The sequence below is a fragment of the Lonchura striata genome, chromosome 5 (genome assembly GCF_046129695.1).
Source record: "Lonchura striata isolate bLonStr1 chromosome 5, bLonStr1.mat, whole genome shotgun sequence".
NCBI lineage: Eukaryota > Metazoa > Chordata > Aves > Passeriformes > Estrildidae > Lonchura > Lonchura striata.
In genome coordinates this window covers 41,214,008-41,358,186 of record NC_134607.1, presented here as the reverse complement: position 1 = coordinate 41,358,186, position 144,179 = coordinate 41,214,008, and the positions used below count along the sequence as shown (strand labels likewise).

The window sequence follows — 144,179 nt, the reverse complement described above, 5'->3', positions numbered from 1 at the left end:
AAATAAATTTTCTGATATAACCTTTTAGAATTGACACTCCAAGTTTACAAAAGAACTACCTTTAAGAAGGAAGGAACTGGATAAAGAATGCAATGGTTTCCATGGTTTTTAGACTGACTCATCAGTATGACAAGAATTCTTACTGTTGCTGCAAATCATTCTGTTCTGGAGAATTTAGGTCAATGGTTTGTCATTTCCCCATAAGAGCAGTAGAAGCATACCTTTACGTCTCATGCAGTTTACCAGAGTGCAATTCACCTCTTACTTCAAATTGCCTTGCTGCCTCTATTTATAACATTAACAATTCCCAAGCAGACCAGACAGAACTGTAAAAATTAAATGTAGCTCTGAAAACTCAGGTTTGTTTGTTTTTTTAGTTTCATTCGTTTTCTCCCTGTATCTGAGAGATTAGATATTTGAATATATCATGGCACTGCAATTAAATAGGAACAATTTCTGAAGAGAAGTTTTAAGCAGAACTGATGGTCAGCTGAGGCAGCTGTCAGTTCTTGGAATGGGTAGTAGAGGAAGTACTGAGCAACTGCTGAGATGAATAGGAAACAAAAAATGTTCACACATCTTATAGTCAAGAAGAAAAGAGAAATATACTTTAAAAATTACAGTAGAAGAAAAAAACCACCAAAAACTACTGATTTACCCAAATTCATTCATTACATTCTAATTTCCTAAAAGAATAATTCCTGATTCTTATATTGCTACTCAGGATTACAGTGGTGTCTATACACCATTTGATAGGAAGATATTTCTAAACTCTGCTGTACTGAACTGGAAGGGTCATGACCTTCCAGTGGCAATGTTGGCAGACCTGACTCATTGCAATTTCACACACATATTTACATATTCACACATATTTAGTCATTTATACAAGAATTCCCATACACTGATATAACAGATTTCATATGCCAAATCCATTCCTCTTGGGAGAAAATTCATATTCTAGCTCAGTTTTTAACCTGATACAGAACTTGAAAATAGATTATGTATGGAGATCTGGTCAGAAACCTCAGCAAGCAGTCACATTCTTTGCCTAAACAATGCCATCTGACATTCAAAATAAACTGGTATATCCGGGATATTCTTCCCTTAATTTCCTTTTATTTTGTTTTAAATGTTTGCACACATGAGGCATACACAACCCACATGTGCCTTTATGCATATCTAAAGGGTTTTTTGGTTTCCAAGGACTTTGGTTTGAAGAAAGCCTTGGATGACAGTTTGTGCTATTTTCACCACATCCCTTCTCAAATGTGTCAGGCTTTGTTTTGATGACATCACCTCTTTTGTCCTGTGTGCTTCAGGGTATAATTTAAAAGAAACCTGAGAAAATTTTGTCATCAAAGTCGAAGAATGAGATGAGTAGTATGTAGCAAGATATCCACTGTGGAAGTGGGAAATCAGACCTCCCTGATCAGGATCTTTACAAGTATAATGCTATTTTAGTTTTAATCCAGCCTTTTGTCTTGAAGACTCCATACATTTTTTTAACTATCTGATGCTACTGAATTGACTTAATGACAGTTTTGCAATTTGCTCACTATTGGGTTTTGCTCTCAACATGATTAGTAAGCAGTTATTTACTAATGCAGTATTTTCTAAATTTATCCTATTTTAAGAAAGAACCAGAATGTGTGTTACAGAACAATCATATTTCTTGTCTCTTTCATTACTGAGAAAAGCTGTGCCTCAGATGTTGTATCATGGGGGCTTGAATTTATACTTACCACTTTTCTATCATAGGATCACACCTGCTGGTTTTGTGAAAACATAAACAAAAATTAAAATAGTTAAAAATAATACAGTTCTATTCATTCTCTCTCTTGTAAAGAAAAATAAGAGTGAAAGGTAAAAAAACCAGAGGAAAGATTCCTAAGCAAAATTCTGTTGTGTAAGTTGTGGTATGGTAGTTTAAGGAGCTGATGAGGGAAAGTTTTGGCTAGTTTTTCTTCAATTTAACCAAAATATACATAGTATGTTCTGATACAAATGCTTTGAGCTGTTCTTAAAGCCTGACATATCCCAGCTTCCCCTGTACACCTCTTTGTCAGTGTAGCTCTTTCTTTTGCCTTTTGGCTTGCTGATGTTTGGGGCAAAATAGGGAGTTTGCTCTACAATATGAAGATATTGCTCTTCCAGTCTTAAGTAGCCAGTGATATGATCTATTTTTTCTCTCTTATCTGAGGACTGTAAGCAAGTACAACTCTAGAATGTGTTAAGAGATTAAATAGTACTCTAGATCTGCAGTGAAAAGCAACTGGTGAAATACCCTCATTTTAGTTCTGACGTATAATTAAGGATTGATTCCATCGAGGAAAGAGAATGTAAATAGATGTATATGCATTTGTGCACCTTACATATATTCTCAAGGAACTCTTTTTAGATTACTGAGAAAAAAGCAAGGCTTTGCTAATGCTTTTAAGTCAAAATTTGAAACAAAACCTGAAACTTTTTTTTCTCGTCTGACTCATGGAATACTAGAACTGATAAATTCTTGTTAGGGAATATATTAGCATATGTAGTACCTGCCAAAATTGTTTCTGGGACTTCATAATAAACCAGTCTTTTAAAATAAGTTTTTCATGTTTCATATTGAATAGTTTTACAAAAAGAAGGGAAATACACAGGAAAGTGGTACAATATTTAAAAAAATGGTTGAATTTTTTTAGCCCTGAACTTTTTTATCATCAGTCTGCCTCATCATCTCTAAAATTAGCCAGTAAGATTAACTAATTAATATAATAAATACATCTAAAACAAAAGACATAGTACACAAAATTTTCAAGAGGAATTCCTTCCTCTCAATGCTATGAAGTATTCAGTTTTCAGGTATAGTGATATAGCTGAAACAAAATATGTAGCAATGGAAAAGTCAATTTGTTAATTTGAGACAAATTTGATTTTAAAATACAGAAGGAATTATGATATAGAGTTTTAATTTAAACTAATAACATTGCTCTCTTTCCAGAGATTTCATAATCTCTTCAAAGTTTTATAAACAGAATTGATAAAAGAGCTCCAGACAAGTTCATCTTCTTTTAAAATTTTTAGATAAAATAATTGAAATGTTGTTTTCCCCATGTTTGGTGGCTGAAATATTGATATCTTTGATATTAGTGAGATCAGAAGTTCATCTGTAAGTTATGAAGTTGCTGTAACAATATCCCTAGCACACATATTTTGGAGTTTTCCACATACCTATTCTGAACTATTGTCATAAGTTTAAAAATTCCAGTCAATATGTATTTAAGAGTTTGCATATTTGATTTTCTTTTTTAATTTTACAAAAATCTCCTTTAATAATCTCCTCTAAAAGTTTTTACATATATTTTTTTTAGAACTATAGACTGCAATTAGTACCAGAAAGTCCTATATTAAGAAAACAAATTTTGTAACTTTGTAGATCTTATTTGTTTTGCAGTATTCCCAAGTTTATGCCTGTTCAATATTATTTTTAGCACACATAGGCAAAATAAGATGTAACAGCCATGCATTATTTAAAAGTTATACCTTGACAAGTGATGACAATTGAACATGACAATTTTGGAGATTCTTGTTTGTTAAGATTTCACCATAATCACTTCTCAGACTTCTTCCAAAATTCCTGTCCAATAATAGTTTGAAGCAGCTCTGCATTAGTACTTTATTCTATTAAACTCGAAAATTCCTCCCTAAAACCATCTGGGCTGGCACGTGTTCATCACGAGATCTAGGTTGCTATGAGACAAGATTTGCTTATACTAATTAGTCACATAGCATGAAACTCCAATTTTGCTCATTTGAAACAACTTATGTCTGCAAGGGCATATTACCAATACCTGTAAAGCTCAAGGTGTAAGATCCAAGTTAATAATGTCAGAAAAACAGAAGATGGGGACTATTAATACATTTAAAACCTTCTAGGCTTGCCCCTATCTCTCTGACCCATGGAGAGTAGCTTATTATGAATGATGTGTTAGTGTTTGCCTCTGTGACACAGATGAAGTCACAAGGCCAGCTCAGTCATTCTGCTTAACTAACAGAAATTAGGAGTGTATCTCTGAGTTGGAGCCATTGCCATGTTGAATTTTTCTCCTGAGAACCTTCCTAATGCTTCTAGGCCTGAGAGATGAGAAGGCAGAAAATACAGTGCAGTTCAAAAACTCAAGTTATGATTTTTTAAAATTATTTGTATTATAATTAAGCCCAGAAGATTAAGGTAAGGTTAATATAGAATTCAGTAGCCAACATTATAAACAGCCAATAGACTTGCTACAGAATTTTCCATATTAGAGCTAAAACAACCAAAGTATAAAATTGAGACTATCCAAAGTCACCATAATTTGAGATCAATTCAGGCAATATACTCTCCAACCCTGGCAGCACTCTAAGTAAAAGATTATTCCAATTTTGAATCAAAAACTTCCCCACACACTTGCTCACAAATACTCCATATAATCATCTAGCCACTTAGTGACTGTAAACCACATCAAAATTTGAAGATAGATTGGAGGAGGTATGCAAGCACTGATTATATTTCCACCCAGCTGAAGACTCTGAAAAGGGATTGAGTTCATTCTAAAGAATACTTGTTCAGGATTTCATAGTCATGGTAGTTTCGTTCAAGTCTGTGATGACCAGAGGAGGCAGCATAATGTAATTCAATTTCTTCACAAACAACTTATGCTTTTGTCCAGAGGTACATACACCTATTTTTCTTTAATACAGTTGGTGTAAAGGCTTCTAAGAGACTAGAATATAGACCTATATATAGATAATCTCTAACAGACTATATCCTCAGGCCACTGGTATATAGCTCAACACAGTATTTCTCATCAGATTTTTTTCCCCGTAAATAATACAGGGCTTGCAGAAGTGCCTTTGATAACGAAAAGGCAGATTGTCACAGTCATACCCATAACTGGACAATACTTTAAATGAGGAATTGAGTCCCCATTGAGTCCCCATTGCCCTTACCTAATACCATTTTCTCTAGGTATTTTCAAATACTCAAAACAAAGTAATTTTTCTCTTCAATACTTGTATGCCTGTACTGACACCCAGCTAAGAGATTCCTAATGAGCAGCCTTTGTTCAACTGCCAAGGCAGTTAGACATGGTCTTTGCCTACCCTTTTTCGTTGTCTTCTTGTAGCTGCTCCATGCTAAGCCTGCAAGATCACTGAATCCCTCTTTGAGGATCCTGCTGGATGCTAGAGGACTGAGCCTCATTGCTGAAATTAAGTCAGATTCAGAAGCATCATCTATATCTCCTGAGGTCATATATTCTAGGTATCTAATTAGTTCAAAAATCATAACAAAATATATGTTTTGAAGTTAATTTTTTTTTCTTTCATTCATGTCCTGTTGGTTGTTGGTGTACTCAACACAACTTGTTTGGACCGACTCCATATGTTGTAGAAGAAGATGACTCCAAGGAGTTGTAGCTTCCCAAGTGATTAATACTTGATTATATCTGTTCTAGAAAAAGCATTCATCTGGTTTAATTAGTATATAGGGGCTCAGATTATATTTTCCTTTCTCTTGATGGCACACAGCCACCTTGACAATAAAGCAATTTTTTGTATTTAATGTGACAGAGCAGTTTATGATGAGCACAAAAATCTATTAGACTTTTAATTCATAATACTAGTAAGCAACAGACAGCTTTCCACAGGACCAGGGATTTTTATTGTGTAGTTATGCAGTTTGTATCTTTTTTTCCCTGATTTTACTGTAGGCTGGTATTCATTCATGATCCTAATGGGGACCATCTCCAACTCTGTCTAAATTGGCAAGTCATAAGGATAACAGAAGTGGATCCTCAAAGAATGAACCACATGATGCTAAAGACTTGAAATCCATATATGTTTTGGAGGTTGAGATAGGGCTGTTAGAAATGGTACATTTTATTTCACAAAATTCTAATACTTGACTGAGGGTGTAATTTTGAATGTCAGTGCATTCATCAATTTTAACTGTCTCAAAGTACTGAAAGGCTCAAAACTCCAGTTAACAATGATCAGTGAAACTACTGGAATTCTTGCAGAGCTTCCCTATTTCAGGTTGAAAAGAAATGGTCCCTCCTGTCTCCCAACCTTTAAAGTTTCCAGAATAACAAAAATGTTGAAAAGAATTTTAAAAATAATCCCTATAGCAAAAACTGTTGCAGCGAGAGATGAAGCCATGTAAAGTGTCCCACTCCATTGTTGAATGAAATAATTTGCCTGGAATAATTTAATTCTTATTCATTCATGCAGCAAGGAAACTGAGAAACATGCTGATTCAAGGGAAATTTGATTATTTCATAGGCATCCTTTTTCAGCCAATTAAGGAGAGGCAAAATCTGGTGCTGTTTTGATGTGGGGGACAGAAAAACAGTTATTTAATTTTCTGGTAGTACAAAATTATAAACTAAGAAGGAAAAAATATAAAAAAATAAACCAAATTAATCCTGACATTTTATGTTGAACCAAGTACTCAATGTTTTTCTTTATAAGGTTAGTGAAACATAAAAAACTGTATGGATATTGTGAGAATTACATAAATTATTAGCTTCTCATTTTAACTTACCTGCAATTGTGAAATTGATAGTTATCCCAGTGCTATTGCAGCATATGCTTTTTGTTCTTTATTTTTGCTGACAGGAAAAAAAATTATCTGCAATTCATACACAGCATCGTACAAACGCTGGTTTTGTCCCTCTATACCTGCCTCAGGTGGTCTGAAATGCATGAGTTACAACAAGACAAGGAAGTTAGTTTTCCAAGCTACTGAACAATCAATTAAAATGAGTAAGGAGGAGGAATATGAGTATCCTTTGCACACAGAGGTCTTTTACAGGAGAGCATTTGTTCATCAAAGAGAGTTCACCATGTAGTTGGATAATAAGACAATTTGAAAGACTGGACATGGTTCAGCATGAACTCTGTATAAGTGCACTATGCTGACACAAGTTAATGAGCTTCCTGACTAATCCAGCCAAAGAGATGATGCAAAGGAGAAATAGCACAAAAAACTCTCTTCTCAAGAAGTGCAAAACTAAGAAGAAAAGAAGAAAAGAAGCCATATAAACAGAATAACATTATTTCTGACTCATGCAACATCCTTCCAATATTATGAAGGCTGTTAAATACTTGATCACATTTTCTTTCTGTCTTCTCATTATTGTCTTCTGAAGTGCAGGTCACTTAATTCCCAAATAGTAATTTTAAAAACAACATTTGTAACTTTTAAACAAGATTTTCAAGTTAGAATGACCACCCTTACAATTTATTTTCAGAGATATGATTACCCATCACTGTAGGCACAAAAGGGCAAGGAAATACTACCTTTTCTATTGTGCTCTTAGATGTCTTCAGGCAAACATCTTTTCTACCTGTAAAATCAAAGTTAGATGCAGCCATGAAGTTGAGATGTTCTATATGTTGAGAAATAACTTATCCAGACAGCTGTCAGAAAAGGAACTAAAAAGAAAAAAATTCTTTTTCATTCTTTAGTAATGGATATTTAACCTGGGGCTTATCTTTACTATTACTAACATAGACCAAGACATATGGAAATACACATACATAACTACCCAGGGCAGGAAGAAAGAGCAGGGTCTGAAATAGTTGCAACCACAGGAAGAATGAAGAAGATGGTATGGTGGGTGTCACAAAGCTTCCACTGGTGATAGAACACTGGTTCTGCATAACTAGAAGACTAATGAAATGAGGAGACTGGAAAAAAAAAAAAAAAGTTATGTCCAAAATGAAGGAAAGAGAGAGAGAAAGAGAGAAAAAGAGAGAATAAAAAACTCCCCAAAATATCTAGAACATTAGAACATAAACCTGAAAAATAAGCTAACAAAAAACATACCTAGGAATTTTGGATAATTTTATCAGAGAAAAAGAACTTAATGGTAAATTATTAAAAAGGTCATAAAAATAAATTGCTTTTTATTTATAACCCTAATAGTGTCTGGATACAATATGCTAAGCTCCCTCAGCCACCAATTTATTGTGGCATTATTTTTATTTAGTATGATTTATTTTATGTTTATGAAATATTAAGGATGGGAGTTCTTCTAATAAGTATCTCTTAGATATTAGTCAGGTTTGGAATTATAAGCACTCAGAATTTAAGAAAAGAGGACAGTTGTTTTGAGATGTTTAACTTCGTGAGATCAACTCAGAGGTGTTTTGTCCCCCCTTGGTGTTAAATGGAAAAAATTGCCCTTATTTTTTCTAGATCTTTAACCTTAATTTTGCTATGAAATTCCAGAAGCTTTTGAGGAGGCAAGTAAAAAATTAACATTAAAATATTAATACATTTTAATTACATTATATTAATACATTATAATTACATTTTAATTTTTGCCATGGAGTTAAAAATGTGAGGGAATCCACAAACAAACAAACAAACAAAAAAAAAAAACAAAACCACAAACAACAAGATGATAAATGCAACAGAACTTGTTTTATTCTTACTAACACAATGTGCAGGACAGCTCTCTCAATAGTTGTACTAGTTCTGTCCCTGGGTAAGATTTTAAAGGAGAAACCAACTTCAGTACAGTATATTTCATGAACAGGACCTGTCATTCATAGCTTCAGAAAACACTCTTTTGTGCAGCAGATGTTTTCTAGATGCAAAGTCCCCAGAGAGATTAATTAGCAATTGAATTCTTTAATGAATGAATTCCAGCTTTCATCTGCCATAGTTCATAGATAGATATCAGTATTGCAACTTCCTATGGATATTTACAAGGAAATCATCTGTTCTATTTCTGTTTTCCCTTTACATTTTCACCTGGAACTGCTAAGAAAAAAATGACCATAACCACAGACACTCAGATATATAATTGGCTGATCGGGATAATCGGCTGTTTTGTATTCGGATTCAGCAAGCCTCTTACAAATTTTAGCAAAATTATATATGAGTTTATTACCTTGTAATACAGAAACTTTTTAAATAAATAGAAAACCCCCAACATTTATTCTGCAAACATGTACATATTTTTTACAAATAAATATTATCAAAATGCAAAAAAGAAATATTACTCAAATGTAAATATGAGGTATGCATTCATAAATTATTTTCACAAAAAATGTGAGATATAAATATAACAATCAAATGTTATATCTCTACAGACTTGTAAAACATTTGATCTACATGCAAGAGGACTCCATAGAAAAATGTGTTCATTTCACCCCACTCTTAAATATGGTGTATTAAATTTAAAAAAAACCCCACTAAATCTGTGGCAGAAAAATATCTTAAAAAATATAATCTTAGTTATTTGTTTTATTTTTTTTAATATTTAACTTTTGGTTACACAATTGCATATAAATGTAATTTGATCAAAATCAAAATGTTTTCTCTAGTTGTGAAAGCCAGATTAATGTTTACAGAGTAAATTTTCTAATAATCCAGCAAAGCTACACAATAGATAGTAGACTTCCATTGTATGCATGCAAGTATTTCCAATCGCTCCTAAGGAGCCACTTTCTTTCATTTGAAAAGTTATCAGATGCGTCATCCCAAAGGCAGGTGAAGATTGAACAGATTTCTTGATAGCAAGAAATAAATGATTAAGTTAAAAACACTTATCTCTATCATTTTCCTTTGTAAACAAAGACAGCATGTAAACAAAGGCTTTCAGAGATTGAGATGTGTTGACTAATAGTGTCATTAATCCTTCACATTCCACATGCCTGGACTTGAAGAATATATTTCTGATTGTAAACATGCAGCCTCTTAGAGTAAAAATAAGTAAATAGAGTTTACTCATAGAGTAACTCAATAGCCTCAGAGATGTTGAATCACTGAGCAGTTGGCAAATTGACTCAAGAAAGTTTGACTTTCATAATTCTCTGTGACAATGGGAATTTCTATGGGATTTTTCCAATCACGTATCTGTGACAATATTATCATACTCAATGCTGTACTGAGAATTATGTTAATCTAATTCTAATTCATTCTAATTGTGAAGTGTCCCATTAGGTAACATGACAAAAGATGGCCCCCACACAAGAGAAACGTTACAGTTTGTGACATTCAATTAAACAAATGAAGAAATGCAGGATGAATTTCATAAAAATATTTAGCAATAAATACAAAACATTTTTATGTTATTCATAGTAATTTTTCTACTAGTAAGGTAATATTGACCACAATTCTCTCCATTATTGAAAACCATACTTACTAAGATAAAAATTCCAGAATTTGTTTTGTATTGCTTTCAGCTTTAAAGAGCAACTTTCAAGAAGGTGAATTGGAATTATTGCATCTAATATCAAAAAAACAAACAAACAAACAAAAAGAAAAAAGTATGATCCTGTGGTTATACCATTTTGTCTACTACACATGTACAGAATAGTAATCATTATAGAAAAAGAAAAAAAATATTAATTAGGTGACTTACAAAGGTCCAAAATTACCACTGAAATTAAACTGTATACAGCAGCTGCTTACCTGACAAGGTTTTTGGCAGATGCTTTTTGATATGAGAGTTCCTTTGATTTCTGCACACCTGGTTCTGGTGCATGCACCTGGACATGTGAAAATGCCTTTTGCCTGAGCATCAGTGAATTCTAAAGACTATAGGAATAATCTAAAGGTCCCTTGAGTTGTACACTGACACCTTTTCCTCATGTCTAATGATACTAACAGGAATCAGGCATTCATGAATGGAAGGCACAGGTTCTTGATAGTATGCAGTCTACACACCATAGTGATTAGACTCTCACAGTATTAAGTATATAGTTATTTCTCTATCTTGAATGGACTTGGAAAGTTCTAAAATTATATTCTTGTAATTTCTGTTTTTCTTACAGAAAAAGGTTTAGTAGGCTGGATAGCCTCCTCCTCAGGAAATAGTATGAAAAGCTGCAGTTTAATTGTTAGACTACTGACTGCCTTCAATGTTACTAAGCACAAGTCCACAAGCCCTTCTTCAGTTTGCTTTATACTGCTATTGAATGAACCACCACCACCAAAAACAACAGCAACAGCAACAATAACAGCAACTACAATAAAATACTGGTAGACCAAAATCTAAGAGTCCCTTTGGCATGAAAGGTTTAATATAAAACTATAAAATTCTTTTCTCATCTACTCCCTGCAGAACAAGGATCCAGCATCTCAACAATTACACAGGAGAGAAATAAAACACTCTTAGTCACTAGTCTTTCTGCTGGAGGTTAAGGAGCTTTCTTAGCATGCAGCACTTTGAATCCTAGTTTCCCCTGGAATGCTGAACAAAAGTATCTCATTAACAACTGTTTAGGTAATATGAAAACTACAAGCAAAACCCAAACTTCTTTTACCATTTCCAAAAAAAAAAAAAAAAAAAAAAATCCCCACAAAAATAAAACCCAACAAATCAAAAAAGAAAACACCAACACTAAGGAAATCCCCAAAACCAAAACCCCAACCCCCCCCCCCAAAAAAAAAACCACCCAAAAAACAAACAAACAAACAAACAAAAACCCCCCAAAAAACAACAACAAAAACACCCCCAACAGATACATTCCAAGTAGCAATACTCTGAATTTCAGGCTCTGGTTTCTAAGCAGTAGTTTTAATACTTGAGGTACAGTACAGGGTAATGCACAGTAGTCTGATGAGTAGCTCAGAGTCTGATCAAAACTTTAGAAAGGAAGAAGAATTTAAAGGCACAATGACTGCCTGTTTAACATGAAAGTACCTAAACATTTAATTGGATCTTGTATAATAAGATATTTCCAGGAAAATTTTCTAACATGCAACCATCTCTGCTTACATATAAGGACAAACACAGGAGAACAAAAAATTGGTCATGCCTTAACTGATAGGTTGCTCAAGTTACTATACTATTTTAGGAAAATTATTTTCCTTTTTCATTTCATTCAGCACCAAGTGGAGATTATTTTATGCTTTGACTCTGAGAAAAAGTGTTATTTAATTACTGACAGTACTAATTCCTGGATCATGCATATTTTCCTTGATAGTCTCCAGATTGAATGCCCTCACCTTTCCATTCATCCACACATTAGCTATAAGATCTGACAGGATCACAATACACAGTCATATGGTTACAGGGAACATAAATTAATACTTAACACTTAAGAAAGGAATTTATTTTTCATTGTAACACAAAATTTTACAAATGCAAATCAGAAGATTCTGCAGACACTGCATAGAACAAAAATTAGGTCCTACTCATGTGACAGAACTTGCTAATATTCTCTTAAACTGGAAAAATAGTCCTGAGGCCAGGGCAGGAGCTTCTGGCTGGAGCACTGGCGTCTGCCTATCCTGGCATTTCTGTGCTATTTCTTTGTCAAAAAATGGGTCTTTCAGCACCCCATGAGGTTACCATAAGCAGGGTCTGCAGAAGCTCTTGAAGAATGGTGGCACGAAACCTGCATTTTTCTTCCACTCCTCCAAACTTGAGTGAGATACAATTACAGGTGAATCTGTAAAGGTTTAGAACTCCTTTCACAGATTTGAGATCTCCTTATCATTCCACAAACAATTTGGCTAACAAGTACAGATATATCTGTACCTTACCCTTTACACACACTCTTCTGAGATTAGTTAAAAGAAGAAATACAGTTTGTAAATGTAATATTCTTTTCCTCTCTTCAAAGTAATTTTCTCAATCCCATCAAACACAACTAGTGAGACTGCATTTCTCAAGGTAAATAAAGATTTTATATTTTAGAGTGCATGCGGAACCCTGCTGGGACAGAAAAGAGTGCTCCTAGAAATACTAGCATTCTTTTTTGCCTCTATTTTACATTAACCCATTGCTTGAAGTGTCAGATAAGAACAGATATTTACAGATTTTTAATTAGAACTTTTTTTTTTAAATAAACTTCTCAATTATAGCATATACATATTTAACCTGTACCCTATGATGTATTCTTAAAGTGTTTTATGTGCTTACTAACACTTAAAAGCAAAAGCATTCAGATTCCATTAAATATGTATATGTGATTACATTGATCAAAAGTTTCAGGGTCTCATTAGAGTCAACAATAACAATTAGGAAGAGAAAAAGAACAATTAAAAACTCCACAAAAGAAGTAAAAAGAAAAATAATCTTGAAATATAATTATAGACTTAAGATTGAGCAAATAGGTAAGAGAAGATGAAGCATAAAGCAACAGCCATTTTTGTATAACTATGGTTCATTAAAATTAAATCAATAACCTGATCTCTTATTAATTAATTAGCTGAAAAAGGCATTTTATACTAAAAGTATTTTTGTGTAGGAGATGTTGCTTAGGATTTTTTTGAGAACAACATCCAAGATAATGTTCCATTACTCATACTGCTAATAAAAAAAGGTAATCTCTCAATGGGTTATTTAGAAATACTTGTTTCTTTTAAAATAAACAGTATCATTCATTCTGTAATAATTGTTATTCTGTAATAATTTCAGATTTATTTCTTTCTGATTATTACAAAGGGAAAGCAAATTGTACTTTGTAAGCACATATTCCCTTAAGACATACAAGGATTAATTTATTACTTACATTTTTTGTTTTCAATTGTATAAATTATGAGGGGTGATGCAAAGACCAGTGATGGGAAGCACTTTTCAACTGTTAATGTAGAGATTTGAGTTCAGTACATGGATGGCAGTTATCCTTGTTCTATTTTCTCCAACCCCTCAACCCTTGCCCACACTGCAGTCATTTATATGTGCCAGTAAGAAATGAGAAAAAATTAGGAACAAGTGAAAACAAAAGGTTTTTTAAAAGTTGCTGAAGTGAATTCTGTGATTTGTCTTTCGTGATGCCCCATTTGAAAAAAAAAAAAAAAAAGAAAACACAAGCAATGAATAACCACAATAGCTTCATACCCTATAAAATATCACTTACTGCTAAGAAAATAATTACAGTGGGACAGAGGATCTAAAAAGAATTTTGTAGTGATAGATGCATAAGAATAAACTGAGAAGAAAATTAGTGACTAGAAAAAAACCTTGCAACTAAAAAAATTAAAGATTTTGAGACCAATTTGAAGATGTGTATATGAGTCAATTTCTGTACTGTTTTAGATTTATTTGATTATTCTCTTATACTTGGTTCAGAAGGATCTGATTCTTAACAATGACCAGTAGGAAACAATTACCATTACTTCTCTTTCACATCTGAGATACTGTAGTAAAAACCAGCACATACTTCTTGTTGGGGAAAATGAAAGCATATGCAGAGTTTTAAAAATGAAGTTCAAAAATACAGACAAAATAAGTGACAGGAAAGCATACCAACATGACTGGGAGAGGAGAAAGAATGTTTACAAACTGGAAAAGATTGAAAAAGTCACACAGATTCTGGTCATTTCGTTAGTGACAGAGACTAGATAGGGTGGAAAGCCATTTTGGTTTTCTTTCTGTTCCTCATCAAGGCTGACCCAATCTCACACTTAGTAATTGCATCTCTTTTATCAGAAAACAAGAGTGCATCTTTGAAGTGAGACCCCAGGAGCCAATTAGGCAGATTAGTTTCAAAACACACAGGATGCAGCAGTTCTCATTTATTGACTCTTAGATAGCTGTGCTAATGGTTTTGTCTCTAAATCATCAATGTATTCGTTCACTTGCAGCTACTTTAGTTTTTAAAAATGTCAGGAACTTGATTAGCTACCCCAGCCTAGCTGGAATATGTGGACTGACTGTCGAGCTGTATCATCTGTTGCTCAGTTTAAAAAAAGAAGACAAAGTCAGTGAAGTGGAGTGTCAGCTCAAAGTCCAGGTCTAAATGTTCCTAACGGTGATTGCTTTAATTGGCTTTATCAACAGAAATTTTCTCTGTAAACAACATATTGTTTATCTAAGATAGAGCCAGCAACACCATTAGAAAAGGTACATATTTTTCTCTTACTACACGGAAATCATGAATGAATTCTAGCTTGATTTTTTTTTCAAGGCTTTTAATTTCTGTATTTTAAATTTCCATATCATGATATTTATAAAAAGATAAGGAATCTACAGCCATCCCTTTCCCTGGTGGTTATGGAAAATAATAAATTTGCTAACAAATAGTATAATTTCAGTTTAATATTTCAATAGGAATAAGTAAGTATATCACCATATCATACCACATCAGATCATATCATATATCAAATATCGTATCACATATCATATATTCCTCTTGGCCTGTTGAATATTAGTATTGAATCTAGTTAGGGTGAAGAAAAAACTAAGAACTGAAACATAATGGTCTTCAATAAATACAGAGTAATGTGAAGGTTACTACATAATTTCCATTGTTGCTAACATTATAGGGAAAAATACTACTTGACCTAATTTCTGTTATCACATTTGTGGTGGTTATCAGTCTACATTAGACAGTTCCTGAAGGGAGAAAAAACAGTTCAGGAAAACTGTTTTTTGCAAAACATAATCAGGGTCAGGGTTCTGTGAAATATAAATTTATGAACTTCAGTCTGACCAAGACCTACACCAGGGGTAAACTGGGTTTGCAATACTGAATTCTACTGCTTGAAAAATAAAGAAGTCTTAACAGACTTTTTATTTTGATAACTTTGTTGATTTTTTTTTATTGATGATTCATATTTTTTTTTATTATTATTATTTTTAAAAAAATCTGAACACTCTGAAGAAAAACTATATTTCGCAGAAAGAAAATTAGGGTGAAGGAAAGGGAGAGGGAGAACGACAGGGACACAGAGAGGAATAGGGACAGGGACAGATATTCCACAATCACAGTGTGCAGGAGAAGACAGACATATTGAAAAGTAAGTTACTTAGAGCTCTGATGACAGCAGAAATCCTCTTCTAGAATTTATGACAACAAAGAGAACTTCATAAAACCTATGTTGTAGACTTTCCTCTTTTTATTGCTAGCCATGTGTAATTATTATGTAGAAGAAAAAAATTAAAAATAAATACATTGTGCTTGTGCTGTGCAGAATTGTAGCAATAGTGCTGATTTACATCAGGCAAAGGTCTGATGTATATTCTCAAATGCCATTACTTAATTAAGCTATGAATACAGTTTTACTTGGATCTATTTTTACTTAAAACATGTGTTGATCTTTTCTGTATATATTCAATCACTTTCACAGTTTAGCATGTGACACATCAAATCCTCTCATTTTTTTCACAAATTATTTATGACAAATTGACAGCTCCTAGCACCAGGCTTGTAGTCTTTATATGATGTATGACTTAAACAGCGCATACCTCAAATGGTCAAATATCAGTTAATATAACTCTTTTATACAGCAGTCAAATCTCATTTAATTCTTGGAGGGTAATCTTAACTATTTCTTGCATTCTGTCAGCAATTTTCTCCTCCTAGTGTTGCATACAAATACCTATGCTGAGTACAAATATCTTTCAGAAATAAGCCAAGAAATTTCATGGAAACTGCTTTGCTTCCAGAGTGGAAAGAAACTCTTACTAAATGAGAGTCATGACTATGACATTTTCCATAATGCTGTCAAAAAAACCAGAATGATTACTTCCTTTGCACAGGTATTTACTGCAATACAATGGGCAGCACACCAGAAGACCAGGTTAACGGAGAGGGTCAGAAAGTTGTAGACAGACATAGACAGCTATAAAATTGAAAATTCTCAGTTCCTTACATAAAGAGTTGCTTCAGCACATTAACCTGGCCTTTGAGCTTTTTTTTTTTTTTAATGCATACATTTTTCTGTACTTTAATACACCTCTTGAAAGTACTTTAAAAGATGCAGAGAGTCCCAACTGGACTTCTTACAAGAAGACTTGCATCACTCTTTAAAGATTTAAAACTAAATTTCTGTTCTCCTGAACTCAATCCTAAGCTGCAGTTTTGAAGTTTGAGAAGGCCAAAGATGCCTTTCATTTCTTTTGTAAAAGTATGGATTTCATGAACAGAGCAGCAAGTATGCTTTTTGACTTTACACAACTTTGATTGCCAGAACATTTTAGGGCCATTTCTTTAATCTTCTGAGAAGATTCTCTTGATGATTCAGATTATAAAGATAGATCTCATTTACTGATCCATGCAAGCAGATGAAGTTCCTGACACTTTCATATATAATCTTCCTAACAGAAGAACTTAAGTAGATGAAATATAAAATAGGCAGTTAATTATGAATATAGAAAAACTGCCTGAATTAAATGAGGATTGTTCCCTATGAGCAAAAAAGCTTTAGAAGTTGAAATATGAAACTTTTTTAATGATTAATATTTTAAATTGAAGGGAATCAAATAGAAATTCAGCTGAAAGTTACCTGGAGAGCTCCATAGAAAGCATATATTTAGTATAGCAGATTCTTATGGAACTTTGTGCATGCATGCTAGGGAGAATGAAAGTTAAGAGATAAAAGCTGTATTCAGAATGGAGATTTAAAATTATTTGATTGGGAAGAGAATGTTTTGTGTTAGTTATGAGTGAACTTGACAGACTCTTTTTACAGCCCTATTTTCTTTAAATATAAAGAGATTGGGAAAACAGCTCTGTAAAATATCTGCTTACTGAAGAAAATTAATTATTTTTTATGTTTGTATTTATTATATATATAATTATATATATACATAATATTCCTGGGGATTAATTAAAAAATTGCAATTCTCTGCAGTCACAGTCAGTTTCCAGAACTTCTACCTGCATAAAAGCTTTCAATGGTAAGATTTACCTAAAGATAGTAATTTCAAAACTACTCCTGACACCTCCAGCTGGGAGCCATGAACTCATTTAAATCAAGCTGCAATTAAGTAAAAAACCTGTTGAACAATTCTGAAACTTCCAGAACTCCATGAAGATTCTCAATTTTCATATGTATTGAGAAATTCAGTAAATCCAATGCTTTGGATGAACATCACAATAGGCATGTTCATTCTTGCTCTGTATTAAAAGCTTAAGTGTAGAAGGCCACAAACTCTTTTCTAAAAGGTCTATTTGCTTCAAATCTTCTATAATGTAATTGAAATTATATTGTAAATAAAAAGTGACATTAAGAATTGCACCACAGCAGGCATAAACTCTGCATTTAACATGTAGGTCTCTGTCATGTATTGCAACTGAAGGCAGGAGGCTAATTGTGATCTCCATTAGTTCATAAAATGTTTCAGAAACACTATTTTTAACTGAATCAGAGACTGCAACACTTAACACTTCATAAATCAAACATTAACTAAGAAACAGAGCTGATTGTGTCCTCTCTGGATTGCAGTCATTGTTTCCTTTCTCCCTTCTTCCTTTTATTTGTACTTTTGAAATCAAGGCTTTGGAGAACAACAGACTTGCTAATCCTAAGAGGACACTATCATTTTCATTGCAGTGTTCCAACAGGCAACTAATTTATGATTGTCCCACAAGCACATAGGGGTTGGAAAAGCTGAAGCAACCATAACATGTGACTCTAGAAGACCTCCCCATTCTCTCTGCTCACCTAATAGTCTTATTACCAAAGCTACTTTGGAGTGCTGCTCATCAGTGCATACTCCTCACACACAGACCTCATTCAGAGCTGCTTTCAGGAAGATGCAAGTAGCAAAAATAATGTGGTTTAGAGAGCTATTTGCTTGTTGATGTGGATCAGTCAGGCTTAAGGATAGCAGAACAGAGACGGTGAGGATGATACTTAAAGCAGAGATAATCTGTTTCTCTATTTTAGGTAATCTGTTTCTCTATCTCGAAGCAAGTGGCTACTGTGACATAAATATTTCACTGACTAAAATGTAATACCTAACAACCTGTCATGCAGTAGCAAAACCATATTGCAGTAAGAATACTACTCAGCAGTAATCACATATATTTTCAGTTAGAGACCATTTTGAAAGACAACAGTGTATTTAGAAAGTTGTTGTTGTGAAAGAAAAATGTGAGAGAATAGCTAGCCAGGTAAAGACCAGCTCCTAGACTACACTTACCTGCTTTTAGCTTAGATATTACTCACATATTAATGGCAAAGCAGAGATTTGCTCCTTTTATGCATCTTATCTTGAGACTAGGAGACTAGGAACTATGAAAGAGTAATATAGTAATAGACCCCACTCAAAAAAAAAACCAAAACAAAACAAAACAAAAAAAAACCCAAAAACAGATGAATATAGAAATGACTTTAAATTTATCTGATTTTTTTTTTCTGAACCTTGAAGTTCTTTTCAGGCCAGAGCTGTTAGAAAGTGAGTAGCTGTGTTGTACATTTTCTTCAGGGATACTAGCAATTTCATGTTGAGAACTTATTGCCTGCAATTCTGTAACAGGGGAAGTGGTTCTTCAGCTGCTAAAAGGTGACATGGAAAACAGTATGTGTTCTGAGAACATAAAAATATTAGTCATCACTGATATTATCCCCTGAATTCATAGGTTTCACCTTTTTTACTGAGGTCTTTAGCCATGACTTCTTGTATACTTAGAAAGGTAGGAAAATAGGCCTAGAAATTTGCTTGGAAATTTCCTGAAATAATTCATAGTACAGACATAAAACAAATTTAAATTATCTTGCATTTTAATTTCTTTTTATTTATACTGTGATTCTATTCTAAAGGACAATTTTCTAAAGGTATAAGCTATCCCGTAAAGTAAGTACAAAAAAAGCCCATTTTTTCAGGAGTGGAAGAGAGAGATCTATGTTGCTTTTCTTCTGTAATTTTGTTACAGCTGAAACTTGGTTTTTGTTCCTTCCACACAGCCTAAAGTACTTCCAGCATGTGATTACTAAGAATTTTCCCAGTCACTTGTGTTGGCCAAAAAATTTTTGTTCAAGAATGTATTCTCCATAAAGTGACACTTCTCCATAAAGTGACCAAACATTTCTTAGCAGAGAAACTCTCCTAGGACACTCTTATGTGCAAGAATCTATTCACAAAGACCTTTGATTGATTCATATGTGGTTTTTTTTCATGCTTTCGGTAAAATATATCAGAAAGAGAACTCCATAAATTAAAAACCTTACCTTTTCCCTGTCTATTATGTTCATACACACTTGAGCTTTCAAATGCAAAAGAAATAACCACACAAACTAGCCTAAAAATTTCATAATCGTCCCTTGGCTGGGTTTGAGGCAGAGTGAGGAAGAGTGTGGACTGTGTTTAAAACAGATACTTCTTAAGGTAACCCAGTGAGACAAGTCTGAGCACCTTGCAGCACTGAAGCAAGGCATTGCTTACTGGTGTATTGTGGATGCTTAGCTGAATTCTGGAGAATGTGCAAAATGTATGAGGCCAGCAATTTCCACTTCAGGCTCTACAGTCAGATCTCTTGTCAGCACTCCAGGGAAGGTGAGAGAAAGATTGTGCTGGAAGCCTTGAAATGACTGTTGCTTCAATAAACAGAAAACACATTGCTGAGTCTGAGGACACAGTTGTGGGAATAAGTTATTAACAGATACTCAGATGCGGGTTGTAAATGGCTTCAGGGTGATTCATGCTTGTTGTTGATACCCTACACCAACTGAAGTACTTAAAAAAGTTCTCTGAGTCCTGTTCATGTCATTCTTAAGTACAATGAAGTATGTCACATTTTCAATACCTAGGACTACATACTTCTGCTAACAGCTCACTTACAGTCCTTTGCCAGATGCACTGAACATCCAGGTGGCTGCTGCTGCTGCTCCTGTTACAAACGCAGAACTTAAAAATGTGATTTTAATATGTTTCCCTTGATTAATTTTAAGATAAAAATCTTGCTTTAATAAACTTGAGTGGAGCCCAGAATTTAGACACTGTTATTTGTGGGAATAACATTGCCAGAAAGATTAATTCCCTTAGAAAAGAATTGCTACTGTGATGCAATTTCTCATTTTCAGTAACCTTTTGTGTCCAGATTAAACTTTTATGCCTCTGCGTTTGTGGATGGGAAGAAAAATACCTAGTTCTGTGGAGCAGTCATTTTCAATTAGCAGTGTGGCCTGGCAGCCAGGAGGGCCACCTGTGTCCTGGAGTGCATCTGGCACAGCATCCCCATCTGAGCAAGTCCTGCTTTGCTCTGCACTGGTGTGGCTCACCTTGAATATGGTGCACAGTTTTGGGTGCTAAGGATATAAAACTATTGGATAGTGACCAAAGAAGGGCAACAAAAAAGGTGAAGTGTCTGGGCAGGAATTCTTGAGTAGAGGCTGAGGTCACTTGGTCTGTTCAGCCTGGAGAACAGGAGACTGAAGGGAGAGCTCATTGCAGTCTGCAACTTCCTCATGAGGGGCAGAGGAGGTGCAGGCACTGATCTCTGCTCCGTGGTGACCAGTGACAGAACCTAGGGAAATGACCTGAAGTTGTCAGGGGATGTTTAGGTTGGGTATTTAAAAAAGGTTCTTTACCCAAAGGGTGGTTGGGCACGGGGACTCCCCAGGGAAGTGGTCATGGCACTGAGCCTGACAGAGTTCAAAAATCATTTGGACAACACTCTCGGGCACATGGTGTGGAATGTCTTTTCCAAGGCTGGAATTCAATGAGTTGAACTTGATGATCCTTCTGGGATCAACAACAAAGCTTTTTATTATTTGCAGTGGACATCAGCTGAGTAAAAAGAAATAGATTGTCAATGAAAATCTATGGGTTTTTTTCAGTCTTTTAAGAACTGTGGGTATTATGACTTTTCAAACCAATGCATTTGCTGTGAGACACTTGGAGAATTGTGAATCCACAGGGGATTTTTGAAAAAGCAATTTTTTGTGTACTATCAATTATTTTTACTGGTGGTCCTTCACTTTGCATAAAATATTTGATGTTGGAAGACATATAATCCAGATAGTAAAGTGTCAATATGCAAACTGAAATGAAAGATGAAGAGGGAATCACGGGGTCGTTCATGTCAACCAGAAATGAATCTGTCTTCCAATATGTCTGATGAATAATGTGATCATTGCTAAACTCTGTTGTTTCATACATTGAATCCAATTTTCCTTTTATGTCCATTTAGAAGGTTCAAAATGGAATTGAAAATCTTTGTTTTGTAATTAAGGCAAATAAGTACTTATTCTGTGAGGGAATAAAACCCCCTCTTCATTTCATCCTCAACCATTTCCCCCCAGTTATTCAATTCAGTGATTGAACTGAAAAACTATGATGCCTAACTGCTATTCATTTATTACGCAGACCAAATTGGAATTGCAGTTATTAATCAAAGTATATTATGATGGTTTCCAAAATCAATCACTGTTCCTCCAAATTAAATTCTTTGTAAGTGAAAACTGATACATATATGATATATCATAAAATGTTGCCATTTCTTTTGGCACCTAGCTACAGTTTTAGGGTTCTACAGGACCATTTCTGAAAATATTTATTTTGTAGGAAATAAAAACACAAACAAGTTACTGATATCTGAACTAGATTATCTAAGATAAATGTTTTCTTTTTGTATTCCATTAAAACTTATTTCAAAAGAAAGCTTTGAGAGTTTTATTATGTTTTCATAACACATTATCCTAAATATTTCATATTAATTTTGTGCTGAGAATTTAGTGCCATATACAAGTTTAATTAAATGCTTGTGTAGTTTGTACGTCTTCATGAACCTTCATGAGGACAATAAAACAGTAACAGATTGTGCTGATGAACTTCTGCTTGTCTTAAATTAAGAAACAAGTAAAGCAGCATTAGCAAATTTTCCATTCCAATTTCAAAAACATTAAAGTGTTCAAATAGACTGTGCACATTTCCAGCTTATGAAACATGATATGAAGGGGAAGTAGAATTGACTAGATTAACTAATTCTCACAGCCGTAAGAATTGACTAGAACTCTATATAGTTGATATACAAGGCATGACAATTATTCTGCTGTCACAGTTTTTATGCATATATAAACATATATTGCTTGATTAACTATGTTTACACAATTTCCAGGGGAAAAAATTATAATTAAATTCTGAAAAAAAGAAACACACAAAAGAAAGAAAATTCATAGGTGTTTTCAATGAAACAATACAAATCATTGCATATATATTACTCTTAAAAGCACTCAAATTAAAACTGATAATTTCCAGGCAAAAAATTCTAACTTGATCTTAAATTGAAATAATATTTGCAGGATTTTAGGATGATTTCTGCAAATGCTGTTCAGTATCTCTTCCAGACCTGCATTTTGATTAATTTTTTCTTTATGGAGACTTCACAATTTCCAATAAATTTCTGAGTTCCTTTTTATAAGGTTCAAACAGTTGAAAAAGAATAATTTTTTTAATGGTTTGTTGGGGGTTTTTTGTTTGGTTGTCCTTTTTTTGGTGTTTTTTTTGGGGAGGTGGGTTTGTTTTGTTTTTTTGTTTTTCTTACTGTTGTTGTTGGGAGATTTTACAACTGAGACAGTTTGTATATGGGTGTTCTGTCATACACCCAAAAACTCTCCTCCTCTCCCTGAGCAGCAGGGGCCTCAGCAGATGAGCCTGTGGGCTGTGGCCTCCCCCACCACCAACCCAGCCAGAGATGATTTCCATCACAGCTGCTGGTTGGGATTCCCTTGTGGATTCATTCTTCTCTCTCAGCCTTCTTTACTTCTCCTTAGACCTGAGATATTTGGACATAAGTACCACCTTTATCTTATCTCAAGTTCCCATCAGAGGCCAAATTCCTGTCTGGAGGCATATTTGAGGAGGGGCAGTCTTTAGTTATCAGTAGTCACTACAGTGGACAAAGGTATTTGATGATCTTAACGTTTAAACCATTAATCATTGTTTCAGTCTCTCACATTTGTAATCAGTATCAGTGACAAAGTTAGAAGGAGAACATATGAAAGAAGTGAAGTAACTTAATTACTTTCCAGGCCCATTAACTCTAAAATTTGGCTAAATCCCAGAAAAGAAAATCATCTAAGATGAATATTAGTTTTGACAAATTACTTTAAATTCTCATATATTAATGTGAAATATTGATTTGAGGTCATTTTCAAATAATACATTAAATCTGTGATTATTAATTTTTAAACTGAATTCAAGCCAGTACAGTCCCAGATGTTTTAAAATCAATTTGCACTAATTGAGAAAAAGTGGGTAAAATGTCCTAAAAATATAAATCTGACTCAGTGTTTCTGGATTTTGCCCCGGTGTATCTTCCTTTTATATCTTGTGAGGAAAAAAAAGTGAAACTTTGGATTAGATCAAGAGTTCCTTTGTACAGAAAAACCTGCAAGACTGAGTTCTCATGCTAGTCAAAAAAAAAGAACAGAATAATATTCTCACATGTAAGTTTAGAGGTGAGAACATCTTTATGTTATACAATAGAAATTTCCATTACTAAAATGGGTGTTCAGTGAATGGATATATATTTTAACCAAGACAAGACTTACAGTTTGATGTCACCAGGCATGGGTAATTAGAAGTCACCTAATGAAATGGAACTACTTATTCAGCCAGTGAATCACAATCACCAATTATGTGTCTCTTGTTAATGCACTATATATATCACTTAATTTTCTTTGACTTATGATTCAGACTTTATATTTAAAAAACAACACTGGTACCTCTGATCTCTATCTGTAATTTAAGAAAATTAAGCAAGAACATAATGTGCTATGGCAAATGCAAATGCTTGCCAGCTTCCAGTCACCTGGGTCCTCTTCAGATTCCCAAGACTGTTGAAAAACAATAGAGGTCTTGCAATGGCATCAGCCAGCTCTTTGAGTATTCTCAGATTAATCTCATCAGGTCCCTTAGACTTTTAGGGAACCAGCTGGCACAGCAGATCCCACACAAGTTCAGGGTTGAAGGGATGTTACAGATTAGGAACTTCAATGAATGAAAATGTTTTTAAAGTCCTGATCAGAAGAATAAAACTGTGGAAGTTATTAATGTTGAGTTGCAATGGCAAATGCAATCTATTTACTTGACTTGGAATAATCAGCAGAGTTAAAAGGGCTCATTACTAGAATAAAATAACATTTGTTGAAAAACAGTAACAGCTATTAGAGATGAACTACAGACTGAGGTGTCTATTTATCTTGCCACAACACTATCAAAATACAAATAGGAATGATTTTTCTGAAATCAGTATCTATTTCTCAGCAATATATTTTAGTCATGCATTTAGATTTAGTGAGGCAGCATATCCTTAGGCATGAAAGTGATATCAACTGTGTCTCTTAGCAGGGTTAAATATTGTATCGTTTTCATTGTTTTAAAGGGATAAATTTACTACTAGACATTTTAAACTTTTTTTTTATTATTTTGTTTGGTCAATGTCTAAAAATGGATTTTTATGATTATTACAACATTATAAAACAAGGGTCCATAATCTAAACAAAATCTAAACATATTTCGGTAGCTGAATCAAAACTTCTGTTAACATGAAGATTATGTGTATAATTCTTTGAAAATAGATTTTACCATTATTAGAACTATAACAACTATTTGCTTTGATAAAGTTATTTATTTCTTATTCAATAGTTCATCTTCTTTTATATCTTTGTTTTCTAGTAGCCTAAGGTGCATCTGTCTCAACGGTGTGTGGATAGTATGCAAAGGTGCATCTTAATACTGTCTCTAACAGCCCCCATAATATATTAATTTTAATTATCCAATCACACTGTGTAAATAACAATTTACCTGGGGCAAGCAATCATAGACTGAAGTCAATTTGCAAAAACAAAGGAACAGATAACATTCAGAGGATATAAAGCAGAACTTATCTACATACACTATTTCAAGACGTGGATAAATTCCCCTTCTGTAGCAAAATGAGTATTGGTGACTAAGGAATAACATTCCATGTACATGGAATATAAGAACACATCCAAGTCCAAGTAATGGAGAAAAGAATCCCTGGTGTCCAGATGGTATCTGAGTTATGTATAAATCCTAATTATAGTGAAATTAGGAATAGTAAGGGGTTGGTACAATGTTCTGCTACTAGTAGTAGCTTTTCTCCACAGGAAATCTTGAAGTTCTGTTTCTGTATGCAACAAGAAGTAATTTTGAGATCTTTGCTACAACTGAATTGTGAATCAATCTAAATATCTCTGAAGATGTAAATAATATACTATTAAGGAACCTAAGAAAATAGAATTTACATCCTTTCAGAAAAACTTTACATGGAAATTTTATTTTCATTTTTCTTTTTTGTCTCCCAATTGCTTATTATACACAATTTTCATTGTAATTTCTCATAAATATATATGGACAAATGTGACATGTTACACAGTAGTACAAGCCTGGAATAGAAGTTAATTAACAAAAATGCATTTAAATACAATTTAATGCAATGCATAAGCATTTTACAGGGTTAATATACATTATGAACAATGAATTTTGTCAGGTCAAAAAAAGGATTTGGCATCTAAAAAGAGAATGTTATCATTCACTCATATCTCTTTGGAACATAAATAGCACCTCTAGCTAATAAATGATTGTCAAAAAAAAAATCTAGCCAATATATTCAAGTAAAAACCATATAGTATTGCAAAATACAGAAAGGAAGAAATAACTTTATTAGTCAACAACAATGGTTACTGCATGTTTAATTATTGCATAGCAATACCAGGTTCTGTTGATAAACTGCAGATATGGTGAACTTTCCAAGTAGCCTATAAGTGGAAGATGCAGCTGTATCACTCTTTGAGGAAGGGAATATATGTAAATGACTTATCTACCACTCTGAAAAATCTCTCAATAATTTTAAGGTAAAACTTTTATAGAGTGAAAGCCAAATGTAGATTTTTCATGGGCCTACTTGAAGACAAATTAAAAACACCAAAACCTGTAAAAGGTATGATACATTGTCAGTGTTTTTAGTGACTAATGTTTTGGAGAATTTAATATATTACTCTAACAGGAATATTGTTTGCAGGGGATGGGAATTCTCATTTTCCATACTTGTTACAAGGATACCATGCCCACCAATACTTTGTATGAACTGGTCATACAGATGACATTAGAAAAAAACTCAGTACATTGGTTGCAGTCTGTTCAGAGATCATTTAGTTAATATTTCCACAGCAATGACACCCTGCCATCAAGTTCACCAACAATGCAGGTTTTGCTGTCTATCTCAATGAACATTCTCAGTGATCTTAGGCTGCTTTGAACTGAGTAATGGTTAGAAACCAGTGTTATGTAATACTGCAGCTTTTTGAATTAATTTCTACTATAAATAAATCTAGCAGAAACTGAAAAATAACATATGCTCTTACAGAAAAGCTTCAATTTTTTCTGTCATTTGTGGAAATTTTTTATTTGCTTACAATTATGTTTTATTTATCAGGCACAATATGCAACTTATTCTAAAACATTATATATATTTTATATACACATAAATATATATAATATATATAAATGAGACTTTTATATATAGGGGAATACATATATACACACATACCATATCTGCATATATATTCCCTTATATATGTCCATATATACATTCACAGATGACATAAACCATTTTCTCTGGAAATAAAAAAAATTAAGGTTATCAACTGCTCAAGGAAGGCTTGGAAGGAAATAGATAATTTCCTTTGGGGTTGACAGACTTGTTTGGATATTTATTCAAATATAGCTTCTGTATTTTATAATCTACATTCAGAGTGTATGGTGGGATTTTTTTTAAATTTATTTACATAGACTATTAAAATAATACATATTGTGCGTTAATTTAGGGACTGATTCATTAGAAATATTATGCAGGCATAGAAAATTTGCCAGCTGTAACAAATCCTGTGTTTGTTGTGTTATATCTGACAGACCTGAGATTTGGAATGGAGAAAATAAGGCTGAAATATCCACTGAAGCCACATCACCTCCAATGTCTGGTAAAACTCTTTGATTGGTATTTTTATGTTGGCTTTAGTGGACTATGTAATAGGTCCTAGAAGGCAAGAATGGTTTGAAAAATATCTTTGAAGGAACAATCATATTTGCTTTCGTAAAGAGCATATGAAGAATAACCATCATTCCTTGACCCCACTTTAGTATTTTGTGACTACTTCCTTCAACTGCCCCATAAAAGGGAAAGAAAGCTAAAATTTTCTATTATTTCTAACCCAGAAACACAACTTTTTCTTCAGGGATGCAAAATGCAAAATGTTCTGTAATAATTTTATAAACTCTTTGGATATATTAACTTAGTTCATTTCTCTAACTCAGAAATTGTAAGAAAACAAAAAATAATAGTGGGCCAGCATCTCACAGAATGATCATTAGACATTGGATAGCTAAGTGACACACTGAATTTTCAAACCAGATCAGTGATGCAAATACTTCACAGGTATGGGTTACGATTAAAGATATGTGAACTGATACGTAGTCACAGATATACTGTCTTGAAAACAGAAGTGTAAGCAGCTTTAGTATTTAATATTTGGGAGACTTTCTAATAGTCTGCACAGTTTTTACCATTATGCATATTGTTAACTTGATTCTTCCAGGGTTGTGCAAGTCTCCAAACTTCAACTGAGAGGTAGATGATGAGAAAAATTTGAACTGCAAAACTACAACATGCAAATTATGTTAAAATTACACAGCAATGCTTATGCAAATTCTGATAAAAAATGTGATAGTACATGCAAACACTTTCATTATACATATATTTGCACAAATATCAGAAGTGCACCCACCCCCAAAAAAATCCAAACAGCCTTGTTAAAACTGGTAAGCCATCTCTGAAAATAATTATTTTAAAATTTCCTTTATAGTCCTCTCTGTGAGTAGAAAAATAGTAATCTATAGAGAAACTAACAAAAATTGCCTGATTAAATTATGTTATAGGCAAAATTGTCAGTGTTATTTATAGCATGTTCATCTATAAAAGCAGTAACTGGCTTTATTTAGTGAAATCTTGATAGCAGTCCAAAATCTGGCTGCATGTGGTCTCTTTAACTTATGTATCCCAGTAATATCTCTCCACTAATATTCACAACCAGACATGAAAAAGGAAGTGAAAAATGTTGCATTTGGCAACATGGAAAACGTGTCATTTCAGGAAAAAACAAGAAAGAATTAAAGATAAGTCACTACATACTCAGTCCAAATTTTTTGTTAAAAATGAAGTATGGGGGGGTGGAGGCGGTGAATGTTTAAAAGGAATGATAATTCTCTGGGAGGAACAATCATGTTCACATTGTCAAATGTTTTTTAAGCACAGTGGATACTGATATGCAACACGACTATTAAAATTCATGTGAATTTTGAATCAATGTCAGTGAAATTGCTGCCATTCACTTCAGCAGTAAGTAAAGCTATACCTCCTCTCAATAATGACAGCATCACTTAAAAAAATCTTTTTCAAGATGAAATAAGATTCTCCCTAGCTCTGTCAAAACAGTTCACAAAACAAACTCCTGAAATAAAAGCATTTTAGTCTTTCATATAAAAAGATGCTTTTCTGGAAATACAGAATTAACAACAATTGCAACCACACTTCAATGGGGTGAGAAGGGAGGGGTGAAATTTTTTTACATTCCTGAAACAGTACTGCAAATTATTACTGAGGAGTCTCTCTTGAGTTGGAAAGGGCAGTACAGGAGAATTCTCCAGGTAATAGACTATATGACGTAAAAAACCCCAAAAGAGTGAGAAATATCTGGTTGTGCACTTTAAAACAACTTGAAATTTAATCCTGATATAAAATTGGGGAAAATATTATTTATGCTATCCACCTTCCTACAAGTTTTAAATTTTTTGCATTATTTTTTCTAGAAGAGTAAAAGGGCAAACAGGCTTAGAAATACTGTAGCTGAGAAATTAAAAGAATGAAGTATACACGAGCATAAATGAGACCAAGACCAATTAAGGATTTGCTTGCACTGACTGAGACTCCAGATTCTTAGCGTGCATAAGAGACACATGTACTAGAAAGTTTGAGTATATTTCTTCATCACTGATTAGGGGAATGTCTTAATCCTGACCCTTCACTGGTTCAAACTGAGGGTGAGGTAATTGAGAGAAACCAGAGCAATTCAGAGAATTATGTATATACCCAGGTCTAATCTCAAAAGCAGAAATGTAGTGATGAAATGATTTACAGTACAAATTACAGGTCAGCGCAAGTAGGAGTGATATTCAAGAGTTTGAAACCAAGTTATACTCATTTTGCAACTCTGATGTTCAGAATAAAGTTGATTCAAGGCAATTTATTATTATCATTACTTTTAGAAATGAGCTACCTATACTAGGCAATTGCTCTGTAATTTGGAAGACACAGGTTTTTAATTCGAGGCAGTTTTTGCATAGATACAGTTCCAATTTTCTTCACTCATCTCTGGGTTTTAACTTCTTTAATATTCAGTAGTATTAAGAGTATGCTGATGGGTTTTATTTTGTTGCTATTATTAAGAGAAAGAGTAATGAAAGAGGTGTAAGGAAATGTTTAACTTGGCTCTTCCTACTTTATATTACTCTAGTTGCCTTGCCACATCATTTTGCCTTATAGGATTAAAAAATGAATATTGGTGAATGGTGGCAAAGCAACTCTTGCACTCCAATTGCCTTTTAACATAATGGACCAGAGATAAAAGGGTAGATTCTCTGTAGAATGTTTATAGAAATTTTTATTTCCTCTGAGATGGTGAGATAATTTTTTCTACTAGTGGTCAGGTGTGTCTATGGCTCGAGGATCTTTGTTTTTCCCTTATTTCCTATGCCATATCATTTTGTATTCTGAGATCCTGCATAGAACAGGCAAGTTGCCTGCATATTTCCTGAGAGACTTCTTTTTATCATAATTTTTCTGAATCCCTTATTTACTTAACAGCAACTTTTAACAGCCTTCAGTCAAAAGTTGACACTTGTATTCTACCCTTATTCGTAATCATGCTGCTTTTTTGCAAAGAGATAACAATAAGCACCTAAAATTTTACCTCAGATATTTTGGTTCAGTTCCTGTATTAATCTATTTTCAAATAATCTCTGCATTTCTATCAGTGGCTATCAAGAGCAGAGTGATATTCCTGATGACCACTCTTCAGCTGAAATTTCAGTTCATCTTTCACAATCCAGTATTTATAACTGATAATTCTCACTGTGTGAAAGCTTAGTGTCTATGAAACTCAACACTTTCTGGCTATAGGCACACAGGCCTTCACAGCTCCTGGAATTCACTATGTTTGTACAGCCAAAAAGAGAGCAATGCTTCATGTCACAGGGTGCTGGCAAGGCTAAGGTTCAGAGGGAGATGCAATGGATTTACTTCCTCTCCAAAGCTGGGGCTCGGGAGAGGAACTTTAATTTTACTGGGACTGAATCATTCCCCTTTACACAGTACACGGCTCCAGTCTGAACATGCAACACATATTTTCTCCCAAAACTCTGAAATGCATATATTTTGTTTCTGATGCTCCTAAAAATTGACAGGATTTGTTGGAGAAGTTTGGTTTTCCTGAATATAACTAGGTAAAAAGTAGGTATTAAATTCTGTACCATGCTGAGAGTAGATTCATGTTTCTTCCCAAAACAGTGATGAGAAAATTTTAAAAATCAGCATTACTGTGGAACTTTATAAAATGATAAACCAGTAAAACAGATGCAAACACTATCAACATTTTTAGAAGAAAAATTAAAATAATATTGAACATATCAATATTAAGAAATAACTTTCTTAAAAGCCCTCCCATATCTACTGGATTTTACTATTGAGTTTTTAATTTTGTTATTGGCACTTAAAAGTGTGTTTATCACAGTTAGCTGTCTGTCCAATATATTTCCAACTTTTTGAAATTTTGAAATTTAGAAGAGGACTAAAATGAATAGTATTCTTTTCCTGGAATTGAGTGTAGGTGTATCCTGCATAAACAGTGCATAAATGTTTTATGAATCAGACCCTTAATTTTCACAATTTTTGAGGCATTTATAAGCATCCCTCCAAAATGAATAGCACCCTTCCTTACCAAGAAATAGAACAGAAATAATTTCACATATTATCTTCAGAAGCCCGCACTTTTAACTTTCAAATGCAGTACTAAATGATTTGTGTAAAGTAAAATTGTAGGTTTATGCCTTTTTTTGTCTAAAGGAAGAGGAACAATTTTGTACATTTTAATTTATATGATGGTGTGCCTGAAACTGTAGACACAAGACTAAACATCCTGCATAAAACTGATGTGTCAATACAAAGCTTCCAGACTGGCATTGTCAAGGTGCCTTGCAGCATTTTTGCTCAAAGCAGCACTACAAAAAAATAAGTAGCTTTTCACTAAATTGCTGGGAAAAGGAAGTGGGAACTGGGAAGCTACCCATCCGCAAAGATCTGAAGGTAGGTCTTAAATCTCCTCTCAAGAAACCATCAAACAATAAAGCCAAACATCTACTTTGAAGTCATTGTCATGAAACTCATTAAGGCCACAAAAGCCAAGGGTTAGTATCCTTTTAACATCAGCAGATTATGAATCTAGTCCCTTTAGGAAAATGGCTTCACAGACTGATCCAGATCCTTCAGCTACACAGGAATACATAGTCAAACAAACTGATTGCCACTCTTGTTAGATATGTAAATCTTGGGTTTAAACCTTTTATGTACAGGCAGATTTCAGCTAGTTTGAATTAGCAAAGTGTGACCATACTTTGTATTCAAAAGTATATATGTTGAAGTACTGTGTAATCAGCTGTCACTGGAGGAAACTACTTCTGGAATATATTATAAATCAGCTTTTTATTACATTTTAGAGGTGTGTTCACCAATTATTTGTCTCCTACACTTAACTTTTATATCCATAATTGCTTATGCAGCCATATTTTTTATCTAGTGGGTGCACAAAAGAGAAGAATGTTTCAGTGTTCTACGGTCAGGTATTATGTGTCTTTTGAAACAAATCTTTGACTTTATGTTCTCTTTAATACTAATGGTAAGTAGAATTTGGGCAGATTATTTCAATAGACTTTAACCACATTGTAAAGATGAATGCAAGTATCTTCCCAAATAAGAGTAGGAGATACTTTTGCACTAGATACACTTAAGAAACAAAAGAGTTTGTCATTGGAAGGCTTTATAGCCTGGTTTATCTAACTCTTGATTGTCCAGAGTCAAAATTTAATGGACTCATTTGCATTGAGTCACTACCTCTGTAATTGCAATTTTGTATCGATGAAACAAATAAACTGTAGATAGTAATTTAGCTTTGAGTCTTGCCATAGGGCAAAAATATGATCCCATCCAATATTGCGACTGATCATTATTACCACAAAACTTGGCCTGTGTCGAAGACATATTCCTAATGGAAGTCATAAATGTTGCTTTCTGAGCTATATATCAAATTAAATATTGGTTTCTCTTTCTGATGGATCTTCAAGGGCTTTATCAGCTCTGCTGGAAGCATCTTCATTTTCATTGTTTGTTAATGGTTCTGCTTCCTTTGGGTCAGCGTTCTTCTGTGCTTTCTGTTTCTCATCTTCTAACTTCTTTTCTTTTGCCAAAAGCCTGTAGTTGATGGCATTGCCAATGAACAACCAGATACTGGCCACAGTCACAATTACTCCGCAGACAAAATACATGTACTGATATTCACCAGTAACATCTACTAACCAACCTGAAATACAAAGATAAGAGGAAAGAAAAAGAGTATTTAGACTAGGATACCAAATAAAACCCACATCATTCCCTTGATAAAAATATATGAATATTTTCTGGTTTTGAAGTTGGAGCAAAAATGAATTTTCAACATGTTAAAGTTGTCTAACATAGACAGTGGAACTCTTTAAAAAATCCTGAATTAATCAAGATAGCAATTGCCATTGAAGACACTGACAATAATAAAATATTGAAGAACAAAGTAAGTAAAGCTTAATGAATAATGAAAGCTTTTCAGCTCTTTTATTTTCATTCTTTCATTCCCTTATTATTTTATTCACCGCCTAATTGTGTTTTCCTATTGTTTGGAGTGAGAGTTTGACACTCACTGAGGCTGCATAAAGACAATAGGATGAAGAGGTATGTGCCTTTTTAGGCTGCTGTCTCTGTGCATCAGCTGCCTGCTTTTCACATTTACTTTCCTCTGACTGGTGAAAGAGATAGAAAGGCTTCTACCTGCAGCCATCACACTCAACTGCTGAGTTTTAAACTCTGAGCCCTGTACCTAAAACTCACATTCAGACGTCTGAGATTAAATTTCTTTATGACAAGAAGAGAAAAATATAATAGCTCTTCCAATTTATGAGACATTCCTCCTAAATTTTCCCAATTCTCAAATTAACATTTGTACGTATCCAAGTATTTAGCTCTGAACTTTCCTACACTATAACTGAAACTCACAGGGTAAGCTGGACACTTCAATTTAGTATGCATTTAGATGCTTTTACTGGGCTGAAAACATAAAGCCAGCCGATACACCTGATACACGTTTACAAGCCATGAAATTATTCCAGACTTTTTTTTTTTTTTTTTCACAAACCTATTATTAGGACAAACTCAAATAGCACTGCAAGTGTAAAATTCACTTATTAGTGTAAATAATGCAATTTACTGATTTTTATCAATGAGCAGTCTCATAAAAATATATTTCAAAACAAAATTCTGAATTAGCAATGCTTCAGCATACTATTTTAAAACATATGAACTTATCAAAACTGGAGTTTAGCTTTTCCATGTGTTCACCCCCTTTGTTATCTCTGTTTAACAAGTTAAATCAATAATTCATAGTGTTACAGCACAAAAAATGTTTTACAAAAGTCCTGAAAAGCTAATATACTTAAAAAAAACAAACAGTGGAAGCTAGTGTTCCATAAATATTGGATTTAATATCTTTTGAGTTTATATTGATTTCAGAATCTGACTGAAAAGACTGGACTCCAGTGGTTAGAGGCTCAGACCCCCCACTAGGTGGCATATGAAGAGTCTGTGTGAGGATGTATTTTTCTCTACCTTTGCCAAAGTGGATTTGTATGTTAAATGATGAGAAAAATATGCCTTTAGAAGTATTAAAAATTTACTTGTACAAATATTATTTTACTGAAGTGAGTGGAAATGTTTTGGCATATTCAGAATTGCACACAACAATGCTATTTTCATAGAAATACCGAAAGTAATCTGAAGTATTTTGGTATATATCAATGCTTTTAGGCACACATAATCTTGCTGACTTCTGAGGCAGTGCTAATGTGGGTACAGAATATGTTCATTAGGGTGTCAATCTCACGATCTTTATATTCTCATATTGTTGTGTTTATACTGCAACACACACACCAAGATACACACCAATGCTTCTCAATAAAATTAGAGCATCTATTTTTTAAATATCTTATATCATCAGAAATCTCAATAATATAAATCTTACTATCAGCATTACTGAATACTGAGACAAAATATAGCAAACATAAAATACTTTCTCAAAATACTTTCTCAAAATACTGTTCATTATTGCTGCTAGAAGCCCAAGTGTTATGAATATAGTCTAAGTGACATAACTAGGCTCCCTTTCAGCTCCCCTTACATTTGAAAAGAGAAGTTTGCGATGCTAACATCTTTCAGTCAGTTCACCCTCTGCATTGCCTTGCCCACATCTATTGGCTACAGAAACAGGCTAAAGGACTGGCTGTGAGCAGAGCTGGGGTGTCACATCATGCCAGGGCACAATGCCACATAGCACCCTGATGGAATTCCACCATGTGTGCACCGTGCCTAAAATGCTGAGCAGGTCTGTGTTCCTTCTGACACTTTCCTGTTAGATTTCCTCTCTGGAAATGCCTATTCTCTCTACTTAGATAAAGTTGTGTAAGCAAGTGTGAGCACTCTTCAAGCTGCCTCTAGGTTGGACAAAAGTAACTGATGAAGTTATGTTTTACCAGCAGGCTGTAACGGTACATTTCTAGTTACATTAAGAGCAACATTAAGAACAATATTTATATTAATTCAAAGTTACATTGCAAGATTATGCTGTAATGTCTGAAAAAACTGGAAAGAAATACATTCTTACCTCCTAGAGGAGGGCCTATGAGCACAGGGCAACATTCCACAATGGTGACAAGTCCCACCGCACTGGAAAATCTTGCAGCTCCAACAAGGTCCATCAATGTCTCAAAAAGAACACTGCTAACCATTCCAAATGCAAACCCAAAAAATACAGCATATATCACCAAGCCAGTGTAATTTTTTGCCAGAGGGCACAAGATATGACAGACGCCATTGTACAAGACCGCAAAACTAAAAAAATACTGAATCTTTGGCCGGATAAACCTGGAGTTTGCTACAAGTCCCATGGAAGGCCTAGCGAACATGTCTACAAAGGCTAAGATAGAAAGCAAAAAAGCAGCAGAATATTCATCAATTCCCTTGTGCTTGGCATAAGGAGCCAAGAATACTATCGGAGCAAAGAAACCAATAAACATAATGACATTTCCTGACAAATATATCAGAAACCCTCTGTGCTTGAAGAGGGACAGATCTAGATACTTATTCATAGTTTGCCAACAAGACTTCTTGTTGTTTTTGTGCAAGGCAGAATCTCCTGTGCCTTTTTCAACATCTTTTTTCACAGGAGGGACTTTCTTTGGTCCAACAGGTCTCATAAGTGATCCAGCCACACAGCAGTTCAAAAGAAGTCCTCCCAGAATAAGAAAGCTTCCTTTCCAGCCAAAAGCATTAAAGAGGAATTGATTGAGAGGTGCCAATGTGCTCAGAAACACTGGACTTCCAGCCATTGCCAATCCATTGGCGATGGGACGCTTCTTATAGAAATACTTGCCAATCATGGTCAAGGCAGGCTGTAAGTTGAATGCTAAACCCAGACCTAAACAACACACAAAAGACAGTATTATTGCAGGTCATGCAGTAAAAAATACATCCCAGCTCTTTCAAGATATTTTTTAAATGACCAGTGTCCAATCCAGAGATTCTCAATATCAAAACCGACTAGCATCAGAGAATGAAATACAGCCTCATTGATGTCTCTGAGTGTTCATACCAAGAGTTTGTCATGGTGGCATTTGGTCATTTCCCTTGTAGTGCTGCATTGAAAGCCAAAACTCCTTTTTGTGTTTCAGCAATGATAGAGACAAGGGAATCACATACAGAAGAATGATGGTATCTGTGCCTTGACTCACCTTTTTTATATTTGCTAAACTATAATACAATTCTCTCCTGGCTCACTTAACAAAAGTTATTAAATGTCACCTCAGCTAGAATGAATGTAGGGTTTATTTAAATACATAAATCTCCTAATTTCTTGTTTCCAACCCTAATTAAGATTCAACTTGTCTGTAAAACTGGAGCATAAAATGGCAAATTATTTTCCAGCACATTCAGCTCTCCTTCCCCAGATCACTATTAAGAAGTTGTAAAGGACACACGTGGGAGCAGACCACCCACTCAGATCAGCTGAGTGTATGAACTGAACCTAAAGCTGAACCTCTAGGCCTTCTCTCTGTATTAAGACATCTAAGCCATAAACTCTAATATGCATCTGATTGATGGTACAGGAGGGAAACTCTCTTCCTTGATAGACCCATTTCCAGACCCTGATGTTACTCTTTCAGTAGGCATCAAGTTTAGGACATCAAAAATAAGACTTCTCAGGGTTAATCACTGAATAAAAATGGACTCCTTTTGTCCAAACATAAAGGAAGATGAGCCTGAATATACAGGTATTATCTCATTCATTTGTTACCTGCCAATATTTCACCTCTCCTTCCTTATTCTGAGAAGGGAGTTTAAAAAAACCCCACAACTTTTAATAAGGAGATTCTTTAATTTACTGGCATTACAATAATTTTAAGTCATTGCTTTAGGCGATATCTAGGCCTGTGATAGATGATTATGAATAATTTTATTTGGTGATTGACCCTGGGGGATTTTAAACAGGAAACTACCGAACTGAAAGTTGTTATACTTTTCTGTGAGACTATGTGCATGTAAAAAAACCTGCAGTTGGTACAAGCTTTCACAATTCTACTAGAATTTGGCTAGCCTCTGCCACAGTGCAACATCATTGAAAGCTAAAACAACAAATGTGAAATTGTACATGGATGACTGTAGCAAGTGCTGTCATGAGCCAATCAACTTTTATACCACAATTACAGTGCAATGTGGAAAAGTACATACATACAGCATTGATTGAATAAATTCTTCAGTTCTTCTGAATTGTCCTAAGAAATAATTTAACATCATACCAGTTAATTTAAAGGATTAGACAGTTCAGGTAGATGAAATTAACTGATCTTACTACCTTCTTGGATTGGGTCTGTACACAGAGAATTCTCGATCAGTGAGGCTCATTTGTAGAACAATATTAGAAATAGTTTGATATAGCATAATATAGCCTTTTAAACAGGACTCTTACCTCCAACCACACCGATACATATATACAGCTCAAGGACACTATTGCAGAAGGAGGATGCAATCATTCCAAAAGAACACAGGATACCCCCTGCTATCATCACAGGCCGGCTGCCATACTTATTCACCAAAATGCTACTTATGGGACCTGTTGGTAGAAAGAAAATGCAATTTCATGTAAGAGGTAACCCTATCTTTGTATTTACAACATATTGGAATGCTTTCCTCTTCCATCCCAGAAAATGTTAAACTATTTCTATACCAATCTATCTTACAAACACTCTGTGAGTTTGCAGACACAAGACTGGATATGGATATATTGCCTCCATGAAAATATAAATATTGATTAGTTATGGAGATGGATAAAAAGATTAAAGACATAAGACAAGCAAGAGGCATTGTTACAGTTCACGAACAATCAATACCAAGATCGGTCAATGAAAGTTTTGAAAGTGCAAGGACTGAAGAATTTAGAGACAGGTATCAAAACTCTTCAGAGCAGGAGGAACCTCCAGGCAAGCTGACTAAAATTACTTAATACTGCAGCATGTCCTCCACCCCTACTTAGAACCACACATAGGCTTAAAAATGTTGTCAAATCCGATCATTCCAATCATAAATCTCTGGCTCCTGAGTCTTTCTTTCCCTTACCTCTTCAACAGGGGAGTGTTAATGCACAGTAAGATAACTATAGACTGTCTGGGAAAGTCTAAAATGTAGTTTAGCATAAAAACCTATAAAATTTAAAAGTATTGCTCTAGGTCCATTTTTCAGCTTCAGCTGCAATTCAGTTTATGGTATAATTACATCCATACTAACCAAACAGCTAGTGTGCAATTTAGCATGACATACATTATATGTTTTTGAACAACCATGGCTAGAATAGATGGTGTGCTACATATCAAGATTAAGAGGTTGTCAAAGCTCTTTAGGTAAACCTGCACAGCATCTGATTGCACTATATTTGGTCCAAACCATTACAAATAGTCTTGCTTTTGCAATAACGGAAGTTATCCAATACAATTTTAAATTTAATTATACAATTTTAAAAAATAAAAACAAAGAATCCAAAAAACCCAACGTCATAGAAAGCAATGCATTTCAAACTTACGACAGTGCAGGTACCCAGCACAAAGTGGAATGCCTTGATTTGCATCTGAGATCACTGCAAGTTATTCACTATACTGGTAACAGGTTTAAGTCTCTGTTTTTATGAATATCTAAAGGAATAAATGCCAGAAAATTCATGCAATGAAAAGCCAAATCAAATGAAATTAAAAGTGTGCTTTCACGGGCAAAATTATATTTTAGAGTCCAATCTTTGAATTACCTTAAATGTATTAGAATATTATTATTGATAGGCTGAAAATGGTAATTACTATTTGCATATACATAACAGAAGTCTTAAAAATATACCAAATGATCAAATTTTACCTCACTTCCTTTTAAGCTTCTATAATAAAGTTGCCCTGAGCCTGCCTGTCTTTTCTAATTGTTCATTAATATAGATATCAACTTGAAATTAAGTTGACTGGACAGTTGACTGAAAGATTTGAGTGATGTTTGGATCTTAGTTTGTGTATTCATTAAATAGCTTGACTTGCAAGGTGTCTTAAGCATAAATGTATATCAAAGCCAATAGATTTAAACATCTAGCTTAAACAAACTTAAACAAACAGCATGGAATGGACACCCAAATACACAATAGCCCAGGATTTTATTAAAAAACTTTAGAACACTTATGAAGCACTAAAACATTTAACTGAAAGCTTATATGATGACATAGCTAACATTTCTTTATTTCCATTTGAGGGCAACCACTAAGCATAACTGTGACAAGCAAGGCTGTCCCCTTTGGGTCCAAATGAAGAAAGCAGTAAAACATGGAAGAATACGATTTTATTTTTTTTATTTATGGAGCTATGTTTGGAAAATTAGTGGTTGCCTCATGTCTGAGTTAGAAAGCAAGCCCTTTTGAAATACATAAACAATAGAAATAATTTCTCTGAGTAAAAAAAAAAGACCCTTTTAACTGGAAATCTCTTTTTAACTCAAAGCAAAAAGTTTCATCCCAGTATCAAATACTAGCTACTAAATTTGAAAATAAATAAATCTAAGGCAAGTTAAGAAAATCTAGTTGCTGTTATTGCTAAACACATTAACAGTATTCACTTAAGACATATCAAAACAATTATTTTTAAAATTTTTTAAAAAATAATTTCTCAGTTCTTCTTCCTGTGATGAGATGGAAGTATTTACAAAATTGAAAATGAAAAATTTGTTTAGTATTTGCTAACAGACAGTTCCTTACCAGGAATGGGAAAACTTCATCTCTGCAGATCGTCACTGTAGCAGTTAGGCTGGGACTTTAAGTACAGCTTTCCAGATCAAAGCACACAGTATTAGCTTCACATACAAGACCTAATAGCTGAGTTCAAATATGGATGTATTAATTTATATAGGTTGTCTGAGCCTGACTCTATACTTTCAAATGACATAAATTTGGAATGTATCATGAATTTAAAAATCCTTTATAATACATCCTTCGAGCTGTTTTCTTTAAGTTAATGATGTGTACTTAGCATGACAGCTCCACTTAATATGAGGTTTTCTTTACTTATATTCAGTATTTTAATTTAAGATTTGTGCATGTGGGAAATATTAATTGTTGTTCAAGCCACAAAGTTAGTTTAAGCTCTCTAAATTATCCAGGACACTCTTCCAATGTGCTAAGTATGTTAAACATCTTATTCTGACATCTGTGCATACACTTTGTTATGGAATCTTGTAAAATAATGCATTTTCGTACCTTAATATAGATGTTTCTTCATAAATTTCAGCTGTTTGCTTGTACAAATTTCATGTCACATCTAACATCTTCTACAATTATTTAAGCAATGTTCACATGCCAGCATAGGTCTATATTCCTTGTGTATTCTTTCTTTTTAGATAAAGAAAGATTAAGCTGTTTAAATACTATTACACTGACAAAACCTTCTATACATTAATATATGTTAATGCACTAAAGGACTGCTGGTTGTCTTAATCTACTTTCCCAAAGCCTGAAGTAACTGCATAACAGATGTTAAGTCAAGAGACCCCCATATTTACTCTGGTCTCTCCCTTAACACCCACAAACCATCAGCCACAAAGGATTATATACTCCCTAAACCAAATTTAACACCATTATCGTAATATGTTAACACTCTCACAGCTGTATTTTTGCTTTATATCTTAGTGTTTCAGGCAAAGGACCAGGCTGTGAGACAGCAACTGTAACCAGTGCCACTGAAAAAGTTTCAGGAAGGGCTGTATTTTATAAGACAAGAAAAAATAGTTGCTTTTCACACTGTTTATCATTATGCCAAGGGAAAAGTGGCAAAAGTCATTTCAGTTGTGTGAGCAGAGATGGGGTCATGCATTTTGGAGCTGTTTGTGATGTTTCAAAGTCAATAATACTGTGACACCTATGTTCTGTTTCACTGGCTCAAAACAGCACTTGCACTAGTGCACAGAGAAGTTGTGGATGCTAAGAGTACATTTATATTAGATATCGTGAAGAAAATCTTCCCTGTGAGGTGCTGGTGAGGTGCTGGAAAGGGTTGCCTAGAGAAGCAGTGGCTGTCCCACCCCCATAAGTGTTCTAGGCCAGGTTGGATGTGGCTCTGAAAAATCTGGTCTACTGGCAGGTGTTCTGTCCATGGCAGGAGGGTTGGAACTAAATCATACCATCAGTCATAGATTGGCCTGGGTTGGGAAGGGACTTTAATGTCATCTAGTTTCAAACCTTTTAAGGTCATTTGCAAAAAGTCTCTCTCGATCCTTCTTGAAGGCTCCCTTCAGGTAGTGGAAGGCCACAATTAGGTTACCCCACAGCCCTCTCTTTTCCAGGCCGAACAATCCCAGTTCTCTCAATCTTTCCTCATAGAAGAGATGCTCCATCCCTCTAATACTCTTGGTGGCCCCTGGACTTGGTCTAACAGGTCAATATTCTTCCTGTGCTGGGGGTCTCACAGAGGGATGCACCCCTGCAGCTTGCAGAATATAAGGGCAGTATAGAGCAGAGCAGAGGGACAGAATCTCCTCCCTGGCCCTGCTGCCCACACTGCTTTGGATGCAGCCCAGGACACATTTGTCTCTCTGTGCTGTGAGTGCCCATGGCTGAGTCATGTCCAGCCTCTCCTCCCCCAGCAACCCGAGTCCTTCTCAGCAGGGCTGCCCTCAATCTGTTCATCCCCAGCCTGTGCTGACACCAGGGACTGCCCCAGTCCAGGTGCAGCACCTTGCACTTGGTCTTGTCAAACCCCATGAGATTCCCATGGGCTCACTGCTCAAGCCTGTCCAGGTCCCTCTGGATGGCATCCTGTGCTTCAGGTGTGTCAGCTGCACCACTCAGCTCAGTGTCATCTGCAAATGTGCTGAGGGAGAGCTCGATCCCTTCATCCCTGTCATTAATCAAAATATTAAATATTATAATTTATTATAATAATAAACAAAGTGCCAGTGCAGACCCCTGAGAGACACCATGAGTCACAGATGTCTCATGTCATTGACCACTACCCTCTGGATGTGGCTGTCTGACCAATTTGGACTCTTATCCAGCTAAGAGTCCACTCATCAAGTCCATCTCTCTCCAATTTAGAGACAAGGATGTGGGGGCTTGGGTCAAAGGATTTACAGAAATCCAGAGAGATGACATTTTTAAACCTTCCCCTGAGCACTGATAGTCACTCCATCATAGCAGGTTGGTCAGGCAGGGCTGTGCTGGCTGTCCTGAATCACTTCCCTGCTCTCCACGTGCCCTAGCATAGCTTCTAGGAGAAGCTCTTCCATTAGTCCTAGTTTGATTTCTCACTGATATAATACAGTGATATAATTAGAGATCACCCTGTAATTTCTCTTGCATACTCAGTGCATTCAGGCTTTTTATTTTGCTACCTCCATTAATTTTAGTATGGAACTAGAGATAAACTTTCCTGATAAAAAGGTAATTTTTTTTAACATATACTGACAGTGCTTTTTTAAACATATACTGACAATGTCATTACAGTGTTCATAGTGCCATCAACCCAAAGCGACATGAAATGACTCAGCCTGAACAATATGATACTTATTTAAATAAAGTGAATTTCTGAAAGAAGTTGAAAATAAATGTAGCAATATTTCAAATTGCACTAATGCTACATTGTAGATTGTATCCTGTCAAGTGGTTTAAATACATTTGCAGCCATCTGCTCTGCAGAGTCAATGCAGCTGTCTTTCCAGTCAAGGTTTATTTTTTATTTCTGTTTCCTACAAGGCTGGAAAAACCCAAGGAGCTCCAATAATTAGTATTAGTATAAACTATTTGCTAAGATCAGTCCAATTTTTCCCTAAAAAAAAACAATTTAAAATATTTCATATTAAATAATATTAAATGTTAAATAATAAACATGAAACATTAAATAATATTATATGAGTTTTCTTTCCACTAAAGAAAATTCGTTCAATCACAAAGGTTTTAAGCAAGTTCTTAGTAGTGCTAATGGAATTCTATCTCTGGTATTCAGAGGAAAAGCAACTCAAAATGCTTAAAATCTGTTCATTAACTTGGAAAATACTTTCAAAATATGCTGTTTTTCTCAAGTAGGACTAAGACAAAATATTATGCATTCTGTGACAGTTTAATCTCTCATTCAAAATCCTTTGGCTAAATTCTTTTAGTACTCTTGGACAGGCTTTAGAAATAAAAAAAAAAATATTAAAAAGTCATGCAACTATTTTTCCATTATTTTTTATATTTGTATTCTTTATCATGTTTCTGGGAATGGTAACCTGCATTTCTGACATATCCCATGTGCTTGTGTAACAGCAGTTAAGTAAATGAGCTCAAGAATCCTTGGCAAGTTTTCTCTTTAGTTCCTCTGTACATTTGGTAGCTTTTTTTTTTTCATTTCATATAACATTTACATCTGGCTGCACTGATCCCATAAACCTAGATAGCACAGTAACCTTGACAGAAAGCAATGAGAAAAAATGATCTTGCAGTAAATACCACCAAACAGAAATGCGTAACATCGAGTTAGGGTTGTTGGACTATGAGTTAGGAGAGCTCAGCAGCTAAAAGCTCAGCCTGCCAGGGAGGACGCAGCCAGCTGCTCAAACATCCATCACAGTTTGCTCTCCACCCCCTGCTCTTAACTACATTTCCACAGTGGCACTACTCTGAATGCTCACATTCTTACTCATGTCCTGAAGGAGCCCTGTATTGTATCAAACTTTTATCTTTCGATCTCTAATGAACATGAATTTGACCTTCATCTCTTCCTTGGAGGTTTATAAGGAATGCAGTAATTGTGCGTGTGGTAGCACGTAGGAGCCTGACTGATGGAAGAGTGCTCAGCTCTGGCTTCTTCCTCACGGTTCCTCCTCCCAAAAAGGTCACACCTGCAAGTTTTGAAGTGAAGTGTTGAATTCAGAAAAACACGTGTCTGACTGCAAATATAAGCTGCATTTTCCTGAAATGTTCAGGAGAAACAAGTGATCAGTCTTGCTGGTACTTGCTCTAAATGTATTACTTTTATGAAGGAATCACTTGATCTGCTTTGGTATTTGTGCTTTTCTAGTGATACATCAGAGACTTGAATCAAGGGCTTTACATATTTTGATTAAAGCTCTTGTTTGGCTTGCAGGTTTTTTTCTTGTTTGTTAGGGCACAAATGTGTATGGAGTTATGGACCATGTAATTTAGAAAATGTCTTCAAGTTAGCAAATTGCTCTGTATCTATGAATTTTAAAAAGCTGGAATAATGCCCAGTTTTTAATCAAGGAGTAGCCGTGCTGATTATTATTTACATGGATACGTATCAATGCTTTATATTAATTATGTTTTGCATGCTCTGCTGTAGAATTTTTTTCATGAAAGGCTAAAACGCTTGATAACAATGCAGAACACTTTAGGATAAATTATTTCTTTTGAGAAGACATTTCTTTTGAAATGAGCAATATGAAACTTCATAATATTTAATAGGAAATTAGTGCAATTTATGACCTACTGAACACTCAGCAGATTTCAGAAACATATATGATCACCAACTAAAAAAGCTCTGGCCCAAAATTAACTGACCAAATTTCACATTGACATCTTTATTATGAAAAGAAATAAGATGCAGAAAAATGTTTCAGCATTTTCTAAAAGTTTCCTTATATTTGGTTTGCTGTTATGTTCAGTATCACTGAGCAGAGTGAAGCCCATGCATAGATATTTTCAAAAACTAGTATTTAAACTTAGACAATATAGAAGAAAGGAGGGAACAAGCTAATGATGAGATGGAACACAAGCACCTGTAAAAGTTGTATTTAAACAGAGCCCCTGTAGCAGCAAGCACATATTTTTCCAACAGTCTGCATGCCTCTGCAAAGGGAAATAGCATCAGTTCATGGTATGTGCATTGCAATGAATCTTCTCAAAAAAATGCTAATTTCTTCAGAGAAAACCAAAGCAACCAGCAACCAGCTTGTAACTTAAGCATGCAGTGTATCAACATGAATATTAGAAAATTCATTGGCAAATAATGAGGTACTGGGAAAAATTAATGAAAGTTTTCTGCAGAAGAAAAGACAATGAATTTTAAAGGTAAGTATTTAGCAGCAATTAAGTCTTCAGGATGTCACAGGCTTGCATGAATCGAAATTTAAAACAGCTTTTCTGATTCAAAAAATGTGTTGGGAATTTCACTTAAATAATATTACTGTGCAATGCCCAATGATCCTGTGCCATTAAAAGCTACTTTTTCTTCAAATGAAAAATCAATCAAGGACTTATTCACTATCCCCCCCTGGAAATACAACAAAGATAATAATACTAAATATCAGTAAATGTAATTATCTACAGCAGTATACACTATACAATGTAATAATGAATTATATTCCCATTTCTTTCAGGGATTCATTTGGAACTCAAACTTTCTCATGAAAATGTGTAATGGGCTTTTTTTTTAAAAAGGCATCATTGGAGTGTTATCCTTCTGTCTCTGTAGTTGGCTGAAATGACAGGCTAAGTTCAATTTGGTAATCTCTGTGTTTGAGCACATGAACTTAAAGTATCCCATTTCTGAATATTTAAAATAAATCCTAATAGGTCTACTTTGAGGGAACAAAGGGAAATTAGTACTACTTAGAAACTATAGGTTTATCTATGGCTAACTAGTATTTTTATCTAATAGTTTTTCAGTCTCAAAAGTAATCTTATTAAAAAGCTGCTATGCCCAGACATGGAGACTACATACTCACAGAAACACAAAACAAAAAACCCCAATGCTTTCCCTCATCTGATTGATGAACTCAATGATAAAAAAGATTTGTTTTTTTTTTCCAGGGATACTAGAAGGTACTAATCCTATTTACAAGTATTTTTTCACGTGAAATATTCTGAACTCAGTCTTTCACTCAAAGAACTCAGAAATTTCTAATTGAAGATTCAGTGTTTAGCACTTTGTGCCTTTCCAAAGCAGGTTACAATTTTTAGCTATCAAACTTATCTTTATAGCTTGCTAACTGTGAACCAGATTGCCAAACAGGTTCTGTGTAGTCTGCTGGTACAAAGTGGGGGATGATTTACTGCAGATATAAAACTAAAAAAAAAAAATACAGAGGTTGGTTGCATTATGCCACTGTAAAAATTAGAATTACAGCAACTTGAAAATAAGAGATATGTAGTTAATCTAAGAGATGACTGTTGGGAACTAAAAATGAGCCAAACCCCCTCACCCCCAAAAAATAAAAGGTAAACAAACTGAAGAATTCATGCAAATATTTATTTTATTTCTTCATAGGTATTTTTCCTAAACCATGCTATTGGATAGTTACAAAGGTTTTCCTTTTTTCTTTCTTTCTTCAATCCTCTGAGGAATGGCTGACTTTTCTAAAAACCTGTCTGCATGTACATGTGAACTGTAAATGTTCATTTCTCTCCACTTTCTATTTATTATTCCCTATTATCATTCATTATTTTTATAACCCTTGAAAAATCCCTAGCTACTTTTCTTGGAAGCAGAATAATACTTTGTCAATTTAGCCTAGCAGAATTTTAGAGAGCAAAAACTCATAACACATAAAATAGTCCAGGCTATTGAGTAGTTCTTAGGAGAGTATTCTCTCCAACTCAAACTAATAAAATATTTAGATAGTGCATTTACACTGAAAAATCCAGCCAACTTCAGTTAAGATTAATATTGTCATTTAGATTTTTCTGTCTTCTACAAATTGCCCATCATATTAAAGTTTATACAATATCCGATTTCCATCCTGCACCCCATCCTACAGTTTATTTGTTTTCTTCCAGAATAATATTATAACTAAACTCAACTTAGAAATTATTCCTTATATACTGTTGCAGGCAATAATACGTAATTTCAGAGACAGCACAAGACACTTGCTTCCTCTCAGTCACTCCTTTATCATCTTTCTTTCTGCTCTCAGTTTTGCACTGTATAATTAAACTTCAAATTGAAAATACTGCATCTATTACCATCTTTCTATGGACCTCTTACTGTGAATTATGGATCATGAGTGGATCATTAAATCGCATCTACATACTTAGAATAAATGTGATGAGAAGTATAAATCTAGATGTACTTCTTTATAACTTGGAAGTGTCCAGAGAAGTCATTGTATTTAAGTATTTGTCAGGAACATTGTAAGATTATTTCCAAATGAAGTTAACACATTAATATCATCAGGCTTAAACTCTATTTTATAGAAAAAAAAAACATCTAAAGCATTATTTTATCATTTTAATTACAAGTTTTTACTAATATCCAGTAAAATGCATATGGTGTCTTTCAGTGCTAACATCTAGAAGCCTATGTGTATCAATTTACCAAACTCCTTTACAAACCTTAAATTAGATAATTTCTAAATATTTTAATACTAAAATAAATTATCATATTTAGTAATATTATACATATTTAATAATATGCAGTTCCCAATGTGCTGAGGGAATGGGAACAGGGAGGGAAAAGGGAAAAGGGAGGAGTGTGGGGAAGAGAAAGGACAAAAGAAACAGAAGAGGTATCTTTAAAACAGATGTGTTTTAAAGATACCATATAAAATGGGAACTAAATATTCTCATTAGTTTTTGACATCTACTTAAGAGTGTAAGTGCAGACAGTGGTAGTGTATTAATGGAATCATAGTAGACACAGAATTTGCATTTTTCCCACTATTTTTCAAAATACATTCAGTTGCCAATTAAAACTGAGACTCTTTGTGGAGCTTAATTTGCTTTGTTTTTTTCCTTATTTTCAGACAAATGAAAAAATAGCTTGTGCTTATATTGAGAAAAATCTCTTAAATTATAGAATGATATGTGAAGTAAAAAAACACTGACTATTTGTCTTTCTGGTCAGAAAGACTAAAAACAATGTACACTGTTAAATGCCTAGAAACATGAAGAAAAAAATCAGAATTAGAATAATGAACAGTCAAAGGTTATCAAAATAACTGTAGATCAAAAACAGTAACAATGTTTATGTGATGTTTTTCATTTTTTCAATGCATTTTCATTTCAACTGTGCTCAAAATCACTAGCCTTTATTAAACCCTAAAAGAAGTGGAAATTTTGAGGACAATTCAGTCAAATATGCAAAATCCTGGAAGTGTCCCAACCCAACCATTCTATGAGCCTATGATTTCCAATTTACTTAAATTTAAGACAACCCATATTTAACTGTTTTCTAAAAATAATATTCAGTAAAATATTTACTGAATAATCAATAATTTGAGAGTGGTTTCTAATATCTTCTCTTGTTATTTTATTTTTCTTGCATCTCTCTAGCCTTTTACAGACAAATGCATGTCTCAGAATAACTCTATCCAATGAAATTGACAGATAAATCAGATACAGTTTTTTAATCCTTACATCTGAGTAGATGCCAGTTTATCTTTGCATATTCCCATACCCACCTCACATATGTTTTCTCACCAGAGCTGAATTTGCCATTGAACTGCCACTTTTAGATTTCTGCTTTAGAAAAAGCTTTACTTGATGCGGTTTCAATTTTCTTAATTGTTCTCTGCATAGAGTCACATGCCATTTATTTTATGGACTCAATCAAAATTAGTATAAATGATGACCAAGTTAGGAGTGAAAGAGTAATGAAAAATTAACAGAAAAAGCCTGGGACTTATACAGTGGAAAAGAAATATATTATGAGGGAGTTGGACAGAGGCTGTTATGGCATTTGCATTTTGGCTGGACTAGAGAGGAAACAACATTCATAACATTCTCTAGACAGTCTACATAGTCCTCTCCCTTGTAGCAGCAGAGCATGCACCTCCATAGACAAGATTTTCTGAACACCTTGTCAGGTATTTTTTTTATAACATCAGGTGAAATAATCTGGAAGAAATTCCATAATACAAATTTTATTTTTGTTTTAACCCCACTTGCCACTTCAGTTCAGGTTCTCTGAGCATAGGGTCAAGTGATTTGCACTCAGCTTACTGTTTACTTATTGAGTAAGTAAATATTAAGAGCTTCTAAATCACAATGGCAAATGTAACCTTGCAAACTCTTTCCACAGGTATAAACTATAGTGCTATGTAAAAGACAAGAGAATCACTCCCACATATATTATGTGGCATGCTAATTGATTTTTAAGGAACAACACAGAAAATTAAAATAAGCATTGTATGAACCAACTTTATGCTTTAACATCAATTTTATTCCCAAACTGAAATAAAAATTTCAAACCTCAAAATTTTCAGTTAAATTAAAACTCTTCCAAAAACTCTGAAATATCTCTAGTGTGTTCTGCCATATAAATAAAAAAAAAATATAAATGTGTAGCAATATCAGGAACTAATACTTTCTCTTAGCTGAAAATAATTCCGAACATTTTTTCCAATGTTATTACGTATCATATTGCATATCATTATCAAACAGTTTTAGGAAACTCGCAACTCTACAGTTTCTTATTGTAGTATAAGCCCAAAGTGGTGCTTATTACTGCATATGCAGTCACCTAACACACTCTGAACCTCTCTAGATGAAGTGCCACATCTCATTCTGTGACGTGTAGTGCTCTGAGTGATTGTTCATGCAAGGGGACATGAGCCCCTTAGAATCATCTCCAATGTTGACAACATTCTTTTCCCATGCAAGAATCATACAATTTCAGGTTACTGACTGGAAGTGTTTTGTTACAGAATATGTTGCTTCAATGAATAATTCTTATAGTCACAGTGCCTGATTCTTGACTTCTCAGAGAACTTTGCAGCACTGGAGCTCTACGGAATCCAATAGATTGAAATTGAAGTTAAGAGATTCATACTTAAGGTCAAATTGTACAGTGTCCTTAGATTTTTGTTTTCTGTTTATGAAGTAGAGATAAGGTTACTAACAAATAAGTCAGAAGTTTTATCCAATGATTACTTCAATAAAGTGAATAACACCAGCTTTGCTCAAATCCTGTAAATCTTCAAAGCTAGTATTCTATATTTTATTTATATTTTATCTGGGGAAAAAGATATTAATCATTTATGGGGCATGTCTTTTTAAGATGAATATAAATAAAAATAAGATTTTAATGAATGCTTTTGGAATCATGTAAGTCATTGAAGGTACACTGTCAGGAAATCTTGATGTTGCAAACACACCTAAGGATGAACATATTTGCATAAATATATAAACATGTTTATATGTTGACTTTAGGTAGGTGAAGAAAAAATTAATTTAACTTTGAACTTTATGAGATCACTAAGGTATTTAAAATGAAGCATTTCTTGCAGGATAAACACCAATGTCCATACTTGGAATGGAGTCTCAGTTATTTTAGATGCCTCTGATAAGAGAGTAACATCATCAATGAAGATGTTCCTCCTGTCCAGCTTTAAACTCTTATGTTCCTTAATCAAATGTTTCATGGTAACCATTCTGGTTGTATAGTTCCTCTAAAGACAGTCTTTAAGTTAAGTATTGAGAAGTAAAACCTCCTGCACTTCATTTATTTACTTGCTGCTCTGAAAGTACAACTATTCTGAGGAGGCAAGTATTGCATAAACTTAAAGCTTAGCAACGCCACAATATGGAGAAATTATTATTGCAAGTTGGGTACATGCCAGCTGTATGTGGGACAGAGAAGCTCATCCTTTTAAAGGAACTAAATTCCCAGTCAGGTGAATTCTTTTCCAGGAAGAACAAAGGATTCCTCCATAGGAGAGCAGTATGAGTAAGGTTTGCAGCATGACAAATTTGGTGCTGCCAGCTGATACTGATAAGTGTTTGGGGATCTTGTTAAAAAGAGACTGAACTGTACTTAACTTTTAAATCATTCAGAGAACATAAGAAAATATAACAGATCCACAGATTTCTATCAGCTTATAATCAGCTACAGAAGAATTCAAACATAGCCAATTATTAGACAAGCCAGTTGTGGTTTTTTCCTTATCTGGTTATGGAAGAAAGTGAATTAGGGGTATGAGGAAAGTCATTGCAAAGTAAGAGAAGATTTACAAGCTCAAAGGTACTGTTAAAATTACCAGGTATTTTTAATAGCATTAAAACTAATGCAACTGAATCAGTGTCACTGGAACGTAGGAGAATTATAACCCATTCAACATATAAAATGATTAAAGAAGAAAATAAAACCTCACCCACAACAAGCTTAAAACCCCTAACAATGTGTGTGTATCTCTAATAAGAATGTTCTTAGATTTCAATATCTCTAGGTAGCAAAATATAATGTATTATATAAAATATAATGCAAATTATAATGTAGGGTAACAATCATGTAGCACGAAATCAACTCAGATTTGTGCAAAATTTGAACTTTACCTCTAGATTCTTTTAGCACTCAAAAGCCAAAGTCTTTATATTTAAAGTGTTTCAGATATTCAGCTTCAGAAGGAATGAATTAGAAATTCCCACTTTTATTGACTGACAACAGAAGATGTTTAGACAACTGGTCAGATGTAGGTGCCTACGCTGAGGAAGACTAAACATATGAATCCTGCTCATATTATCTCTAGCTACTATAGCTAAAAAGCTGTAAGCATACCGTTACTTTCTTCAAAGTTTTCTTTAAGTTAAAGCTCTTAATGGTACATGTTTAAAAGCATTACACGTAGAAAACCAAATGGGCACACATTCCCATGATCAGTGAGAAACTGTTAAAAGACATGTTTGAACTATATGAGGAAATCAACATCTTTTTTTCACAATAGAGTTACTGTTTTAATCACATTCTTTCATTTGGATGTCATGTCGTAGTAGATATTACCCCAAGCAAAAATCAGGTAGAACTGCAATGGAAATACTTAACTGTTTCTTGACAATGAAAAAATGCCTGCAAAAATGTGTGGAAAAGAAAGCTAAGATTTTATTTTTTTTGGCTTGCATGCACCAACAAAACATGTATTACCTACTATAGCTGCATTTTTTTGTATTCTTGGATGTACAGAAGAATCTCAGTAGAATATCACTATTAGATGAAAAGTTTCTGACTCCTAAAAAACTCTGCATATGGTTTATACATTTAAACACGTGCCACATAGTCTTTACAAAAACCTTCAAAATTAGTAAATAAATTTAAAGAGTATCTCATATAATCATAAAAAACATTCTAAACCATCACTTTTTTTATTTCTGCTGTTCCTCTGGCATCACCATAAACTTGTCACTAAGTCCCTGGCACACTCACCTCTGCTAATGACTGCAGAACTACATATCTTTATGAATCACAGTACGTCTCAGCTGTTGCCATTTGATACAGGCTTAGAAAATCTTTTAAACATATCAGTACAACTCTGTTTTCCTTGAACATACTCTCCAAAATAAACAAGGGAATAGTTCTTAGACATTCCAAAACAATGGACCAGTAAAATTCTATAATAAGTTCTTTGTAAAGTGCTGGGTTTATTCTTTCATTTGAACTGCTGGGTGACTACAATGGTATACACAGACTTTTCCTTCCCCACAGTTCTTCTATGGTATCTGCATAAATGTCTCATGATTCCCAGTTGCTCTAGACCATTGTTTCCTTACCTTTGAATAACCCAACACACATCACGAACACAGCCATTGTATAGTCCACTGAAAAACTATATGGGAACTAATCCAACATTTGCAGTACTCACAAAATAAGCATTCTTTCCTCAAAGCTTTACAAGCTCAATGAACATATCAAAGGCTTCAGTTTGTCCCTTGATACCTTTCTTAAACAAACCCAAAGTTTAATCCCCTTAGAAAATGATGCATGATATTTATTATTGTTAGACTTTGACCTGTTAATTGAAACTAGTGGAAATCAAAAAAGCATCATTTATGCAGATAAAAAAGCTGTCAATATTGATTTACTTATTGAAATCCCTGTCTATAAAAGCAATTAATATCAAGACAAATACAAAGTCTTACAAAGGGAAAGAGTTATTAATTAATGTTCCTTATGCAATCCACATTGCCTACTTGTATGTAAATGAGACCTGTTTTAGTAAAAGGCTAAAGTTAATTAAATTTAAGTTGCCACAAATATTTCTATAGAATCATGGAATTGTTAAGGTTGAAAAAGACCTCTAAGACCATCAAGCATAATCATTAACCCAGCAATGCCATGTTCACCTCCAAAGCATGCCCCAGGCGATCGTATATATGAAACCATGACCGATACCCTATGGCTGAAGCATCAAAAGAGGTTCATAGAAACACAGTGGGAACTCTTTATCATGTAATGTCTTTCTGACAATTACTGAAAATTAACACAAGCATACAATAAATGACAAAGAACTCCTTATTTCCCTCAGTGGAACCATGTCCTTAGCTTTGAGACTGGCTTCCTAAGTGAATCCAGATCCCAGCAAAACTCTTTTTTTCATGAAAACATTACAAAATTGGATCCCCAAAAGGCACTGAAGATTTAGCAATTAGATGTTATCTGTTCAGCAAAATGTAGCAAGTTGCAAAGCAGAAAACCATCTTGCTCCTGTACATAAGGTGACAAACCTGTTTGAAAAGAAAATTCATAAAACCATCTAAAACAGATATGGTTTGGGGTTTTTTTCACATTTCTTCTCTTGATAATTTTAGAGTGTTTTCTAAATATTTAGGAAAGCATCTCTGTTTAAAACATGCATTGCTTCTGCAGAACATTACAACATCCAGTTTTACTAAAACTCACAGCCTTCCAAAGAATACAAGACCTGGCTGTATTGCCCTTAACAGGTTTTAGCATTCATGTCTTGTTTTTTAAGAACTGAACTAATGTATATTTATAATATTTTGTTACTCTTATCTCCATTTGCTAGTAAGAGTCAAAATGCTCTGTTCTTGTGAAACCTCATTACAACTCCTTTTCCTTTATCTGTGAGTTTCAAATTAACTTGACATAAATGTTTTTCATATATCTCAGGCTAAATGTGAAGTATTCCCTTATGCCCATGAGGAACTCAGAAAGTTAGTAAGTTCTGCTTTCAAGGGCACTCTAAATGAGGTTATTAAAATGCAACACTTTGCATATTCTGATGGGGAAAAACACTTGCCCCTCACAACAAAGGAGATAGGTCAATTCAAGAAAGCTTCTCAATCTCCATATAGATGGCCACTGAATTCCTTGTGCCAGCATTTGTAAAACCAAAATTAGAAAATGTTATCAGGGAGGAAGAAAAGTGTAGGAACCCAGATCCTGCCCAAAAGTAAAAATCCATAACCATCTGTTGTTTATGTTACATGGATTTCACAACTGTCATCTCCACTGTGCATGCCATTTCATCTTCACAGCAATATCACCAAAACACCCACTGAGATAAAATCACAAATATTTTGAACATAGCATATGATACGTTATTTTCCAAATTAATATTAGACAAAGTCAAAATGAGGACTTGTCTATAGGCTACTTTTGTGCTGTCACATGAAAAATCCTCCAAGGCTTTGCTACTGTTTGGAAACACTTAACTTCAGACTTGAATAAATTATGCAATACTGAAGAGAAAGGAAGATATTAAGTGCTACATTTTTTAAGAATAAGTGTGTTTTGAAAAATTATAATGGCCACTCCATACACTTACATAGCATCATTCTTCAAAAGCAGCCTAAAAATGCATTTTCAACTATTTACTCAGAAACATTACCCAGAATTTAAATGAAACTATTACGTTTTCTGAACTTCAGACCAGCAGGACTGCTCCACATTTCACAGCTGGGTATGTCTTGAAGGATTTATCAGCTCTTAACTAATCTTCATAATCCAATGTTACACCCAAAAAGTTCTTTTGGAGAAAAAAAAAAAAAAAACAAACAAAAGAAAGAAAGAAAAACTGCAAACTGAAACTGTACTTGGAAAAATGACAGAAAAACAGTTAAGGACCAACAAGTGAACAAACTGCTTTTTCCCTGAGGAAATCTAAAACTCAAGGTCAGCTCTGTCTGAAATCACCAGACCTGTCACATGGGTTCCATAGCTGCCATTATGGCTCCTATCAAACCCACACTGAAAGCAATGAAAACATTTTTACTGGAAACAGATCAAGCTCTGATAAGAAGCTCCTTAATCATCTTTGGCTGATAACGCCACACAAAGTGAGAGGTAAAGTTTTGAAAAAGAGAAGAATGAACTAAAAGAACTTGAGGTCAAAAGTACTTGACATTTTTCTTTAATTCCTTAATTTCTCTATGTGTTGGAGCAGAAATATGACTTTGTAAATCTATGGATACATATATATTTAATAAGAATACATACATGCATATGCATTTTATATACATTATTTGTGCATACACATACAAGAATACAGATTGTATTGTCAGGATAACTCAAATAATTCCATTTTATCCCAGCTTCTGTCCTCCAATAACAAAAGTCTGGTGGTCCCAGTCTCAGTCCCTTGGGTGTAGGAATCCATCACAAACCCATCACCCTTAATTTAATGCAACTGACAGTCACTGCTCACGAAAGGCAGAAGAAGGAGTTACCATGGAGACTGAACAACTGCTCTTCTCCAGAGGATGCTTTTATCAAACATGGTCTGAACAGTAGAGGCTGTGCAGTACTTGTAACCCTAATCACATCACTGGATCTTGCTTTTTGGGATGCCTTTTTAGTAAACTCTAACAAGCATCAAAAAGTTGGGGGTGGGGGAAGAAGGAAGAGAGAGCTTAAGAAAACAAACAAACCAACCCCCTAAAATACAACAGAAAGCAGTATGAAACTGCATATTGTGCCGGATTGAGAGAGAAAATTACTTTCATATTGATTTGATTTATCAGATTTGTCACCTCTGCCTGGTGCTTTCCTAACAGGGTGAATGCTGTGCTTGACCTAGTTGCTGGAATTAACCAGGACTGCAGGAGACCATATGGATTGCCAGATGGTCTGCTATAATTTAATGCCATTTATTCTAAGTATGAAGTAAGTGATAAATATAATTAACATTCTTTTAGCTCCTTACTGGAGCTTTTTTCTGAGGCATTGAAAGGTAAGTTAATACCTTGTTGCTGAAACACAGATGCCAGCTAATTACTGCAAGAGGCTGCAGCCTCCAAAGCAAAAAGTGTCTGCACAGAGTCTAACTTATTCACTGACCCCACTGAGATGATTAATAGGTTGAATGCTAAGCTGTAATGAGGATGACAGATCTTAGATGTTTTCAGGTTACCTTCATTAGTAGCATGATGAACAGTGTTCATCGCAGGTGCACGTATCACACTTCACAATAAACAAATGCACCTTGTACTTGTGGCCTGAACGTGTATTTCATGTTACAGCACATCAAATGTGAAGGAAGAATCAAACCACCTTCAGACAGTAAAAACAATGAAGTGATTTCCTTCAGAAATGTTTTTCCAGATGGCTATTTCATATTCTGCCAGTGATTGTCTAAATGGCCTAGTTTTTAGGAAGTAGTCTGAGAGAAGCTTGGGCTTCAAAGAGTGTTTATATCAGGCAGGGTCGTCATTCTCAGCATTTTAAAACCACAAGCCTATAACAAGATATCCAAACAATGCTGTTTACTGTTCCTGTGCTGATAATCTTAGTAGCAAATGGGTTATGTATTAGCAGAATGAATAGCAAACAATTTTGTAGTTTTTAATGCCAATATACAAGTGCAGTTGGTAACTGGTAATCAGAACAGTCACTGAAGTATTAGAGAAAAGGCAGAAATACTGAATCATTTGTATTTAGTAGGAAAAGTTGTGCACATTGAACCTCACAGATAAAAGTGGCCACAGTGAAATGTCCTGAGATTTGCATGTGCACTGTTAATAAAACCTGTGTGAACTTTGACCTGACAGAAATGGCATAAATGAAATGCTATGCAGAGAACACAACATAGCAGCACCAGCACTATAGAGCAAACCTGCTTTACATTGTTAAAGGAGCTCAGGGTCAGCAAGTCACAGCATATAGACAGCCAAAAAAAATCCAGCTTTTCAACACCTGTGTTCTTCCCATGCAGATGGGAAGATGGGTTCAGCACTTGCTCAGAGGCTTCCACAGTTACACAGGTACACTCCACTGTGCAAGTGCTGATGCACCCTTAAGAAAGTGCTACTTTAGGGCAGGACTTGAATGTGATGAAATTCACTCTTGATTGCTTCAAGTTATTTCTTCACCTGGTGAATTCACTTGACTATTGTTGCTGGTCCTATAAAATCCTTTGTATTTCTCCACCAGCATGTGAATAACTTACAATTTTCTATTAGTATGTAAATAAAAATAGTATCAAAATATCTGAATAGCATGCTTCTGTAGATATTGATACCATTTGTCAAGACATCTTCATAAGTTCTCTGTGATCGGCAGAATTTGAAAAAAGATCAATTTTTTCATCCCATTAACTGAGGTGCAAAAGCTAATACTGTATGATTGTACTCAGATGGGGAAAAGAGGTAGCTTGAGAGAGCAAACCAGATAGCCTGATCCTCTTTGTAGGCATGCTCCTTACTTCCCTGATTGATACATAAGGTAGGGTCATTCATGTGTCAGACCTTAGGGGACTCAAATAAGAGATAAAAAATCTACCATACTGGAAATGAGACTTCATTCACCCTTCAATAGATCATTTGTTGGATCTGACAACACTGTACTTTACTATTACACAGATACTACTTCTGAAAAATACTGGAGTGACACTCTTCAGTGATTAAAGAGTTTTAGTTTTAGTGTGCTATCAGCACAATGTCTTCAGTCTCTATGTCAATACATTCACACATATGTACATATATATAAACGCACATTTGTAAATGTACACATTTAATTGCTCCAAAGTGCAAATACTCAGATGCTCCAGGTGGTTACCTCTTAACATTAAAAGAAAGGGTAATACCAGATATGTTGCCTGAATTAACATAATTCACACCTTTGAACTGTCTAAGTGTTTTTTACCTAAGCAGCAGCTAGCTTTCACCAGCAATTAAAGGAGAAAAAAGTTCTGAAGAAATGAAGAAACCATGCAGAATTTAACAAGTTAGTCTTTAGGCTGATAGACACAAAGCCTGTCAAAGCAGATTTGACACTTAGTTTTTAAACATAACTTTATACTTTTAAATCCTTTTACATCTGTCTTGTTCCTTTACTTGCTTGCTTACAAGAAACAAGGTATCAGAGAATTTGTGTTCACTGTTCTGACCCAAGAATAAGATTGTCTGCATCTTAGCTATCATACAGATGGCATGTTTGAAACATCACTCTTAGGACAAATAAGGACCAGGTGTAAACCCACTGTCTATGGAGCAATACCCGTGTCTCATGAATGAACCCTCATTGCTGTAATAATTTTCTGTGATTAAGCTTCATCATTGAATGTACTGAGAAAGCTCACCAAAGCAGTGGAATCGGAACAAATTCACCCCTAGACCCAGGAGAAATTATTCGGGCATTGATTTGTTGGGAAATTATACTCTCAAAAATTGTGACTTTAGGGAAAGATTGCAAAATCTTTTTTTATCCAAATTACCTAAATGTTAGCTAGTGGAACAAAGAAAAGGCCCTAAGGGGAATAAATGCTTTAAGACCATATGAAAAACACAACCAAGCAAAACTGTTTATTAATTTCAGGAATATCTTACCTCCTGCATACATGACAGCCAACATTATCGATGATATCCAAGCTATCTCACTATATGATGTGTGGAAGATCTCTTGTATTTCTTTGAAGAACACTGTGATGGCTTTGGGGAAGGCATAGGAAAATCCAATGGAGATAAAAGCCCCAAAGACCACAACCCATCCCCAGCCTCCATCAGGAGGTGGGTAATCTGGTGCTCCTGTTGCAGGTGGCATTTTTGGTCTCTGTCTCTTCTCCAACTAGACTGAAACACAAGTAAAGAAACAGATTGTCAATTTTCTTTTTCCTTTCTTTCATATCAAATTATTCAATAATAATCTGCAGGAAATATATAAAAATCCTTGGAGAAAAGATCAATTTCCACCCTTCATGGGACCACAGAACAAGAGTACCTGCTTTTAGGCGCAAAAGCTGTTCTGCAAAAACACTTGTGGCAAGAATATTTCCAATAGCCTAGTCAATATGTGGCAACTGTTAAAAATCACTCATCTCAGTCACTGAAGTTCTATTTGCAGTTAGTCACTTATTGCAAAGTGGATTAATTTATGCAGCTCTACCATGTACAGTGTGGAGAAGAAACAATGGAAAAAAGTTACACCTAAATTATAACTAAACACTATAAAGAAGTGTTAATAATATTTATTGGTACCGCAGCAAAATCATGATCAACAACAGAGAGGAACAAATTGCGAACATCTGAAAAGCAGATATCTAAGCAGGGATTTAAAATTCCCTGTGTATCCATAAAATAAATACACAATATTAAAATTCCATATTTTACTCTTAAGATTTTGATATTTTGATGCTGATATTACTTGCAGGAACAAGGTGGAACTCAATGGTACTAATTTTGCTATTTCCACATATTAGAAGACAACAGGAAGCTTTCCATATCTCTTCTATAATTTAGAATTGATTGTAAGAGCTGCCACAATGATACCTTACAGAGGTTCTAAGAGGTGTGGCCAACACATTCAGGCAGCTCAAATCCACAAAAATACAAAAGGACTGAGATAAATTCCATATTGCTAGTATCTACCTGGTATCTAAAACCTTACTTTTATTTACATTCTGCAGTACCTTTTTTAGAAATTATGTAGCAGTGAAAATCCATTTTGTATTTCTGAGATTTTTTCCATTAACAAATCCCGTTATTATTAAACACTGGAGTCCACTGTGGTTTTTTCTGTGAAATCCAGCCTACACATACAGTATGAACTGCAAATTCTTCTTTCCTCCCTGTTTCTTTCTTGAGCATTTAGGCAACTTATAACTCTTGATTGGTCTCCTGCCATACTAGTTTTGAAAACTGTGGATGATAACAGTGAGTAGGTTGCTCTTATGCTTATTACCAGCAAGCCTCTACATGATTTCTTCTGTGCCTCTTACAGCATATTCCAATTTCTCACAGTAAACTGCATTAGCAGTGGGAGTGAGATGATTGCCTTAACAAAAACTAAAAAAACCCAACAGTGTCAGCTTATACTTATCTCTTGGGAGAGTGCCTGGAGTACTTTTAGGCTAAATGTCATGTAGCACTGCATGCAATATATGCCACAAAACAAGCAAAATGTTATTTTTAAGATTACCTATTGCTAGGCTAGTCCTGTGATAGAAACCAGTGTACTTTTGATTGTCCAGTTCACTGAAGCAGACTGTAGACATCAACTGCAATCTCAGGTAGCTGGCACACCTCTGGGGGAAACTAAATCAATTACTAAAACATCTGGCTTTTAGGCAAAATTTTAAAAGCCCAGGTAGTTTGGCTTCTCTATCATATAACTGAGATTTCCTGCTGGCAGCAATAGGTACCTATTGCTCTGTACACAGAGCATATATATCTTTTTATATGCATGTCCAGAAACAATCTCTGGTATGTACTTTGTTTCTACTTATCCCAGTCTCAGTTTAATGTTAGCTCACTGAGAAAACTCAGAGAGGAAAACCTGGGCCTGCCATTAGAACAAGTTGGACAAACAGAAACACTTTTGGTTGCTGAGACTTAACTTTGTCAACACTGTTAAATAGTACTTTCTTTTTACTAATAAAATCAATTAGAAGGAAAAATCCCTCAGTAAGCCCACTGTAACTTAGAGCACAAATAAAAAATTATCAACTGCAGGTTCAAGAGAATAAAAACTTAAATTTGCCATAAAAAGCAGAATTCCATTTCTGTGAGTTAAATGGAAGTAAAGAATGAGAGTTTGCTATCTATCCCAGAAAAACTGTTGTTCTGCTCATCTGAAAAAACTTTGGGTTTTTTCAAGAAAAAAGGCTAACTATTGTTTTCTTACACTTCAAAGGCTTGAACATATTTGTTTTCATATTTAATATTCACATGACAACACTTCTATCGCTATTATAAATTTTTGTAACGGCAAAAAACATCAACACATTGCTCTTCACAAAAATGGAAGGGGCTTATCAATTTAGTGAGGAAGCACTCCTTTTCCTAAAAATAATACAAAAGCACTTTGAAAAATCACAGCCACCACATTGGTTAAAAGAATGCTGAAGGTTCCTGAATGTCACTAATAATTTGGAGAGATCCCACTATATCTATCCCTTTAGGGCAGAAGAACAGGCTCTGATGGTTTGGTGCCTTCCTCCCTTCAAAAGCAAACGGGCATTGGCTGCTTCTGTGCCTTAGCCTAGAGGCAAACTGGTGCAAAGGCCACTGCATGGTCCTTTCTGCCAACCTACAGTGGGCATTACGCTGTCACAAAGAAGAGCCTGGATCATAGTATCTCACACCTCCTGTTTACTCCATGAAGTAGAGCTAAGAATAGCTTCCCTGATATTCCTTTATGATCACCATGGCCAATATAGCTCCAGTCAATAAAAGGTGAAGATGAAAAAAATAACAAATATATGCTTGTACCAAGGTGAAAATAAGTGCTCATTTTCTCACAAACATTAAATCCAACATCTCAAATATTCCATACATGCTCAGGACCTAAAGAAGCATTCTCCTGTAAAATCTGCACCTAATGTCCTGCTGCAATCCCTGAAACTGAATCCCTCCTAAAGAAGTCTAATCCATTAATATACCCAGCTCTAACCTAAGCCTAACTGGTAATATTTGAGTAATATAGGTAGTATTATTAGAAGTGCAAAATCCAACAGCAACCAAAAAAACCCAAGATTTTACATTAGTAGACACAAATGTTGATAAAGGGAAAAGCAAAAGATGAAGGAATGAAGCAGCATGTGTGATGATGTTCACATGAAGGACACAGTATCAGACCAAAATAAGAAAAAAAGAAACAGCACTTGAGTAAATAAAGATCACCACCAGTGTTTTTAGTCAGTCATATGAATTCCATCATGTGCTTAAAGCTAGAAAGAGAGCACTGCTCGTACCTATGCCTTTATAGGCAAGCAGTGGGCGAGGAACACTGCCTGCCCCCTCCAGGGAAGCAGCAGGGGAATAGTGACTGGAGTGGGTCCTGAGTGAAGCCATCAATCTCACTTCTCAATGTCAAACACACTGAGATTCCTCAGCCTTTACATACCCTGAGTCAGATGTGCACAAGACTTTTCTCCTAAGCTCTTTCTAGTTCCCCTGTATAAATCCTATTTATGTAAGCAGTGAACAAGAACGCAGTTTACTGTAATAGAAGCTGCATATATCTGCTACCAAATAATAGGACAGAAACAAGAGGACATTTTTATAACACCTAATAAGCAACATCTTTATTGCAGTTTTCATCACATTTGAACTTAACTAGGCTTATGAGAACTAGTGAATAAAAGAGAGAAAGAAAAAAAGGAAGGAGGAGGAAGGGAAAAGGGATAGATGTGAAAGGAAGGAAAAAAGGGAGAAAGACAAAAAGGAAAAAAGTAGCAAGCAAGCAACAAAGTCAAACTAAGAGCAAATGCTACAAACAAATAATGTATATGGATACCATGCATTGTATACTTCAGTCAGTTATAATCAAACTGTTCAAAGTGCTCATGTGCCTACCAATGCTTCATTAATATTCTGCACTTGCCAGCTGCCAGAATCAGCTATCATTACAACAGCTTGTCAAAGACCCTTCTGAGAAGGATTTATATTGTTCTCTTGTTTACTAAGACTCTGATTTTACTGGGAGTTTTAGTTTTGTTTTTCTGCAAAGTTAGAGTAACTGTCTTCCTGCTTGCATTTTGTCTGCCCTGTCCTCAATGTGCCCCATCACCACTTGGCTCAGCAGTCACATGTCCCAGAGTATAAGAACTGGAATGTGAAAAATCTGTCCCCAGCTGCTGTTAGGATAGTAGAAATACTTCACATTTGTGTACTGCCCTCCAGTTCCAGACAGTAAACCAAGAATTGTGAAAAGCTTTGCAAACTTGAGCAAAATCAGTCTTATAATATCCCTGTGAGGTGACTGAGAAATACAATCCACTTTAAGACATGGGAAACAAATGTGATAACAGACTGAGTGACCTAAGTCTCGTGTCCTAAGATCAATGTCAGAGCTGGCATGTAGACTAATGTCCAAATAAAACATGACTTATGACTGAGATTTTTAAATATGTGTGTATTTTAGAATCTCATTAAGTAGCCAATGCAGATTATTTGTACTGATTAATACTAGAGCTAGGAACTCAGGTGGGGTACAATGTTTGTTTTATAGATTTGAATAGTCTGCTGCTCCAACTTACCCTTAACACATGTTAATTACACTGCTGTATTTGAAATTATTTACTCTGTAGCAGCATTAGAACATAATGAGTTAAATAGGAATTATACTCTCATCAAAGATCCTTGCTTAAATGCTGTAAGTTTGTAAATTTTCATTAACCCCTCTTTAAGAGTTCTCAGCAGGATAGCAGAATAGCAGGTACCATCTCATCAAATGGTATTGCCTCACCAACTTCTATAAGTTATTGTCATAATCTTGGGAACAATTTTGAGCCTTTGAAGAAAAACATTTCTTGTTAGTTTTGTGAGAAGGCTTTGCTCCTACTTGCAATGTTTTGGTTTTTTTTTTTTTTTTTTCTGGAGAAAGGGAACATGTGGAAAGACTGTAAAGTAGCAACAGAGTCTGTTCCCTGCTTTTAGTTCTAACTACTCAGATCTTGAGGCAAAATAGCTCCTAAGGAGCTCTGGTTCCTAGCTTTAAAGAACAGGCTAATTATCCTGAAATGGGAAATCAGTCTCCTTTTTGTCTGTGTTCAGAGACTAAGTGATAAAAAAAACCCATGTAGATGAAAGATGCACTCAGAGTCGCAATTCACTGCCTTTTTTCCACTAGGGTTTAATCTTAAGTACAAATACACCCTGTGTGAGACCAAAACTACTAAAAATGTGCCCAGGCTAGACAGCATTTTAGAAAGATGTTGGGTTTTGTAAAGTTTCTCCTACAGACTTGAATCTAAGGGTTATGTCTGTAAATGCTTTCCAGACTTCTATGTGACAATAAAATAACTTACATATAATGTATTACATTAAATTGTATTTATAGGGCTAACATTAGAGTTTGTGACTCTTGCTAAAAGTCTAAGCAAAAATAATTCCAAAATCACCATTGTTACTTAAATCCTATTTCACTTTATTCTTAAAAATACATCTACAGGTATTTTAAGTCTAAATCACTAGCTTATTGAGAAACAGAACATTTTGTTTTTCTTGAAGAGCAGATGAAGGAACTAGTTATAGGTATTTGTATCTATGAAACAAATACGTAATTATTTGCAGTTCAGAATCAGTATTGTGGTGTACTTGTCATCCCACTGAAGCAGTGACAAAACAAGTGCTTGAAGCAGTGTGGGAACGTGAGAGCCCCTCCCACATCCAAGGCAGATATATGCAAATTATTGTTCATACTGTCTAGGAGGTTGGCAGAGGCAGGCTCATGCTGTAAGATAAAATTAAATGAGAAATCCCCATAACTTTCTTTCTTCTTAGGGTCTAGCATTTCAATTGACTGATTCTTAAGCAACAGCCTCAACTGGGCAGATAATTGGATGTTACAGCAAGAACTCTGCTGAGCTATACTAGGATAATTGCAGATCTGACCTGATGGCTGTGGGAATATCCACAGAATCACAGAATGGGCTGACTTGGAAAGGACTCACAAGGATCATCAAGTCCAGCTGCAAAGGACACCCCAAGAGTGACACACACACCTGAGATTTTTTGTGCAAATACTTCTTGAACTCTGTCAGGCTGGTGCTGTGACCACTTCCCTGGAGAGCCTGTTCCAGTGCCCAAACACCCTCTGGGTGAAGAACCATTTTCTAATATTCAACCTAAAGCTCCCCTGACGCAACGTCAGGCCCTTCCCTCTGTCTGTCACTGGTCACCACAAAGAAGAGATCAGTGTCTGCCCCTCCTCTTCCTCACGAGGAAGTTGTAGAGCACAAAGGTCTCCCCTCAGCCTTGTCTCCTCCAGGCTGAATAGACCAGGTGACCTCAGCCACTCCTCACACATCATCCCCTCAAGGCCTTCACCATCTTCGTTATCCTCCTCTGGACACTCTCTAATAGTATAATGTCTTTTTTATATTGTGGTGAACAAAACTGCACACAATCATTAAGCTGAGGCCACACAGTGCAGAGTGTATTTGAAGATCTAATTCAGTCTGACCAAGAATAAAGGCATACCATGGAATTCCTTTCTTCCTCTTAGAAGACTCAAAATAGGATTACGGACACAGAAGTGAGTCCTGAAAGATGCTTCCCTATAAAAAGCAAAGCATATAAATTATGCTATTAGTCTAATTAAAATTCTATTTGGACTACGGCCAAAACCTCCATCTGAGAAAATTATATTGTAAATATATTTGAGTTATTACATCATTGAAATCAAATTTGGAGCATTCCTAAATCAGTAGTGAGATGACTAACATAATCTGTCGAAACTAATATATATTAATTCAGTATTTATAATTAATTTGATTTTTGTGTCTGGGTTTGGTTTTTTATTTGTTTTTTATTTTGAACTTCATATGTTGTACTACCACATTCTCCTGGGAATCCATTATCTGTATTCACAGCCATAGCCATGAGTTGGATTTCCATTCATCATGTCTTCTGTTATTACCTTTTTTCACTGTTTTTAAGGGAAACCTGCATGACTGGCTTACTCTAGATGACTAAACACCTACATGAATATAGTTAGGTGACATGAATTCCAACCAAAGTGATTGCAATTCTGTTTTAATTACTTCAAAAAGACAGTCAATACAATATATAAGCTAAAGAGGTTGTCACTCTGCCCAAGTTGAAGTGAAATGAAATCAACTGTTGATGGCTAAATTGAAAATGCCAGTGATTCAGTCTGAAGAATTAATCAGAATTAACAGTAAGTTGACTGAAGTTGTTGAAAAATTCTGCAGACCTGGAAAAAAACACCAAATTAATCAACTTTTCAAAAAAAAAAAAAAACAACCTAAAACTTTCTTCTGCCATTAAAGAACTAATATTAATAAGCTCAGCTAAACCCTTCATAAGTCAAAGTCTTAGCTCCTTACACTCCAAGAGTATTGATAAACTTATTAATTTCTAACCACTCACATAATCTCTTAAATTCTAGCACTACTCCCACATATTAAAGTATGGTGGTTACCAGCTTGACAACTTACAAATGATTGATATTATAATTCTTTTTAGACCAATATTGAACAATATTGGTAACATTAGCCTTTCAACTACATCAGTACACTCATCTTCTCTAAAACTCACATTGAATAAAAATTTTAAAAAGAAGACTTCTCAGAACAGAAGTAATGTAAATTTGGAGCTGTTTGTTTGATATGTATTTGAAGAATTCTGATATTTGGAAGTGGGGAGCTATAGATTCATGCAGTTGTAATATTTTATAAATGGAAGAACTAAGGTTTCAAGTCAGTGTTAATGGAGTTATCTGCACAGCTGTTGAATATTGCTTGAAAAATAAATAGCATAATCTTTTGAAAGCAGCAGATTTTCCATTATCAACAATAACAGATATTCATTTTAATACCATTCTTTTTCAATACTAATCTGCAGGAAAAAAAATATCAATTATGGGAAAAGCTAGCCTATTCTTAGGCTGCACCACTAATTAATATTTTCAAAATCTAAATTTGTATCTTTTTACATAAACATTATTTGAAAGTGGCAATATTTAATTCATTTATTGCTGAATATAATATTCACATACATCTATGAGCTGAATATTTGACATTAGGAAGATGCAATAGATTCCAATTGAAATTCTGCTGATATTAATTTTTGTAAACTTTATGAAAGTTACTGTGGGCTCTTGTGATCAGAATCCAGCTGTCTAGGCTCTCTTCTCTGCTCCATATTATGGCCCAGTGTATTTTTTGTATATGTCTTACCACTCATTTAAATCCCAGCCCAAAAGAATCATCTCTCACATACTGGGAAAGTATTTTTCTTCTATCCTCGCACAACACATGACTCCTATGGGTGGAAATAGTTACTTAATGTTTAAGTCTCAGTGACAACTACTCAGATTATGTAATAGAAAGTAAACTGATCTGGATTCTGTTCCTAAGAGCACATGACAGAGAATATATAGCAGGCCAAGGCTGGAAAACAACTCCAGAACTCCAGACTGCAGAAGTTTATACAGGGTTCACATTTCATTTATTCCTGTCAATGTGGAAATTGTTACTAGTTTACGATTTTTTTTCTCTATTACTAATAAAATGGAAAAACTTTGGAATGCTTCCAATGACATAATCTTTTAGAAGTGTGAACTAGGAAATCTAATGAATTATAAATCACCTTTTAGCAAAGCTACAGTTATCTTACATACTTTATAGAGAAATAAGTAAATCAGGCAGGAAGGAAAAGGGCAGAACTACCAAAACTTACAATGAGGAAAAGACCTTTTAAAAAAAATTACTTGGGGCCCATTGCATGTTGAAAAAACCAGCAAAACTTCTGCAATTCTGGGTATCCAATATGAAAACCTCCCCAGAACTTAGGTAGGAAGTAAGAAGCCATTTAGTTTATATAGATTTTTAAAGATATACAGAGTAGAGAAGAGTGTGAGAGTGTGTGAGAGTAGAGGGAGTAAGCCACCTATTTGTCGGCAATAAAACTAAAAATATATAGATAATTGAAACCACAAAATCCAATTGATTCAACTGTGCCTTTAAAAGCTTGATACGTAAGCTCTTTCTGCCAGCAAGAGTTAAAATGTGAGCCACTGGTTCCAAACACACTATAGCCCAAATGTAAATTAATCCAAAAGTCATTCCGGAATTACTAAAACATATTAGGTTATATGTTAGGTTAGAAAAAAGAAAGAGAGAAAGAGGGAAAGAAAAAACAAGAGCAAAAGAGAGAGGGAGAGATAAAGAGGAAGAATGGAAGAGAAAGAAAGAAAGAAAGAAAGAAGGAAAGAAAGAAAGAAAGAAAGAACAAAAATTTATAAAAAAGCAGTTTTAGAACTAAATCAATGTTATTTTGCAAAATAAAGTGGAAGAATTACAGAATGTCAACATTATTCTCACAGAGACATCTACCCAATGTTTTTTTTCAAATCAGAGGCACTACTTTTCATTAGTTTTCATCTCATGGCCAGTAGTAGACATGGCTCTGAAAAAGCAAAATTTGACAGCAAGTTATGCTCCCCTCTCCAACAGTTTCCAGTTCTTGGCAAACACATAATCACACAGTATCATGTCATGTATACTAACACAGTGCTTATGCTTGGGACCAACCAGGAACCATCCCTGAAGATGCATCTACCATTTCTTAAGTGCAGAAATTAGATGCTAATAGCACCTTGAGGACTGTGCAGGAGAATTTGACTTCTCTAACCATCCATGATTAAAGTAAATAGCTATGTCAACAGCCCACTCAATTTTCTTCTTTGTTATGCTGATATTTATGCGGATAAGAAATGATAAAAGAAAGTCTCTTTCTATTTCATAACCCACAACTTTGAGCAAACAGCTAAACAAACGGGGAGGCATACATTCATATGGGATAGTGTAGTACTACACAGACACACTTGCTATCTCTTGATGACTAAACATGGCTAGTAGAAAGAGGAGAGCTGTGTTAGCTCAGTATCCCATTGAGGGAACTTAGCTCTGTTTAAGTATCATGGCATGGTGCTACATAAAATAAGTACATGTATGATGTTTATTTGTCCAGTCTGGAACATAATGATAAAAAAATTCATTTGAAGTATGCACCAAAACTAACATAATTTAGGCAGTGTCAGTGGTCTAACATAAACAAATACAGGGAAGGAAGAATTTGAGATTGTATTTGATTTCCATGGGAAGGAAGAGGATGTTTAATTGCAAACTTACTGTGTACTTTGTCCAAGTGTTAATGAGATGACTTGCTGGTATAATACAAAACAACTTTAAAGACCAAGATGGTTTAATCAAATTCTGACACGTACTCCTCCACCCATTGTAAGAAACTGAGCATGGGGAGATCAAAAAACCTCTCTTGATTATTACAGAGGACACTTTTTTCTAACACAAAAAGTACACAACATCCAAAGAGTACAACATATTGCTGTACCTCTTAGAGAACAGTTCTACAATGCAACAGCAAAAACAATCTTCAGCTGATTTCCAGTAAACTTTAGAATTTATCAAGGGTTTTATGTAAATCATATTGTTTATACATGTATCATTTGCAACTTTTTTTACTCTGACACCTTACTAACTCCTCATAAAACACCCAGAATATATGCATGAAGCCCATGGTTCTGCTCTGGCACAGTAGCATTGAAAAGTTCTCTGGTGCTTTGTCAATACACTCAAGGAGATGATCAGCCACTGAAGAATTCATGAGAAGTGCTAGATCTTTCTGAAAACCCTCCCTTCTCATGCTGACATCAAGAATTTCTGAAGAATCTAGAAATCAATTTTTTCCCAATTTTTTGGTTATATTTTCCACATTTGAATCTCCTATTATAGATTTTCCATTTAATCCCAGCACTATGGATTTAAGATAATATAATCTATTTTCTATTTCATTTACAATGAGAAAAAAAAGCTTTATGGAGTATAAACCTTTTGACCAGAACTTACTAGCTATCTCAGCCTGGTATGAAAGTGCTCCTTTCAAATGTTAAGGCAAGAACTCTTTTTCTGACTATGGACAATGCATAGGTCACTGCCTGGGTTGCAGACACAAAAGGTAGACCTGAAAGCAGAAGCCCTGAACTGCAACAGCCTGTTGGTTATGGGATATGAACTTGCTCATGCATTAACTGTGTTTTAGCTGTCAAATTTCTCAGTTTGATTGACACAGAATATGGGGTAGCACTGCTTCATTGCTCAAAAGCAACCTGATAAATCCACTACAAGAATCGCTTTTGTTGACTTATGCTGGACTCTTAAATGTGAAACTTTTCCCACATACCAAAGTGCTCTGCTCTATATAACCCATCTTTGCCAAAGCCATACCAGTGTAAACAGATGCCTGAGCATCATCTTTCAAATTTCTGCATCTGCATTACACTTCAGATTATTTTTCTGCAAACTGAGATAACATAATACTCCTTATTCTCATTATTGAGAACCTAGAACAACTGAATTTAGATTCTCAAAATTTGACTAGAACAGCTACATAGAAATAGTAGTAGAGTTTAGAAAAATATGTAGCAAATGAGACAAGAAATATAAAAATTTCTGTGGCATTTGCATCCTTGCAATTAGCAAAAGGGCATAGAAAAATATTCACAAAAAGGACTAGTTAAGTCATATTTACCAGGAAGCTTAATAAATCAAGAGTAAAACATATCCAGTGTAGGGCAACAAGCACATCAATCTAAGAAATGAGTCTGTTGTCCCTTTCAGGACAGAAGTTTTATCAGTTTGTACGCAAAACACTGAGCTGTGTTTTTCCTTGTAAAAAGTACATATATATACACATTTGGTTGTTCATGAACTCTGCTGTAGGCCCATGTATTCATAATACATTCATAAGAGTTTAGACAAACTTTCTATATGCAAAATTGTTTGTAACACATAGCAACATGCACAGCACACTCCACACACCTGTTTATTTTGTCTTGATAACAAGACAAAGAAGTGGTAATGGAGTTGTGTAAATCTCAAGGTTTTTCCTTGAAAAGCAATACAATGCTGGGATTCAGAACCTGAGCATTATAGTCCCCTGAAGACCATTTGCAGTCTTCAAGACAGTAATATTCTTCTTTGTGTACAAAACAGCTCTGGAGTTTGTGCATTTTTCTAAAGCCTTTAAAGAGGTGTCTGCCCATTTTAATTATTTTCACTGAAGTATTAAACTGTTTTCTACCTATGCATCGGTATGCATTGACTATGCAGACACTTCCTATACATAACCTTTCACATACAGCGCGACTGAGTTCAAAGGGGAGTAAATGGATTTGAACTCCATTCAAGCTTTATTTAGCTAGCTCCTTTCTGAGTCAATAGCTGCAGATGAAAGAGCGACCACCTCCTGGGATGACTGGGTTTAATTATGGCTTTGTTTCTCTGCAGATTCTTCTCCAAACACACTTTTCAATATTTCTCTTACTTCTCAAAATATTACTAGATACACTGTGAGGTGTACCTGAGGGGAAGTTCTTGTAAACTGATTCAAGCATAAAATCTATTTTCTATTAAATCCTAGCATTATTATTTAATTCTCATTATATTTTGCAATTTGAATATTAAACATGGAATTTAGGTTTATCCTTTTTCTTTTCTTCCCTTGAAGCTAAGCATTGTGATATTCATCAGTCAACAAAATATTAATTAAAAAAATAAATATTGGTTAAAACAAACTCTGCCCTAATGAGCTCCAAATAAATATTTATGGCTTTTATGCATAGAAAAAGCATGGGTTGTTTCTTTCTTTTTTCCCTAGTATAACTTACTGGTTCAAAAACCATGTCTGTAAAATGTCACATGCATTTATTGTGCCCTTTATATGATGAAAGAAGCATATGATGGAAAAACATATTTAAGTTGGGCGTTTGTGCCTGTGTATATCAGGAAATGGTACAAAGTATGTAGATGATAGTACCTAGGGAATGACATTTCAATGTAGAGTTTTTTATTTGTCCTTTGTAGAAAAAAGGGTGACTGGCCCCTGCATAATAAAAATTACTGTTAAAATATGCAGCACAGATAAATCTTGAATTTTTAGGAAGATAAAACGGACAATAATAGAATGTACCTGTTCAGATTTCCAGAGCAAGTATCAGAGAGCAAAAAGATGAAGTAAAGAGTGTTGTTTTCATCTTCAAAATGTGAGTAAAGCTATAACTCCTCTGCAAAACAAAACAGGATTTTGAGGTGAGAGCACATGAGACATTATCTGGCTCTCGCTATTTGAATCTTTCAATTGGCTCTGACTTCTATCTGTTCTGCATCAGACCCAAAACTGCTGTGTAGGGTTAGCTGAAGTCTTGAATACATTTCCAGTTCATATACATAACAAAATAGCTATTATTACTACACATGATAGCTGAATATTTTAAATGATACATTAAAACAAAGAACTATTTAATTTCCACCAATCAAAAGAAAAGCATAACCTTTTTCTAGCACCATCCCTAAATCAGACTATCTTTTTCATATGCCAATTCACAGATTTTTTAACAACCATTAAAAGGAAAAAAAAATTGAAATGAAAAGATGATGTACAAATTCTGAAGTGAAAAATGTTTTCTCATACAGACTTCTTCATTCATATTTATAGAAAAGACAGAATGGGGATTCCATCCCTTACACAGCAGTAAAATAACAGAGCAGAAGAGCAATAACATGTAATGCAATAATCTGATTTAGAATGATGGCAAACTTTTAAGTACTTTTGATACTTTTCACACCTCACATTTGAACATGCAGGTAAATGGTAGTTTCTAAGAAGTGTATGTTAATTTATCTACCTCCTGCAAAATAAAGCATGAGCCCTCACTGAATTTTATATTATACAATAAGACTACTTGGCCAAAACTGTGACCAGCAGCACTGTAAGAAAACATAAATACAAAACCAAGCAAATGAGCACTCCTGTCATATAAGGTTGCATGACTTCTGTGATTCAGGAAAAAATACATAAAACAAAGCACTTCCTTTAAGGCACATTGGACAAAAAGCACATGTAAAGCTAAAGCAAGACTTCAGTGGATTAAAGGTAAAGACTGAGTGATTACCCATTCCTTAGTGCTAAGCAGATGTATTTCAGACCAGTGGCAGAATCACCCAATATAATTTTTTCTTTTATGAATACTACAGTTCATCCTGATTTCTTAAAATATGTATTTTTAAAAATCTTCAGGAAGAATATACTACATCTATCTCCATTTTTCATTGTTATGTGTTGCTTCTAAGTAAGTTTTGGAAAAGTTCACTTTTTGAGCCTTGAGTCACTCATGTTCACCCTCTGCAACACTTTTATATCATTCACTGAAATTCACTCTATTTTGGCTTCTGCATGAGGAATGCCTCCAGAGCTCATTGGAAAATAAGTTAATGCAGATACTGTGGAATTATTAAATGTCTTGTTTATTAGGTGATAAGAATAAAAAAACCACAGTTTGAAAGAAAATCTTTACAAACAATATCTTTCTCTAAAAGCCTAAGATAGCAAAACAGGACAATATCCTATGTCAATAATGATTATATAATATCAAAAATCACTCAAAATTGTGAAAATTACTTATCCATAGTAATGATGCTAAACAGAAGCTAAACAAAAAGGTTGTACTTAGGCCTCCCTTATAATCACATAAGGAAAAAATGACTTACCATTACATGGCATGGTAATATATGTAAAAGTCTTTATGATTAACCTATGCACACCAATATATATAAAAGTCTTTATGATTAACCTATGCACACCTACGCCTTACTTTAATAATTTTTTTTGTCTGTTAACAGAGCTAAGTGATGGTTTATTAACTTTAATATATCCTACATACCTGCTCTGATGAAATAACGCACTACCACCCTGCCATGTGCTGCCAAATAACTACAAAATCATAGTTAATTGCCAATAAAGCACTTAAAATAAAATGCTTATTTAAGTACAGCAAAGATGTCTCTAGGGCATATTTGCATCATGGGACTTACATAAAATGGCTCCCTAACAATTCGAGATGGAGTCTTTATCCCTATCAATCAAAAGAAAAGATGTATTTTATTAACAGAGCATTATCCAAAATACAATTATTATCTCCATTCCAGGATATTACACTTCACAGAAGAATGTGCATATAGGTAAATTTAAATATAATAATTAGTTAAAGATTTCTATTTTATCTGGGTATCCATGCTGAAGAGCTCCAAGTGGAAAATATGCAGCCTTTCTGAATTACAACATTTATTTTAGAAATAGACTAATGTACCCAGCACAGGAAATACAGAGCAGAGAGATGTATTAAGTCTTTGAAAGCGTATATCAGCTCTTTCTTTTTGTAACATATTTCCACTACAGTATGAGTTGATTGGTATGTATCAAATTGATTGACACATTTGATTCTTCCTTTTTTGAAAATTCTTTCTTTTTCATAGATTCCACTGTATTTATTTTTTTATCTTAATGATGAATTTTTCATATACTTATGAGTAACAATAATATTAAGTACACACCTAAAAACTTTTAACTATATGCCAGACATATAAGCACAATCTTCCAGTCAAGGCAATGACTTGGGTTTCTGGTGACCTGGACCCATTCTCTCATTCTGCATCAAAATTTTCTTGTATTTTTAGACAAGACTTTCACCTCTCAGTTCCACAAAGAACTCCATAACGTGCATATATCCATTTAGGCTCAAGACCTTTGCAAGCTTGTAGTTGATAAGAGTTGTCTAATGCCTGTAGAGGAAAGACAGTCATTTCAGGAAAACAAAGTCTACATATCCACCTACAAAGTGGCAATTTCTCCTGCTCAGAGTACATTTTCTTAGTACTTCTATTTTTAGCAGCCAAGGAACATGAGAGCGTTTTCTTCAAAAAAGAACGATTTTATCAAGATCAACTGACAATGTCCTCCTGATAGTCTCAGAATTAAAATTCTCTCCTGAAAGGGAAAAGATGTTGGCTAGAATCTTCTTGCATAGAAAGTGAACTTAAACATTAAGAAAAGTCCTAATTATTGTCCAAGCGTCTAAAAAAGGAACTACTTGTGTCACTTAACAAAACCAACAGTTTGGCACACTATTTAACACATAATCTCTAAAATGTAGAATAGTCCAAACCTAAGAAATTACCTCATTTTGTTTACTTAATATACCCAGTGGGAGAAAAACATCCAGCATAATAAAAGCTGGGGCATTTCTGACTATGCTAGAAGCAGAACTTTAGCCCTGTAAGTCACCTAGGAAAAGAAATTTAAGAGGCCTCACTATTATACAGCAGTTCTTTGGGGTTCTGACTACTAGAATTTATTCACATGCTTATTTTTATTATCACATAAAAAGCCTACATATGAAACTTACACTCCTTTCTCTATCAAACTTTATTGTAGTGGATTAAGGGATGATGAGATCTAGCCAAACATGTCTCCAATGCAAACAGTACACAAGACCATTTCCTCCAACTATGAAAACCTCACAGTTTAAGTGCCTCTCTCTATATATATATGTGTGTGTGTGTGCATAAATATATATATATATATATATTATTGGTGTTGTTATCTTTGTTCTGGCCATTCATATATTGTCTATCAGCTTCTTCTTTGCTCATTCAGTTTTCAGTGCGAGCCTATGTATTCTACTCAATGAAAGGTCTCTATCACTGTATTACTTTTGCCCTTTGAAGCTGCCTTTTGCACAGATCACTGTCACAACTTACTTAACCTATCTGCATTTTTAAAGCATTTATCACTGTGGCATTGCCACCAGAGTGGTATCAACAATTAAAAAACAGTAGGCAGGCTGTCTGCAGGTAGGCAGGGGAATCAATGTGTCCAGAATACTGTGAGACCATGAAGTTTCTCTTGAACAAACAAGAGCAACTTAAAAAAAAAAAAAAAATTGATTCTGCAGAAAACTTTCCAAAATGAGAGTGGTAGTGGGAAATCCCAAATTTTGTATTTTTTGTAGTGTATTTATTTCCCTTGTTCATGAAAAACCATCAGTGCTTTGTTTATACAAATAACCTTACCTCAGTGGGGAAAAGATTATTTCAGAAACTTCTCTCTCTTCCAAAATGAAATGAGATAAAATGAAAATGAAAATAAAGTATATAAAAAACATGCAAAATTTCCTCCCCCCACCAAAAATAAAATCATAAATCTCCCATTTTTTTAATGCAACTTTGTCTTTTGGTTTAGTATACTCATTCAAAATTTATAGATGCATTTACTTTGCAGGGTGAACAAATCTGGTTTTAGTTGAAAAAGAGACAAAAAAATCATTAAAGCCAACATTTCAGATGAGAAGTTTTACTGATATGTGAAACCATTACAGATTAAAGCTAATACTCCAGTTTTTGAAAAAATATTCCCCTTTGTCTTCAGCACAATCTTGGCAAGTTCAATGCCAATCATATTTTTAATTGCAAGTGAATGAAGCCTAGTAGCAGTGTTAATTTGTTGACTGTATGCTAGCAACAGTCCCTCTGCAGTTCATCCCACATTATTTTTCCTAGGCAAAGAAATATATACTCTTGATTATTCTGAATACAACAGATTCCATTTGCAGCGGGCCAAGTGGAAATCCAATATTCAAGCCATTCTACTGGAAAAATGTGACATCTTTATTTTGAAAAACTGGAATAAAAATGCAGGAAGAATCTTTTCTTTTTATTTTTTGCAAATGGAAGAATCAACCTGTAAAAAAATTCCAGTATTCCTCCTGAATATACTGATTTACTGGAAAAATTGAAATCAATGCTGGCTTTGGTGCCACACATCACTTAGCTGAAACTATACATGCAAAGTCCACATATTCAGCACTAACCAAGCTATTGCCTGTTTGCATCTTGCAGCATGAGCAAGTCCTTAAAAGACACAAACAGAGAAAGAGGAGCAGATCTTCTGTGCCAAAGTAGAATTCATTCATAAAAAAGGAAAAGAATTTGCCATTAACAAAACAGGAAAGCATTCTGAGGGATTAGTACTGCATACATAACATTTTTTGAAGGCTTAATTTCTTCATCACACTGATCTTATTTAAACAGTCTCTTATTTCTCCAATATTTTAGTATTTGTGCTCACAGCTCAAGGATCTCTCGGGAGGCCTCAGCTGAAATTTGGCATCACAGCATACAAGGTCACCTTTTAGTCTCATGACCAGAGCTTTTGGTTCACCCTCATTGACCCTGCCTGCACTATACTCTAAGTTAAGTCATGCAAGGAGGTGGAAAGGATTATGCAAGAAAACGTGGGCAGGCTCAGTAGCATGTATAACCTTATGCACTTAGAAAAGAAGCACTTGACTCTCCCCTCTCAGCATGATTTGCATATCTCTGTGGTGTCCAGTTGTCATTTTCCTTCTGTCCTTTTCCAGTCAAGACAGATACAAATCCTGTGTTTTCACACAAAATTCAAGGCATCTCTCTTTTCTATCCTATGGCACAGTCACAGGTATTTTAGAGAACTATTTGTGGCTTGCTGATACCCTGAAGCACTTTTTCCAATAGCCATTCTCACCTCAGCTGACCAGCACAGAACAACATGCCATTTCTGGAGAAGAACTGCCAGCCAGAAAGCTTTCAACTGTGAAATCATTCAACAAATATAGAAAACAATATAACCAACTGGGCAAAACTGGTGGGTTTTATTTGGCAAAAAAAAAAAAAAAAAACAAAACAAACAAAAAAAAAAAAAAAAACAAAAAAAAAAAAAACCACAGAATTTCAGGAATATTGAATAGTTGATACTTTCCTCATCAAGTGATACTAGATTTAGGTAATTTTTATTATTTGTAACAGTTTTCTTACTCTTTAATTTCTTTCCTGGCATCCAGCATATACCCAGTTCCTTCTTTACAGTTACAAGATTCATTATTTCCTGCTAGAAATACAGATGCATGAGCCGCTCCAAAACACTGCTAGCCAGCATAGTATGAGCACAGTTACAGCTATAATGAAGAAAGCAAAGCAGCAAAGTTTTTTTTTACCTTGAACAATCAGATCCTGAACCAAATTACGAGGAATATCAAAAGGAATTAATAACTAGGGCCAGAGGAGAGAAAAATCTACCATAAACCTTTTTTTCCTTCCCTTAATTTCAGAAATCTCAAACATAGGGCAGGGGCATAAAGAGGGTAGCAAATCAATGAAACAAAATTATGTTTGCAGATTCTTTTAATAGAAGTTTCCAGCAATTAAACCTATATGAAAGTTGGGCTGTGGAATTATCTTCTGTCAACATGACTGAGACAAAAGTTATATGAAACATTAATGTTGATGCCAAAGTAGTGGAAAATAAAAGTTGAATGAAACAGGTAAACAAACAAAATCAATATGATTTTAAAACCTGTTGAATGAATTCTCCAGTTTCAATCTCTATTTGATGCATGTCTGTATCATCTGTGCATGCAAATGTTAAAAGAAGCTTCTCTAGAAAAAAATCTTACAACTGTTTAGGTTTCAATAAGGACTCAGAAGTTATTTTTAAATCAAGCAGTTATTTAATGAATCCTAATTTCTCAGTTTTCAACTCATATCATGACAAAGAAAAGACTTAATTTCAGAAACTGTAGAAAACACATTCTGTAAAGTAACATGGTATAATTAGGATGTAAGGCAATAGAAACATGATTCCAGATATGTAAGACACTGACCAAGTATTTCAAAATTATCTCTTAAATCAGAAGCCATTAAGTAGCAATGATGCTCATTTCACTTTCCAATTTCAAAACTGAAATTTTCTTTTTAAGAATATATTGAAACTTCATCTTGATAATGCAAATGAAGAATAGGATCAGAGTATTTACTATCCAACACATTGTTTTATATGTACCAAAACCAATTTAAGCATGTCACACACAGTATGTAGTATTTTTTGAAACATAAGCAACAAGGAAACTAAAGCATAGTGAGAAACATTGAAAATTATGTTAAAGGTATAAAAGCAAATCAAAACCAGACTTATTTTAGTTCTATTCCACATAAGCCCAGCAATAACTCTATATCCTACATAAATCTGTTGCAGGATTTAAAGTACAAAACTGTTTGCTGCTACCTGACAAGAAAAATTCATGATCCAACAAAAATGGTGTGGAAGTAAATTTTATGCTAATAGGAAACATGCTGAACCACCCTTAGTCCTGAATCCAGACAAATGAACCAAGGCCTACTGTACTACAGCATAGCTTAAGTACAATTTTCCTACTTGCATGGTATGCCTGTGACAAATACAGCCTGAGGTTTCCAACAACAGACATGTTGTTATTATGGCAACTGCACAGAGTAATAAAAGAAACCTTGTGAAAACCACATGTGACAAAAGTCACAGTAAATAATTGCTTCCCTGAATCTGGGCCTACTGCTATTCTTTTAATTACTTTCATGACTGCTTGTTATACTGTAGATTACAATAAATCTACAAATAAATTATTTTTATTGACAGGTATGCACATCATGTTAAACGCTGAAATAAGAAATTTGTAAAGCAAGCTTGAGGCTGAAAGAACGTAGTGACATTTGATTATTATATTATTCTAGCATCAGTCCATTATTCTTAATGGATTTCATCCTCACAGGGCATAGATAAGAAAATATATTGGTTTTCTATTCAAAAATATGCTGAGATGATCAAAAACTCAAAAAAATGATATATGCCTTTGAGACTTCCAAGACAAATTTTATTCTAATACCTTTTTAAACAGTTAAGGAGTTTCTTATTTTTCATATGGAGATGTGGAAATTTGATGCAAGAGAAATCAAGGTAAAAAAAATCAATAAAGAATAGTGGACAAAAACATTAAAATAAGTACAAAAAATTTTTGAGGAAATGTACTGATGTAACAACAGGTAGATTTGTGGCAATATTAATGTAATGCAAATGCAGCACATTTGTACTGCTCATACTGTACAATAAAAGAAAAGATTAACAAGTGGCTAAATGCCAGTACCTAGGCATTTCTAAATCAGGCTACAGATTAAGAAAAATCCTCTTTCCAGTTCATTATAGAGTCAAACATATTTCAGAGTTAATAGTACTCACCATGAAAAACTAAGAAGCAGTGCTTTCAAAGCAAGTTCAGACACTGTCCTCATAAGAAATGAGGAAACAGTGGAAGTAAGCCTCCGTGTGACAGAACACCTCTCTCTTGCCTGCCATTTTGAGATACCACAATGAAGTATCTCACAAACCAAGATCTAGCTCACTAGTTTAAAATTACCCTCAAATTTATCAGCAATGTTTTTTTGTCTGATGCCCCGTTACATGTGGCCATCAGGATACAGGCATAAGAACAGCTCTTTACACGGAAAAGTATTTTCAACTTCTAAAATATTATGTGTAGCAGACAAAGAAGGATAAGGACTTTATATGTAGCTAAAAAACTACATTTCCCATGTAACAAATTGAAATTAATTCATACCTACTTTTCTGTGAACTGATGTCTGAATTGCTCTTCAGCAACCTGCTAGAAATTAAATGTTCCCCAAGACCAGATATCAACTGTTAGCCTGGGTTTTAGAAGTGTTTTTTAGAAGTGTTTGGTGCCTCATCAGATATCGATGCAATAACTAGTGAAGCTGGATTTCTGTCACTGTTCTGTTTCACTGTGGTATGTATAATGTAATTTCTCTTCAAAACTTTTATTTCAATCCTACAATACCTGCCAAATATGAGCCTTACAGCATGATTTCATTGCACACAGGGCTAGTAGCACTATTTTCCTCCATTTGCATCAACTGCTTAAATTACAGTAACTTTTATTTTGGAACTAATGGCATTCTCTCATATAAAAATGTTTCTGCTTTGTCAGTCTGTTTAATCAGCATTATATGAGAATACTGGGCACTTGAGCCTAAGATTATGTATATCTGCATGCCATTTTCTTCTCTTACTGCTATCACACAACTAATTCAGCTGCACTATGTGGCCAGATGTTAGCACATACTGTTGATCCATATCGTTCTTGCCAACTAAAAACTTAATATAATGGGATCATCTTGAACAAATAAAATACTTACCAAGGGACAGAAAACAAGTTTTATGTGAAGTTTGCAATGCATCCCACAACACTTTTTTTATAGACTGTAATTAACTAATATTCTCATATATTATGGAAAGTTTTCCTCATAAGTCAGAGACTAAATATTAAACAAAGATTTCAAGCCACTTAACTTACAGAAGTAGACACCCAAAAGACCAGACAGTCCAAAATGTTTTTTTTTTATCATATCCCTATTTTAGTACAGCAGTGGTCTACTTGCGATTAGTGTTTTAAAGTGTCTGCAATGCCATGTTTGGTTAACATACTCTTTTTTAAAGATTCCCAATTTCATCAGATGGGACTTCTCTCTTTTCCATTTTTCTTTATTTCTCTATTCAGTATCTTAAAGTGCCTCTTTGGTGGGCATGAAGGTTCATGAAATGAAAACTTGTTTCTTCCTCATACTATGTTTATTCTTCTGATTTGCACAAGGTGTAATTTTGTCCTGAAAAAATAAAATTTTTCAAGTTGACTTTAAGCCTTAAGATGAGTGATTTTAGTAACAGGGAGAAGGGTGATGGCTTTTCCTCTTGCAACTTAAGGATTTCTGCATTGAAATAGCTAAATTTGGCTAACCATGCCCCAAAAAAACTGATTTTATATCTTGTAGTCCCATCCCTAATCCTAATCCAGAAAACACCAATAGGAAGGGGGTTTTGGATGCTTCTCATGGAGACTTCTTCATCGTATATATCACATAATTCATACCAGTTACCTCCTCAGTTCTTTTGCCTTTCAACTGCATGTTTGAACATTCCACCTGACTTCACATCTGCATCACTCTCTTTAAGCAAAAGACCCAATCCTAAGGGGCTCAAAAAGACTTTCTTTCCCAGATCAGCTGTCCTAGTTTTGCTTTTCTACCTCCTTCTCTAGACTGAATGCACTCTCAACACATACTGCTTGCATTGCACACCACCATCAGGCACTCAGCTGAAGTTACAATGACTTCAGGCTGAAGTTATATGAACCTTCCATTTTCAGTTTAGATTAAGTTTCTCTTTTTCTGGTGCCCAAATTCACATGCTTTCATTCAAGGGCTAGCCAGCAGCAGAGATGTGAGCTGCCCCCTAAGTTCTAGAAGTGCTGACTGCAGTACAGAGCCTGCCAGGGACTTCCCTTCTACCACAAACCCGGGCACCCAGGCTGCACCAGCAGGTCTCCACCTCTGCCTTCCCAAGCAAGTGCAGGCTGCAAAGCAAACACACAAGTCAAACCCCCTATGTTATCTAATGAGTATTGTTTTTTTTGCAATACCACATATTGCAATCACATTTCTATCATACTCTTCTTTCACAAATACCTGGCGTTTACTGTCAACCAGGAAAAGAACTTCAGCTTTAATGAATCTGACAGAAGTGAGGGAGGGTGGAAAAATGAATTTACACTTGATACAGCAAACACAAATAGATGTCCAGAATGAAGTGAAATCCATAAAAAGGCTCCTCACAGTCAATCTAAAGATGATGTAATGACATAAATCACATACTCTTGATGCTCCATGTCTGTGACATTATGAAAACACTATGATGTAGAAGAGGATAGTAGGTGACAACTATGTGCTATTTCTCACAAGGATGATAAGCTACTCAAATAAATGATAAGGCAAATTCTTTTATGAATCATGTTTTTAGCAAAACTACAAAGATTGAATAATACTTCATTTTACTTCCCTAAATAAACCTTGAACCTTGCCTAAAACCTAATGTGGGGGTGGGGGGAGAACCAAGTAAAAAACCACAATTCTTTCCTTAGAAATCCAACTCCTCAAATAATCCTAACAGACATGTCAACATTCCTATCTCTCAAAACAAACATTAAAGGGGTGTTTTCATGGTATTTTATCCTGCTCTCACAGGTCTAAATTTCAGAAGTCACTGTGAATTGCCCTTTTGCATCCACTGTCAGAGCATTTCCTGATTATATTGCAGAATTAACCATTTTGAAAAAGGGAGAGCAATTATTATTTGCAAATGTGGGAGTAAGTCTTTAGAGACAATGACATCTCTTGACACAAGGCAATAGTATATTTGATGAAATATAAAACAGTTGGTTAACTACCAAGCATTGTAAATGAGTGGTTACCAAGAAAGCACTAATTTCTTCCAACAATATTCCTGATAACAAACCTCAAAAAACAATCTCATATGAAGTCCTAAAAAGGCCTTTAGTTTTCTTTCTAGGAAAACACTCCTCAATGATTCAGTGACACAAACACACACTAAATATTTTTCTGGGTCAAAGCTAGAAAGCCCAACATGCCCAAGGACTGAATTTTAGACAGGAAAGTGACTGTGAAGTGCACCCACCCACCCCTTGTGATTCATGTTTGCAGCTCAGCTGCATGATGGCTCAAGAGCATAACTACTGCTGTCAGGCTGATCTCATGAAAAGCAGGGATATGTACAGGACAGCTGGCCAGCAACAGATGGGAATATGCTGTTCCATCTCACAGGTTGGTAGACTTCCTGTGGCAGCACATGCTGTCCAGAAGAAATTCTAATTCTAATGCAGCACTGGTCTTCCAAAGGAGGCCTGGCTTTAAGCCACAGTCAAGTCCTAGAATTCAAAGAACTTCTTAAATTCTCTATCAACTCCTTAAACAGTTTGGTCATTTATAGTTCAGATCTGTTGTTTGTGTTGAGAATTAATTAGTCAGTTCTTTTAATTCTTTTTGTTTGCTTGTCTTAAGGTGAAAGGTTTTATGAGCAGAACTTGATATAACTGTTGATAGTTTAAATTTTTTTGCCCTGAAAGAAGAAAATAATTTAATTTTCTAATAAAATGATAAATGCAAAAAGGTCATCATCAGTTGCAGTCACTACAAGGATTATCGCTTTTGTTCATTTCGCTTTATGCTAACATTAGTTTTGACCACCAATTGACTTCTAAAACAGTTAAGTTGCATTAAAATCAGACTCTCGTTCTTGAATTTACAAGGTAATTAATTTGTCTTTTATTCATTTTCTTAACACCAAGAATTTTTTGATTTTTGATGTTTCAAATTAAATATTACTTGAAAACAAAAAAATAAAACTCATTTGAAAACTTAAAGAAACAGAAATTAAGAAACCAGTTCATTCTGACCTTCTGAGTGGAAAGAAATGAATATATGAAACATTCACGCTGTTTGTCATTATCAAGGTGGCTGGAAACAACTGTAGGGAGTTCATTCCATTATGCCAACTCACCCTGACCCATCTAGTCATTGTGTGTTAAATGTAAAAAATTATAATAATTATCTCCTAAAAATAGAACTATTGTTGTGGATAACGGTATCTATACCATAAAAGCCAGTATTCATTTGTAGTCCTGGACTCAAACCAGGGGTTAAATTATGAGACACTAATATAAATTTAGGGAAAAGTAGGTTAAAGGGGATTGCAAAACAGGATTTGGCTGAGAAATACTGGTTTTTTGCATTATCACCTGCACTGCGTACAAAGAGTGATACAACTTCACAGGGTACAAGAAGACACCTTGAGTTCATATTTCACGGATGATTAGAATTTCTATACAAACAATGCCTGTTCAATTCTATCCATATACGTAGGCATATATTGATAATTTTTTTCCTTTTCTCTTTTCAAAAGACTTTAAAGTAAAAATTATAACATATTAACAGTGATGTATAAACTCAACTCTGTAGCAAATGCTTTTTAAGCACACAAATTAAAAATTCGAAAAATTGCTATTGTCTAATATTCAACAAATACAATTTCTGTATTATATGTTTCCCCTCTTTTAAACTAAAAGATCAGTTCACAGAAATATATATTCAGTCTGATATTTTGAAATGCCTCCTGACTTCAAAGAATATCTGCCTAGGAACAATCATCAATGTTTTACAGTTTCTTCCTCATTATCAACAAGTATTTCAGTATTCAAACTAAGGGAGCAATTCCTGTGAGTACTCATACACAGCATTTTAGTACTTGAGCATATTCTTACTGAGCCCCACAGCAATATCTTTCAATCTACTGAGCTTTAAAGAGGGTTTTGATGAAAAAGACACATAACTTTGCACAATATGGTCTACAGAAAAAAGGACCTGGATACTCTTGAGTACTCACACAAACAGAAATATTCCGTCTAATTGTTTACAAATATGAACCTCAAACAAATGCAGCAAGCTAGAATTGAATTTAACTCACTCTTTAAGCCACTGATTCGTCCTCACAACAAATGAGAACATGAATACGATATAGTTCTACTCAGAAAAATAAGTTGAACTTGCTGAGTGAAATATGCTAGTTCAATGTTTTCTCTTTTTCTGCAACCTCAGAGCCAATCCTTTTCTTTTTTTAATAGTCTCTCCACTCTTAAATTTGAGATCTACAGAGCACCAACAGCTTATCAACTGTCAAATATTTTTTAAATTATTATTAAAAGAGTTAGAATTATTCTAACCTATTATTTTCTCTAATTTCTTCATGCATCAGATATTATTGTTACTGTTTTACACTCATGAGCTAAAATATTAATGCAAATGACAAATCATGTATCAGAGTTCAAAATCCCATGTAAAAGGACAAATATAAATATACATGCTTAATTTCCATAATTCATATAATTGGTGCATATAGTATATATAGCTTTTGTATCAGCAGACATCATATACACTGACATTTTTGTGATTACTATAATGCATTAGTTATGATCTACTGTTGCTAAGCATATAATATTAATTTGCTGCAGTATAATGAAGTAATAAAAATTTAAATGGTTATCTGAAGATAGAGATAGGGGAGTGCTTTGTGACTTTTAAGGATCTTTAGAACCAAACATCACAGATGGCAATTTTATCTGCGGTTGATGACCACTTCCATTTGTCATCTCCTAGAAATTGATTCCACCAGTTTTGTTTTGTTGTGAATCACCAGATGGCACTTCTTCCTACTCTTAAGAGTTACCCTCAGCATGTAGGAGTTAGATCTGGGACAAACATTTCCAGCTGAACTGAGATGCTGTATAGATTTTGAGATCCTTACCAGAAAAGAAGCACTTGTCTTGTTTCAATCCCTCCCTTTAACTGAAAATATTCTTTCTCAAATTAGTTGCTGTAGATAATGTATGTCTACACAACTGGAAAAAAAAGTATTAAACCCCCTCCACACTTTTGTCAACACATATGCATTGCCCTGCCCAGAGACATTTTTAAAATAATTCTTTCACATTCTCCAGAAGACTATATTTAAAGCTGCACTTCTAGCTGGAATAAAATAATATTGACAAAACAAAATAAAACTGTGTTGAAAAGTTCGTCCATTTCTAAGCAGCATTGTAATTTTGCAGCTTCTATTCTAGTGATGTTCTTCAAATAATTTTTCTCCCTTGTTTCCATTTGCATTCCACAGGAAGAAAAAAAATCAGACAAGTATGCAGTCATGGAAAGAGCTCTCAGTGAAGTACAACCATGATTCATTATCATCACATACTAATGGGATATCTCAGTGGAAACACCATAATGCAGTGTTTAAACATCAGGCAGTGATTGTTTTATAATGTCTGTAACTACACTGCACACACACTTCACTCTCCTGCTTTCCTCTGTCACATGGGTCAAGCACAGTGCTTCCTTTCCTCTTGGACTCTGGGGAGAAGAGACAGCCTGATTTGGATTTCCCCCCCACACACACACACTCAATTTCTCTCCTTCTTGTAGCTGTTTAAGGGGATAGGGAGTTGTAAATAAATTTTGTATGAAAATCTGAAAAAAAAACAGGTTTTTAGGAGGTAAGTTAAAGCAAAAGGAATTTTCTTCATATTGAAACTTCACTAAGGTTGTATGCAGCATCATGAAAAGTCATTTGTTTAAGCACGATTCCTTTATGTAAGAACTTGGGGACCTCTCTACCATTACCCTGTAGGAATACCTTTCTGCTATCTCCTGGTTTTGCTAACAGTCAAGGCAACATTTTTAATCCTGGAGAGCTACAGTACCTCACTTCAAAATGAGAGTGGGACTTTGAGAATATACATTCAAGTCTCAACCACTGGTAAAAAGCAAAATATTACTTCTGTTTCCATCTCCCAACTAATTTTTAGAAACATTTTATGAATAATATTTAATGTAGATTTATCAAGAATTACAAGTAAACACAAATGAAAGAATATAAAGGTATAAAATATGCATTGGAAATGTTTGAGGACTCCATTGAGGTGTTTTGTCTTTTTTCTTTTTTAGAATTTGACCCACTCAAGTCCACAGTCTTAGTGTGTGATAAGCCCCTACAATAGTCCTGACGTCAGAAGAGTTGTGAAGATGACAGCCAAAACTCTAGCCTCTAAGCCACCAGCCTACTCTGGTGAAATCAAAGACAGCTTTAAACTCAGTTTTGAACTCAGTAAACAAAGATTTAGACCTTTAAGCTTTGATAACAGGGATGACAAAAACAACCCCAAAAATCACCAGGTTATCTCCATGAAATAAACTCAGCAAATTTTTCTTCAAACTTATGTATATTCAGCCATTCTAAAGCTCATGGACTATTTGCAAAACTGTTTAGATTGGCTGGAGATTTTAGAGGAGTTGTTATAATGAAAAAAAAAAAGAAAAAACAAACCAAAAAACAAACTAATTGGAAATTACTTTTGCACTAGATTCTAAGGAATCTAGTAATTTTTAAGCACCTATATATGAAATGAGGAATAGGACACTGAGTTCTGACATTGAAAAAGACTGACATGAAGTACTTTGTGTCAGTAAAATACACCCCCATATTGTTTGCTTTAAAGCAACCCCTCACAGCCTTTATTCTAAAAATCTCTGGTGTTGCAGAAGAACTGTCTATGCAAATGCTCAGTGAGGATTAATAAACTCCATTCAAATACTTGCTTTCACGCAGGGGGATTATGTTATTGCTTCCCTCCCAAATCCTTATGAAAATAAGATGTCATGAAGACTTGTAAGTAAAATTGATATTGCACTGATAAATTAGGTGTTACTTCAAAACACATGGCATTAATTCTTCCTATCTGACCTAAGCTACACTGATGCTTCCCCTTCTTTTAAGTTTCTCTTTAGAAACTCATATTTGAAGTCTTTATTTTCTCTGAAATTTTGGCAACCTATATGAACAAATATGTCCATCAAAAATCCATAGAGTTTGGTTAGTCTGGGAATTGTCACCATTCAGTTGTTAATCCTTGTTATAACCTTCCAGGACTAGACAGAGTATAAGATTATTTCTTCTTTGAAGTGCTTCATGCTGTTTCGTCAATACATGTTAGATAATGATTAAAAAACCAACAACAAATACTGTGCAACATGTGCTGGTGCACTGACTTGTCTTGCATTTAATTAGTCAATTAGTTTTGCATGGATTACCACAGTAATCTGAAACTACCGACTGCTATTAAAGAAAGCTAAAAGGAAATAGAAAACCAGCACATTACCTGGCAGAGAGCTGCTGTCCAAGACAATAATCGGAACTTGAGAGATACAGAGCCTTTGTTCAGTTTGAACATTTAAAGACTCTTTGGAGACCTGATTGGCTGATTATCACACATGATGTTTGGACAGTTTATTTTGTGTGACCAATTGCCAAACCAACAAGCATCTCAAATTCCTGAGGCACAAGAGGTTATGGAGGTTATGGTGAAGCTCAACATTCAGAACACAATCCCACAGAAGGATATCCTTGGTTTATTAACATTCCATCACCTGTTTAGAGTTTCTTTCACAGCTTCTTTGTCTGACAACCTCTGTTCAGTTTCAAAATTCTATTTAGCCTTTAAAATTCTATATAGCCTTTAAAATGAATTCTAATGTCTGGGAAAACCTGAACATAGTTTGTGTCTAATGCTCTAGGAGTCCAGCATAATGTTAAGGCTGGTTGGGAAACTGTCTTTTATAACATACACTAAGATCAACATTAATATTATTTTGTTTAATGAATAAAAAGTGTAATAAAAATGCTTTAAAGATCATCAGTAAAAGCTTAAAAGGAAAATTAGAGACACTTAATAGGCAACTATCATGTTGCAAAAATCCAATTTTTTCTCATTCGGACGAAATTATCCAGCAATTAACAGTAAGTGTGCAATTAACTTAGATGTTTTTAGACCGCTCAATTAACAGTGAAAGCATAAAATACTGCATAAGGCTTTATACAGGAATTAGAAACTTTGTATTAATAAGCAGTGTTAGCCATCACAATATTTAAAAAGCTGTGTTTTGCTGGAGATAATGCAGAATTTGTAGAGCTCCAAAATTTATTTTCCATTATTTCTTAAATTGAAAAAAAACTCACTATTTTTGTATAGGAAAAAAAATTTTACTCATCTGCAGAACTGATGATAGAATAAATATATTACAAGGCAGGCTGTACCTAAGACCAGATTCTACCTTCTCTCAAAAACTCTGAGCAAAATGCTTTTCAAAGTTCACCTTAAAAGCCTTTTCTTTTTAAATGAAAAAATGTTCTTAACTATTTTACTGGAAACCAGGCAACAAGGTGTGTATGTCCTCATAACTGTTATTTTTTATCAGTCTCACACACCATACTTGCCTTGACCCAAAAACTGCTGGAAAGGATGAAACTGCCTGGCCAAAAGAAACAGAAAAACAACATGATGACTCAGGCTGGAAAAAAAAAATTAAAACTTTCTCTTGTCCTAGATATTCACTAAGCAATTGATATTAAAGCCTCAAAGCTCTTAGAAGTACTTTGTTTGGGAATTTCTGACCACCTCTGGGACAGATCTTATGGGCAAACTGTTGTTACTTTCACTGCCCACCACTCTGAATGTTCATAGGCAAGAAAGCAATTCTCAGAATAAATTTCTTATCTGAAAATAATGATGCTAATGATGATCTGCATTTCCAGGATAAGTGGCAATCTCATATGAAAAGTCAAACAAGGTCTAGAATTACTGAAAACTAACCCAATAGGAGAATTGCTTAAAGAAAAAGACCTGCCTAATCATGAGAAAGTATTATCATTTAATTGATCTCTGTATTGTCTAAAACTTTAATTTGAATCTAAAGCAATTCTTTTGGGAAGAATGAAACATACTGGAGATAAACATGGCAATGATCAGTGAGCCTCTAATGCCAAACTGTGAGGAGGATACTTGCAAGGGTTGTTCATCTCATCACTGAGGACAACAGCAGGAAGAGAACATGTTTGCTGACACAAGCACACAAGAGGACAACAAAGAAAGTAAACATGAGTTGCTGAACTCTGACAAAGACCCTGCAGTGACAACAATACCACATTTCCTATAATTGGAGTGAAGTAGGAAGGGAGGCATTGTTACTGCTGGACACCTTGTGTTACATTTTGACAGCTTGTGTTTAGTCCTGGGTACAGCTTCTCACTTGTGTCAGCAAAGCTGCTCTCCCCCACTGTGCCCTTCAGTGGCAGGCCCTTCCTTCCACAGGATCCTCACCCCTCCCCAGGGGAAGAGAAAATCACCGCTGGCCTCAAGATTTCTGTACCCATGAGAAACAGCCACAGAAAGATGGATTAACAGCAGGTACCACTGCAACGTCTCTAGGGATGCTGACCACAAAGGCCACATGAGCAAGCACAGCACAGCACCTACTTGGCATCACGGTGGGGGACCACAGCTGCCTTTTGTCCACTGACTTAAGAGAGCAATGAGGACTAAAATCTGTGCCAATACTGTGGCTGAGCTTTTTAAATTCAGAGAACTGAGCATGAGGCAGAAGGTCAGAACCACCACTAACATGTGCTTCTAAGTGACAGAAGTAATTGGTATGGACATGCCAATGGCAGACAGCTGACCTGCAGCCCACTGTCAGCTTGAACTTGAAAAAAACAAAAGTTAATACAGTCTTAGACCATTGTCTATATAAAAACATATCAATAACAAGAGGGCTATTACTCAACTCTCCACATGAGATTGTATCTAGCAGTGTATTTTGTGAATAGTGATGGCAGTGGAGTTTTACATATAATACAAATCCAGCTACTCAAGCTCTCCTCTGAGAAAGGTGCCTAGAGATGGCTCAGTTATTGCACCTTGCTGCCCATTCACACATAGGCACATAGTAAAAGGTAACTATTCCTCCCTGGAAGAGAGACAGGCACCAAAAGGAGAATTTCTTTTGGGATCTTCAGATTAAACTGTGAAAATTGAAGTAAACTCATCATAACCATTTAGTCTGGCTGCTGATGTGAACTTCAGCTCACATATTCTACACATTAACATCTGCTTCACTACTTCTTTTTAGGAACAGACACTTGAAAAGAAACAATCTTTGCTGCATATAGTCAAGTGCTATTTATACTGCAGCACAAGTCATTAATACTGCAGCACAATTTTTCCTTCTGTCTCAATCCAAGCCTTCTTGAAAGAATGCCCTACATTATCAGTGGAATAAAACCTAAATCTATATAGCAGCTTGTTCTAGTAACAGATGTCTGGTCACAAATTGTTTTCATTTGGTGTGAATTTTTACTTTTTTTTTTTTTTTTTTTTTTACAACTCCCTGCAAGACCTAAGGTGCTGGGTAATAATCTTTTCTCCTACTAGTATATATTCAAGGTTTACACATTTAGAGAAGATTTAAGTTTGTGATACAGATCTGCAAGATATTCTTTGACTTACGCATAATTTGACATTTTCTCATTTAAGGGAGCTATCCATCACAACAATATTTTGACATTAAGAGTGTTGACATCTGCATGTGATCTGGATATGTAGGTTTCACTTAAAATCAGTGGGCAGAACAAAGTTCTGGGACATCTCTACCTGACCTGTTTTAGACATGCAAGTTATAACAAAATGATATGTTGTCTACAATTGCCTATATCTCTCCATTATTTAAAGTATATCTGGAAAAGTTGTTCAATCATAGATGCATATGCTACTGAAGTCTGTGCTTGGATGAATTGAGTCCTATATATAAAGCTGTAATACAATTTTTTGGTATTGCAGTGGATTGAAATTAATGACCCAGCCCCTTCTTCCAGTTCAGTATTTTTAAATCTTAAGCATCTTGGGGGTGGTAGGACAAGGGTTATCTTGTTGGCTTATTTAGCTCTTACAAAATAAGAAAGTGAAAAATGTATGCTCTAGATTCTAAAAATGTTCTTTCCATCTTCTTTGAAACTGATCCACAGCTTAACAGCATGATGTTGAAACCTGAAATTCTGCAATATTTTCTGTACTGTTGGGAAAAATATGTCCAGTTTAGCTGAGCATTGCATCTCTGAAAAGCATGTGCTGCAAGACCCATATTTTGCTGCTGTGTTTGTAAAATATGCAACTCAGGACTGTTGCATCATAAATATTTTTGTGGTTGTCATGGCTTCACATAAGACAATTTATGGAAGGTGCAGAAAAACTATCTTGTGCTTTGCATACCATAGACAACTATCTGTTTTTGAAAGTAAATCTTCAAGTCAAGTCTTATGCAAAAAAACCATTAGAAAGAAAATTACTGACATGTTAAGCAAAATAGTGACAAATTTCATATATGCAATTTTAATTGACAATTTATTTGATTAAGCCACTGGATAAACCACTCAATTAAAACCTGAAACATTGTTCAATGCCTTTCAGAACAACATAGAGGGCAGCTTACCTTATGTAAAGGCTGGACACTTGCCCAGATCCATAGAATTGGAGGCATCATTTTTAGAGCAAGTTTGTGACTGCAGTGATTAAATTGCTAACAAGACACCAATTTTTATAATGCATACATACTTTGTCTCATATTTTTGTGAAATTTTGTGAGATTGTATTTCATATATGAATATGTGGCATTCTGTGGTTCTATAAAAGCACCTGGCATTAAACGCAATTTCTTCCAAATGTGAAATAGAGGCAACAGAACAGATTTGATTCAGGTATAGTTAGGGCTGTCTCTGATGATGTAGATACCAAATATGCATCAGAGACTTCTCAAAACTTACCAAAAACCCCTATTTGCCCAAGATACTGCCAAATCTTTTTTAATAAGTCCAAGAATTCCATAGCAGATCCCTTCACAGAACAAAAAAAAAAAAAAAAAAAAAAAAAAAAAAAGCAATACTACTTTAAAAACTATTCCTATTCTCTGTGAATTATTTAAAAAGCATTATAATGCAGCCTGAAGTTTTGTTGGCTTGGATAACTGCCGATACACAAGAACTTGAGTAATTAGACATGCTATAGGGTGTGCCAGTACACAAATTTGAGTGGGTTAGGTATGGAGGAAATACAAATCATAAAGATATGTTGCACATCACATCACATTGCCCAACATCCCAGCTTTTGGGTTGATTCACAGCACCCTTTGAAATGAGCCAGACACATTGTTGGTTTAAAAACCTCCTGTCTACATGTCACAAATACAGAGGTTAAAGAAAAATATTGGTGGTTTCCTTCTCACCCACCAGTACATTAATGCTTACTGCAATGGTACTGTAATGAAAGCATACTCCCCCACAAGCCACTTAGACTGCAAGCCCTCTCCAGTCTGCCAGCCCTCTCCACCTGCAGATACTGCTCAGACTGCTCCACAGATTGCCCACTGCCCTCCCTCCACTCTTCCTCCCCAATCCCCCAGCTTCACGCAGCTGTCTCACCCCTCCTTGCTCTAACAGCTCTAGTAGCTCAAAAACAATGTCCAAGGTAAGGAAAAACTACTCTACAAATGACTTACAGCTTCTTCATCACACAACTGGTTCAGGTTTCCCCTGGTTCCTTGATTTCCCTTCAGTTGTACTCACTATCTTGTATTTAAATGTATCTGTATGAATGCATAGATAATCATACACAAAATAAAACACTGCAATACCTTAGAAGTAACTTTTAAGGCTACTCTATCAGGGCAGAGGTTTGCTGTGATTATTTGAATACCAATTTCTGCCTTAAATAAAGGCACAAATGCTGCAGTAGCTCATGAAGACCAAATATGTTCAACTTATCAATATATGATGGTAATTTTCCACTTTTGCTCAGATGACTTTAGATGCTTATATGAAATCTATTTCTTTGTCTTTTAAAAATTATTTGTGGGAGTGTATTTTTAGAGTATAAAATCTTTTCTCTAGTCAGATTAGATAATGTCTGTGAACCTAATTCAGTGAGACTGAGTATTAGAAACTAAAGGGTGTTTTTCAGAGGGGAGAGGATGCTGTGAGGACATTGCAAAATACAAGTGAAAAGGATAATGAACTTGAATGCAATAGTACTACTGCCTTTACTAGCCTCTTTATTTTTAATGGTATGCATAATTTGAAAGCCTGTACCTCTTACTTTTAACTTAGCAATCTTTGTCATTGCACAATTATAATGTGAAGCAAAAAAATACTTCTCACCTGTAAGAAAATGCAAGATATTCTCCAGCTTGAAAGTTTATTATTTATGTACAGATATATAAGTTGCTAAATATGTACTATATTTGTTGGAGGTTCGCTCAATTTTTCACCTGGATTTGGACCATGATTAAGAGAGGCATTTAAAACAAGTAAGCAGTTAAGTGCAGGTATATGCTATAGTGGGAAAATGACAGTTTTACTTAGGTATGCATTACTAAAACAGACAGGCATAGTGATAAAAATATTCAGCAATTGACAAAGTAGTTTTGTTTAAAGACAAGAAGATACAACCCAAAGTGATTAAAGGGTGTAATATAATGTATTTCTACTTTGCCCTTAAGGGCAGTTAAGTTCTCATTCCTGCAGGATCAGCTCTTGACTGTAGCATCTAACAAAGCTAAAGCAGGGTTTTTTTATAAGTAAAAGTCCACGCAAATCCTGCCAACTGAGGGTACTCAGAAGACAGAAACATTTTATGCAATTCCCAGCAGGCCTGAACACTGCCACAACAGAGCACCCTTCCCTTACAGCACACTTTTCTTTTTGCGCTCTGGACTAATCATTTTCTTCCAAGCCATCCTGAGTAGGTCTATTTGAGATAAAAACATTTTCAACTGCCACAGGTGAAAGATGTAGATCACTGTACACTTCCACTGTAGCTCTACAGCAACAGGTTATTTTAGAGATGGTGTCCTGGTAACAGCAGTAACACAAACCACCTCCCAAAGGCCAGCCTAATGTCCACAGCAGAACGGCTCCATCTATTTTACTTATGCTGCAGCATTTTAGGATTGAAATTAAAGGCAGTACTTTGACAGCCTCCACTTTGAGGCACAGTGAGCTTTTTAGGTAGCTCATGCTGCCGTGGCTTTCCTCAAAAGCAGAACATTGCATCGTTGTACTGCCCAAGAATTAAAGCCCAGTAACCTGATCATTTATACCATGTACCCTTCCCTCCTTCTTCCTCTACCTTCAAGACATTGTGTCTTTTCACTGCTGTGAAAAGCCTTCCTACTCCTGCTTAAGGAATCACTGCAAGACCCTCTGGATATTATCAGTTCTCTGAGAGATAAAAAAAATAATTAGAAACCATCTTGAATATGCTTTTTTCTCTTTAGGACAAGAGTCTCTCTTGGTTCCTGTTTGCAGCAGAAAGTAGGCAGCCCATTTCTATCCCCAGTCGGGCCCAGATAAGCAGCTCAGCCAAATGGAGAAACAAAGAGGGATTCCCTCTGTCAAAATCACAGAAGCAGAATAAAACGCGCCTGGGAGCATGAGTTCAACCAAATATAAAAGGTTCTGTGCTCACTGGGGCTTGGTTAAATAAATCAGGTCCAAACTTTTAGGAACGCAAATACAAACCATTCCCTTCTCAATGGGGTAACAGAAACAAACACACCAAGTTAATGAACGCAGCAGGAATTTGACCAAGCAGTTCAAACTCCCCTTTGGAACAGTGTTAACAGCTATGAAGCAAGCAGCCTTAGACTCTTGGCATTGGAAAACAGAACCTCCTCTGCTTTGGTTGGATGACTAAAAATTTCCTTGATTACAGAAGTCCTCCATTCTAAAATGAGGAGTTAAATTTACTATTAAATGCCAACTAAAGCTTCATCCATTCAGTTCTGACATTTCTCATGCCAAGTCGAAGTATTGGCACTGAAATGTCTCCTCCAAGCATTTGATTCTGTTGTTTTCATAGCTAGTCCAAATTCTGCATCTCCTCACACTCTTATACTGCCAACATCACCTATCAGACCTATCAGTACCCACTACTCCTTCTATGCACCTGATCATAGAACTGTTCCAAAGAGGTCAAAAGGATCATGTGGAAAATACATATACATGTATATATGGTATTTATGGCTGCTTACTACAGGCTGTGAATACTATACTGCAACACTAGAACTTCCCAAAACATCAAAGAAATATAATTGCACCTTTCCAGGACTTTCTTCATTTCTCCACTTCACCTCCTAGTATGCAACTATTGCATAATTCTTCCTATTTTCATATCATCTTGTGCATTTCTATATATACATACAATTATTACTATTGGAAAAATATCTACTCACTCATGTATATTCATCTGCCATATTGAGAAGTAAATGCTGCCTTCAGACTACACCAGAATGCAAGATCCTCTGCATATAAAACAGCTATAACTGCTGTTCAAAGTACTTATAGAACAGGGTGTTCAAATACAGTTATAACTTCTGTTTTCATCCAGTACGTGTTCATTAGTAGAGGGAATTGGTTTAAAAGTAGGATTTAAGCTTCAGTTATTAAGAGATAACAACCTACTTACCCAGGATCCGCTAACATTGAAATTAGAGAGCCTAATTTAGGTGACAATTTAAGTATCACAAGAGTACAGTCCTGCATTAAAAAATCGTTCTATTTATACATCTGGTATAAAACTGGTAAATGGGGGACAAGAAAAAAAAAATAAGGAAGAAATTTGCAACTACTTTATTAAAGTTAAAAACATGTCCTGGATACTTAATAAAACATATAATTCAGTGCAATTAAACTATCAATTTAAGTATAATAATTCCAAAGTAAGCTTGGATATAAATACTATAGCTTTGGAAATTTTTCAGAAAATATATACAAAAAAAGAAATTGCGGCCTCATAGCTAAAATACATTTCTATTGAGAACAATACAATTTAAGTCACCATTTTACATTTACAATATTTCAGCAATGCTGAAGTGTATCCAGAATTGCAAGCTCATTACTCAAGCAACAACATTTCATTAACACCTGTCCATACTATTACACACAAAAGAATCTATTTTAATTGTGGAAAGGACAGGCTTCTGTATTCTATTACGATACTATTCATCAACAGCAAAAACCTTCCTATGGCTTCAATTAGAATAAAGAAATCATAAAAGCAAAAGGCAATATACTCTCGATATTCTTTTCTCAAAAAAAACCCAAAACTTTAAAAATTAGAATACAACTGAAACCTGCTCTGAGTGAAAACATGACATGCTATTCCACTTCTGCTAGGTACCTCTGTGAAACGCCTCAAAACACTATTTCCTCAGGTTAATGTGTTCTCCCATCTACTCTGTTTTCACCACCTAATGTGTCATTCTTCCAAGGCTACATTTTTTCTGTACCCTAACAATGAAACTCAAAAGGCAGAATTAAAAGTCATAAAGATAAATAATGCAAACATATGTAACTCTAAATATAAAAATAGCATGGTAAAACATCAGTACTGGTAACTATGGAGGGATTGCATCTGTGCCCTATGAAAGGTGCCCTACAAGTGACAACTGCTGTTGGCAGTTTAAGTTTTAGGATGGAAAACGAAGTATGCAGTAGGATGAGCAGAGTAGAACACTAATTTGCTACTGTATATTTGTTTTCATTCTAATAAATGGAGAGAAGGACAAAGTTCTGACCAAAAAAAAAATGGGAATGGCAAAGAAGATGGACACACTAAAGAACTTATTTGGAAATAGAGACATCATTTTGGTAATGATTATGATAAATAATTTCCATTTAACCTAATCAGGCAAGTCAAAGCAAGTGATCAAAAAGACTAAATATGCAGTCTTAAGAAGCAGTAAAAGAGTCTCTTCAGCCATTACAGGGTGTAACCCCATATAAACCAGTAGAACTACACCATGAGAAGGGAGCTCAAGCATGGACCTGGAGTCACAGAAAGAGAGGAAATGCCAGTCAAGCAACACTGACATATTCATTGACTGAGACCAATCACCACAGTGCTTTCAGGTGTCACTTAAAAATGTCCTTCCTGGATTTCTCTATCTCATGTGAGCTTGGCCCTTATATTCATTAGATTAAAAATCACTTTTCATTATTTTCATGAAGCTAAAATTGAAACAGATCATAGGCCATGCAAGGCACTCATAATGTTCTAGTGTTATTTTGTATGAATGAAGAAATGAACTAAATTGAAATAATGCATCCCTGTTTGCAGCATAATTACAAAAAACCATCTATTTTTGAATAACTACATCAGAAAAACATGATAAAAAATCTATCTTATGCCTCTAGCCAACATAATTGTATCTGCACAAGAAAAAGAAAACGTTATCTTTTTGCCTATTCTTCACAAATATAAAACATACTTCATGCTCTGTAAATACAGGCTATTATGGCATATTCTTTTCTACCTATATTTTTAATATATGCAACCTAGAGGCCAAAAAATACAAAAGATTTTTCATTTCTTGCTAAAATATGTTGTTGTGGTTCCTAATCATGTGCTATTGAGTACCCTGATTCGCCTTTTGTAGTGTTGGTGAGAAGAAGGGAAAGAGGTTGCCTAATGGAAGATAGGGAGTTAAGATCCCTGAGTGATAAAATGAGTAGACCTCTTACAAATTCCTCAGGGCAGAAAGGAATCCTTTAGTTTGGTACTATGTACAAATTATTTTAAAGATGTACATTCTAAAAAAGGGCTGGTAATAGGATGATAGGCTGGCCCATTGCCATCTTCAGCTTCCAGCAGCTATTTCCTTCCATAGTCAATTCAGCTCTCTCTACCTACTCTCAGATGAAACCTCCTTGCTCCTCCTTGAATCTTTGTCTTAGGCAAACTTTCAGGCAAACCAATTTTCAGTTCTAGTTTGCAGTATGTATCTCAAAAATTTTCATTTCTACCATCAGCAGGAGTCACTGCTGAGAACACAGGGTCCACAATCCAGATTCAGACCCAAATCCATCCCCAGCAGAGCATGCTAAAACAATTAATTCTAGAAAAGATCTGTTCAGTGGAAAGTATACTTGGCAAAGGCTGAATTATCAAGGAATTTGGCACATAAAATGCCAGTTGTTAAGAAATAAGACACATTACCAAGGGGAGTTGATTTTTATCATTAAGTTGTTCTTTTCTTGGCTTTTCTTGTGAACCTGCTCTGAGGGCCATATCAAAAATGCAAACCACAGGAGCTCAGTCTAGTAATGATAACTCCTGTGACATTTTAATTCAATAGCACAGGTAACTGTTGAAATACCCCATTTTTATCCAATTTCTATCTCTCAATAAGGTCAGCAAAGAAAGTCAGGTATGTCTCTCAGAAGCCAAATTGTTAAAACTGGAACTTTGGACACAGTCTTGTATCACTTGAAAACTCATCTTCACCACCAACTGTTTATATCGTTATTCCAGAGATTCGAAAAGGATACCACACAGAACCTAATTTCTAATGTTTTTAAAAAACACTCTAATACACTTAATTACAAAAGCATATGCTGGAAGTAGGCATATGCTCATTTCTCTGTCTCAAATTCTAATCAAATACATTGCAGTAGGAACTAGCTATGTTAAAAAAAATCAAATACGCATTTTGCATATATGCTTTCGCCATTTTTGTCAGCACAAAAAATGGGGATTTCTTTTTGGTTTCTTCCTTCACATGTTTTTAGTACTTTAAAATAAATACTTGTTCTCAGCATTTGTTGATTTCAGAACACAAAAACTGAAAAGTAAAGCTCCAAGGGTGACACTATGAAACAAATCTCACATGACAGATAAATTGAGATTTCAAATTTTTTTGTCTCTTTTTTGCTTGTACCATAGACTCCAAGAGTGCTGAAGTGCTGAGTGGCAAGCATGAATGTTAAAACTATTTCTGTGGGGGGGGGAGGGGGAGGGGGTAAATAATTTCTATCTTTTGGGATGATGTACTGCTGTTTTGTGACTGATTTTACTAATTTTGAATAAAATTGTAGACCATATGGAAGAGGCAATATACCTCATTGCACTGTCATTGCCACCACTTCAGTGACAGAAATGCTGGAGTTCTTTGATGCCAAGCACATCTTGAACACCATTACAACTCTTTGTTTTATGTGCTATCCCTGGGTGCCAGACTTGGGAATGTTTGCTAATCCTAATTAGCAATGGTTTGCTAATCCTGAGGCCACATGATGGAAGGGCACTACACAATGGTGCCTGAAGCTGCAGCAGGAGTGTGCTTGAAGGTATGGGAAGATAAGCTACTCTGAAGGACCAGAAGTTTAAAAATACACAAATAAGAAATACAGTCATTCTGAGTTGTCTTCTATACAACATGCTTTCTGAACCTTGATCACTACCTACACGAGTCTTCCACTGGAAAATCTTAAAGAAAGTTAAAAGTGAAATAACTACCAAGCTTGCGGTCAAGACAACTGGAAAGTGTTCTTTTGGGGGACACAAATATTCATGCTGAATGAAAACAAACAATTTTTAAACAATCCTGCATGTTTGGACAACTCCAGTCTGCACAGCTTTATGCTTTGACTGTTTTTTGCAGAGTTTGATATGAGTTCTTTTCACATGAAAGACATGAAAATAATGTCAAATCCACCTATTCTCAAATATTCCAACTTCTACAATATTTGGGTGTCCTGTGGTTTGTTGACAGGTGACTTAAAAGTACAAGTTTTCTACAGTACAAAGTTCATAGCAAATTTTATATGATTTACACTATTATTCAAAGCACTGCTTTTTTGTTGGGTGAAAATTAAATTAGTCAATAGCTAACATTCAATAATCATGACACCAAGCTGAAAGAAAATGCATCAGCACTAAATTAAAAAAAAACAAAAAAACATGGCTTAAGTTTGTTCTCTAGTGCTCCCTGCCTTTATGAATTAAAATTAATTCAATTTCTTAAGATCTTAAGTCTTACAGCTACAAAGAAAAAGAGTATACTGTGATAAGGCTCAATTCTTTTCCATTATTTTCCTCCTTCACTTTTGGAAACCTTTTAAAGTGGCCTAGTCATGTTCAAATCCTTCTGGAAATGCTTATTCATTTTTATCAGCTCTTCATGGAAACCTCTTCATTTATATCAAGATGTTATAAGTCGCTAGGATAGAAGAGCACTGTGAAAATAAAAAAATATTATCATGGAACTGGAAGCTTGACCTTGAAAACATACAAATAAAGGACCTACTTAAAGACAACATATAAACCAAAACTAAGATCTACCAAAGGCGCTAATGATGATCAATCTGCCACCACCCCCTACTCCCCCCAAAAAACCTGTGAATTAAAAATCTTAAGATTGCAAAGATAAAAACAGAGCAATAAAGATTGTTTATCAGCCACTGTCACCTAGTTAGATAACCCTTAGCTCTTCAATAAGTTTAACAAGATTTTTGATTGCTTGACCATAAGACCAAGAAATATAAGAAAATGTTGGATAGATTGTAAAGCCAAATAGAGCAGTCAGTTTGTCCAACATCTTCTACTCCTGAAGTCAAAGAATATCGTCTCCTTATTCCTGTAGGCAAAGAACTTTTGTTTGAATACTGCAAACTTTTCTTCAAATGTTCCGAGATTCACAATAAAATTAGAGAAGTTGGCCCAACAGATCACAAATACATGCAAGTCAAGGAATGCAGGTCTGGACTGAGATGCTTATGTGGGACTCAGCCAGTTCCTCGTGCTTATTTGACACATAAAACAGTTGGTCAATGACATCATATTTTCCTATCTAACCTCCTCCTTGGTGCTGTGCAAACATTGTGCCATACATATATTACACCAACAGACACAGAAACTGCTAACATTCTCTATCAATGATTTATAGCTATGGCCTAATTACTCAAAAGATAATTACATTTTTGCAATTATATCAACCTTGAAACATAAAATTCATCTAACAACACAGATTATTAGCATGGCCCAGAAACCTTCTTCTTGATTCTCACAGAAGAAAATTGACAGCTTAAATTCTGGCAAACAGTTTTAAGGGATACAATTTAATTGAGAATTATATTCAGGCACTATCCTTACTAAAGGATACTTTTCCTCAAGTAAAATGCAACTCTTTGAAAGCATCATGTGATTCTGCAATGGGAAATTAAAGCAGGTAAGTCATAGACTCTTTTCTTGAAATAAAATGGATCCAATAATAATCATATTTACTGGAAATCAAGCCACCTCCTCATTGAAAAAAGAGGACAAGATAATTTACTTAAAAAATAAAGGATAGCAGAGAGGACTTTTTTCTAAAGTGAAGAAGAAAGAGAATCACTGAGTTCCAGGAAAAAAAAATCAAGAAATAGAAGTATGATGTAGTGAACATTACTCCAAGAAAGAGTAATGAAAAAAAAAATGTAAAAATGCCAGCTTGTGATATAAGAAATGGTTTTTTCTCTCCCTTAACTTGCCTGTCCATAAATTTAAGCTGTCCAAAGATCTCCTGCCCTGATAAAACTTGGATTCTAGAATAAGAATTCTGCCATAGCAAGCACTGAGTGAGGTAAATACAATACAGAGAAATGACAGATGAAATTAGGTTAAAGAGCTGGAAGGAAGATTTTTAAAATATACTATAACAATGCATCTATTTACAATGAAAACTGATGAAAAATAATTCCTTCATTCCTTACTGCAGTTGCAGAGCCACAATATTTAACTACATTCTGGTTTCTTTTTGATATTTCCTTTTGTAATATTTCAAAGTCTCCCCCTTTACATGTAAAATACCTGTTCAGATCAATGTATCATGACACAATCCAAAGAGTTTTCCTATCTATAAAACACATTAATTTGGTTTTCCACCATGCATAAAGATGTTCCATGAAGACCACAGTTCGTATTTAGGCTATTCTACATCTCCATCATATAAATAAAATAAAGTTTTCTTCACTACGAAAATAATTTAGAGCTGCAATAAAATAAAAACCATCACCTCCAGTCACCCCTTGGCCTATTCAAAATGATCAGCTGTTTTGCTTTGAAGCCACTTACATTGTAAACACTATGCTGCAAACTAAGCTAGCTGGGCCCCTACACATACATGGAGTTACAGTTCTGTAATTAATAGCACAAATAATAGAAACATCTTGAGTATAATCTCTTTTCTAAATGTATTCCATCATGTAGAAAGAGTTCAGCACTCAGGCTCAAGTACACTATTCAAAGTTAGCAGACAATAATGCAAGGGGACAAGAGAGCCCCAATTTAAAATAAAAAGGGAACCACTTATGCATTATTCACATATTTAATACTTGTACATAAAAGTATATCTCACTTTTTTTAATTATTTGTCAGTTTCCTACTTCTTTTAAATATAAAGTGTATGAACATCTGTCTCAATGACTAACTTTTCTGTCATGATTCATATAGACAGAGCTAAGGCTCTTGAGTTGTTAGCTCAGTTGGTGCGTGATTAAGTTTATGGCCCCATTCCTGCAATGGCAGCTGCAAACATCTTTTCATTACTATTTGATCAGTAACTTGAGAGCCACAGATGGGACCCACTATGGAAACATGAGCGATTATTATGGAGACCAACAAAACAAGAATGGACACCTTCATGCGGTACCAGCTTTCTTTTGTTTCTCTTTTCCCCAAAACAGCTTTCAACATTTTCAGTAAAACTCCTTTACTGAAAGCTCAGGCTGACACTGGAAAATCCTGGTATCTGCAAACATTTTCTGCTTTGTTTTGTTTTCTAATCGACCTCACCGGAAAACCAGTGGAGAACTTGTGTCAGTTCTGTGACTCTTCTGGACTGAAAGGTAATGTGCTTTCCCAGAAGGACCAGGGGACACTTTGGTCTCTGAAATGTGAACAGGGCAATTTCTCAGACTCTCCTAAGACTTACTGCCTTTTAGGGGCCACTTCAACAGCAAGGAACCCTGAACGATTGCTCCCTGCCAGGGAAACTCTTCAGACCATTCCCTTCAAGGACTGTGTGCTAGCAGAGGTCAAGGAAAGAAAATGATGGAGGACTATTTTCGTGGCTCTGGTACTACTTATACCAGGACCTCTGTACACAACCATTAACTAAAGCGAACAGCGTTTCGAGATAATAACGCAAGAGCCGTGGAACTCGGAGCAGCCCAGAGCACGGAACTGCACCTGGCACGGAGCGATAGTGGCTCCATCCAGATCCACCTTCTCCAAGGTCACCTCGCTCACAGCTTCTTGCAGGCCCATGTCTGATGACGGCAAGCGCGGCGGCCCGGTTTGTGCTCCGCTGCTCTCCGCCCACATTTCCCGGCGGAGCTCCCGGGGCGGGGGCCGCGGACCGCGCTCCGCTCAGGCCGGGCGCTGGCAGGCTCGCCGCCCGCGGGGATGCGCGCAGCGGCCCGGGGGCGGGATCGCGTCTCGCTCCCCCCAGAGCTGCGGCCTCAGCCCGGCCCCGCCGCCCGCCTCCCTCCCTGCCCCGCTGTCAGAGCCGCCCGCCCGCGTGGCAGCGGGCACTGCGGGGCGTGCGGCGTCTCCCTGCCGTGGCTGCTTTGGTACTGGGGGACGACAGCTGCGTCCCACGCGGTGTCTGTCCGTCCGCCCATCCATCCATCCATGCATCCATCCATCCATGCATCCATCCATCCATCCATCCATGCATCCATCCATCCATCCATGCATCCATCCATCCCTGCGTGGGCGGCGGCTCGTGTGTGTGTGTGACTGACAGTGAGGCGCGCACAGCGCGGGGCAGCCGCTCGCACGCAGCCCGCCGGGTCCACGCCGGCGCGCCCCGGCTGCGGCAGCCACTTCTCCGTCCCCCGGAGCCCTCCCCGGTGGGGACAACCTCAGCGACCTCGCTGCTCGTCCTCCTCCTCCTCCCTCCTGGCGGGTAGGTTACATTACCTGGTCTCTAGCTCGGACTGGATCTAATCCCGCGGCCGCCGCCGGCTTCTCTCCCGGCCGCGGGGGTGGGTGTGGGAATTAATTTATTTATTTTCCATGAGGTGTCCTCTGCAGCGGAATAGCGGCGGGAGAGCCCGGGCCGGGCGGCAGGGAGGGAGGCCCGGGTGCTGCTGTCCCGGGGGTGCTGGCGGGGAGCGGCCGAGGCGCTTCAGCACCGGCGCGGGGGGGCGGGGGCTGCAGAGGAGACGCCTCCCGGGCTGCCCAACCCGGCTCCGCGGGGCTGGCGGGGGCGCGGCGCCCGGCCGGGGACACGGGGACGGGGCCGGCGCCAGCGCGGGAGGTGGGACAGGACGGGATGTGCTGCGCGGGGCGGGCGGGCAGCGCCGGGCCCTGTGCCCCTGGGGCCGGCCGGGAGCGCTCCCCGCCGCACCCAGAGCCCTCTCGCTGCGGCCGGGGGACAGGAGGGCAACTCGCTTCTGGCAGCGAGAAACGTGTCCGCCCCCCCGTCCCACTCCGATCTCCTCCTCTTCAGCACTGAGGGTGTCAAGTATCTCACATTAAAGGCAGCTTGCGCTCTCTGGTTCATCGAAAGTCTAAAAAACGGTGTATCTGTTTCCTCGTGTTAGGAGAAAAGTAAAAAGTAAATTAACCGAATTCGTTTTGTGCTCAATGCAGGACCTTCGCCTTCTGAAACGGGAACTGAAATTTGGCTCGTCAGCATCGAGTTGCTGATGAAAATCTTGGTCACCTCAGCATTTGCCATCTTTTTGTCAGCTTAAGAAAAAAACCAAAAAACTTATGAGAAGTGTTTTGTACGTATGATAAACATATTTATGAAAGTGACTGCTAAATTATCCATAAATCCTGTCCTTGAGGCTAAAATCCTGTAAGAAAATTGATAAACATTATAATATAATTGTATAATTAAAGCCTTTACCATAATACTTATTCTCATCTAAAGGTTGCACATTAAGTGCAGTACTTAAGTACTGTGAGGAGACTAGAGTAAATATAGTTGTTGACACAGTGTTGTGAAATGTACAAAATGAAATGTTAATATAATTTTTTTAAAGACTTGATTTCAAGCACTTTGTTAGAGCTTTATGATCAGGATCATTACATGTTAGGAACTGAGACTGCCTGTGTATGGACAGGAGGAGAACTTGAACTGTAGTTGGGAGTATTCTAGTTTCCTGAGCTGCTAGTCGAGGAAGGAAAGACTTGAACTTGTGCAGTTTATTTTTGTCTGTTTATTTTCCATTAATAACATTTGAATCCCTTAGCTAGTATCAGCCACAATGAACAAAAAGTTTTGAAAAATAATCTGAAAAGGAGCATGTCACTCCTCAAAAAACCAGAGGCACAAATGGCAATACCTATTACATCAAAAAATCCATCCACAGACAACTGCTGTCTGAAACACAAATTAATAGAAATCATGTTTCTCTGTCTCCTTTTCTTATTAATTGATTTGCTTTTATGTGAGAAGTGACAGGAACTTTTCTATGTTTTAAACTGTAACCATTAAATCAGAAAGCACAGATCTGGAAATATCAGTAATGTAACACTTAAGCATTCCTTCATTCTTTAGAATGTTATTGTTATTTTTTATGTATCATCCATTTCTAGGCCAAGTCTTTCAGATTCAGGAGGGAATACTTTGTCACATGTCTGTAAAGCAGCCAGCCCTCTACAGTCTCTGGGTAGATTCTGGCACTGTACTCATAAGGAACAGTAAGTAATTCACTGGTAGAGAGAGCAAACACTGTTCTTCCTGAAACAAACTGAGCAGCATGGAATCATTTTTGTGACATTGCATAAGCTAAGTAGTACTTGGGTTATGTATCTGAGTCCAGGGGCATTTTTAGGAGAAAACATGGTGACTGCCAGGGCAGCTAGTGGAAGTCACAGTTGCATTAATTTAGGTAGCCATATCAGTCATACTTTGCAAGTATGTCAAAGGAGCCTGTGCCCAGCACCCTCACACTCACAGTGTCTGTCCTGGGAGCAGGTTGTGCTACAGGCTTTGGAAGACCAAGGACCCGTGAGGTCTCCACAAAGCCTGTTGGAGGGGAAAACGAACACTAAGCCATGATTCTTGGGCATGCAAGCAAAGAAAGCTTGGGTATTGATGCTCATGGTCAAACTCTTCCAGGCAGGCCCACAATTACAGGGTAAAAAATGTTGAAATTATGATGAAATTTGATGTAAAATCTTTGGTAAACAAAGCTTCCAGTGCTGAAATCAAAGTGGTATACTTGGCATTACAGCAGTCTGAAGCTATATTCAAACATTTTTTTATGCCCTGAAGAAAATTGTAGGCTATATAGGACCTCAGACAGTTCCTGTAAAATACAAAGCATGTTTACAATGCCCTTTACAGTGAAATAGTAAAGTTTACATGTTGTTTTATATAATTTTTGGAAAGTAACTTTCAAAGAGAGCTGAAAAATAAATACATGAAGCTAGAAATGATACCTGGTTTACATTGCATACTTCTATTTCCTTCATGAATATGCCCTAACAAAAATAAATATATATTTATATAGATATATATTTTTAATTTACAAATGTATATTATATACTGTACACAATAAATTCTACACAGTGTAAAATTTATAATTTTATATGTGGTAAGGTATATCACATATATAGATATACTTATATATATATATATATATATATACAACTTATATGTGGCAAGGTATATCACACAGACAGTGTTTGCTGCACTACATAGTACATGCTGCATGCTGTATGTAACAGTGCTACATACAGTACAAGTTGATGTATTCTGTGCTTGTAAATAAATTTGTATTTATATTATACTGCATATATTAACATCTATATAGATATAGCAGATTATATTGTCATATGTTAGCCATTACAGGCATAAACATCTTCTGTATATACCTATGTGCCTCATTCAGCTTCTTTCAATACCTCTTTTCAGACCACTCTCTGTAGGAAAGGTGATCTTAATTGACTCACTGTTGCTGTGTGCTTCATTGCATTTGGTGTTTTCTAGTGGAAGGCAGATTTAGAACATAAGCTAGCTGCAGGTATAACAGTGTGGGATTTGGCCCACAGTTGGCACAAGTTCAGATACAGTATGTTAAGTGCCTCCAGCCTGCTTAAAGTCACAGAAATTACCGTGAGCCTTCAGACTATAAATTTATATATTAATTCATTTTCTACTTGGACTTTGATTGCAGTGATATCATGTTTTTAAGTGAATACACTCATCTGTGAGTATCTGTAGAGTAAAGGTGATGAAGTGATTTGGTTCTCATTTGCAGGTTGAAAAACCCTGTTGGCATTCTGCATCTTTCCAGTCTTGGTGCACCTTTGTTGTAGGAAGACCATTATTCAAATTAAGATTGTTTAATGAGAGATAGCAATTAATAATTTCTGTGTGAATTTTAAGAAGCTAATAAAGTTTCAGAGCTCTGTGTGCATGTGTGTATGTCTGTGTATGGGAGTGTGGCATTCTGTATTTTTCAGCAAAATAATTGTTAAGAAGAAATTAAATCAACTGTTAAGAAAATATTAAATCAACTAATATGTGTATGAAAAGAACTACCTCTCTGATTGTTAATTTTGTGTCCAGTTGACAGATTTTTGTGAGGTTGTTTATTAAACACTATCCTGTTTTTGTTGTAATGGCTTGAGATTTTTTAGTGTTATTAACATAAAAAAAATTAAATATTATTTTTTCACTAGGGAAAATGAAAATGCTACAAATGTTGAATCCCTGATGGTACTTTCTGTAACTGTCTCCATTAGCTGTTTGGGTAAGTCCCCTACTGGAATAGTCCCTTTTTGCCACATGCCACTGTCACACAGTTTTAGCTGAATCCAGAATTTTACAGGTCCTCTACTAAGCTTAGTGCTTCTCTGTTACATTACAGGTTGTGTCTTTTTGTCACAGAGTCTGAATCTAAAGAATGCATGTTATGATCACGTGTTGTTCTGGCCTATGTCGGATTACATTCTGGTTACGTTCTATTTTTTCTGCACTGATTTCGGTTCCATAAATACACATCTCAAACTTCTCTCATGTCCATAAGCAGGCTGGTGTGGTATGTATTCTTGTCATCTCCAAGTGATACAAGGGATAATAACATGAGTATTATATTGGCAAATCATCTAGGCCACCTTCTGTAAACTTTATATTAACAGCTAGTGATCATCAGCCTGTGTCTCACTACACCTTTATTCATACACACAGATAGCTCTGTCACTAGCATAACATTTAATCCTTGTCCTGTTAGTGAAAGAGACACATGTACTCACGTTTTGTGATAAAATTCATAGAAATATAATTAGAACATAGAATTCTATGACAATATATAGCCAAAACAGGTCTTTCCATTGAGGTTAGTTTTCTCTGTAACCATCAACCATGGCCCAATCCAATTGTTTTCTTTTCCAGCTCACAGTGACACAGAACACAGCACATTGTAACTACAGGAACAGACTAGACTGTGAAAGATCTCTATCAGGCATCACAGAGAATTTGAGGCAGCTGGCAGTTATCAGCTGAAGTAGTTAGCCAGTAGAACTGTACAAGCTAAATAGATAATTGAAAAGCAATCTGGAAACCTGGGAGAGATAATAAGCCTCTCTTCTAGAAGGGAGTAACAACTCAGGTAGGTCACAAATGAACTCAACTCCCAGATCAGTGCTTTGCCTAATAACACTGAAAATACAGCAGCAGTTCATACCTGTGAGTTCTGAAGTAGTATTGAAATTCTTGTTGGACAGGCAGTTTGGCATATTCAGTTATACAAATCATTATTACAATAGAGTGAAAAGGATTGTACTGCTGTAATACAGATGACCAAAATCCCAGGAGCAGCAAGGCCCTTTGTTAAATTACAGTTGCCAAAATAGAAAACTAGTTGCACACACTTTTTACCATCCATGCTACTTTGTTGATACTGACGTGCAACCTGTAGTATCCCTGCCACACTGACCACGGTTGTCTGTGGGGCAAGTGACTTATTTTTTTTTTGTGTAATTTATATTTATATTAATATAATGGAATTATTTTTGTTTTATTTACCATAAGCACAGAGAAGGGAGGGAAAAGGCCAATGTCTGTGAGTAAAATAATGTGTTTATCTTATTAGCTGCATTTTAAAAGAGTCCTAAAGACTTTCTGTTCAAGTCACTCTTATGATTCTCAAATTTCTGACTACAGAAAGTGTGAAATCTTGCATGAACATGCAAGGAAACAGATACAATTTGGTAACTCCTCTTGCTAGGTTCTGATGTCTTGTAGAATTATGTTGATTGTAGGGAAAGAGCATGAGATATTTTTGTGAGAGTGGGCACAGAAAATAAGTTTTTGGCCTTTTACAAAAAAGAAAGTAGCATCTTTCTATCAAAGAAGTGCTTGAATTGATCCACTGCCAACTGTTTATTTTGTTAAACCACTCAGGTGGATCATAGGAAATAACAGTTGCCAGTGTAATATTAATTCTTGTGGAGCTGAACAAAACAAACAAACAAAAACCCCAAAAAGCCAACACAACAAAACAAAACAAAAACCAAAACAACAAAAAAAAACCCTTTTGCTTCTCAATTTATTTTGAAAGATGCTTTTAAAAATCTCTCTCCAAAAATTCAGTGCAAAAAATTCTGTACATTTACACTGAAAGAACATAGAGCAAAACACATGCATCACAGTTTTTTACTATATTATTTGCTACAATTATACAGTGGCAGTTACAGTATTAGTTGCTACAGTACAGTAGCTAGGAAAGCAGCATAGTAAATTCACAAAATCCGTTAACAAATATTTGCGTGTGTCCATGTTGCTGGTTGCAGAAATAATGTGATTAATCTGAACAGTCTGTGTAAATCATAAAAAGTAACCACTGCTTTTATGTTTTAGGTATTGTTCTAATATCTGTTTTACTATGGTAGTGGGACGAATTAATTGTGCGCATATGTAAATTCTGCTTCTATGTATTGACTGCTGAGGATGTTTTCCTTTCATATCTCATTCTGTGACTGCTAAACCAAAAAAAAAAATTGCAAAGTTTTAAAGTTTACAAATGCATGAAAAGGGCATGTTTGCTGTTTTGAGGCCTGATACATCTTTCCATTATAATCCTAATGATAGATTTCTGTCAGTCTAGGTCCATTTTTTACATCAGTTTTCAGTTTAGATGCAAGCGTACAATTATAAATTACCATTGTGTTGTAAGATATACTTAACACCATTAGATTACAAAACTTCTTAGGTAGCAGGAGAATGTCCTCTCTGAGTTACTTGTTTTTATTTTCTTTTAAAAGATGAAATAACAAAAGAAATTTCTTTTTAGATAAAATTCCAGAATCTGCCTAAATATGTATTATATAAGAATCCAATATAGCAATAATCATAATCTAAAAAGACGTTGGCATCATGCTGTTGTAAACAGTGCAAATAATACTTAGAATAATATGCAGAGTCAGAAGTAAGAAAGTATCATTCAGAGGGAAGCATCCTTATAATTAGGATAGAAACAGATCTATTTTACTTTTTTCTCTCTCTTATGAAGCCTTTGAATATTTCAGTCTTTTTCTGTGCTGTGCTCCAGATTCAACAGGAAAAGTGAAGAATAAATAATTCAGCTCAGGCTCACACTGTATAATTGAGATTTAGGCTCTACTGTAGGAAGACTGAACAGAGGAAGTTCTTAGAAACTCTTTGTGGTCAAGTTCACTAATTGTGCATGAAGGGAAAGATCCTTCATTATCTGGTTGTGCTCAAATATTAAGTCATTGCTCTAAATCTCAGGGGATGAAGGTGTCTGTTCTATATAGACACATGACTTAGATTAACTGTTCAGACATCATAGCTGAGTGTTTCCAAAGCTTTTTGCTCTACCATCAGGAAAAATGAAAAGGCTTCCCCCTAAAGGGTTCTGAATTTCATCATTGAGGCACTTAAGTCCCTGCTTGAGAACTGGCTGCCTAAGGAGCTATATGTAAACCCTCCTGCAGCTATAATATTCTGAATAAGGCCCTTGAGCATAGATAGGTTTGCAGAAATGTTAAGCATCAATAAGCATGGGATCATATTCTGCAGTCAAGGTAACATGACAGTCCAACTTCTAAACAGGTTCACAGAACATAGTGAATTTTTTGAATACCATAAGTACATTGAACTAATCTTCAGTACTTCACTTGTTATTCATTGTGATGAAAGCACTGGAATATATGTTCAAAATCATACATTAAAAGCTTTCACTTCATGTCATTATGTTTTCTTATTATAATCCTTGTTTACTTTGCAACTCACTTCTGGGATTACAGAGTGGGTAAAACCTTAGAAATAGAAGTATGATTGGACTACTAGTGCTTGGCATGCTTCAAAACTGTAAAAATCATCAGTATATAATGTATTTACTTTCTTTTTTGATTAGGTCAAAAATGTGCATCTACATTTCGGGGGACAGATGCAAAAAAATTTTTCTCCTAATGCACAAATCAACAGCAGGAAACTTTTGAAGAAGAAAACACACAATATTTGCATGTGTGGTTCTAATGTCTTCTATAAGGAAGCAGAAATCAACTTTCCATTTGGGGAATGTCTCAGATTGCTAATCCAAACCCTGTTATCCCAGCAAATGGCAATGGCAATTTGTTTGCAGGTATTCACATATGTCCTCTTATTTTTTGGTGATTTTCTTGTTCTTTAACAATAAGGCCTGATATAACTTCCACTGGTTCCCCAGGATCACACTGTTTTGTTTTGTTTATTCCACAAAATCAGTAATAATAGTTTCTTTTTCCCATTTACATTTTTTTGTTAGTCATTGTCTCATTGTCAGTAATGTCGTTGGATGTACGAGTCTGATACTGAATTGATATTCAAATACCTGCTTCTTATCAAATAGTTTGAATTCTGGAACATTTTATTGTGGTCTAGGATGAGACTTAGGTACAGATTGAGACATCTTAGGCATCTATATGGAAGAGCTCATGTGTAAACTATATGTGTAAACTCTTGCTCTAGACAAGTCAATGCAATCTGTGGACCCATCTTGGTGCCTTGTGTGCTGATGAACTGCTTTGCAGATGTTTCAGAGGGAACTGAGTTGTTCTCTAAACTCCATCTGAACACAGACAAAAATTATGGCATGATGTGAAATGTACTGTCAGTTTCTGTCTTGCAGCTCTCTACAGGATGAAATTCCCAGAAACTGGAAAAATACATTTAAAATACATATTTTAACCACTAAGTTCCTGGAAAAAAAAACAGTGAAAAGAACTTTCTCCCAAAGACAAATCAGGATTCTGTAAAATTGTTGATCTTCACTTGTCATTTGCTGTGACTCGTGCACATCATACAACAGTACCCAAAGCTATTGGCCAGGTAAAGCAATCTGGATATATTTGTGTGCTTTTGTTCTGAAAATGTGTATCAATGTACATCTTGGATCTCTCAGGCTTATTCAATGCATTTAAGATATTAACAGGATTATTTGAGTTGGTAACCTGAAATAATCTGACACTGCATTTATTGATGCAGAAGATTATTCTGAAATGTGTGTCCAAATGTCTTACTTACTTTACAGTTCTTATTAATAAAATACTTTGCTTTAAACATATTTTTTTTTTGTTTCCTTTGTAGTGATTCTGTCTACTGTGGAGTCATTCATCCCTTATCCTAGTGGTTTTTTGCTTCTCAGCACCAACACAACAGGTTTTTTTAGAGTATTGGGTTAATCTGAAGGTCTCCAGCTAATATACTATGAAGCAGGTTGGAATCTAAGCATAAAATAAGATCAGAAAGCAATAGCAGAGGACACAGTCCAGGTTATGGTCAAACTAAGGTTACACAGTGTAGCTACTGCCCCAGCTACACAGACAGAGCCTAGACAGCTGCAAAGCAGTGGCAGCCAGCCAGCAAGCCTGAATAGATGAAGATAAGGCCAAGAGGAGGAGGACTTAAATCTCAGATATTAGCTGCTCTAATATAAAACAAACAAGCTATATAATAACCTGACATACCCAGAAAATAACTAGAACAGCTAGTTGGAAACAAAGTCCTTGAAGTTTCTTGTGCAACTTTTCAAATCAAAATTATCGTAGCCAAATTACTTAAAAATATTAGCTTTTAAGATGCACTTAGTCCTAAAAATTTGCATATACTAGGTACATCATATACAGTCTTTGCCCTCAAATACATCATAAACTCAGTAATTTATTTATTTTTTTTTTTAATGTGAGGCCATTAAATTGAGGCTGTGACTTCAAAGGCACATTACAGTTTATGCAAAGGTAATCCTGGTTTTCCTTCTTTGGCTGGGAATTAGAATCTGTTATCCCAGCTATACTGTTTTTAGTATCCTAACTAACCCACTCTTCATGTGGGCTAGTTAGGATACTCTGCTGTGTCTTGTGTACTTTAATTATTCTTTCAACAAACAAAAACTATTTTTGAAAACTCCATTTCTCTCTGAAAAGTACATTTTTCAGATGTAATGTGTAAGCCGTGCTATCTCTGCTGTCTGAAAAAATTATTTTTCCCATTCTAATTATAAAGGATATTATTGCTTTGTAGGATAGTTGCAGACCCTGACACAAAGATATGGCAATTGAAAACCAGGCAATTAAATAGCTCAAAAAGGAAGAAAAGAAATGCAATTCAAAAAGATCTATGCAGAGAACCCATAGCTGTCTGCAACCCTCCCCATTACTCTGTGTAGGTAGTACTCAGGATTAGCTATGGAAACAAATGATGTCAGAACCAGTCCTCTAAACCGTTTCAATTTTCCAATAAGAAAATATGCTGTAGAACTGTGGTGTGGTATTGGATATGAAACAAATTGTTTGGGGTCTTTTTAATGTCAATAGAATATTTTTTTCATTAAATTTTAATTCATCTGTGCTGTATACTGTGCATATTTTGTTTGCTATTAAATAAAAAAATCTTTCCTGATAAGGACATCTTTTCTGAAAGTGATTCTTAAAATAGACTAGCTTGATGCTGTGGATAGTGCTTTGACATTGAAGAAAACCAGTGAGATGCAAATAAATTCTTGCAAGGCTGGAATTGATGCCTGTATACTTTAGAAATGGTTTGACTCATTAGTAGATTTATAGGCTGCACAGAGAGCTGGATCTTTGAAAGAAGTCAGTGAATTAAGGGCAGACTATTACCCTGTAGCTCCCATTAGCCTGCACATTAACCATCTAGATCTGCAGATATTTCTGTCCCATACAAATCACTGCAATAATGGGTATAGGTTTTATATAAAGTCATCATGGCCATAAAATGGAATGTAGGAACATTTTACCACTACTGTAGTTACAATGGCCAAAAATAACCATACATTTGAATACAGCTTTGTCAGAATTTTTACTCTCACAAATCTGAGGTAGCTGAATATCAGAGAGTTAGGTTTCCTGGTATTGTTTGGTTTGGTTTTTTTTCAGTAATAATTCATAACATCATTTAACTACTTTCATAGAAAAATACAATTTGACAAATCTGATAGAAAATATACCTGCTCTTGGCTGAGGGCAAAGGAATGGCTAAGAGGACCTGTCATCTCTGGTTGCAAGCCACTCTTCTTATCCCTTCTCTTTCAAACAGTGATGAGTTATGGTGACAGACACAGTGAAATAGAGCATCCCCTTCCAAAGGGTTATTTATAGTGTTCTGTGTGCAGCAAGGGCATAGGAAAGGTCAGCAAGGTCATGAAGATTCCACATTGAAGAGTTTCATCATGGGGAAGAACATTTGCCTGTGGCATTTTGAATTTCAGTTACTCTACATGAGATTCATAAAACCAAATGAAGCTTGCAAAGTAGTAGCTACTTTGGAGCTAAGCATCTGGGCTTATTCATAGTTATTACAAATAGGTATTTGAAGGACACAGTTAATTTCATCAAAAAGGTCCAAAATGGGTCAATGCAATTGTGTTCTGGAGCTACCCATTTGTCTCTATTGACTACAAAGACAAGACAATGTATTGGTACAAGTATAAACAGTGGCAGTTTAAAAATCTAAAGGTAAATGAAATTTATTTCTGACTTTTCCCTCATTTGCATATTGCTATTCATTTTCATGTGAAAAGGAATCAGTGGACTCAAAACAGATTTACCATAATGCCGTTAGATGATTTTTGACCGTTCAATAGCTAGTTATATCTGCCTTATGTTCTTTAGTACAATAACCTGTCACAGACTTCAAATTTTGGGTGATACTTCTGTATTATATAAGCAGAAGTTAATTATTTAATAATAATATTTAATAAGTTAATTATTGTTCATTAAACTGAAAATTAAAACCAAAAAGCTATGCTATGCATGCTAACTTATGAATTTCCAGGGTAATAGACTTTCTTCTACAGTCTTCAACATTGAACAGTGACAAAAATGGAAAAGATGAAGATTGCAATATCTTCCCTGATTTTATTTTAAATGCAATGAAAGAAATTTCAGCCTCATCCTGCCTGCCCACCAATGTATGCACCTAAACATAAAGACAAAACTTTGTTGGTCACTTCACCTAACTTCAGTTTGCTGAAGTACTCCAAAGTTGCTAACATGCTCTATTTGAAAAGTGTGCTTTGAAAGGATCCTGTAGTGTGGATATAATATCCAGCAGAAGCTAAAAAATAGCACAATTTTGCTGTACTTGCATTTTTACATCTTCTTACAAATGTTATGAATCCCCATAAAACTCTGCAGGAACAGGAGTGTTTAATTCATTGACAAGCCCAAAGCTACGGCTAATGAACCCAGCCAGCAATGCAGCTGTCATCAGCTGAGCTGGGATATTCGTGGAAAAGATTTTTTTTATGCATTCAGCATCTCTTTGCTGAGTGTGTTCAGACTTGGCACAGGTAGAAATAGCCAGTGTTGAGTTATTTTCTGCTTTGATAGGAGATACTTGTGTTCAGTGAGTTTTTTCTCCCACATACGACAGCTATATTCTCAGTTTCTTATAGACTTCATAAAAATTAGCTAACCAGAGTTACAAAAATACACTGAAATAAGTAATAGTCATTCAAAAACCTTGCCTACCAGTCTTCTTGTAGTGATATGGATTATTTAGAATTGTCAGATAAAATAAGGCAATGACGCTGAAAAGATGTTTAAGGCAAATTGGATGTATATATGATGAATTCAATTTCCATTCATTTCTCAGTGCGAATTTTTAAAGGAGAAAGTTATAATTATAGTCATGTTTTGAATAAACACAATGAGACTGATTTCTTGTTTATAAACCAACACTCATGTTTTGTTATGCATATATGACTATACAGTTAATTTTTTGTCTCAGAGAAGTGTGTTACTTAGTACTTTTGTCATACATTTCTGTCATTATCCTGAACAAAAGTGTTGAAGATATTGTGGCTTAAAAACAATTTTAAAAGGCCACCCAAACAAGCAGCTCACCCTCCAAGGAAAAAAAAAAAAAAAAATCTGATGGAAGAAATCTCTTTCTATATTGGAGTAATATTTGGGGTAATTTATTGGTGTTTTTTTCTGAGTATTCATTTTGCTATGGGTATGGTAATTATTTTTATTGTGAATGAACTCAGAAGTGTTCAGATTAGTAAATGAGTGCTTTTCTAAATCTTAATAATGAAAGTTCAATAAGTGATTCTAAAATCACTTCTGACAGATCTCAGCAATAACAGAGGAATATAGTTTTCAATTAATTTGTGTACTTCAGCACATTTATGTCAATGAGACTGATTATATGTTATGGTTGTGCAAAGAATTGATTTTTAAATTTAGCTTCCAAATTAAGCAATAGAAATAATTTTGTTGTGAAAAACAAGTGTTTTGCAGTTGGAGTTTTATTTTTCCACTTTAGTTCTGAGAATAATGAAAAAATAATCACTTAGTTTGAGACTAAAATGTTTTTGGCCTTGTATAAACAGTTTTCTTGACACACAGGTAAGAAAAAGCAAAGAAGAACATGGACCAAATCCAGAAAAAGCTGCTGGATAAAGCCAAATTTTTCTTTCTGTTTGAGTATTATAACATTTATTTGCACTGTGTACCTTAGATTTAGTTTTCAGTTCAGCTTACAGGAATTAAATCTTAAACTTCTCTGATCCTAAATGCCAAGTTGTGAATGTTTTTGAAAAGAGGAAAATTCTACCATAATGAAGAGAATCCTCATCTCTTTCTCTGCATTGTTGTCAGAATATCTATAGCCCCAGGAGAAATTAATAATTTAAACTATGAAATAAACTGTTTCCTATTCCTACCCTCAGTCAGAAAGAGAACAAATCTGAGTTCAGGCAAGAACCATAATGGGTGGGATGCAGAGCATGTGAAGGCTGGGAAGTTTATGGATAGGATATCCACATGTTGGGGGTACTCCATTTTATATGAGACATCACTGACTCATCACTGAGGGAGCAATAGCTTGATAATATAGGGTTCAGAAAACCTTTCCAGAACCACTGTATTTAAAAGCACAAATAAAATACAAGAGAGTTTAAGCTAAAACTGCTCTCCCATCTCTGCTTTGTACCCTGAAGTTAAGATGCTAACCCAGGATCTGTGAGAAAGCTGGGAGTTGACTCATGTACTGCCATATTTTGTATGAATGTCAGGAGCCATAGATTAAACAGACATAATGGTAGTCCTACACTTGTGTGTATGTAATGAAATAATGAAAATTCTGGTAATGATTTGGCACATTTGTCTTGTGCTCACATCATCTTGAAGGGACTGAAAATGCATTTTGTGGAAGAATTTATACTTTTTCAAGTTATCATCATCATCACCATCATCTCTACTCATGGCTCCTCATTTGACATCAGCCTTAGCTGCAGGCCTTCAATAGATGGAGACAGAGCAGAAATAAAAGATACAATCGGCCACACTGAGCACAATAAGTATGTTTGATATGGAGCATGTTTCATTTTGCGTCATGTTACTTAATTACTGCAGTTACAGGAAAGAGGGGAAGAAATATTTCTACTTTGTCAAATGCACCCAGTGTTGGACTTACAGAATAAATACATTTGACTCTAAGAATTGAAAAGCTTAAATGCAGATTCAAGGGGAAAAAAAAAAGGAAAAGAAGATACCGATGCATTGCAAATTTGAAACATGACTGTATGAAAAAGGACGATTTGCAAATACAGCAGTGGCTCCCTGTCACTATGCTTATGGGCTGTAGTGACTTCCTTAACTTTATTTGGAAAGATTTTGTTTTCTTTGTCATGTGTCTCAGTATTTTGTAGACTGAAGAAAGGGACATCAACCAGAATTGCATCAGATCCTGTTTCTTGCCATGTTGTTACTTTACCTTCTCAATACAAAAGTCTTTTTGCTCTCTGTTCCACCCTCACATGTAGACTTACACACAGAAATTTAAGAATAAATGAGTTTTCATAATCTGATGGTTTCAGTTTGTGGATGAGATTAGAACCTAAATTAAATCCAAATTAGTAAGAGGAAACAAGAAGCCATTTTAACCTATTACTATTACATAAATTTTTTTGAAAGAAGGAGCATGAATGATGTGAATTATATTTGTTTAAACTAAAGTAACTCTTGATTATGCCATTTTAAAGTTTCTAGGGAAGTCATGAAAGTGTCTTACTGAGACCCTAAAATTTCTTGGAGAGTTAGTGTACATGCACATTACTATCAGAGGTTTATTTCTGTAAGTCTCAGAAAGAGGATTTCAAAGGACATTTTAGGCAATCAAGTTCAATTTTCTACTATTTCCAACTATATTGTTTCAATTATTTTTAAGATTTGGACATCTACTTTAAAATGAACTTTTCTTCCCAGAGTTCCTCAATATTTTCTTCCCAAAGATCCTCATTTCAAATGGATGCATTTTAGAGCTTCTCTTATAAGTGTTATGATCTCTTTCTACTGAAATGGGATACAGTATTAGATTTCTGTCTACTCTCCTTACTCACATATTTATCTTTGCCTTATTTTGACATTGTTTTAAAATTAAATTTTTAAATTAACTTTTTGAATATATGAATATATGAATTAACTTTTTGAATATATGTCTTCTTTTTTTTTATTCAAGCTTCAAGTTTCTCCCTGTAGTTATTGACCTATTAGCTATATATTGACTTGAGAAGTGATAAAACTTATCCATTCAAAGAACTCATGATGTAAATTTATGAGTGAAATATTTTCTTTCACTGCACTATGCAGTTAGATAAAGCTGTCCATTAAGAAATGTATTAACGCAAGTATTTTCATCAATCTATGAAAGAAATGTATTAACACAAGTATTTTCATCATTCTATGAAGTTTACCCTGGTTCTTAGTTGAGGCCATTCACAACAGTAGGCAACCATTGATTTACCAATTATCTTGGGATGTCTCATTCAGAGAACAATTTTTGAAACACACCAGAAGAATTTTGCCAAAAGACAAGTAGTTATCCTCTCCAAAGCTAATAATTTCTTGTTCCATTTGCAGAGGCCAGGTAGATTCTCTCCCTGCTTTTTTCCCCCTTCAACTTCCTATGCAAAAAAGAATGCAATTCTTAACACCTTCAGCACTGAATTTCCTACTCCCTGCAGCTATTCTAATTCAGATAGTAGACATTATATTATTTTTATGGAGCAATGTCTTTTAAAAGTGACCTTTAAAAGGGATTTTCTGTGATGCATGTAGATTGAATTTTCTGTTCTATTCTTTCCATACCTGAAACTGATCAAAATATTTCAGAAGACACATTGTCTTCTGCTATTCTGAATCTGGAGATGTCTGTATATAATGAGCCCTTCTTTTTCTGTCTAGAGCTTTGTAGTACTGTCTATGACTGCAGACTTATTTTGTCTTGAAAAGTACTGCCTTCTCTACATTTGAACTCCATTATATATTAGAAACCTAAAGATAATTCCCCAGAAGATCCAATACAGAAATTGCTTGTTGGACAGTCTCATGAAGACTGAACTCTCTGGCAAGAGAGTGTTCAATCTATGACAAGACACAACTGCTTCTTTCAGAAACTGTTGCCTGGAAAAAATGTGATTACTGGGATGCATTCACTTGTCACACTGCTTAGAGGTTGGAGTTTCTTGGTGGAAGGCAATATATATTGGTTTAATCTCTCCCTAGATAATTTATGCACATCACATTTAGTGTAGGATTAAAACCAAATAATAATGCCAACATTATTCACCCACTATGAAACCTATCCAAAACTAACATTTTTAGCTGGATGCTTTGGATATAACTTTCAGCCCCAGCTAAGATATTGTTTCCTTGGGAGGCAGTTTACTTGAGATATGAAAGCTATTGATTTAAGCTTGTTGGAGTTGAAGGGAAAGACATAATTCTCTGCAACATATTTGTATAGTGAGCTACGTTCAAAGGGTAGCATTAGATGTGCTTTAAAAAAGTTGAGCCCTTCTTAATTATATATGGGTTTAGCCTAAGGAAAGAATTTGGCACCTGAATCCAAAATGCTTAATGAAATCTCTTTAAATTAAAAAAATAAAATAAAATAAAAATGAAAACTGATTTGTCAAACTCTTCATGTAAACTATTTCCCTCCAGGCCTTCATACTAAGAACATGCAACTTAAATAGTTAAGCTTTGACAAGTTTAGTGACTTTCTGTATCTGCAGTAACACTGTATCTTCACCCCTGCAACAGCTGGTGACACCTCCTACTTGTAACAGCTCTTCAGCTCTAAAGACAACTGACACAGACTGGCCACAGCCATGGAATATTCTTAGCCTAGGGCCTGTGCCTGGGACAGTATCCTTGATTCCAAAGATACAGTAAGACTTTCCATTTCCTTAATATTTCAGTCAATATGTTTGAAGTAATGAAAGAATGTTGAAGCCCAGAATGTTGTTTCTAGAGCTTGTTACTGAGGGCATCTGTAATGGGTTCTGAGGTGTTATAGACAGGACTTGTTGGTGTATTCAAGGTGGAAGACTTGCTGGATTAGTGCTGGAGGTGGTAGTAGGTTAGCAGGGGATTGCTGAGTGGAGAGAGCTCTGGGAGGGGAAATGGCCCTTGGTTCTTGCAATGCCAAGCACTTTCCAGAACAGTTAGTGGGTACATGTGAAAACCATGCCAGAGAGCATGTAAATTATTAAGCAGAATGAATGGTTGAGTTCAGGGTTTGAGCTTGCTCTCTAGTCCTACTTTATTCAGCAGTGTAGATATAGAGAAATGAGATAAGGTTTTACTACTGGGGTTGTTTTCCCCTAACCCAAAGAATGTTCAAACATGAGTAAGTAAGGAGATAGAAGCAGATAACATCAGACTGGTTTCAATAACAAGGACTGGGCAAAGGTAGCACAAAAGGCTTGATTTTCCCCTTCACAGCTGAAGTAAACTATTCTTTTGCCCTCTACTTTAAATACATGTTTAGCAGATTTTTTTAGATTGGGAATGCTGTAGGGACACCAGAGCAGAATTTCAAATTAGAAGAGGAAACCATATCAAGAGGTGCAAAGAGAGAATTATGAATGTGTTATAGACCCATAACTACAGAAGTGAGTAAAGAGAAGATTTAAACAGGACTTTCATAAATACAACAGATTGCAATACACCTTCATACTAGGCCCACAATAGATCTTTGGAAGGACTATAGACGTCACTCCTATGGTATCACAGTTTTTTCAGGTATTTGTTTTAAATAGCAGGTCCAAGTAATAAATTAGTCTAGAGATACATCAGCAAAACAGAACAGCTTATTGAATTTTAAAGAGGAACTGACAACCATGTTTCTAGACAATCATGATATCCAAATTTATATCTCTTCAAAATTATTAAAGTGGACATAATCTTTTGAAATATTTTGAGACAGTGTATATATAAAATACAATAAAATGAGAAATACATAGGTACATTCAAAATATAAGCATGGAAATATTGCTATTTTTTTCATTATTTATAATTTTTTTTTATATTATCACTTAATTCTAAAACATAATTTTGTAGCTTTCAAATTTACTGTTCCTACCATTAATATCATTTGTGAGTCTTTGGCTGAAAATTACCATAGTCAATTTTTTAAGGGCAAAAGAACAACAAGAGATTTTGTAGTTGGCAGTTTTCTGAAACAAATAATATGATACATAAAGAAAAAAAATTGAATAATATTAATTTCAATTAATTGTAATTATATTACTATTTAGTCATAATAGTGGTTTTAAAATACAGAACACTGTTGTTACTTCTTGAAAAAAATCTTTTATTGTATTTTTTCTCACAACACTCCATGCTGATGGTTTGTGATGCATTTATTTAAAGAAATGTTAAATCACTTTTTAAAACATTATAGGTGATCATTATGTTACACACTTATACTAGTTATTTCAATAAGATAAATTTAATGTTGTGACTACCTCCTCAGCCAAGTGCATTGACTGCAGCAGAAATGTGTATTTGTAAGGGGCTGAACTGGCAGGTCATTCTCCATGCAGTGCTTTTACCATTCAGTTCCAGTATGATTTTTGAGACTTAGAATGAGAGGTACTGGCCTGAAGAGAAGAAGAGCTGATCAAGCCTTTTGTTATTGAAAAGTAAATCACTGGCCTGCTGGTTTTAGGATCTCATGGATATGGCTTTATAGTGCCTCTCTGAGAAATATTATTTCTAATTTTTCAAAGGGGATAAGCAAATCTGTACGAAATGTTTGCAGAGGAATCAAGAATCCCAGGTTGGGAAGTAAGGATAAGAAATAACTGTAACACACTTGATTCCTTTGATGATCCCCCCACTATAGCTCTCTCTTCTGGCAGGAGCACTAACCTATTATTTCTTAGTGCATTGACAGTCATATAAAGCTTCAAAGGTACTGAATCAAGTACATTATTTACTAGCAAAGATGACAGTGGGAAAAGCTTGAATGACAGCTCTAGGCTCTGCATTACATCTAAAGAAGAAAATCTGAGAACAAATCTGTCATAAAGGCTTTGTACTGTAAGGACTTGTCTTTCAGAACAAAGCCCAAAGGGCTGCAATCACGTACTGATGAGCCTGAGAAATCCACATCTCCTTCGTGACTAGGAGAAAAGATGCTGTACTTCATCTTCCAGTGGCCACTTACAAGCCCAAATCCCAATAAACTTGACTTAAGTAGACTATACGTATACTATAATAAAAGGTTTTTAAAATGTCTTGCTTTAAAAGATCTGTGATCTGCATAGATGAGATGATGATGATGATCAGTCTTAGCCACACAGTCTAGTAATTTTTTAAGAGAATAGATCTTGTCCAGATTCTGCTTGCTACTGTTTTGTGAGTTGCTGTCCTGGAGGAAACTAAATTAATTTCCTCAACTGCCTAGAGTCCTCCACCTCATCCAACAGTGACAAATATTGACCCTATGTGCTATAAACCCACCTTTTTTATTTTATTTTATATGAAAGAAAGCTATCTTGGAACTAAACAGCTTGCTGCAAGAGTTGTTTTTTTATTTTGTTGGGCTTATATGATATTTTGAGATAGCAAGAGAGACTGCCCTGTACTGTAATCAGGCACTCTCCACAGGCGGTATTATTTGACAGTGGAACTGGGAAAACCTTTCTCTGTCCTTGCATCTTAAAAGGCAGGGAACATGTTCAGATGAAGTATACAAATATTATTGTGATGAAGCGAGAAAGGAAAAATGCACTGACAAGGACTGGAAGGCATTGCTGTAAGCTTTGGTGATGACATTTGCTTTGCATTAATTCTCTTCACCAAGGAAAGAACACACTTCATACAACAGATTGGTTCAGGGTGTTTGGGAGACTGTGATTCCCTCATCAAGACAAGTGTGAATCATTTTTGTGAGAGAGGAATAAATAGGAAAGGGACAGCTGAGCATCAGAGAAATATTTCTCTGAGAGGCAGAGAGCCACATTCAATGTTCTCCGCCTCTGTGTTATTTAGAGCAGAATTTAAAATGTTAGTTTCATTCTGGATTTAAGAGCAGAAATCCCATTTTGAGAAACAACAATGAAGTGAAATTGATATTATGTATAATTGCATAAATAACCCTGGTTATGCAGTAGTTGTAGTTTATTTAAGTAACTGCCATATTTCCAAGTTACTGGGAATGAATATCTGAATGCAGATATTTTCCATGATGACATAAATGTTTCATGCCTAATTTTCAAGTAGTTGTGGTAAAATAACTGGCATTTTTCCTGCTGATGTGACTGGATTCTTGTAGCATTCTTTAGTTAGCTGGTAAATCACCTGAACAATCCATCACACATCACAGGTTTTTTTATAGTTTATGGTCATACCCAAAGGAAGCTTTTCAATGGATGTCTCTCAGTAAAAAAAGGAGTGGCCATCTTGACTTCAGAAATGTAAGGCAAAGCTTTGTTTCTTCAGTAAGATAAGTACATTCTACACATAGCCTTCATTTTTGCCTCAGAGATAATAATTTTATCATTATCTTTTAGAAGTTTCTTTTGTAATTTAAATTTGAATTTCATTTTTAAGGAAAAGGTGTAGGGAATCAGTAACAGATGAACCCACATTTATTGAATAAAATTTTGAAAACTATAAAACCAGTAATTTATATCCAAGAAGTGCCTGATTTTTCTGATTAACAAGTATCAATATCGATTCCCAAAGTTGTAATTTCTATCAATATAAACTATATTAATGAAATAATTATATATTGCAAAATTGGTGAATGTAAATTTTCATGTTAAGCTCTATATTTTTTGGTATACCTTTTTATCAGTATATTTTCTAATATGGTAATGTAAAGTACTTCCACACAATAAAAGCTCACACTTGTAGGTGAATGAATGTTGAAAATCTGCAGATGAAATTCAAGACTGATAATAGCGCAGAAATGCACATAGAAAGAAAAAACAATCTTAGCTATAGATACAACCACATGCATTAGTGTCACTATTCCCACATGAAAAGAGATCTAGGGAGGTTTTTGTGGTCATAGAGGAAAACAGGGAAAATAAATATACTAATATGTAAAAGTGGTATGTGCGGATAGCAACTATTTTGTTAATTTCTGAAAATCAAGCACATCAATACAATACAAACACATAAAACCACCAAAACTGTAAAAAACATGGAGAAGGGTGTATGGCATCATGAGGTAAAAAACTACTGAGGACAAGTGAAACATTTAATTAATATTTTTTTTGTATTTCAAATCCTGATTGCTTTCCCTTCAGATATGTTATTTCCAGAGCATGTGCTTGGCATGTTTTTGTCAAAAGGACAAATAATTTAGTATATTCCAGGGTGGTCTTTAAGATTGTATATATTTTTCCTAAAAAATTATTTGAAAACTAGACACTAAATTTAGTCTTAGCTATGCATCTTAGCTATGCCGTCTAATCAACAGGGAAAAATAGATGCTACAGAAAAGGTTGAGTTCACCTTAAATAGTAATCCAAAATTGCTCCAGTGAATTGTCTTTGATGTGCCTAGTTTCATCCATCAGTTCTAAAGATGGTTTAGAGGGTCTAACTCAGCTACAGTAATGTGCTACTGGTATTTCTGCCATAACTCTTTCTGCCACCTCTTTGGCCTGCAGCACGGTCCTGAAGAAATCCTCTATAATGATGGAAGGTTGATCAGCTTTCACTTCACTTCTGAGATAGTTAACTTGTCTGCTGGCCATTATTTTATCATACAAGCCTTTAACTGAGGAGCAATCAACTCGTTAGCGGTTCATAGAAGAAAAGCCTGGAAAAGCCCCGGAACAATCAGGGCTACTGACTGAACAAACTTATTCTAGCCCAAGCACTAGCAAGGAGGGGGGAGAGTTTGCATACTCTGTCCACTGCCTACCTCTCTGCAATCTACACTTATTACAAAGCTTCTGCTGTTCCAAGAGTAGCTAGTAATTACAGGAGAAAACAAATTTTCAGTGGAGTGTGATGATTTGAATGGAATAGGAACACATGAAATACTAATAATATCTAACAGGTCATGAGTTAGTGAAATTAAGTTTGTTTCCTTGCAGAAACTGAAACTGATCTCATGCTGATCTCCTACCCTTGAAAAAAATCAGAATGCTTAAATCTGATGGCAAGGAACTGTTTGTAAAGATGTAATTAAGGTTCAAAGCCAGCTGTAGCCAAAATATTGCAGTGTATATTTTTATGGGAATTTTCTGCATGATTTTATCAGTTAAGGCTGTAGTATTTCCAGTTTTATTGTTACCTGAGAAATCCATTTCCAGTATAGTTTGCTTGTGACAGTGCTCACCCACTGTAAGCACATAACACTTGTCCTTCAGACACTGCATAACCTTCCTGTCAGTTTTTGGGATGATTTAATAAAATCATTGTTGACTTTAGCATGCTTAATGGTCTGGAAAATTTTTGTATTAACAATTTGCAAATTCCTAATGAAAGCACTGTGAGGTATTTCACTGTCAGCTGTTTGCCAGTCAGAAATATCACCTTGCAACATTTGGACAGAAAAGTTTTGGTTTTTTTCCCTATTGTGCCCCTATTATATGTTTTTTCTTCTTGCTATTTTTTGCTTAGCATTGAGGCTGATGTGAAATGAGGTGCATATATAAACCTTTTATTTTATATTTTTGCATAAGACAGTAAGGTGGCAAACTTGAACTTTCTATGTTTAGTAGCACAAGTCCAACTTAAAAATACAGGAATTTGATGTGGTTCAGTGAAAGCATACTCATATATTAAAAAAGAAAAATAAAGGTATCAGGACTAAGTGCAGATTTAGATACAGAAGACTATTCAGTAGAGTTAATGAGCATTATTCTTTTATTCTTAAGCACTGAATTTAAGAGTTATTTTATTCCAGGCCATTATTATTGTCTGTATCCGGCATAAACTGTGGAAAATGTACAGTAATTTGCATTTTACAAAAGAAAAGTTATGTTTGTGTTAGAATTAGAAATATGAAATATGTAGTAATTTCACTCTTGGAGTGTCCCTGTTGATATGGCAACTATTATATTTGGTTTTTATTAAGTAGGAAATATTATCTTTCATCTAACAAATGTCTTACACTTTACTTTCTAATGAGAGAAAAATTCCTTCTACAGCAAATTTGGTTGTAAATTTTGTCAGTAGAAGCCTGCCCTATTTAAGATTGTTCTTTCTGGAACTTCTCTGTCTTGAGGTTATTACAGAATGCTATAGTTTTGGCAGTTTTCTTTTGTGACATTATTAGTACTGTGTCAGTACATATGACATCAACACTGGACTTAGAGAAAGCAAAAAAAAAGAAAATAAATTCTTTTCTCTTCCAAGAAGCTAGTGCACCGTCACGAATTCAGAACTAAAATACAGGTACTCAGCAGAACCGAAGAGGATCATTCTTAAGAAACAGTTTATTGCCAAGTTCAAATCGATTAAAATAATTTTAAATAACATACATTCCAGATTTTCTTTATAGAAATGTTTTCCTTTTCCAAGGTGAGGCCTGTTCATGCTCTATTTACTAATATTTTTTAATCTTATTGTGTCTTCTCTCAAATTAATATCCAAAACATGAGACAACTGTACAAGCAGAAAAGGTTTGTCTTCACATCTCCTGTTGCAATTAATTTTCCACATAGATATAGATAATAACTGAAGAGGAGAATTCACCTTTACTGTGGTTCTTCACAGGGTTGGATTTTAGTTGCAGAACACTTAGTTTCCTTCTCTCTACAAGAATTTATATGTCATTTATATGAAGAGAAGCAACTGTGCGGAGATATTGATGTTTTAGACAATAACCTGGCATGTACAAAGGGCAGGTGAGTTCAGAAAAGTCTCCACATTTTCAGTAAATATCAGACAGGTTCTTTAATCTGAGAATCCCTTTCCAGGCTGATTATCCACAACTTCCAGATGTTCAGTACTTTGTCAAGGGTCTATTACATGGCTGGATGGCATAGCTTATGCTGAGTTTCTTCATCTTTTAAGTTCAGGACAGTTAAACCTTTCCTGGGATCTTTATTTCTTAATTTTTTTAGGAGTTTTCTCTGAAAGCCTGACATTCCCACTTCTTTTTCAAGCATTTTTTTTTCATACCTATATAACCTATGTATGGCCACCATTCCTCAACTTCCTATCAAGCTTACCCATTGAAAAAACAGACTGATCCAAAACAGTTTTCTCCCAGGTCCTATGTTAAACAGACAATTACTCTTATTTGAGTTACATTACCCTTAATTGAATTCTAATAATTTCTTTCTGTCCTTGACAGATTGCTCCATCTGTACAACAGACTGAAATACATGTGCTTCACAAGCATGGCCATGAACAAAAGTTGGTTGATAAGTGTTTTCTTCTCCTTCCAAGGAAAAGGACAGGCAAGGGAGGAGCATAATTTGCAGTGCCTCTCTTCAGAAGGAAGTTTACAGCTCTAGTCTCGAGTTAAAGAGCCAGTTAAACAGCTGAGAGACATGGAGTCCACAGCTCTGCCTGTTGTCTTGGTGTGTGTGTGTGTGTACCTGTTCCAAAAGAACAGTGCCTGTTTTAAAAACCTTTGGTTCTGTCACATATTTCCTAAACTGGACACACAGGTAGTTTCAATGAGAAATAATAGCTGTCTTTAAAATATTCAGTTGCTTAGCTTTTGATAAACTACAACATCAATTTTTCTACTGTTTTTCTGAAAATTATTATTAGCAAAACTGAAAGTGAAAAATGAGACTGTGATAAATAAGGTCAGACTTGCTCCTAAATATAATTTGCTCTTAGCATGCTGGTAATACTGTTATGTCATTTATGACATTTCTATGAATAAATAGTTCATATTATAAGAAGATCTATTTCCATTCCAAGTGATCCTTTTTCATTTTTTCCCTAGAAATATTCAACCAGAACATGATTTACAAGTACTACCTAGTTTTTATGATGCAGGGTCTGTTTTTCTGTTTTATATTTACATACACACATTCATACACATATATGCATACATATATTCACATCTCATTTTCTACAGTTTTCAATCTGCCAATTTGAATTATGACATCATATAACTGCTGCAAACAGAGAAAGCAATTCCTTTTGCATCAAAAATGACTCAATATACAAACTTATGATGGTGTTCATAAGAACATTTCTTTACAGTGAAAATATTACTATTGCAAATATTAAGTTACAGTGACAAGGTCCCCTTTGCAATGTAGCTTTATATACTTCTTCAATCTTTCATAATCTCACCATTCTGTGAAAATGCTGTCAAAGCAATTAATGCAGTAAGCTTTTAGGTAACCCTGGAATCACTATATGTAGAGCTCCAATGAAGAGCTCTACACTATGTAGAGTGTAGAAGCAGACCAAAGAAGAGATATAGAAGTAAAAGAGAAGGAAAATCTTTATGCTTTTTCCACATATGAGGCTCTGGGAAGCATATGCTTGAATGAATAAGAAAATCAAGCTGCAGTGATTAGACATCAATGTTATTTAGAGCAGCTACTGCAGATGGACGGAATATCTGTAAACCAACAAGAAAGGCAACCACTTCGAGCAGGCAGGTATAATTGCAGAGGAAAAACTGTGCCGCACAAAATATTTAGCCTTTTGCCATCATGAAAGCCATTCTTCTGTTTTCCAGTTCTGGATGGTGAATGCCATATTTTTATAGATATTACATGGAACTGCAAAATTTCTAAGCAATTGGGTTTTGTGTCTACCTGCTCTTATTCAGAAATACAGCCATTCTTCCAAAAAGGTTTGGTGACTTTTTCTTTCATAAGAAAACATTGCATTTAACAGGATAAACATTATATGTTTACACAAGTGAATAAATATTTCACAGGGGAAATATGAAATAGGTTTTCCATTGCGATGGTCTGGAATAGTTGGAAGACATTTACATTTACATTTACATTTACATTTACATTTACATTTACATTTACATTTACATTTACATAGCATCTTCTCTCTTAGTGAGTGGGAGGGATTGTAATAGTTTCAATTTACTGCTGATAAAGCTGTATTCTTTGACAGAACTCCATATGCTCTATTAAGAGCATAAGTACAGAGAAAGAAACTCCAGAGAAACATGCTTTAGCATACAAAGTTTTCTCTTGTTTTGTTTTGTTTTCTGTTTTCTGTGGGTTTTTTGTTTGTGGGATTTTGGTGAGGTTTTTTTTAGTGGGCTGTTTGTTGGGGGTTCTTCCCTCACAGAAATTCCTTAGCAATAGAAAGAGTAACTCTGATGGTAATGAGGATTTCTATACTGGCAACAGAAAATTTAGTGTTGTCAGAGTGTCTGTTTCCCTCATGAGTTTCCTAGGGGACCAGTATGAAATTAAATTAGTTAGCAGTCACAGCCAATGCATAGCAGGCTCCCCTAAAATTCTATTTTCAATAAAAGCAGCCTGATCTCTTGGAAATATCACTCAGGTCCATAGGAGATATGAAAGCTAAATGCATTGGGGATTTTGTTGTTGAAATAATTTTATCAATATATTGTTACTGTTGTTATTATTTTCTCTCATAAATGAGGACTAGGCCATCTTTCAAGTAGCAAAGTATTCTGTACCATCTCACACTCTATGAATTTTCATGGTATAATTTCAAATTAAAAGTTATATCAAGAGTTTGGCATAGAATAAATTTCAAAATTCCTATTTTTTTGTTCTTAATTTCTGTCCTCAGGCAAAAGTAAATAATACAATTCAACACTGAATTTCCCACTGGATTATTGCAGTAACCTTTTAAAGTACAAGAAATATGTTAGAGCTCAGAAAGGCACCAAAAAACTTTTCTACATAGATATCATAGTGTAACATATTTTGATATATCATCTTATTTAAATTCCTGTTTGGGTAACCAGATTCAGAATAACAAATTTCTCTGTGTTTCAACTGAGAATTTCAAGGCTGTCTGTGAGGTGAAGTGTGGGTCTCCTGCTGACAGTACTGGAGACTGCTGGGCCTTCATTATATACAGTATCTGTAGAAAAACAGGCACGTTTATAGATGGTATCTAGAGGAATGGCTCAACAGGGAAAAATTTGAGTTACACAGTGATCAAAGCTATCAGGATTAGCAGGATAACAAGGTGCAAACAGAAATGTGGTTTGCCTAGTTTTTTGAATTGAAAAATTCTTTTGAGAATCTCAGAGTATTGCAATAAGTCATCAATGAACCAACATTTACAATCAACAGTCTAATCTGAGGCAAAGGAACAAATCAGAAAACAAGACTGTCCAAAATGTGGATATCATAGTAATTGAAGGATGTGACCAATGGTTTTGATTTTTTGAACATCATACTTTCAACTGAAATATGTTCCTTGATCCTGGGTAGTAGAACTTGGATTAATAGTAGTCAAATATTTATGGTATCTCTGCCATTATAATCCAGCTTTATAAATTGAGGGGAAGTGTCATTAAGGTTTATGACTTGGCAGTTTCTAATTCACAGTTGAATGTTCTGCTTAAAAAAAATCTGGGGAATAAAAAACCTAAACTTGCAAGCTTTTGAAATGCATCTAAAAACATGCTTCTTGGGGCTTCTATATAGAGATTTCAGTGTTTTTCAGGGAAAAATGAGATTAATTTCCAGAAACAGTGTGAAAATTGTTTCAATGGTCAGTTTGTGTGAGCACAGTTTGAATAATTTACAAGCTATGACTTGGTACAAGGTGATTTTCATCATTATGAATATTGGATAAATTTTGGTTCAAGGTTTTGAAAACTGATCTCTTTTTTACTTGATAACACAGCTGTTATTAAAAAGATTAAAAGCATCCTCAACATACTACAAGAGGCTAAGGTGACAAGATAGGAATGAAAGAGAGACTGGCCAAAGGTTGCATGTGGCTTTGAGTGACAGAGTAATGGAAGTTTCAGAGTTTTGTCAGGTTAGAACCTTTGGCAATATGAAGGTTGTTTATCCCTTCAGTCTTGCACTACCTGCAGTTTCTTAATCATTTGCAGTTCCTGTACATCAGTACTTTTCACACATCTCTCTGAAAAAAACAAAAAACATGGTGGATAAACAGAAGCATTATGAATAAAGCAAGGATACTTGTCAAGCTTATTTTTATATTTTTCCCTGGGTCCTTTGCACAGTTTAATGACTAGAGGCACAATTCATCTGATATTTTATGAGAAATTTAGCATAATAATTTCGCTAATTTTTTTTTTCTATGTTCAGATCTAAATGTGGTTACACATGACTGACAACATATTTTCTAGGACCACTGGAAATATGCCAGAGAGTACCCATAAAGAGGCTTTCTCCCTGAAGATATTTTGATAGATTTATGTGCATGATGCAATATCATGCAGGAATAACCAAATGTGTTTTGAGAGACCTAGTTTGGTTACTTCCTTATCTGAGCATTGTTTAACCCATATTAACATACCTTGTTACTTAGACCCTTGGACTTTCTCCTGCTTTGCACATCAAAGTACAAAGTTTCACAGTTCTATTCAGTTGTATTTTGACCAAAAAATTCAGGTGGGGACATTTTAGCACTGTTTAGGAGAATATTGTTTTACAAGGGGCTTGGGTAGTATTTTTCTGACTATTTTTGCAGGTTTCAGTTTATGCAAAAAAAATGTGCTTTCAATACCTTAAAAATTAAAAGCTGACCCCTGAAACAAACTGATAAGAGCTGATTGTGAGACAGATGATCTAGACAGGACTGTAAAATACTTCCAAGGGTTTTGCTATAATGTCTCTATCATAGACCTCTTGACTTCAAGAATTAAGAACATTCCACAAATGTGACCTCTTTTGGACAAAATGTGAAATCTCATGGCTTTTCCATCTGATATTCTTAGTTCAAAAGATAAGTTTACTACTGTCTGGGAATTTGGATAGAGTTTATGTATTGTAAATTAATCCTTGTCCATATTTTCCCTGAAACTGTTAATTAAGGTCTATATAATCTATGACACAGGAATAAAGTTGATTTCTGTGACACATCCCTTCTGGTACTATCCAAATTTCTCATTACTGTACATCTGGATCTTTTAAGTATGCAGAGGAAATAATAAGATAAGCATAAATCATTTTGAAATGTATCAATAGTAGTATTGGATAATGACTGAAATCTACTCACAGTTCTGCTCATAGGTAAATTTATGGTGAGAGTTCCCAATGGAAAGATATTTCTGAATGGTGGAAAGAATGGCACCAGTTACCTAACCACATTTCTGTTGCAGATGGATTTACAGGAAAGTGCAACTACAATTTTTATTAAACAAGTGCCATGTTTGTCTTTTAAAAGGACTCTCAATTCAATGCAGATATTCTCTGACTAAAGAAAGCTTTTCATTAAATTTGACTTAAGGTTGCCCATGTATTTGTGCCCTACCTAAGAGTTAGGGTCAGTGAAATGTAACATTTTAAAATCAGAAAATTTTGAATCGAAGTACATGGAGTTGTTAATCTGCTACCTTTGAGCAGATTAACAGTCTTTAGAAATCCACAGTTATACAAACTCACACCTAGTCTTGGCCAGCAAGGTTGATTTGAGAACAAACAGAATGATATCTAACATTTTTTTTTTTACCTTTCTGCAGGTAAAAGTGTGGCTAAATGAACCATAGTAGGTTGAAGCTATCCCTAACAGATGTAACAGTGAGTTACAACTAGGAAGTAACCCCAAATAGGCAGTGCTTTATAATCCCTTTATATATTCCCATAAATTAATTTACTTTTATGCTGGATTTTTTACTCTCACAGCACTGAAAGATCTATGTCAAGAGATGGCTTGATTTTCTTTGCACTGATACTGGATTAAGACACACATACATATCTCCTTCCTTGAATAAAGGCAGTACAGGCTCCAACCCAGATCTCCTTACACTGCCAAGCTTCTCCAACTAATCCCTTCACTATTCAATATCCCTGCACTTGTGAATCCAGTTGAAATTCATGTGGATTTTTGCCAGCAAGGGAGGAAGAATACAGTCAATATTTCACTCATATTTTTGCATTCCCTTTCCAGATATTCACCAATTTAATTTACATATGTAGCAACTCCTTGTTTCCTGGCTTTCAGATATCTGAAAGTCAGTGGATTAAAAATTCTGGGAAGGAATATGACTGTACTGATATTTTAGATTCTGGTAAAAGACATTTTTGTCAGATATTTGTTATGTAGCACATGCTTCAGATCCAAACAAACACGATTTTACTGCATGCCAAGGTAAGTTGCCAAGAAATGTTTTACACAGGGTGTGGAAAAACCAGGAGGGGGTATTATGTAGCTGTTAGGAGCTGCTGTAAATTCTTGAGGTCATTAAAAAAGTTTGTGGAATACAGCAAAATAAAAAGAATGCACAGGATACAGTGAGAAAAATAAGGTAAGGTCAGAAGATATTTTCTTGATTTAAAGCCCTGGTGTTGGGATTTGAAGTAGATAACAGACAAAAAGGGTTTCTCTGTAGTGCTTGCTGCTGGCAGTGATTATTGGTGTCCTGGGACTAGCAGTAGGAAACAGAGACATTGTGAATACCAGAGGGAGCAGGATCAAGAACAGAATCTGCAAGAATTTCAGCAGACAGTTTAGCCCAAAAGTGAAATATAGTTTAATGGATTTCTTTTGAACTGGGGGATGTCTGTGGCATTGTTTTTTATAGGAAAAATGAACAGCTTTGTTCTCTGTTTGTCCTAGAAATCTGGGACTTGGGAGAGAAATATACTGCCAAACCACCAGTCAGCCAGCAAAATATGAAAAGAGACTGTGATAACTCATCGAGGATCCAGTAGGGCCCATGGAAGCAAAACCAGAATAAGTTAGAAAATGCATCATTCATCTCTGGAGCAGCTACAGTCATGCAATGACATTGTACAAGAGATGATTACTGATGAGGTGATAAAAGGCAGTAGGAAGCCATGAATAAATATATCCATGGAAAGTCACAAACACATGATTCATCAAAAAGGAGTATCTTTAGAAGCATTTCACTGTTCAAACTGTTATGCATGGTTTCCTTTAGGAAAAAATTTCTAAGCATGAAACCAAATCAGTTCCTTTTTCCTGTCTCTTAACAAAATAATGCTCTAATTTTTACCTTGAAAAGAGACTCCATAGTAAAAAAAAAACAAAAAACCAAAACCAAGCTGTTAAAAAAATAATCCAACTATGAAATTGCTAAAGTTTTCAAACTTTATAATATTATGAAAATGAAATAGCAGATTGACACATAGTTTGGATCATAAGATACAAGGTAGGTATTTTCATTTTGCAGGATAATTACAAATAAATCTTCAGTTTTTATCTACAGAGACAGCTACTGAAATTGCACAACTACAATTAGCAATAAATAATAAATTATAAATATAAATAGTTGAGAATGGCTCTAGCTGATAAAACTTTTGGCTGCAAGAAAGAGAGAAGAAAGGGAAAATAAAAAAAAGAAAACAAAACCCACAGATGTTTAAACATTAATTTGACTTCAGACAAAATCTTCAGAGTTCCAGATCTCACCCAATAACCCTACAAATAAGATTTTGTCTCAACAGAGTTTTAGAAGTGCATGGTGGATAATAGTGTGAATCTGAAAAATTAATAAAATCCATCAATATCAGATGTTTTAATACTAGCTTTTTTACTATAACACAGAGAGTGCATGTGAATACAATATTTCTACGCATGTATTTAGGGAGCTGACTGTGGAGCTAGATTGGTGGTGTGTGTGTGTTTAACTGTGTGATTGGAATAGTGGTGCTACACAGAAAAATTATTACCGATTTCTGGTGACTGGGGGTACTGAGGATTTCCGGATTGTGATCTAATTTCTGATGTGGATAATGCTGCGTACCACAGTATGAAGATTGATGTCTCAGATGAACTCTTCAAGTTTGCATCCTCAACAACTTATGCCTTCAACATAAAGTTTTCATTACAGAGTCTATCTGTTTATCCTTTCTTATGTAAACTATCCTTCCCATATTATAATTAATTTTTTGTAGGCCATTATCATCAGTATTTAAATGACACTTTCCTCATTCACAGGAAAAGGATGTCAAATTAATCCTGAGATCTTTTTTGTCTTAAAGAATGGTTATTCATCAAATGTATACTTTACCCAAAAGGTAAAAAAAAATATTTTTATTTTTTTTGTTTGTAACATTATCTCTCATTTAAATTCTGAATAAAGCAAAAACAACCTCAGAAGAATATACACCCTCTAAAAACTCTAGACTTTACACTATCCACTGTTAATGTGGATGGATACTTTGTGCTTATACTTTTTGTTGCATGTCGAGCTTGAAGTTTTATTTGTTCTTTGCTTTCTTTAAATCTGAGATAACTCCTTAAAGGTATTTTTCAGTATTGACAATAAAGAAAAATCTGTTCTATTTATTTTTAGATAATGTAGACACATTCAAAGATTCCTATCAGAATAAATAATCATTGAATTCATATTGCTTCTATTATCTTTAGTTATTTTTCCATACGGAAAGTTTAGCCAGTGCTTAAGCTTCACTAAAAAGGTTGTGACTACTGTAAAGATATGACTTATTATAAAGTCATTAATAAATAATTTTCCTAACCATTAGCAAGTATGAGCAGAAGGAAGTGGGTTTTGGCATCACACATTTTATGAAATGTTTCTGTCGTGGATTCTAAATTATGTAAACAGCTGCTTAAAAATATGCACTTTTTTCCCATTAAGATTTCTGTTTATATTGTATGTGTATTACAATAGCATCTAAGCAATAAGAACATAATATTAAAACCAGGGAGTATCCTTAAATTCTAGAATAGTACATTTTATTACTTAAAACAAAACTAAAATCAAAATCTAAAGAACACTCTGCACAATTAAACATTTATTGGTTGGAATTTAAAAATCTCTTAACGATGACAAGTACTATTTATTATTCATGTCAAAGAAAGGATCCTAAAGATCTTAAATCATGAAAGAAAAAGCAGACACTAAAACCCAGGCACCTACTGATCTCAGATTACTTTTCACAATTACCCATAGACTAGCAGTTTTCAGAATTGAGTGTATCTTCATGGACAATAGGGTGATAACAGCTGCTAAAATAAAATGGATTATGGTTGTATAGGGATTTGTAAATAATCAACAGTACTATAAAGAGAGTTAGTCTCAGCAAACTGAGACTCATTGCTGGCACCTCCAGGGAAAGCGTGAATGCCAAGAGAATGTGCAACTTGCTCTTTTAAATTAGCTTTTCCTTGTGTACTGTGGGAGTTATATATAGAGGTTATCAAAGATTAGGTGATCCATTTGGTCTGGTTGTGCATCATGTGTGATCAGAATCAAATAATCAAAATGAAATGGAACCAGCAGTGCATTAAAGAGAGGAATAGAAAGCCCAGTCTATGTAGTGAATCTCATTTATCTGTTTCGAACAATAAAGGCTTTCCTCTGAAAAGCCCTTTCAGGAAATGAAGGACTTGACAAAGTCAGGGATCTATGTTTTAGCACTTATGTACATTAGAGCAAACTCTTAATCAAGATATGCTACGCCATTATGAAACTGAGCTTGCTTACACTATAGACTGTAGTTCAGTCAGCCTCCTCATATTGAGGAACTTAGCCGGTTCAGACAACAGATGTATAAAAGGCAAAAGTCTTTTGGAAATATCATCTTGTCATTAATCACTCATTTTCAGAAGATTAACTATAAGGAATATTAATTGGCCACACCCCTTTTCAAAGCAATACATAGATTTTGAAATTTAATATATCTCAGGATCCTCCACTCTTACCCACTCTTGTCTCATATATGACAGCAACTATTTCTCCTTTGAGCAAGCAGCTGTGAGGAGAAACATGGGCTCCACTGACTTTTTTTGCACACTGCTTTTTGTGCCCTGAAAGAAGAAAAACCTAACATGATACAGATTCCAATTCCTTATCTACATAGCAGTTTGTGCATGTATACTAATTTAGGCAAAATTTCTAGCTCTCTCTAGCTATTCTAGCCTGGCGAGGGGCGCTATGGTTAAGTCATTCATAGGATTATAGAATATCCATGGAATATCCACTAGTGTCATTAAATTTGAACTCCTGGCCCTTCACAAGACCACCCACAGATTCACACCATGTGCCTGAGAGTGTTGTCCATATGTTTCTTGAACTCTGGCAGCCTTAGTGCTGTAACCTGAGGAGCCTGTTTGAGAGCCCAACCACCCTCTGGGCAAAGAGCCTTTTTCTGATGTCTGATATAACCGCCCCTCCCATCCCCACCCCTCTACCCAATGCAGTTTCAAACCATTCCCTTGGGTCCTATCCTGATCAGCAGAGAGAAGATTAGCAGTGTCTAATGCATTAGCGGTGCCTAATCCTCCTTGAGAGGGGTGTTCATGACTACAAGGTAAATTAATCTCCAGGGGTCTGCTGAAGCAAATGTGGAATGCCAGAAATGGAGGTGCAAGAGAAGATGTCAGGAACAGAAGTGGTAGTGGAACAAAAACCAATATTTTGTCATGAAAATGAAAACAATTAGATAAATAGGTTTTATCCAAAATTAACCATTAACATGTAAAACTTTTTGATTCAATAGCTCTGTCTACTCAGTGCAGCTTACTGTGCTTCTTTTCTCTGCAGTGCTCTTCAAGATAACTTTACTTGTATTTTAAATAAATCAGATAAGTAACAGGCATCTTAAACATCTAAGACAGCCCACTATAATTTTATTTATCATTTAGTGTTTTAAATAAGTATTTTTTTTCAAAATTCCTTGAAAGATTCCATGCATATCTACTAATTTATTACAGACTGACAATTACTGAAGAGAATGTTTTAAAGATTGTAAAACTGGCCACTCAAAATTTTGATAAATGGCATTTCTGTTTATCTGTTTAACATTGTTTAGATTATATGTGGATTTTGATATAGTGTTTATGATAAAATTACTATCCAGTTTTCTGCCTTCCCAATGAAAATAGCATGCTGTGCAAAGGCTCCAGTACATACGGATAAAGCAGTAATAGTGATAAAGTGATAAATAGTGATAAAGCAATAATTTATGTTCCATATTAAGTAAAGGGAGGGAGAAACACATTTGCAGAAAAGGTCTATTTTACTGAGGGTGTAGTCTGATATTGTAGATATCCTGTTTATTTATCGTAGACTGTATGTCCTATCTGCATGATGGTGCTGGCTTATTGGCTTTTTTGTTTGTTTTACTGATTATTTTTTAACACCAACTGTTCATGGGATTACTGTGTGAGAAACATTTTTACATTTATACGAGTTAGATTGCTTTTTTCCTGCTATTTTTGTCATTAAATAGGGCCTCAAAAACTGCAGAGTTAATAGAAGGACATGCAGCAGAATTGGGAGTTACACATTGGAAGATATGAAATCATCTTTCCTTCAGACACACTGAATTTTCTTTTCATTCCTTTTCTTTTTTTTTTTTTTTTCTCTCAAACATGGAACATTTAGCCTTCACAGAGAAGGGTCCAGTCTTAAACTAGGTATCTATATCCTGTTTTCAGGAGTTAAAGAAAAATAGGAAATAGGATTAGGAAATAATAGGAAGCGTCCAGTGTTTCGATTGTCTTGCTATTTAGTCCATCTAAGAAAATAATTATTGATGCTCCTAAGAAATGAAGCACAGGATTCATGACCTTCATAACAGATTCTAAGATTTCCTGAGTCAATAGGATCTTCAACACTTTTCTTAAAATTGAGTCATTCTCATTATTACTGTGGACATAAAATAGAAAATAGAAGAGAAAGTCAGACTGAAGTGGTTTATTTAGATATCTGGGAGTGACATGATTCTAATTCTGCCTATTAAGCATGATAGGCTGCTGAAGTGCCAGCTTTTGGTACTTAAGTTCTCACAGGATAAACTGAGTTGGAAGGGAGCAACAGGGACCATCGAGCCCACCTCCTGGCCCTGCACAGCAGCATCCCCAAGAGTTTAGTGGAATCCACCACTTATCTGCAAGGTAGTGAAGTGCTCCTCTTCTGCATGAAAGGAGGAGCAAGAGGAGAAAACAGCAATTTTAAAGGCAGAGACTACTCAAGAAAGATATATTTCCAAAACTGAACATTACAGGTCTAAAATACATAGATACTGGAAAGCGACCTGTTGCTCTGTCTGAAGACACGTGAAGAATAACCCTGGGCTTGATCAAGATGCAAAGATTCAGACTGGGAACCTAGGGAATCATTCCTACTTCATGTGATTTCATCTAGATGTGAAGATAAAACAGATATTGATAAGATAGGTCTCATAATTGTTTGTGAACACAAAATACTGATGCCAATGGACCAGGCACATGCGTTTTTGTTGTGGTTTTGGGTGATTTTGGGCAGGGTGTTTTGGTTTGGATTTTGCGTTTCTTTTAAAAAGATGCTATAATCTGAAAGTCCTTAGAGAGACAAAAATATCTTTCCCAGAAACCATTAATAGAAGAGGTAATGTATCAGCAGATTATGAAACAGAGGAGAGAAGGTAATTTTCCTGGAATACATGCAATAAAAATAGTGCCATGCTCAAAAGAAATCTCTCAATGATAATTTAGGTAGATCTGTGGCATCTAGTATTCTAGGAAGTGCAGTAGCTATATTTCACTGTGAGGAGATGGTTACAAAGAATTTGTCCAACTATGGTAAAGAAATATCACCCCCTAGGTACTGGAGAAGAGATTTTTTGGCAAAAAATATATGTGCAACATACTGTATTCCTTGAGAAATTTTTTATTTGAAAAGAAATTTGTTTTGCTTGGAGAACTGTGTCTTTGCTGCCTTACATTTGGACTTAGCTTTGTACCTGAAGTACAGTCCCAAATAATATAGTTGAAGCTGTTCAGATTACTAAGGTATAACACAGAGGATAATATAAGATAAGATGAAACAATATGGGAATTTAACTAAACACTGGTAAATTCTGAAACTAGCTAATGTAGCAGATTTAAAACACAACAACAAAGACTAAATAAAGCATATAATTAGGAAGAAGTGTCTGGTGGGGTATGCCAATAGGGTAGAATTGATTCCTTCTATAGAAAGAAAATTATATTTAAAAATTTGTGGCAAGATATATTTTGGGAAAAGCTTTTACCTATTCAGTTGCTTTATTATAAGGGCCTTTCTTAATAAGTTCAGAACAGGGAAGAGATTTCATCAGAACAAGAAGCTTGACATTCTTATACAATTCCAGCAGAAGACAGTGGTCCTGACACTCAGGCACAGTAAGTGCCAGACAAGGCTGTCACCTGATGCTTGTAAGTGGGGCTTCAGGGCAACGTGCACAGAGGCAGAATGATCACTTGAGACCTGAGCGTGTTTCCAAACCATGGACTGACTGAACAGAGGTGTGCAAAAACAGAAAAAGGGTCTCTAGCTTTACTGCATGCAAGGAAGGATACATGTTGCTTCTTTTTCCTGAGGGAGACCAGTTTAATAGAAAAGGATCATAAGTTTTGAAAGATGACTGCAAAGAAGAAGTTAAAAATGGCTTCTGAATTTTAGAAACTTTCAGTTTCAGTGGTGTGATTTACAAGCAGAGATGGAAGAGGAAAAAACTTTGTGGGAACAGGAAGCTTGTTTTAAGCATGGGATAGAAATGAGGTAGGAAGACATGAAGGTGTGATACTGGAGCTGGGTGAGCCTGTTCAGAAAAAAAATCTCTCCCAGAGGATATGGTCTGCCACTGCAGAAGCCACAACATAGAATCAAAGTGCCAAAGGTAGTGATGGTTATTAATATCTTATAATGACTTTGAAGCAGATATTTCTGACACAGATGATACTATGTTTAAGAACAACAGACTTTATTCTATGTTGATTTCTGGTTGTAATTTTCTACATTCTGGTAGTGCCAGAAACACAAACGTTTAGCACAGACTTGGGTCAGCTACATTTGTGGTTAAATTACAGAGTAAATCAATCTGATCCTTCCATCTGTTCCAGTGTTCAAGTGAAATCAGAAATCAGACCCTTAAATGCTTTAGCCAAAAGTAACACTACTGTATGGTGTTGTAAATACTATAGAAGATTGGGTGGGAATGCTGTATAGGTATATAAGAATATATAAGGAAGGGGGATAAAGATAGGCAGAGACAGGCCCAATATATAAATTCTGTTAACACCATAGAACTGGGTTTATGTGCATTATTGAAATTCAAATAAAACATGAATTTTGCCTTATTCTGGGGAGGTGGTAGATAAGCAAAAGCAACTGTGTAAAGAATGGAAAATATTTTCAGAGCCTTAATCAAGAGAAGACAAGAAAGAGGTGTACCCTGTATGCCCGCCTTCTAAAAAACAAACAGTCAGAGAGTGAAAAGGATCAAAGGAGGTGCCGAGGTACAAGACACAGAGCAAATATGTAGTAGGGTGTGTTGCCTCTTTGTAAAGGGTTGTTGAAGGGCAAGTAATGTGTAACTTAATGTTGCAAGGCAACACCTCTGGAACATTCTTGCAAAACTGGTTTTGCTTCTGTACACGAGGAGATCCAATTTGAATACAAGGACAGCTGCAGACCTTTCCTCTTCCTTCTCAGATCTTATAAAAATATTTGTAGCTTGCTTGATAAATAACAGAGATTTGCCTTAGAAATTAGTCCAGAAATTTTATTACTTACAGAAAAGCTGCGTGTTCAGGGCTGGTTCCTGTATCTGTGAAGGCCACGGGAAGCTGCTGTGTCCACTGCAGCTCCTGCCCTGCTGAGATGGCTGGCTTTTCTGTCAGGGGAGCCAAGATGTGTCTGGTGTGTGACAGGGTCTTGTCTTGGATATATACTGGGGAAAATGAGAACTTGGAGTGAGCAGTGGGGCACACCATCCTTCAGGGCCAGTGCTTAGTCAGAGACATTAATAGAGTTAGCGACATTAACATTTAACAAATTTACTTTCCCCTGGAGGTTGCCCAGTTTCTAACTGCTTAGTCTAATCCTTCATTTTTGGTCCAGTTCTAAGGAACCTAATCTGACATCACCTGTATTATTTCTTCTGTTTCATTACCAAATGTACTCTTGTCTGCTCAGCAGTTCCATTCCCTGAAGCCTTGCTAATTGCCAGTTATTTTCTCCTCATTTTCTTTATTTCATTTGGGATATTTTTCAGTCTCTGAAAGATCTGTACCACAATCTGCTCTATCATCTATTTATTTGTTCCCAGTTTTCCTCGATGAACCTAGGATTTGGATCTTGTCTCCTCTTTTAGGTCAATGCTTAGATGTCCTCCTCCATATTTCTTGCAGGCTGGAGAAGCAGGGTGTACCACAGCCTGTGAAGAGACAGGTTCCCTTT

The 144,179-nt window shown here is 35.2% G+C and overlaps 1 protein-coding gene and 1 long non-coding RNA gene across 10 annotated transcripts; one reads left to right on the top strand and one right to left on the bottom strand.

Annotated features, from left to right (window-relative positions):
* Positions 1-25,934: 25,934 nt before the first annotated feature.
* SLC16A7 (solute carrier family 16 member 7) lies at positions 25,935-105,310 on the bottom strand. Of its 5 annotated transcripts, none has more exons than XM_021547458.2 (6): positions 105,090-105,310; positions 72,278-72,371; positions 59,150-59,392; positions 38,114-38,257; positions 35,753-36,565; positions 25,935-33,370 (listed from the first exon to the last, which is right to left on the bottom strand). In XM_021547458.2, exons 3-6 carry the CDS (start codon positions 59,361-59,363, stop codon positions 33,099-33,101), a joined length of 1,443 nt encoding a protein of 480 aa, XP_021403133.1. In that variant the 5' UTR covers positions 59,364-59,392; positions 72,278-72,371; positions 105,090-105,310; the 3' UTR covers positions 25,935-33,098. The 5 variants fall into 5 exon arrangements, with proteins under 5 accessions (XP_021403133.1, XP_021403135.1, XP_021403131.1 ...); XM_021547460.3 differs by lacking the exon at positions 105,090-105,310 and adding an exon at positions 88,623-88,670; XM_021547456.2 differs by lacking the exon at positions 72,278-72,371.
* Positions 104,618-115,035, top strand: LOC110479881 (uncharacterized). Of its 5 annotated transcripts, none has more exons than XR_004149488.2 (3): positions 104,623-105,075; positions 105,765-108,883; positions 109,001-115,035. It is a non-coding gene; the product is annotated as an uncharacterized LOC110479881 (long non-coding RNA). The 5 variants fall into 5 exon arrangements; XR_002467020.3 differs by having other exon boundaries at positions 105,765-113,463; positions 113,722-115,035; XR_004149486.2 differs by having other exon boundaries at positions 104,625-105,075; positions 105,765-105,901; positions 106,719-115,035.
* The last annotated feature ends 29,144 nt before the right edge of the window (positions 115,036-144,179 follow it).

What these genes read in the sequence shown, in the direction of transcription:
- SLC16A7 (XM_021547458.2), bottom strand. Translation starts at nt 59,363, where the DNA reads ATGCCACCTGCAACAGGAGCACCAGATTACCCACCTCCTGATGGAGGC. An exon ending in GGCTGTCATGTATGCAGGAG is followed by an intron (nt 38,258 to 59,149) that starts GTAAGATATTCC and finishes TTCTACCAACAG; the next exon opens with GTCCCATAAGTAGCATTTTG. An exon ending in ATGTATCGGTGTGGTTGGAG is followed by an intron (nt 36,566 to 38,113) that starts GTAAGAGTCCTG and finishes TGTGTTGTTTAG; the next exon opens with GTCTGGGTTTAGCATTCAAC.